The sequence below is a fragment of the Castanea sativa genome, chromosome 10 (assembly GCF_040712315.1).
Source record: "Castanea sativa cultivar Marrone di Chiusa Pesio chromosome 10, ASM4071231v1".
Lineage (NCBI taxonomy): Eukaryota > Viridiplantae > Streptophyta > Magnoliopsida > Fagales > Fagaceae > Castanea > Castanea sativa.
The window spans coordinates 12,818,061-12,962,239 of record NC_134022.1 but is presented as its reverse complement, the minus strand read 5'-3'; the positions used below and the strand labels follow the sequence as shown (position 1 = coordinate 12,962,239).

The 144,179-nt window shown below is 35.4% G+C and overlaps 8 protein-coding genes and 3 non-coding genes across 13 annotated transcripts; 7 read left to right on the top strand and 4 right to left on the bottom strand.

Moving 5' to 3' along the window:
• Positions 1 to 8,268: 8,268 nt before the first annotated feature.
• LOC142612055 (uncharacterized) lies at positions 8,269 to 8,976 on the bottom strand. The gene has a single exon (XM_075784186.1). It carries the CDS (start codon positions 8,974 to 8,976, stop codon positions 8,269 to 8,271), a length of 708 nt encoding a protein of 235 aa, XP_075640301.1.
• A 1,311-nt stretch (positions 8,977 to 10,287) lies between these two features.
• On the bottom strand, positions 10,288 to 11,142 carry LOC142612054 (uncharacterized). Its single transcript, XM_075784185.1, has 2 exons — positions 10,553 to 11,142; positions 10,288 to 10,504 (listed from the first exon to the last, which is right to left on the bottom strand). The coding sequence occupies exons 1-2, from the start codon at positions 11,140 to 11,142 to the stop codon at positions 10,288 to 10,290; spliced, it is 807 nt and encodes a 268-aa protein (XP_075640300.1).
• A 7,583-nt stretch (positions 11,143 to 18,725) lies between these two features.
• Positions 18,726 to 18,798, top strand: TRNAK-CUU (transfer RNA lysine (anticodon CUU)). The gene has a single exon. It is a non-coding gene; the product is annotated as a tRNA-Lys (tRNA).
• A 14,003-nt stretch (positions 18,799 to 32,801) lies between these two features.
• On the top strand, positions 32,802 to 38,075 carry LOC142614178 (uncharacterized). 3 transcript variants are annotated; one of them, XM_075786728.1, is made up of 2 exons: positions 32,802 to 35,858; positions 37,329 to 38,055. In XM_075786728.1, the coding sequence occupies exons 1-2, from the start codon at positions 33,344 to 33,346 to the stop codon at positions 37,367 to 37,369; spliced, it is 2,556 nt and encodes an 851-aa protein (XP_075642843.1). In that variant the 5' UTR covers positions 32,802 to 33,343; the 3' UTR covers positions 37,370 to 38,055. The 3 variants fall into 3 exon arrangements, with proteins under 3 accessions (XP_075642843.1, XP_075642842.1, XP_075642841.1); XM_075786727.1 differs by having other exon boundaries at positions 32,803 to 35,858; positions 37,326 to 38,075; XM_075786726.1 differs by lacking the exon at positions 37,329 to 38,055 and having other exon boundaries at positions 32,805 to 36,315.
• A 12,047-nt stretch (positions 38,076 to 50,122) lies between these two features.
• On the top strand, positions 50,123 to 50,211 carry LOC142614325 (small nucleolar RNA R12). Its single transcript, XR_012840403.1, has one exon. It is a non-coding gene; the product is annotated as a small nucleolar RNA R12 (small nucleolar RNA).
• Positions 50,212 to 50,338: 127 nt separating this feature from the next.
• On the top strand, positions 50,339 to 50,422 carry LOC142614321 (small nucleolar RNA SNORD24). The gene has a single exon (XR_012840399.1). It is a non-coding gene; the product is annotated as a small nucleolar RNA SNORD24 (small nucleolar RNA).
• A 19,487-nt stretch (positions 50,423 to 69,909) lies between these two features.
• On the top strand, positions 69,910 to 74,272 carry LOC142611795 (deoxyribodipyrimidine photo-lyase). The gene is made up of 9 exons (XM_075783939.1): positions 69,910 to 70,413; positions 71,185 to 71,525; positions 71,601 to 71,841; positions 72,050 to 72,207; positions 72,295 to 72,331; positions 72,538 to 72,596; positions 73,175 to 73,256; positions 73,351 to 73,422; positions 73,791 to 74,272. The coding sequence occupies exons 1-9, from the start codon at positions 70,084 to 70,086 to the stop codon at positions 73,965 to 73,967; spliced, it is 1,497 nt and encodes a 498-aa protein (XP_075640054.1). The 5' UTR covers positions 69,910 to 70,083; the 3' UTR covers positions 73,968 to 74,272.
• A 3,700-nt stretch (positions 74,273 to 77,972) lies between these two features.
• LOC142613417 (SNARE-interacting protein KEULE) lies at positions 77,973 to 93,098 on the bottom strand. The gene is made up of 21 exons (XM_075785779.1): positions 92,872 to 93,098; positions 91,759 to 91,817; positions 91,327 to 91,408; positions 89,879 to 89,957; positions 89,170 to 89,220; positions 88,970 to 89,066; positions 88,782 to 88,814; positions 87,487 to 87,612; positions 87,215 to 87,403; positions 87,035 to 87,118; positions 86,845 to 86,943; positions 86,623 to 86,699; positions 85,486 to 85,582; positions 80,136 to 80,261; positions 79,962 to 80,057; positions 79,709 to 79,828; positions 79,558 to 79,635; positions 78,980 to 79,170; positions 78,585 to 78,675; positions 78,411 to 78,500; positions 77,973 to 78,320 (listed from the first exon to the last, which is right to left on the bottom strand). The coding sequence occupies exons 1-21, from the start codon at positions 92,945 to 92,947 to the stop codon at positions 78,267 to 78,269; spliced, it is 1,995 nt and encodes a 664-aa protein (XP_075641894.1). The 5' UTR covers positions 92,948 to 93,098; the 3' UTR covers positions 77,973 to 78,266.
• Positions 93,099 to 105,859: 12,761 nt separating this feature from the next.
• Positions 105,860 to 106,922, top strand: LOC142612052 (uncharacterized). Its single transcript, XM_075784184.1, has 2 exons — positions 105,860 to 106,189; positions 106,395 to 106,922. Exons 1-2 carry the CDS (start codon positions 105,860 to 105,862, stop codon positions 106,920 to 106,922), a joined length of 858 nt encoding a protein of 285 aa, XP_075640299.1.
• Positions 106,923 to 107,586: 664 nt separating this feature from the next.
• LOC142612535 (uncharacterized) lies at positions 107,587 to 113,056 on the top strand. Its single transcript, XM_075784613.1, has 3 exons — positions 107,587 to 107,733; positions 110,308 to 111,860; positions 112,618 to 113,056. Exon 2 carries the CDS (start codon positions 110,483 to 110,485, stop codon positions 111,644 to 111,646), a length of 1,164 nt encoding a protein of 387 aa, XP_075640728.1. The 5' UTR covers positions 107,587 to 107,733; positions 110,308 to 110,482; the 3' UTR covers positions 111,647 to 111,860; positions 112,618 to 113,056.
• Positions 113,057 to 123,806: 10,750 nt separating this feature from the next.
• On the bottom strand, positions 123,807 to 125,684 carry LOC142612689 (IRK-interacting protein). Its single transcript, XM_075784820.1, has 2 exons — positions 125,476 to 125,684; positions 123,807 to 125,386 (listed from the first exon to the last, which is right to left on the bottom strand). The coding sequence occupies exons 1-2, from the start codon at positions 125,551 to 125,553 to the stop codon at positions 124,022 to 124,024; spliced, it is 1,443 nt and encodes a 480-aa protein (XP_075640935.1). The 5' UTR covers positions 125,554 to 125,684; the 3' UTR covers positions 123,807 to 124,021.
• Positions 125,685 to 144,179: the final 18,495 nt, after the last annotated feature.

Genomic DNA, 144,179 nt, shown 5'->3' with positions numbered 1-144,179 from the left:
TCGGTGGTGCTGGAAGAATAGGTGGGAGCACAGCACAAAATTCTGCCAACTTATCTTTTGCTTGCAACGTAAGCTGGTCTGAGGTGCAGCAGGGTCTACGATTTCGTACTTGATTTCGCTGGTGCAAAATTCCCCATGTAATCATCGCAAAAAGCTCCCTGTTTCTGTGATTTTTGAGTATCCATGACAGCAGCTCCTTAAAGTTTGTCACTCCCGAGGTTTGTTGAGAACTCCAATCCGTTTGTGACTATACCAAGTTGAGCTCGCTGCAAGACCACAGCGCATGTAAAGCTGTTTCCTCTTCGTTGCAGCACCGTTCACACCGAATTTTCCGTAATGTGTCTTCTCTTCAGGTTGGCTTTTGTGGGAATAGCATTACGACAAGCACGCCACAAGAAATTCTTGATTTTATTTGGAAATCGCAAATCCCAAATGCTTCGCCAAAATTCCTTATCTCCATTTTGTGCTACCTTAGGCCCTTCCTCTTCTTCCTCCATCTTCAAAAACCGGTACCCCAGTTTGCACGAATATTTTCCACTCTGTGTCCACGACCAGAATAGCTTGTCATCTATTGAATGTCTTGATAAAGGGATTTTCTTAATAAGTGCAGCTTCCTCAGGTACAAATAACCCATCTATTAGTTGCTCATTCCAAGTCCGACTGCCCTCATTAATCAATACCTCCACTTTTATCTCCTCCCAACCCTCTATCATTGGTGATTGGACACGGGTAGGGTGTTTGAGTGGCAACCAAGTGTGTTGCCAAATCTGGACTGTCTTCCCATTACCTATTCTCCAACAAGCTCCACGTTTGATCACATCACGACCATGTAAAATGCTTTTCCAAGCATATGAACCACAGCTAGATTCAGCTGCTTCCATTATTGTGCAATTTGGGAAAAACCGGGGTTTGAAGATCTTGTAGAATAAAGAGTCTTGATCCTGCAATAAGCGCCATGCTTGCTTGGCCAAGAGAGAATCATTGTGTAAGACTAAATCATGGAAGCCCATACCACCCTCACTTTTGGACTTTGTCATTTCACTCCATTTTAACCAATGAATTTTCCTTTTTTTCTCCCCTTTGTCCCCACCAAAACTTCCTTATCATCACCTCAATTTTGTTACACAAACCTATTGGCAATTTGAAGCAACCCATTGCATAAGTTGGGATGGCTTGGATAACCACCTTGATGAGAACCTCTCTACCAGCTTGGGAGAGAAGTTTTCCTTCCCATCCTTGCATTTTCCTCCACACTCTCGCTTTGATATAGTTGAAAACTTGCTCTTTTCCATTTTCCTGTCAAAAAGGGCAACCCCAAGTATTTTTCATAGTGTTGGATTTCACGAACTCCAAGAATCCCTTTAATGATCTATTTGTTAGCTTCAGTTACTGATTTGCTGAAGAACAAAGCTGTTTTGTCTCTATTTATTTTCTGGCCTGAAACATCTTCATACAATGATAGCAAGTCCATCACCTTGCTACATTCAACGGAGTTGGCCCTACAAAACAAAAGGCTATCATCTGCAAAAAAATAAATAGGTTAGTTTAGGTCCTTGTTTGCATAACTGGAACCCATTGATGTCTCCATTGCTAGCTGCCTTTTTGATAAGACCATGTAGGCCTTCAGTACACAGGAGGAAAAGGAAGGGTGATAGGGATCTCCTTGTCTAAGATCCCTTGAGGGATGAATCAAGCCATTCGGTTCACCATTCATTAGTATAGAGTAGGTGACTGTTTTTACACACACCATGATAAGGCCTATCCATTGTGCACAAAACCCCATTTTTCTCATCACATTTTCCAAAAACACCCATTCGACCCTATCATATGCTTTACTCATATCTAACTTCAAAGCCATAAACCCATTTGAGCCAAAATTGTAGTGTTTCATGCAATGCAAAGTTTCAAAAGCAATGAGGATATTATCAGTAATGAGGTGCCCTTTGGCAAAAGCTGATTGGTGTTCAGTAGTTACATGATTAAGGAGTTTTTAAAGCATATTAGCAAGGACTTTTGAGAAAAATTTTGTAAAGGACATTGCATAAACTTATAGGGCGATAATTTGACACACAACTTGGGTTTTTCTTTTTTGGAATAAGGGTGATAAATGTATGATTTACTGGGTGTGGGAGAGTACCTGAATTTAGCCATGTTAACACCGAGTGTGTAACATCCCCTTCAATCATGGGCCAAAAATGTTAGAAAAACAAGGGTGACATTCCGTCAGGACCAGGAGCCTTCATAGGAGCCATCTGCTTCAAAGCTTGTACTACTTCCCCTTCCTCAAACTTACTCATCAAATCATTATTCATATCATCCGAAATGATTTGTGGGATTTGATCCAAGACATCTTGATGTAGGGACAGATTTGAGGTTGTGAAAAGTTCCTGGTAGAAATTGATGAGAACCCTTCCTATATCATTCGGCTCTACCTTCCAAACCCCATGTGAATCATTAATTCCCAAGATTACATTTTTCCTAAACCAGTGTGAGGCTCGGGTATGGAAAAATTTTGTGTTGCCATCTCCATTCTTCAGCCAAAGGATACGGGAGCGTTGATTCTGCATCTTGGTTTCTCGGTCCATCAATACATTGATCTCCTCTTTCAATTATTTTATCCGTAAGTTGATGCCTGTTCTCACAGCCACGACTTCTTCTTCAATAAGCAATTCTTTCTTCTTTTTTTAATTCCCTTCGGACATTACCAAACACATTATAATTCCACCACGATAGATCTTTGCCACATTTGTCAATTTTTCCAAGAATTTCTCTATCTGAATCCCTTTTTGCACATGACCTCCAGGCTGCTTTAACAACCTCTCCGCATCTACTATTTGATAGCCACATTTCCTCGAACCGAAAGGGCTTCTTATATGATGGAATTTCAATTCCTATCGAGTTGATTAATAAAGGGTAGTGATCTGAGGAAAGGTAAGGTAAATGATGAACTCGAGTGCCAGGATACTTCATGAACCATTGATTGGTAGCTAGTCCACGATCAAGTCTCTCCCATATTGAATGTACATCTGTATAATGTTTACTCCATGTAAAGTTCGGTCCAATGTACCCCAAATCCATAAATCTGCATTCGTCAATGACATCCCTAAATGCTTGCATTTGACTATGTGCATGAATAGCTCCACCCACCTTTTCCTCATGTCTGGCGATTTCGTTGAAATCCCCCGCACACAGCCAAGGGATGTGTGGTTTATCATTGAGGGTTTGAAGTTTTGACCATGCCTCATGTCGTCTAGCTGTCGCCGGTTCACCATAGAAGCATGTGAATCGCCATTCCTGTCGAGTATTTTTTCCAACAAGTACATCAATACAATATTTCAATGAATCTTCCACTGTGATTTTTATCTCGTCTTTCCACAATAGAACCAAACCTCCGCCTCTATTTCCACTTGCAACGAACCACTTATTTCTGAAATCAAAATTACTCAACACTTGATCTAGCCTTGCATCATCTGTTCATGTCTCAGCTAAAAACACGACAGTAGGATCTTCTGCCCAAATGTAATCTCCAAGCTCCCTCACTATACGTAGGTTCCCAAGCCCACGACATTTCCAAACTAAGAGACTTGTTGTGATGGGCGGGGCTGATCATCAGCCTCCTGCAATGTAGAAAGGTTAGTCTCAACGAAAACCATGCATTTTTTACTTGGTAAACCATTGGGATGGGAGAGTTCCTCATGAGTTCTTTTTGTTTAGGATCTTCTGCCCAAATGTAATCTCCAAGCTCCCTCACTATACGTGGATTCCCAAGCCCATGACATTTCCAAACTAAGAGATTCGTTGTGATGGGCGGGGCTGATCATCAGCCTCCTGCAATGTAGAAGGGTTAGTCTCAACGAAAACCATGCATTTTTTACTTGGTAAACCATTGGGATGGGAGAGTTCCTCATGAGTTCTTTTTGTTTGTAACACCGAAACTGCCTTGCTTGTAGTGCCGTTTTGGCCTTGTAGTGTAGCCTGATTAGTCACACGTTTCCAAGTCCCTTGTTGCTGCATGACTTTTTTTTCCTGCTTCTCCACTGATTCTGATTGGATTGTTGCATGAATTTCGGACCCCTGAGCATGGCCAACCCTAGCCACCTTGACTTCCTCATTAATTACATGGCTTGAATGCTCTTTCCTTGTAACCTTAGAATTAGGAGCTGACCTGGCATTTAATTTTGATAAACCCTCATCAATCTCAGCAAGCTTAGATAGGAAAGAATCCTGGTGCACCGATTCAATAGGAGTGTTACACGGTTTGGTTTCCTTGTGAGTGGGCACTAAATTCGGGTTGAAATTGGAAGGAAATTCATTTCGTGCCTCATTAATTGAGTTATTATTCTTCAATTACTTAACTCAATTCCCCAACGGCTCTGCAGGAACACATTGATGCTCATAATCATGAGAGCAATGAATTTGTCCCTTTGTAACCGATCCCATTAAATGAGGCATTAAAGGCTCGGGTTGGACTTTCTCCACATCAGACGATCCTTGCTGTGGTGGCTGAACTATCATGGTGTGTGCCTAAGCTTTCCTTGGAATGGCCGGGCTTTTTGGAGTGGAAGAAACTCCTTTCGATCTCTTGAACAAACTTGGGACAGTGACTAAGTTTTTCCTTGTCTGACTAGCAAGAGCAGCTCATAGCTAAGGTCCAAATTGCTGGTCATCAACTTTGAGTGTCCCTTCACTCTCCAACCAAACTTCACAGTCCCTATCGTCATGGTTGAGGCAGCCACACCAATAACAGATATTCGGTAGGCGCTTATATTTGAACGATACCTAGGTTTCCTTCCCTTGCCCTAGTGACACCAATCTTCCTCGGCTCAATGGAATAGTAATATCCACCTTAACCCGAACCCTCATGAAACTGCCACCCTCTCCCTCCGTTTCAGATTTCTTAATGATCGTACCAACCTGGCTACAAATCCTCGTTGCCACCTTTTGATTCATAAATCTGACCAGAATGTCATGTACTTGTACCCAAAAGAAAGTTTGATTGAACTGTAACTCTTCAACTGGAGTGTCCTTGTCGTAGCGTTGTAGCACCATAAGGTGTTTGTCAAAGCTCCAAGGCTCATTCTCGAGAATAGTTTCAACTTCAAGCTTGTTGTCAAAAAAAGAGAGGACTATGTGATTGCCCATATTCTTGACTTTGAATCCATTTTTTTATCTCCACAAAGACTAAAACGTCGAGGCGATAGCGTCCTTATTCAACGCTCATCTTGTGAAGAATTTTGCTGCAATTATAAATTCTAGTGTGGCCATCTCCTCCTCCAGATCAAAGGTTGGCCCTTCTCTGTCCGAAAGTGATAAGGCTTTGCAATGATTTGTTAATTCATCCATAACTATTATGTTTCCCCAACCCCCGAAAGAAAATACCACAAAGGATAAACTTGTTGTCCTAAGGGACACAAGCACCTACAAGTAGGGACAGAGAATTCTACAGCCTAGGAGAAGCTCTGTAGGAAACTTTCACTAGTGACAGAGAAACTAATATTTTATCAGTTGAGCTAACTAGAATGACAAAATATTTCAATTGTAGGTGTACTCTGAGAAAGTAGCTTAATAAGTTTTTTTTTTTATTTTTTGAGAAGGAACTTAGATACTTTTATTAATGAAAACGAGTTACATCCAAATGTAAAATTGAAACAATATGAGAAGGTACATCTTCCATCCAAACTTGAAAATCTTGTATGCTTATAGCATGTTTCACCAAATTATGTGCTACACTATTGCCGTTTCTCTTTACATGAGAATACAACACTCTTTGAAAATGACTAGAATAAATTTTGACATCCTCCACCAGCAAACCCAAAGGGCATAGGTACTGCTCTTGTGATTTTAGAGCTTGAATCACGCCTAACGCATCGCCTTCGAGTATTACATTTTGGAACCCCAGCTCATGTGCGAACAACAAGGCTTTCCGAGCAGCCAGCACTTCTGTCTCCTCTGCCTTATATGCCTGAGTAATCTGTTCAGAACAAGAGGCTAAAACAGTACCATTACTATCCCTTATTACAACTCCAATACCTGACTTATTTGAGTCCTCAGCTACTGCTCCATCAAAATTCACTTTCACAAAACCTACTGGCGGTGCACTCCATCTGTTACCTCCAATTCCACGATTCCTCGACTGCATAACTGCTGCTTCAGTGCTGGCATTGAATTGCGCCAACAATACAGCAGTCTGTTGAGGAATTTGGTGCAATGGATCAGCACTCAAATTGAGCCTTGCTTTGTTCCTTTGGTTCTAAACCATCTAGCTCGTAAATGCTAACAGCTCCAAAGACTTTCTATCTTCTAACATCCATGACAGTAGCTCCCTTATACTTGTAAATTATATTTCACTCCTAAACCCCCATTTTTCCCGATCAGCCCATACTACATCCAGCTCTGGACAAGACCACACTGCATGCATTGAGTCTTCTTCTGCCATTTTACACTTCTCACAGATCGGGTACTCCAAAATCTTCCTACGCATCAATGCTTTTTTGGTTGGAAGTACATCACGGCATGCCCTCCAAAGAAAATTTTTAATCTTTGGTGGAGCTTGCATGTGCCATACTTCCTTCCAAACCTTCTTATGACAGATTGGAGGAGTTTGAAAATTTAATTGCAGCTCCTCTTCTTCTTTGAGGAACCTATATCCGGATTTGCAAGTGTAAGTTCCAGAGGTAGAGTAAGGCCAATACAAAGTGTCTTCTGCTAGATGTTGACTTAGGGGAATTTTCTTTATCAACTTAGCATCCTCTTCCACAAATAAACCATCCACCATCTCTTCATTCCATCTTCTTGTGCTTGGGTCAATAAGTGAATCTACCGTATGATTCTCAAAACTCTCCAAAGGGCAAGTAGGCAGGTACGTTGGATGTTTTCTTGGCAGCCAACGTTGCTGCCAAATATTTATTTTCTCTCCATCTCCTACCTTCCATATTGCCCCTCTTTGAATGATGTCCCTTCCCCTAAGGATACTCTTCCAAGCGTAAGATCCCATCCTTGAGTTGGCAGCCTCCAACAGAGATGAGTTTGGGAAGAAGTGAGCTTTAAAAACTTTATAAAATAGTGAGGTTTTATTATGCAAGAGCCGTCATGCTTGCTTTGCTAAGAGGGAATCATTAAACATAGCAAGATCATGAAATCTCATACCTCCAATAGTCTTAGACTTTGTCATCTCTTCCCATTTAATCCAATGGATTTTTCTACGTTCACCCCTTTGGCCCCACCAAAATCTTTTTATTAGAGACTCGATTTCATTGCACAAACTCACCAGCAATTTGAAACATCCCATAGTGTAAGTAAGGATGGCTTGTATGACTGCATTCACCAGCACTTCCCTTCCAGCTTGTGAAAGTAATTTTGCTTCCCACCCTTAAAGTTTCTGCCAAACCTTCTCCTTAATGTAATTAAAACTTTATTTTTTCCCTTTCCCAACTAAGGAGGGCAGCCCAAGGTATTTTTCATAGTGCAAGATTTCTGGAACACCAAGAGCCGCCTTAATACCATGCTTCACCTCTTCCAGAGTAGACTTGCTAAAGAACAAGGATGTTTTACTCCTATTCATTTTTGACCCAAAGCTTCCTCATACACTTTTAGTATCTCCAAGACATTGTCACACTCCTCCATTGTTGCCTTGCAAAAAATAAGACTATCATCTGCAAAAAGCAGATGTGTTAGTTTTGGACCCCTCCTACAAAGGGAATAGCCATGGATGTCACCTTGTACTTCTGCCTTTTTAATTAAACCATTCAGCCCCTTCGTACAAAGCAGGAATAGGAAGGGGGAAAGTGGGTCTCCCTGCCTAATCCCCCTTGTAGGAAAAATCGTCCCACAGGGCTCTTCGTTCACCAAAACAAAGTATGATACTGTTTTCACACACCCCATTACAAGATTTATCCATCTCTCCCTAAACCCCATCCTTCTCATTATCCCCTCTAAATAATACCACTCCACCCTATTATACGCTTTACTCATATCCAATTTTAGTGCCATGTAGCCAAAGATACCACCCTTATAATTTTGTAAGCTATGCAAAGTCTCAAAGGCCACCAAAATATTATCAGAAATTAATCTACCCTGGGTGAAGGTTGATTGGTGTTTAGTGATAATGGATGGGAGTAATTTTTTAAGGCGATTTGCAAGGACTTTGGAGTAAATTTTGTAAAGGACATTACAAAGGCTAATGAGGCAAAATTGGTGAGCATATTCTAGGGACTTTATTTTTGGGACAAGTGTGATAAAAGTATGGCTTAGAGGAGTAGGTATAGTACCTCAGTTCAACCATGATAAGATGGATAAGGTGACATCATGATTTACCGTGCTCCAAAAGTGCTGGTAAAAAAGTGGAGGCATGCCATTCGGTCCAGGTGCTTTAAGGGGCTCCATTTGTTGGAGGGCAGTAGCTACTTCACTTGCTTCAAACTCTCTACATAGACTTTCATTCATCGCCTCATCTATCACTGTTGGCACACAATCTAACATGTCTGTGGAGACCCTCCCATCTGCTGAAGTAAATAGAGTCTTATAGTAATTCACCATCACTTCCCCAATATCCTCTTGACGAGTTCTCCAAATCCCTCCCTCATCTTTAATACCTTTCACTGAGTTCTTCCTATATCTCTTTAAAGCAGAACTATGGAAGTATTTTGTATTTTTGTCCCCCTGATTTGCCCAAAGAACTCGTGACCGTTGAGCCCACATCAAAGCTTCCCTATCCTGCAACACCTCAATATCTTTTTTAATTTGTCTCACCTTAAAATTATTTCCACTAACCATGGCTGCCCTTTCTTCTTTGGCTAGGTCCTTTTTCAACCGGTTTAATTCCAATCTTACATTCCCAAAAACATCTTTCTCCCATTGCCCCAATTCCTTTCCACACTTCTCAATTTTTCTAAGTATATCACCCTCTACACCAACTTCACCCCCACTATTCCAAACCGAAACTACCACCTCCTCACAACTTGAATTTGAGAGCCACATTCGTTTGAACCGGAAAAAAAAATTTCGAGTAGGTGGGATCAAGCCCAATAACGATGTAAGAATTGGAATATGATCCGATGAATTACATGACAAATGATACACCTTTGAACCTCCTAACTTCAAGAACCAACTATTATTTACCAAACACCTATCAAGCCTTTCCCAAATTGAAGCCCCATTTTCAAAGTGCTTACTCCAAGTGAATTTAGATCCTTCAAATCCCAAATCCATGAACCCACATTCATCAATCACCTCTCTAAATGCTGCATCTGATTATAAGGCCTTCGTACACCCCTTAGCTTCTCATCCTGTTTGATAATTTCATTAAAATCTCCGTAACAAAGCCATGGTTTTTCAGGACATGAGTTTAACGCCCTAAGCTTTGCCCAAGCCTTATGATGTCTAGCTGTATCAGGTTCACCATAAAAACCAGTTAATCTCCACTCATTCTTCGTATTTTTATCAGTCACTGCATCAATATAGGACCTATCCAAATCTTCCACCTTTAGATTGATTGATGCTTTCCAATAAAGAACTAATCCTCCACCCCTACCCACTCTTGGTACAACCCATCTATGATTGAACCCAATACTTCTTTGAACAAACTCTAGCCTTGCATCATCTGTAAGCGTCTCGGTTAAAAAGACTACAGAGGGATCTTTTGCCCTTATGATTTTCACGAGCTCTCTCCCTGTACGCAGGTTCCCAAGCCCACGACAGTTCCATACTAAACAACTCATTGTTGCTGGCGGGGCTGAATATTAGCTCCCGCCACTACAAAATTTTTGTTTTCTCCACTAAAGGCTGCTTGGAATCGTTTTACTGAAACTTCTGTCTATTCAGCTTCTGTCTCAGCCAATCTCTTCCTTCCTTGAACCTGGAATTTTTCTGCCTTGTTATCGTTATTCTTTTTCCTTTCTTTGCGTTTCCAAGTGGGAGAAACACGTGGGATAGGTGCTGTGAAAACCCTATTTTCCTTAACATCACGTGAGTTTTTAATTGTTGCATCCCCACATAAGTTGTCACGTGCACTTAAGTTACCACATGGACTAGGGCTTCTCAATAAGCTCTTACCCGATCCTAGTAGATTAGCCGCCCCAAATTCCTGCACTAAACTTAATTCCTCTTTACTCACATCATCAACAATTTATGTTACCTTAGGAGTGTTCAAATCCTCAATAATTTCTCCTTATTACTGTTTTGATTGACCGAATCTTCTCCATTAAACCCATCCCCTTCATTACGCCTTAATGCTGCATTAATTTCACTGTCATCACTGCAGATATTATTGCTAGCCGTTACTCCTTGTGGCTACTCTGGTGACCTTCCTCTGCCAGAATCAGCAGTTCGGCCTGAGTCAATGTCTCTTGGGATACCTAAACTCTTCTTCTTTTTCTCGGCATAGAATCCAGGAACCAGTAACGCACTCCTTCTTGCAGCAACAAATAGTGGAGCTCTCAAATATGGACCAAATTCACGTTGCTCTGGTGTGAGAGTTCCTTCGCTATCAATCCACAAGTCACAGTTCCTGTCATCGTGAGTTAGTCATCCACACAAGTAGCACATATTCGGCAACCTCTCATATTTGAATGATATACACACCTGCTTTCCTCCTTCACCTATCGAAATCAGTCTACCACGGCACAATGGTAATGACAGATCAATGGAGGCTTGAATTCGGATAAAATGACCACCATCAAATATTTTTGGATCCGTCGGCGCAAAAACCTCTCCCAAGACACTACCAATTTTCTTCGCAACCTCTAACGTCATAAATTTCATCGGAATTCCATGCAATTGGACCCATAGCTTTGTCCTCTCAAACCTTATATCCTGAAGTGAGGATTCGTTCTCATATCGATTCATTACCACCAGGTGTTTATCGAAAGTCCATGGTTCCCCCTCTAAAATTCTATGCACATCCTCCTTATTATCAGAGGTGAACAGAATTTTGTGATCTCCAAAACTCTGGACCTTGAACCTGTTCTTGGCTCTCCATAGTGGATTAAATGTCTTCACTATGACCTCCATGTTAATGGCTCGCTTTGTCAAAAACTTTGCAGCAATTGAAAACTTCTCCTTACTATCATCATCAAGCAAACAACACCCAGGTCCCTCTCTATCTGACAACTTAAGCCGACTCCATGACTGAGCCAACTCATCCATACTCACTCAATCTGTTTCCCACACCCGCAAAAAAGAACCCAACAAGCCTAGAAGCAACGGTGTTACTCCTAGGATACTCAGCACCTTCGTTGAAGGGACACACAAGTTCTACTGTGAAAAAAGAGTTAGAGAGAAAACCCACCTTCTATCCACAGAGAAACTTTTCTATCTCTAGAGAAATTAAATCTTAGAGGTTATTGCGTAGCTTCTTCGCTTAATAAGTTGATATGTCATTAATCACCAAAAAAGTCATTCAATGTATATTTATCATATTGTTAAAGTATTATCGATTGCATTTATTGTTTATCATATTGTTAAAGTATCATCGATCATATTGTCATATTAGTTTATAAGATTTTAAAAATTTGTAGTAGTTTTATCATTATTTTTATTTATTATTATGATAGCATATGTAATTAGCTATATACATTAACGTGCTTCTTATTATGCATATAACTTCTACTTTAAATTATGTGTTTTATGAAATTTTGTATGTTGACATTTTGAAGGCTGGCTGTTGCAAACCACAAATCATATGTCAAATTCAATATATGAATGTCACTTTTTGGGAAAACAGAATGTAGCGGTAGATAGTTCTTATCCATATAACAACTATTTTGATACATGGACGAATGATCAATCTATGTTACAACTGCAACTCTTGCAAAGAAGAATTTTTGAGGACATTACAGGGCATGCAAATGGTGGACACTTGGGTTCTTCCAGGTTGCGATGGCTTTAGTACTCATTGTTTCTCATTTATTGCTATGTTGGAGCATTAAGCAAAATAGGAGTTCAAATTTTACATTTTCTTTTATTAGTCTATATTATTACAGAAGCCTAACCTTAGGCTTTGCTATGTATTGTGTTAAATATGCGTCCATATTTAAGATGATTTCGAAACATGATTTCATATGATATAAATTAATTAGTCCATATCAATTTGTCCAATTAATTGGTCATCACATGTCACCAATAACTGTACTTTATCATTAAATGCTTATCATAATTTTTTTTTTTTTTAAAATTTCTCTCTATCGAATTAAATTAGCCAAAGGTGCATGTCCATGAGCTCATAGTAAAATTTCAATCAATTCTTGCCAATATTCACCCAATAAATTAAGAACATAAATCCAATAGCCAAAACAAAATATCCAAATAAAAACATCCATGCCCAAATTGATAAACTATTCATACCGAAAGGGTTATATTCACTAACAAATTGTATTTGGTGGAAGATTCATTAAACTATAAAAAAAATAAATAAATAAAAAAAACTATCAGAAGTTACACTGCCATTAAAAAAAAAAAAAAACTAGAAAATTATCATCCAGTGCCAATATACCTTAGGTTATGAACGAAGGTTTATAGATGGGGATACATTAATTTTGTTCTTAATTACACCTAATTATTCTTTAAACCTTTGTTTATTTTGTTGTAATATATGCACAATATATATCGATTTCAAAATAAAAAATAACCCGCTGTATGTCACTGAGTACCGACTGATTAGCTTGAGAAACATGGTTTCACGGATTGTATCAAAGGTTCTAGCTAAACGTCTAAAAACTATTCTCCCTCAAGTCATTTCAGACCTCAAAGTGCATTTATGCTTGAAAGACTTATCATTGACAACACTATAGTGGCCTTTGAGAGGAGAGGGAAGGTTGGCCATATGGCGGTAAAACTGGACATTAGTAAAGCCTATGACCAAGTGGAATGAGAATTTTTGAGACAGATTATGTCGAAGTTGGGCTTCTTCGAGCAGTGGGTCAACCTAGCTATGGAAATTGTATGGTCTGCATCTTACTCTGTGCTCATCAATGGTGAGCCCAAGGGATTTATTAAGCCGTTGCGGGGCATCCGACAAGGGGAACCTCTTTTCCCATATCTCTTTCTTTTATGTGCTGAGGGCTTATCTTCGAAGTTGAGACAGGCGATAGAGACGAATCAAATGCAAGGCATACTTTCCTATAGAGGGGGAATCTGTATCTCTCACCTCATATTTGCGGATGACAGCCTCTTATTCTACCAAGCTACACGTCAGGAATGTCAACACCTCCTCCACATCCTTGCCCAATATGAAGAAGCCTTCAGGCAAGCCATTAATAGATGAAAAACAACTCTGTTCTTTAGTCCTAACACAAGCCAAGAAGTGAAGGAGGATATTCAAACAATGCTAGGTGCACAGATTATGACAAATTGTGAACGGTACTTAAGGCTCCCTATGGTGGCTAGTAAGTCGAAAGTGGGTATTTTTAAGGAAATTTTGGAATGACTCACCAAACGGGTGATAGGTTGGAAAGAGAAGTACATTTCAAAGGTAGGTAAGGAGGTTCTTATCAAAACTATAGCCTAGGCAATACCGACTTATTTCATGAGCATCTTCAAAATACCTAAAGCAGTATGTGATGGCCTTAACTCGGTCTTGGTAAAATATTGGTGGGGCCAAACGCAAAATGAGAAAAAAAATCCACTAGAACAATTGGGGAAAACTATGCTCGCCTAAGAATAAAGGAGGGATGGGTTTTTGGGATTTTAATGCTTTTTACTTAGCTATGCTCGCAAAGTAGGCCTAGCATCTCATTCAGGGAACACATTCACTATTCTATCGAGTGCATAAGGCTCGTTACTTCCCTACATGTTCATTTATGGAGGTTGAGTTGGGAAGTAACCCCTCGTACGTTTGGCAGAGTATATTGCAAGTGAGGGAGCTTATAATGGAAGGCTTTGCATGGCAAATAAGTGATGGTGAAACTATGGGGGTAGCTAGCCACAAATGGCTTCCTCAATTCCCCATCTTTCAACCTAAAGCGGATCAATCCCTGAAGGTGAGTAGTCTTTTAACTCAAGCACTCGCCAGTGGGATAGAGCTCTTCTCCATTCCATGTTCACTGCATCCTTATGGATGCAGTCCTTGGGATCAAATTTGGCAACTCAAGAGGTTGAGACAAGTTGTGCTGGATGGAGACTAAGCGCCAGGGCCGGCTCTATAGGTGATGCAATTGATGCAATCGCCTAAAGCCTCCAAATAAAAGAAGGCCTCCACCTGTAAAAAAAAAAATTATATATATAAATATTTATCTATATATTTTAATTAAAAAAAATTACGCACTTTTATTTGTTAATAAAATGCATTAAAAATGTCTCATTGTATCCTAAAATGCAAAAGATTAAAAAAGAAAAAAAAAAGTCAAACTTCAGCTAACAAAATTAAATTTTAGGAGACAAATTTGTTAACTCATTCTTGAAATATGCTAAAATCAAAATTAATACTAAACAAATTCATTAATAATACAACGTAATTATCTTGAAATATGCTAAAATAGATATTATAAAATTTGAAAACAAAAGAAAAACCTCTCATCTCTCTATCTCTCTGCCTCTCCGTCTCTCCATCTATTTTCTTACAGTCTTACCTTTCTTTTCTTCATCTTCATCTTCATCTTCATCTTCATCTTTTTCCATAAATTCAATCAGTGTTGAAATTTTTCTGGATTGATTCCAGCGTACCAATCACCAGATACCATTACCAGAGGTATTATTCTTTAGTTTTTCCCCTCTTTCTCTTTTTTTTTTTTTTTTTTTTTTCCGAAACTGAAAGACTCTGAGTCTTCTGTTGATTTAACTTAAATTTTATATATATAGTTTGTGTAACACTTTCACTACATGTCTACACAATTGTTTGATGCGATGGGACACTTTTTTTAAAAATAATTTTCTGCCCCCCTCTCTGGACCATTTTCTGCCATGATAGGAGTAGTGATAGGACACATTTTTTCTTTTAAACTTAGCCGTAGGATGAATCATGATGGATGATAGGAAGGGTTTCTCACTTTTTTTTGTTTAGAGGAGTACAGGTTGTTCAGCCCATCTTACACGGTTTCTCACCTCTTTCTTTTTTTTTTTTCTTTTTTTTTAATTTTATAAACTTTATATATTATTATAAATTATTATACCAATTAATAATTTAATGTGTATTATATCAATTCATTTGTATTATAGTGACACTAATTTAAATAAATTGTTATAATCAGGTTCTATTGTTTTATACTTTAAATTTTATTTTTAGTTAAATTATCATTTTTAATTATAAATTGTGTTTTATTTATCTATAAATATTTTCTCATTATAAATTTCTACTAGAAAATATTTATCCGGATATGAAAAACTTCTAAAAAAGAGAAAAAATTGAACAACAAATTGAATCTCAAAAAGGATCTATGGATAAATTTGTTACTAGTATTAGAAAAAACAAAACAGAAAGTTTGGGTGAAAATATTACAAATGAACAAGAAACTTATCAAAAAGAGTTGGATGATAATGAAATTATACAGCAAAAAGAGAATAATGAAAATAGTCCTAATAATGTTCAAACATCTAATGTAACAATAATTGATAATGAAAAACAAAATAATTTAGAAGAAAATGAAAAAATGAGTGACCTACTTACTAATAATATCTATGATCCAAGTCAATGGGAAAATATTGATACAAAATTAAGAGATTTATTAGTAGAAAATGGTCCAATTAGAGACAATGATCTAAATTTTCCTTTAGATAAAGATCGTAGACATTTTTCTACTACATTTTATTTTAAAAAGTTATCAAATGGAGAGAAATTTGATAGAAGATGGCTAGTGTATTCAAAAGATTTGGATAAAGCATTTTGTTTTTGTTGCAAGTTGTTTAATTCAACAACACATGGTAGTGGTACAAATCAACTTACTAATGAAGGAACTAAATTGGAGAAATATTAGCAATAAGATTAAAAATCATGAAACAAGCAAAGAGCATGTTACTAACACGAATGCTTGGATTGATTTAGAAATGAGATTATTGAAAAATAAAACAATTGATAAAAATTTCCAAGAACAAGTAAACAAAGAGAAAGAGCATTGGAAAAAAAGTGTTGTTAAGAATTATTGCTGTAGTAAAAAATCTTGGAAAAAATAATTTGGCCTTTCAAGGAAAAAATGAAAGGATCTATCAAGAAAATAATGGCAATTTTTTAAGTCTAATTGAAATGATTGCAAAATTTGATCTAGTAATGCAAGAACATGTTCAACGTATTCAACATGGTGCAATTCATAATCATTATCTTGGATATAATATACAAAATGAATTGATACAATTGTTAGCAAATGAAATTAAAGGTAAAATTATTAAAAAGGTAAAGAAAGCAAAATATTTTTCAATTATACTTGATTGTACTCTTGATGTAAGTCATCAAGAACAAATGACTCTAGTACTACGATGTGTGGATATTTCAACTAGTCCAATAAAAATAGATGAGCATTTGTAGAATTGTTAAAAGTAGATGATACTTCTGGAAAAGGTCTTTTTAATGAAATTATAAGTGTAATAAAAAGTCTTGAACTTGATATTAATGATGTACGTGGACAAAGATATGACAATGGGTCTAATATGAAAGGAAAAAAACAAGAGGTACAAAAAAGAATAATTGATATAAACCCTAGAGCATTTTACACACCATGTGGTTGTCATAATCTTAACCTTGTGCTATGCGATGTGGCCAATTCTTGTCCTAAAGCTATATATTTTTTTGGAGTAGTACAACGTATATATACATTGTTTTCTTCTTCCACAAAGCGATGGAAAATTTTACAAGATAATGTTTCAAGTTTAACTCTTAAACCGTTGTCACAAACACGTTGAGAAAGTCGAATTGAAAGTGTAAAAGCAATAAAATTTCAAATTTTAGAAATAAGAGATGCTTTGTTACAATTAGCAAAAACGAGTGAAGATCCTAAAACAAAAAGTGAAGTTGATTGTTTGGCAACATATGAGCTTGAAAGTTTTGAATTCTTGTTAGGCATGACTATTTGGTATGATATATTATTTGTCGTTAACTCTGTTAGTAAAAATTTACAATCAAAAGATATGCATATTGATGCTGCCATAGATCAACTAAAGAGTCTCATATTTTTTCTAAAAAAATATAGAGAAGATGGATTTACATTTGCTATGATTTCATCTAAAGAGATTGCTATCAAAATGGAAATAGAGCCTATATTTCATGAAAAACGCATAATTCGTAGAAAGAAATAATTTGATGAGAATGTCAATGATGAGATAACACAATCTGCTGAAGAATCTTTTAGAATTAATTATTTTTTATATATAGTAGATCAAGCTATTTCGTCCATTGAAAGTAGGTTTGAACAATTTCAAATATATGAGGATATTTTTGGTTTTTTATTTAATTTTGAAAAACTAAAAGCACTAAATGATAATAGTTTGAAAATATATTGTCTTAATCTTGAAAGGTTTCTCAGACATGATGTTTATTATGATATTGATGGCTTTGATTTATATTCAGAACTAATAGTTTTAAAAGAAGTTGTGCAAATAGATGAAAATACTCCAATTAATGTACTTAATTATTTAAAAAGACTAAATTCTTTTCCAAATGCATATATTGCTTATAGAATATTACTAACAATACCTGCTACGGTTACATCTGCAAAAAGAAGTTTTTCAAAATTAAAATTAATAAAATCTTATTTAAGGTCTACTATGTCACAAGAAAGATTAAGTAAATTAGCTATATTATCAATTGAAAAAGAAATGTTAGAAGAACTTAAATACAAAAACTTAATTAGTAATTTTACATCTCAAAAAGAAAAAAAAAATTTAAATAAAAGAAATTCAATATATATATATATATATATATATATATATATATATATATATATATATTATTTGATTAATATTTATTTATAAAAATGCCCCAATTAAAATTTTCGCTTAAGGTTTCAAAAATGGTTAAGCCGGCCCTGCTAAGCGCAGAAACTTCATTGTCAAATCTGCATATCATGTTGCAGTTAGAATGGCCAAGCCTCTCGGTGGTGAACATTCCTTAGCTGGCCATGATCGCAAGTTGTGGACAAAGCTTTGGACGCTAAATACTCCACGAAAGGTTCGAAATTTTGTAAGGCGAGCTAGTTCCGATACCCTTCCAACTAGAGCAATCTTCTCCGTCATAAAATCCAAGTTGATTCGATATGCACCATTTGTGGCCAGCATTATGAAACGATAGTCCATATTTTGTGGGAGTGCCCCCTAGCATGGAACGTTTGGGCTCTGGTTAGAGGTAAGTTGCAAACTTCTACCTCCTGGTTTGTCACCTAGTTGATCGACTTGATAGGAAGGAACTAGAAACTTGGGCGCGCGATGATTTCTTGGACCTTGTGGAATGCGAGGAACAGATATCACTTTGAGAGCTTACAATCCCACCCCACTGCAATCCTTCGGGGAGCCACATCCTTGTTGGATGATTACCGGCGCCTATCTATATATGCATCTCCCCAACTGATGAACATGTTCATGTGTAGTTTCGTTTGTTTTGCGTGTTTAGTAACTCTCTTCTTTAGGTCTGCCAGCCACTATGTTTGACGTTTTCTATGTATGGTAGATTCCTTTGGTTTCCATTGTACCCAATGTGTTATTAACTGTAGCATTATTTCTCTCGGATACCCTCTAGATTCTGGAATGCCCCGAATGGCCACGAGGCCAATTTTATAGGTTTAGTCAAAAATGATGATTACTAAAGAGCAACAGCCCGTCTAGCTCAGTTGGTAGAGCGCAAGGCTCTTAACCTTGTGGTCGTGGGTTCGAGCCCCACGGTGGGCGAATCTAACTCTTCTGTTGACACTTTTTGATGAACCATATGGGCCAAGTCTCTGCCAAGAGCCTAAGAGGTGACAATGGCCCGGGAGAGAGTCCCTGCAATTGAATCTGGGCTTTTAAGCCCAGCTTAGATTTCTGATAAAATTTGTTTCTGTCCAACTTTTTATTTCATTGCCGACACCTGAAAGATACCTTAAAGGCTTTAAACAATCACAAACCCAGCAAAAAGAAAAAGAAAAAGCACTTTTTTTTTTTTGGGGGGGTAGAATATTATTTTACTTGTAAGTTGGTAAATGGTAACTGGAATAGAAGATTACTTTGTCTAAAGTTACAGATAATAGGTGTACGTCCTGTCCTTCTAGTTCTAAGTTCAAACCATGTTGCTTGGAGCTTGTATGGAATTTGTCTTTTACTCTCATTTAAAGAAGGTTGTCTTCGGAGTTAGGACAAATGTATGGGAAGTTTGGAATTTCTTTTGTCTACTGTTCTCTCCAACTTTTTTTTTTTTTTTTTTCCTTTTTGAATAAAGTTATATTCAAATTTACACCTACATTGCCGTCACAACTTTAAATTGTATCAATATTTTGTTGTTAAAGAGACTTTTTTTTCCATATCTAAATTATGAACCAAATTTCCTATCAATGAGATGTCATTTAATGTTCGGCCCATAAATATATGCATTTTAAATATTGTTTTCTTTAAAAACAACTAAATTTTGAAGAATTTATATATATATATATATGAGATGTTTTATTAATTTCCAATCATCATTTTAATGTTTGACACTAGATAGGCATTGGAAAAACATGCAATTAGCTTTGGATTTAACGAACTTTAAAGAATAAAGATGTCGAGAACTTTATAGTTTAGTTGGTATACTTTATAGTATTTTAAAATGAGATATTTAGGGTTCAAATCATTCTTCCTAAACTATCAAAACATATATATATAAAAAGATATATAAAGATGTTCAGATTAATTAACACATTATATTAAGTACAACTTGAACTGATTTAGCAAAGAGTAATTTATACATTAAAAAAAAAAAAAGTATAACTTGAACTAACCCCTTTATGTTTATTGAAGAAGGGAATTCTATGGTAGCCTTTTTTGTTTTTTGTTTTTTAGGGAGGGTATGGTACTCAGAATCATGTAATTTTCAAGTGATTTCATGAATATAAAAAATAAAAAAGGGTTAGGATTATTGAATTTGAATTTAATGGGTTAGGATTAAAACACTTAAAATAAAGGATCATGAATATAGTGTGTAGATAGGGCAGAGAATTATATACCCTACATCAGAAACATTTATGAGGCCCTTAAAGTTATCTTTTAAGGCACACCCATTAAAAAAGGCCTAAGTTCTTTTTGGGCCTCCAGCACCCAAGGATACTCCCGAGTTTATCATTGGTTACAAGGCCCATCAATTGCGCATCTCTGGTTTTAAGCACACGAGTGAAATAATGCAATATATGAACAGAACCGCGATGATGAAAAGAAACAGTGAATCTTTCTATCCAAAACTCATACATGCATTTCCATCATGAGGCTCATATCTGATCACCATGAAAAAAAATATACAAATGAGACTCTACAACATAATACACTTCAATGGGTCATAAAGAAAAAGACCCATTTAGGCAAATTATCCCATAAGTTAAAAAAGCAAAAACTGTAGGTGAGAGACAATAATTTGATTCAGTGGCTATGAAATGATCAACCAATCTAAGTTAAATCTTAAGTGATCTACAAAGTGGGATGAAAGACATTATTATTATAAATTTCACCTAGAGTGGGTCCATCAATCATGTAGCCAGCTGTTTCGAATTGCAAAACAAGTTTCAGCTTTCAGTGTTTTTAGGCCTCCTCTTCCTCCTTGGCCCATTTACTTTTCCCCACTTTTATAAAGGAGAGAAATTGCAAATTAGCTTTACCAGTATGTCCTAGAGAGCTTTATGATTTGGTTTGGTTTGGTTTGGTTTGGTCTTCTTCTTCTTGGTGTGGCATCATTGGGGAATGTCAGCTTCTCAATCTTTGCCCTACACGTGGTGCGGACCCTGGTACTCATGGGGCCTGAGTACATGACAGTCCTTGCACCCTTGCCAAAGACCATTCTATTTCCTATTCAAAGGAATCTACTCAAAACTCATTGTGGTACGAAGCAAAATTCTTCCAAATTATTTCTTAACGGTTGAGATGCCCATTAACTTATATTTTTTTGGATTCTAATTAGTTTAATTAATAAAAAAATTTATTATCGCATAAGAGATTTAGGGTTCGATCTCTGCCTATACTAAAAATTAATTAGTGTTTTGATTTATTGATAAAAAACAATCGTCACGAACAAATTAAAAAAAAAAATCACATCACATTCTTAATGAATCTTGTGCTATGTTTAAATAATATACGTGAATGAATTTATAAATTGACACATAATGGGCTAAAGGAGATTCATTCAACCTAATTTAGGGTCCAATTGAGATCTACTTATTTTACTGAAACTGAAATTTTTCTGCTGAAAGTACTGTAAATAGATGTAAAAGTTAACCAAAATAGTATAATGGTACTCATAAATTGTACTAAAAAGTGCAGTGAATATTATTTAAACAAATTACATGACTTATTTAATAGATTATGCAACATAGACTACATGGGCATTTTTTTTTTTTTCCAATGGTAAATTAGAGGAATATTTCTCACAACCAAGTTAATTTAAACTTTTTCTCTACAATTATTTTGCCCTTGCGAGAAAATGGAAATTTTATAACTTTATAAAAAGTCATACAATACCTCAGTCCAAACCTAAGTCCTGTCTATCAAAGTTGGTTAAGTTGCAACTATCTTCTAGGACACACTGAAAAGACACGGTGAGAGATACAGACAAATTCCCAACATTTTGACGGTAAGTTACCATAGTTAAGTTACGGATTCGAACTACGAAGCTCTGCTTGTGCTAGATAAGGAAATTGGTGAATGACAAAACCAAAAGGCTCATTGGTATCCTAAGTGTGTGTGCAAACAGAACAATATCATCACTGTTAAGAACAATGCTATACAAATCAAAAGTAATAATATCCTCGTGACAGATAATTTAAACAAAACTGTAAGCGAATCAAGTTTTATAGAGTATAGAATTTATGAGCTTGGCTTAACAACAAAAGTAGAATATTCAAGTTTGGTTCAAGTTTGAACCATGCCAACAAATAATGTTTAAACTTAAGCTCTTCAAACAGTGGCGACTCCAAGAATTTTGTTTAGGGGATCATTAAAAAAATTTAATAAAAAAATAACTTGAATATATCAAGTTACCAACAAAAAATATTAATACATGAAATTTTATAATTTTCTTCTACAAGTTTTCAAATTTTGAATTATTATATGATAGTTCATCATGAATATTTATTACCAATGTTGGTAGCTATGAGCCTATGACTATTTTATTTTGTTAAATTTATCTAACATTTTTATTTTTATGCAGTTGTTATTATCTATTTGTTATTGTTTTTATAAAAATATTTTAAACTAAACTCATTAACTTTGTATTAATTATTGACGCACATAATCACACTCATTCATACATAAAATGCTTGGATAATCACTAATTTTACAATTTTTTTCTTGAATTTTACTAACTTTATAAAAAAAAGTTATTATAACATGATAACAATACACACATATGTAACAAACCATCTCTATTTTCTAATTATTAAATTATATAAATTTATATTGTACACACAAACATCAATACACATCATAATTTACACAAATAGCATTATAATAAAAAATGATGCACACAATCAATATTAGACATACTCACACATAATATAAATTTATAAAAAAAGAGTGACACTTACAATTCACATTTACTTACTCTTTACTCTTAGAGTTGGAAATACTTGTAATAAGGGTGTACAAAATTTAAGTCAAGGTGTGCAAAATTATTTTTAAAAATAAATTAAAGTATTAAACAAAAAATATGTATATATATATATATATTTTTTTTTTTTAAGTCAGGGGGTTCAAATAGAGTAGTGCCACCCCTGTCTTCAAAAAAAAAAAAAAAATTTGAGCTCAGCTTGATTCGTTAGTTAAGTCAAGCTTGAGCTTAATAAGAGTGTCCAGAATTTAAGTAAAGGTGTGCAAAAATATTTTTAAAAATAAATTAAAGTATTAAACAAAAAAAATTATATATATAATTTTTTTTGAAGTCAGGGGGTTCATTTGAACCCCTTGAATATAGAGTAGCGCCGCCCCTGTCTTCAAAAAATCAAAAAAAAAAAAAAAAATTTGAGCTCAGCTTGATTCGTTAGTTAAGTCAAGCTTGAGCTTAACATCAAGCTCTTTAACTCGAGATATAACACACCTACAAATATGTTAAAAAATTAAATACTTTCTAAAATACACTTTATACCCTTTGAGTTTGAGGTTACAATAATATGCCGAAATATTAGTTACAAGAATGTCATTAACAACCCCCTCAAAAAAAAAAAAAGAATGTCATTAACAAAAATGATATCATTTTGGATATGAAAATAGAAAAACAGCAAATATGTGATGGACCATAAAGTAAAAGGCACATTGGCATTATTGTAATAATTGTTGGTGTAAATTGTAAGTTTAAAAGTTGAGAGCCCTGTGGGGGGTAAAAAGATCCTGATGGGAACATGGGCCTTTTGGGCCGTGTTAAGGAGGGCCGACCTGACCCTGGGTTTGGAAATTGTTAATACTATGGGTCGGCCCATGCGCCGAGGGTCCGAGGACCCAGCCGAGGGTGAACTTACCCTCGGACTGACACCAGAGAACCCGGGACTTCATGGTACAGGTTAGGGAATGACACGGTCAAGACCAACGGTTAAAAGGGGTGAACCCTTGAATGCCCCAGAAGCACCAGTGTTGAAGAAATGTCAAAGACAAAGGCTGCTACCTCCACATTAAAGACCCTGCACCTACCACCCTGGCCGCATTAATGGGGAGGTGACACTTAAACAGTGGAAGGGAAACTTCTAGTTACTGTTCAAAGGCACTATAAGAAAAGAAATATCTATACTAAGGGAGGAGTTGGGGGCAACACGTGTATAAAGTATTAAGAAGAAGAGTATTTAAGGAAAGACCTAGAACAGAAATGACGACGGAACTTTTTGTAACCTAAAAAGAAAAAAAAGACAAAGAGAGAGAGATAATATAAGAACAGCTCTCGGCTTACGTCCGAGGAGACCTATTTACATTACTCTTTGCTGTTTCCTAATACTGGCAATCTTTAGTTTGTCATTTAATCTTCACTCACTTCTAACCTGGGTTTCAAGCCCACTCTCTACAAATTTTCATTGTTTAAGGCTCATTGGGCCTGAGCCCATAACTGTTCTTGGGTCCAGGTGCAATTGTGCACTTACAAGCCCAATTTAGAAGTAACCCATGATGTGAAATACATTTCAACCAAAATTATTAGGAAAATTGCACTTTACCCCCTCAAACTATGACCACTTTTACACTTTTTATCCTAAACTATGAGAATACATTATTTACCCCTTTAAACTATACTCCCTTCTACACTTACCACCATAAACTATGAGATTGTACACTTTATCGCCTCTAAACTATATGATATCTTTTATACTTACTTCCATAAACCTTGAGGATGCACACTTACTTCTCTAAACTATTATCCATGGGATGAGATAGGGTGTAAAGTATTACACGAGTAATAGTTTAATGGAGTAAGTGTGTATTCTCATAGTTTAGGGATATAAGTGTAAAAAGGTATATAGTTTAGGATGGTAAAATGTAATTTTTCCAAAATATTTCTGCGCACAATACCTATAAGCTCATTGGACATGTATGTAATTGTGTAGGAAAAAGGAATCAAATCCAAGACCATTTAAGTGCTCCAAAACCCATTCAATTCTAAATTCAGGCAATCAAATGCAGGCTATGCAGCCCTATTGATTGGATTTTATTGAGCCTAAGAGAAAAATGGTATTGTATGATACTGGCCATTAGTTGGCTTGTTCGTACCAAATAAGAACCAATTTTGGATTTTATTTTATTTTTTTATTATATGATATAGAGAAATCATATTTTAGCATAATCTAAGTGTAACTGTATAAGATTTCTTCCGAATACTTGAATTCTAACTTTTACTCCTTCACTTCACAAGCATTTGTACTCGTGGAATGACCATCATCTCAGGGATGGATAGTGGTAGACATTATTTATAATAAGAAAAGAATTTGGAATAATAAAATAAAATATATCTATATATATATATATATGAGGGTAATCAAGATATAAGAAATGAGAGTTTTTATTTTATTTTATTATTACTGCTGTAAACAGGAAAATAAAAATATGGGTTAAGCAAAGCATATGGAAAGCTAGCAAATAGGGGAAAGTATCCCAAACTAAATATTTGATTATCTCTGGGATTGATAGGCCGAAAGCAATATTGGTAAAACCTAAAAAAATATTCTATTATTTCCATCAAGAAAAACAGTCTTTCCCAGGTAAGGGAGCGAAATTGGAGGAACAAAGAGGCTCACTTTGTAGCTAACTATGTTGTTGGCATTATGAATTATGAAATTTAGTTGGACTTTAGAAAAATTACAACTTGAGTTTGGAAGACGGCAAATATTATTGGCTGATATGTTGAAAATTTGGAACCGGACTATAATAGCAATTATAATGTGCACCTTAACCGCAAACTTTTGAAGTCAATATCTCAATCCCAAATTAATTATAATGTCCACTTAATGTACACATTCTAATTGCCTCATATTTTATGATAGATAACTATCCTTAAATTTGTTAATTAGAACTCTAATCAGGCAGTGACGGTGACGGAATAATAATAATAATTATTATTATTATTATTATTATTATTATTTACAATACAGTTCAAACCTATGATGCATGCTCTATAAGAAATAAGATGATAAATTTCTTTACTAGTAGATATAGCTAAAAGCTACAAATTGCATATTAGTCGTGGTATAGTGTGTTCTTTATAAAATTTTATACTCTAAATCATACATTACAAATGCCCCAAAATATAGGATAAATATTTGTACTTAATCATATTGGTATATTGTTAACTACAGACGGTGGCAGAGTCACTAATAAAAGAACTTTAAAGTTGATCACTCCTAGCCCTAGGTAGTTCCTTATCAAGTAATTTAACTACTCCGAACCTGTTAACCATTCTTACGTAGGTTATGAGCCTATGTGGTGAAACTAAGGTGCATTTCAAGCCATATAAACGAACACTTTGTATTCTGAGATACAAAAATTAAAATGATTTCAACCGCAAATACATGATATAAAAATTATTTGTTCTTTCAAAATGTTAAAGTTATTCTATTTTTTCCTTCTTAACATCCTTTTTACAGATCATGTTTCATTTAAAAATATAAAGAAAATATTTTCCTTTATATCATTGGTTTTAAGTGTTAAGAATTTATAAAATTAAAAAAAAAAAAAAGAATAGGGGAAAAAAAGTGAAAGAAAAAAGAAAAATTTTAGTTCAAGAGAAAAAAAAATTACAAAAATATTGTTCCCTTTTAAAAGTGTAAGGACATTGAAAATTATGTAGTAACTTATTATTTTTCATTAAATAGTGTATAAATAATAAAATTTGGAAACAATTACATAATAAAATTCATAAATTGATATATATTTTTTAAAGTTACATTCTAAAATTTTAGATGCACAAAATGCATGGTTACCATATGGTTTTAAATTGTTTTAGTGTAAATATTATATGATTTTGACAAAAACTTATATGAGTTATATGAGAATTGAAAGTGAAAATTTGACAATGAAAAAATGACATCACAACTTATTTAGATTTTAAAATCTAATAAATCACCACTGCACACCCTTGGTGCGTTGGTCACCACACAAGTATAGGTGTTTGTGAGGTGTGGGGGGCAAGGGCCAAGGGCCGGGGTTCAAGTCTCCAGGAGGGAGCTTCATACACATATACACTTAGATTAGGCTATAGTAGAAATTCTATCTTGTATAAAAAAAAAAAAAAACCTAATAAATCAACACAATGTAATGGATATGTTGTCTAACATTATGGGTAATCTAACATTAAATTATCGCTTAATATTCACGTGAGTGGTATTTTATTGTACATGTTGGACTTAACTATGATATATATAATGCCTCTGTCTTATGCTCATCCATAAGGTGTATACAGCTATCTATGTAAGCAAGTGTACAGAGAAATATGTATGTAAAATATAGATTTCACCCTCCTTGAAGTTGAATCCCTGGCTTTGCTACTTCTTTTGACCGTTAAAGTTTAAGATTATTTTCATTTTGATCCTTTACGTTACAAAATGTTTATTTCGGCTCTTCATATTTGATTTTTTTCTTCATGTTAACCATGTTGTTGGTTTCATTTTCATATTGGCCCTATTGTAGGATTCTATGCTAACACAAGGCAAGTGATGTTAGCAAGAATAAATATAGCAAGTGAGTGTGTCGACAAAGACGTTGGACCTTCAAGCAATGTGTGGCAATGCATGTGAACTTCGATGATGTTGGTTCTCATCCATGTTAGCAATTCGAAGAGAGGCAATCTTTATGGTGATGAAGTCGACTTGATCGAAGCAAGATTCGTGACAAAGATGGTAGGGCAATGGTTTCAATGTACTAAAGGTGGCGGTGGCAATGACAAACAAAGGCAATGAAAGACATTAAAGAAAACAAAACTGCTTAAGAACATGTCGAAGGGTCAAAGTAATGACTTTAATACCATGTTAGAATTATTGAATAATTTTATTGTATTCGATAATAGTGAATTGTACAGGAGATGCCCTTATATCAAAGACATATGAATGCAAAGCAAATAATGTGTTGTTTAGATAACATACGCTAATAGTTGTTTACACTAAAAGTCTAGATTACTTATGGAAATCATCTTACTAAAGTGTGCTGAAGATAGTCTTCTTTGTGGTTGATTCCACCTATCTCACCTGAAATGACCAAAGATAGAAGAGAAAGTCCTATAGAAAATAATATCCCAAAAAGATATGTTGGAGAAACATAGGGCTTGTTTGGTTGGTTAATTTGAATAATGTTGTTTGGGTGTTTTTAATATATATGTGGATAAAAAAAATGTGTTGAAATGTGTGTAAAATTGTTTAAAATATGAAAATATTAATTAGAACTAACTAACCTAACAAACCCATATTAATTCAGTTAGAAAGACAGTGATTGAACAATAAAGGGTCAAAGACCTCGAAGGAAGTGATTTATTACAAGGAAAATGAAAGTCCTAAGCACTAAAGCTTTGAGAATGACAAGCGATGACAAGCTCGAGAAGAGAACATTTGCATTAGTTGAAATTAATAATCCCTAATGTTAGGTATTGTATATTTGTGCTATAAAATATAAAGATTTTAGACTCATTCAAATCGGTTATGTGTTTTTTCTTTTATGTTCTTTCTGCTTTGAAAAATAAGTTTCCAGGCAATAAATCACAAGCATCCATATAATACAACAACAGGGTTCAAAGTGGAAATTAGTGTCCCTCGCATGGTTTGAATTTGTTTGTCAATGACCTATTATGGCCAGAGATGTCAAATCTGTCTTTAGGGATTCAAAATTTGGTGGTGGATGACAGTTGGGGGCCTTGGGGCTTACATTTTTTGACTCATAGAATATTCTCGATTGACTAATAAGACATTTTTACTACTTTAGTTTCAATTATATACTACATATAGTCAATTTGGGTGCTACAGCTACAGCCTGCAATCCAAGAACCCATTAAATACTCCAACAAACTCATGCGCTTTTTTGGTTATTGAGACGAATGAAGAAAAAAGACAAATAAGGTGGAAAAAAAAAAAAATTTATAAAGAAACCAAACAGCTTTAAACGAAGATTCAACAATTTTTATTTTTATTTATTATTTTTGAATGGAAGATTCAACAAATTTTTGATTGCTATAATTTCCACGAATCAAGCTAATTTAACATGACTAACTCTTTATGTCACAACATTTGGACTCTTGTTGTCAAATGCAAAGGGTGTATGTTGTAAAACGCTATTTGCTTTTTTTTCTTTTCTTTTTTTCCCCTTATATAACAGTTCCTTGAAAATTATATGTACAACATCGCATTATATATATATATATATATATATATATATAAAAACAAGTATGTGCCAATCACTCAAAATTATTCTAAAATACCATAGAAATGCTCATATATTTTTTGTCCTTATTGAAGAAAGAATATTGATTTTTTAGATGGGTTGAGTTCAAGTTAAACATTGTTTAATTTTAAACAATGTTATAATACTCAAATTTTGTTTTATTCAAGTTTTGAGTACATTGTTGGATTATATATATATATATATATATATATATATATATATATATATATATATATATATATATATATATCATGCTTCTAAATTTTCAAAATGATTAAAGATCAATAATTATGTTATTTGTTAAATGTTTAAATTTCAAGTATATATTTTCTCAAATTATTTGTAAAAGATAAGTTTTCAGATTGAATAATATATAACATTTTATTGGTATAACATTTGATACTTTTTTTTTATATAGAAAGTTTCAACTTATAATGTCTGTTCCTAATGATAGCTCTTTATCATTAGACTAAGACACCAATTAATTTTTGGTGTGTAGGTAGAGATTGAATTCAAAATCCTTTAGTACAACATTTGATACATACGTGTATTAAGAATATATATAACAAAGTTAGATTTTCTTGATAAAAAATTATTAGGTGATAGTATAATATTATTTAAAGTTATATATATATATATATAGTAACTTTGATGATTGGATTGGGATTTGAGCAGTAAACGTATCCATTAAAAATGTATATAACTTAATGTTGAACCTTTTGAGTTGTGTATAAATATTTTTTCCCCGGCTGAATTTTGGGATTATGGAATAATTCGTCCCTTTCGGTTTTGTTCCAACTCATATTCATCCCACCTAATGTTTTTTTCCCATAGATTTCATGTTGCCTTACGTCCACCTCATAAACTGTTAAGTAAAACATATGTTAATGAATGATTTGTTCTTCACATTGGTCTAACAGATTTATTGTAGCAATCATAAACAACTAACCTGAAAGGACGGCAGTAGTTACAAGGGAAAAACAAATCCTAGTGGGAAGCTATTTTTAGAGCCTCAACAAAACAAAAGGTTAGGTAATTTGGATAGTAATAATTTGAAGGGACTGCCCATTTGTTGGGCGTGCCATTGAAATTTTTGAGTTTTTAGGCTGTGTTTGTTTTTTTTGGAAATTGATTTTTGAAAAATATTTTTTGTATTTGCTTATTTTGTAGTGATTAAAATTGTTGGTCAATCAAAAATTATTTTTCGGTTGACCGTAAAATTAAAACACTTTGACAGAAAATGTTTATACTTTCATTTTTAGTCCTTTCATTTTCTGCCTAATTCAAAACTAATCAACCAAACCTCCCATTGTTAGCTGCCTAACCACCTCCTAATGTCCTACATCTTTAGTGGCCAACCACCGTTGGCGGTAGCCAACTGCCAATCACATTTTTATTATATATGTGCTTGGAAGATGAAAAAATGTGGGAAAATAGTAGAAAATTTATTTTCCATAATATTTTCAAGAACTCATCCAAACACTTGAAAATATTTTATGGTAAAATTATTTTCCGTCGAACCAAACACAACCTTAATGATAGGATGTAATTTAAAAATTATAATAATTAGATTGTTATAAAAGGGTTGAAGGATTTGAATTGTGGATATTTCCATTAAAAATAACAAGAGATGTTAGTTGAATTACAAAAGTCTTGACAATGATAAGATGAAAATGTTATGGCATAAAGTAGGAAATAAGATAGTGAAATAAAAGTAATGATTAATATTGCCAGAGTTTTTTTTTTTTTTTTCTCAAAAAAAAATTGCAAGAGTTTTGTAGTTCACTAATTTGACACTTATTGATTTTTCAATAAAAACATTTGTAGTTTAAATCTCTCCTTCTCATAGTAACTATCAAATTATAAATAAAAAAAAAAAAAAATGGTACCCCTTCCATTCCAAATTGCGATGCTGTCCTATCATTAAAAAATGTGCCAAATAAAATTCTCTCTTCGAAAAGTCAAAATATAAATTTCTTTATACGCCAGCCATCAATACTATTATTTCACTCAAATATAAATTAAAGATGATAGTTTTGAAGACTTATTTATTTCATTTAAAAAAACATCGCATTAAATGATGTAAAAAAAAATTGATTTTGTATTGAGGCTTAATAAAATGGGATGCATGCAGTAATAAATATAGAGGAAAAGAAGAAGAAGAAGATGCAAGGAACTCTTTTGAGAAGGCATCTATAAGATTCTTGATTTTGCACTCCACATATAAGCGATAAACATGTAAAGGAAAAGTTAATGAATGTTTTATGAGTATTGTTTTAAAAAATATTTTTAGAAACTTTTTATGGGAAAAAATAATAATTTTTTGATAATTTTGTATATTTCTTATTAAAGTAGTTTTAAAAAAAAAAATTCTTCTAAAATAGTCCATTGGCAGGACAAATGCTCTAAGAGCACTTGTTAATATAACCCAACATATTATGATAGGATTGATATCTACAAATATGTTTTTTCATATATATATATATTTTTTTTCTTTTATTTTCTTTTGTGTGAACTTTGTATGGTTTTTAATGGAATAAATGTAAGTATGACTTTTATTGGATTTATTTATATGCACTTATTTGTTTGCACATAACTTTTTAGAACCTCATTATTTTTTAGTATAATTATATTTTTATCTGACTTAATTTTTCTTCAAAATCAATATAAAAATAAGCCATACCAAATCCGCACAAAGTCATGCATCACCAGGATTAAATAAAAGAGAAAAAGAAACAAAGGAAGCACCTGCTTTCAAAAGTTGAACGATTCAATTGAAATGAACTACAGAAATTGTGAATGATATTATTCCTGAAAAATCGGGTTAAAAAGACCAAAATGCCAAATTAGGCTATGCACGGTCCAGACTCCAGATTACATACATTCTGCTGATGCCAGCCACCTACTATTGAGGCCTTAAAAAATAAATAATAATAATAATAATAATAATAATAATAAAATACAAAAAATAAGAAAAATATCATCTTACAATATTTTTATAATAAATTTTAAAAAACGAGTTGTTATTAGTTCTAATTTAAACAAAAATGTCCACAATATTTTTACAACAAATCTTAAGTGGTCGGTTGTTACCGGTTGTTATTGTTGGGGGAAAAAAGTAAGAGAAATGATATGTCCACAACATTTTTACAACAAATCCTAAGTGGTAGGATGTTACTAGTTGTTATTGTTGGGGAAAAAAAGTAATCTTAGTGTTAGGTTTAAATTTGAACCAATAACAACTAACTACCTATGATTTGTTGTAAAAATATTGTGAACGTAGCACCTCTCAAAAAGTAATTTTAGTGTTAGGTTCAAATTTGAATTAATAACAACTAACTATCTATAATTTGTTGTAAAAATATTGTAAAAATATTATGAATGTAACACCTCTCTTATTATAATTATATTTTTACCTATAATTAATCAATAACAATCCACCACCTAAGAGTTATTGTGAAGGTGTTATAAAAATAAAATAAACTCATTATTTCTTTATAAAAAAATCTCGGGTCCAAATTGCATATGAGATATTTGAAGAACTTTTTCAAGGCAATTCTCTAACAAGTCTTGGTCAACACTGCCCAGAAGAACTGGTTGGAGTTCATTTCCTAGGTTGCCCTTTTATGTCCACATTCTGTATTATAAAAACACATGAACAAGAAATCACAAAAGGAAAGCCAAATTTAATTTGAGAGAGAGAGAGAGAGAGAGAAAGATAAAAAAGAAATAATAGAAATTTTTTGTATAATAATACTACTACACTATTTAAAAAAGAAAAAGAAAGAAACGGACAAGGAAGACTCTCCCCCACTAGACCCACACAACAAGACCCAACAACACAAAAAGAAAGAAAAAAAAAATATAAATAAAGCAAAGAAACATCAAAGGCAGAGAGAAAAGAAGTGAGTGGCCAAAGCCTTAGTACCACTCCTTAATTACTGCGTGTGTTTCACTCCCCAATAACCAGCAAGTAACGACCAATCCCCATGTTGTGTTTTCGCACGTCGGACTGTGTTTTTACCCTTCCTAGGTACCAGTTCCCATCAGCATGGCTCCATCATGTTCCCCACGCGCATGGTATCGGCGCGTGAAGGCGCGTCATCACCCTCATACTCACTTCTCTCACTCTCTGTTTGTGTTTGTGTTTGTGTTTGTGTTTGAGAGAGAGAGAGAGAGAGAGAGATACTTTGGTTTGGTCTCAACTCTCAAAAATAGCTGAAGTGACCCATCAGTGAAACTAAAACCACAACCCCCTCTCACTACCCCCAACCCCAAACAAACAAACAAACAAACAAAAATCTTCCTAAATCGCCGGTCTCCGGCATGGCCACTCGCCGGAAACTGAAACTCCGGCCACCACCCAATTCCTACTTTCCAGGGCTAAATGCAACCAAAACGCCACCGTTTCAGCACCTCCCTCCAACCCCACAAAAATGACAACTACAACTACAACAAGAAGAACGATGAAGATACTAAATTAAGAAAAGAACAAAGAATACCAATACCCTTCAGGATTGAGAAAATCCAAAGCAAGACCCCGACTTTTTTGTGTTTGTTTTTCATTTGGGTCCTGACAATGGCGGCTTCTACTAACACTACAGCACCACCTCCAGTGGACTCAGTCTCAGCTGGAACAGCTTCAGCTTCAGCCTCGGCCTCAACTGACGAGTTGACTGCAAAGGCAGTACACAAGAGGTACGAAGGGTTAGTCATGGTTCGTACAAAGGCTATAAAAGGCAAAGGTGCGTGGTACTGGGCGCACCTTGAGCCCATGTTGGTTCATAACACTGACACCGGTCTTCCCAAAGCAGTCAAACTCAGGTGTTCCTTATGCGACGCCGTTTTCTCAGCTTCAAACCCGTCACGCACTGCCTCTGAGCACCTCAAGCGTGGTACTTGTCCCAATTTCAACTCAGTGGCAAAACCCATTTCCTCTATCTCACCCTCTTCGGCTTCTATGGCTTCCCCTCCACCTCCTCCTTCAGCTCCTATGCAACACAACCATCGTAAGCGTAGCTCTTCCTCGGTTTCAACTGGCGGTGGAGGCTCTGGTTCTTCGTACCAAGTACCACCGTTGGCGATAGTGGATCCGACGAGGTTTGAGCTGCCCTACTCTCCGACGGTGTCGGCGACGACGGTTGTTACGGCGGTGAGTGCTGGGACCATGCTGACACAACAACCGCATTTGATGTTGTCTGGTGGGAAAGAGGATTTGGGGCCTCTTGCTATGTTGGAAGATAGTGTGAAGAAGCTCAAGAGTCCGAAAACTTCACCTGGCCCGACACTAAGTAAGACTCAGATTGATTGCGCGCTTGATTTTCTCACTGATTGGGTGTTTGAGTCATGTGGGTCTGTCTCTTTTTCGAGCTTGGAGCACCCGAAGTTCCGAGCTTTCTTGAATCAAGTTGGGTTGCCGGGGATTTCTCGGAGAGAGTTCACAGGTGCTAGGTTGGATACTAAGTTTGAGGAAGCTAAGGTTGAGTCTGAAGCGAGGATTAGAGACGCTATGTTCTTTCAGATTGCCACTGATGGGTGGAAATTCAAGAATTATGGGGTTTTGGGGGAAGAGAGTTTGGTGAATTTGACTGTGAATCTTCCAAATGGGACTAGTTTGTATAGGAGGGCAGTGTTTGTTAGTGGTTCCGTGCCTTCTACGTATGCCGAAGAGATTTTGTGGGAGACAATCACAGGCATTTGTGGGCATGCCGTGCAGCAATGTGTAGGAATAGTTGCAGACAAGTTCAAGGCAAAGGCATTGAGGAATTTGGAGACTAAGAATCATTGGATGATTAACCTTTCTTGTCAGTTTCAAGGGTTCAATAGTTTGATTAAGGACTTTAGCAAGGAGCTTTCATTGTTCAAGACAGTCACTGATAATTGTTTCAAGCTCGCCAATTTCGTTAATTACAAGTCTCAGATTCGAAATATTTTTCATAAGTATCAGTTGCAGGAGTACGGACAAGCTGGATTGCTTAGAGTACCGTTGCGCGAGTATGAGAGTGTAAACTTTGGGCCTGTATATACAATGGTGGAGGATATACTGAATTCAGTTCGAGCACTACAGTCGATTTTGCTGGATGATTCATATAAGATGGTAGCAATGGAGGACCCAATTGCAAGAGAAGTCGGGGAGATGATTCAGGATGTGGGGTTTTGGAATGAATTGGAGGCAGTGCACTCGCTGGTTAAATTGGTCAAGGACATGGCTCAAGAGATTGAGACAGAAAGGCCATTAGTTGGGCAATGCCTCCCACTTTGGGACAAGCTTAGAGAAAACGTGAAGGATTGGTGTTCCAAGTTCAGCATTGCAGAAGGACCCCTAGATAGGGTGATTGAAAGGCGGTTCAAGAAAAATTATCACCCAGCTTGGGCTGCTGCTTATATACTTGATCCTCTTTATTTGATTAGGGACACTAGTGGGAAGTACCTTCCACCGTTCAAATACTTGACACCCGAGCAGGAAAAGGATGTGGACAAGCTCATAACCCGGCTTGTGTCGAGGGAAGAAGCTCACATTGCGCTAATGGAACTTATGAAATGGAGAACAGAAGGGCTTGAAGCAGTCTATGCACGAGCTGTGCAGATGAAGGATAGGGACCCCATTACTGGAAAGATGAAAATTGCCAACCCCCAGAGCAGTAGGCTTGTGTGGGAAACGTACCTTACTGAATTTAAGTCACTAGGGAAAGTTGCAGTTAGGCTTATCTTTCTTCATGCAACTTCTTGTGGATTCAAATGCAATTGGTCTTTCTTGAGATGGGTGTGTGCCCATGGGCACTCAAGGGCAGGTATGGACCGGGCACAGAAGTTGATATTCATCGCAGCTCACTCGAAACTTGAGAGACGGGATTTTTCCAGCGATGAAGATAAGGATGCCGAGCTGTTCTCCTTTGCAAACGGTGAGGATGATGTGCTAAATGAGGTTCTTGTTGATACATCCTCAGTGTAACATTTTTCTTTTCACTTGTTTAGAAATTTAAATTTTTAGGATTTATTGAATTCTTTCCACAACTTCCGTTTTTCTTCTCTTCCATTTTTGGTATTTCTTTACTTACTCTTTAGAAGATTTTGGGGCAGTCAGGTAGGAAAGAGAGGGACATTGATAGGGAGATTGAATTTTGAACTCCTACTTGTGCTTGGCCTCATGATTTGAGCAACTGCCTATCTTCACCCTAGATAATATTAAAGTTTTTGGGTTTGCAGAAAAGGAAATCTTCTTGTTTGTAAAGATAGAGACTGCTGCATGAACAAAGTTACAGAACAGGAAGAATGTTGTAAAATTTTTGTTCCTTCAATTAATTCCAGATAAATAATATTTATGAAGAGGAAGGTTTTATAATTCCTCCTTTAGCTTTATGATTGAATCTCTACTATAAACCTTTTCATTAGATTTGGTGAACTAACACATGGATGATAATCTTAGTGAACATAGAGCAGCACTAATTGTTATCTTCAGCGTGGATGTGCATTATCATTTATCAGAGTTGATTTGGCTTGTAATTTAGAAATGATGCTCTTTCGTGATTTGGTTGTAACACTATGTCTTTAGGTCTGCAACTTGTATATATTTACAGGCACTAGTTGATTATCTCAAGAAGACATTGATGATTCAAAAACTAACCTTGGTTATCGCATTCTCAAAATCCTAGAATGCGCTGCTTTGTTCCATAATTTTGCACTTCTAATACTATTCTTCACTATTTTACCATGATTAATGAAGAATTCAATCTGCAAATGCATCCCAAAATCCAATTGCACATTTGAAGCCAATGTAACTGAAGTTGGGATGCATGATTAGTCTTCAGTTTAACACCATGCACCACAATGCTCTTTGTGACAATAGCTGAACAGTAAAGAGGGGTTTTGCGTTGGAAGCTCCAAATGTCCTTTCTGCAAGTGTCTTGTGGTTGGTCTCTTAGCTCACTAAAGTTGGGATGAGATTCCAAGTTTAAGTGGGGCTTCCTTTACAAAATAGGTTCTTGCTTGAACCTTTTACATATTTTTACTGGTTGAGACACTAAAACTAGTTAATTAAGGAATTATATTTGATTTATTATAGTATTTATAGCTGATCTACTCAAACTGGCTGCTAGTTTTTTTTTTTTTTTTTTTATAAAAAAAACCTTCTTCTCTGAGCTAAGTTCAAAATCCTTGTACCCATAAGTCCTCTACAGTTTTCCCTCAATGTTAGTATAGTCCAGGACTTTATGTGTTTGAAGTAAAAAATAAAACTCAGCATAGGAAAATAACAAAGTTGCTATATTTTAGAGAACTTTAATCTTTGCAGTTGAAAGAAATAATGATTACGAGTTGAACTGAAGAATCTGATGATATAATTAGTACTAAATTGATCTTTTTGGTGGCAGAAGCATTGGACAAAGATATGGTTGGACTGGAGAGGCCACCATAAGATGGTTGGTTGTTAGTAGAACTGGTTGGACCATGATTAAAGAGGAATTTTTCAAAAGGATCCAAGAGGGGATTTGACTTGAAAATCCGGCATTGAAGTGTCTTTTAGCAAAAGGCCAGAGCTTGCTCGAACCGGTTGGGTGGATCGATGGCAAGCAGGGTATTGCTACATGGGTCAACTACCTGGGAAGGACCTTAGAGCCAGCCTTTATAGCTGGAAGAGCACTTCTAACTGTTTCTATCTCATCCATATCTTCTGTTTTTTTGTGTCTTTGAGCGAGAGAGAGAGAGAGTGGAGCCCCACAAAATGAAAGAAGTGGAAGTCTTTATCTAAAGCTTTGATTGTCATGGAGAGAAATCAGGGGGGTTTTGGTTTTCCCTTTTCTTTTAACCCCAATCAAATCAGCTTTGGGTTACTTCTCTTTTAAACATTCCAAAGCCTCGTGACGTTCATGCAGAGTCATTGGGTGATGCTCCCCATGATTGTGAATATGTTCTTCAAAGGCCCCAAAACAAAGAAGATTTGTCGGCCTGAAGCAACACAGAAGGTGCTTGAGAGTGATTCTACAACGAACTTTGAACTGATTTTTCTGGTTTCAATTAGCTATGGGAGTTGAAAATTATGTTTAACAGGCAGTGTTGTTATCAGACTTTATCCACATTTCATCTGTGCATATAATCATTTTTAATGATGTGATTACAATCACTTAGTTATATTGTTAATTCATCATTTTTTTAATAAATACGATAAGATTTAAACTTATGGTGCAAGTTAATTATATAATGATTGTTCTTTATCATTAAACCAAAATATTAATAAATTTGTTTCTTGTAGGCAAGATTCAATTCCGAGTTAGTGATTACTGGAATATGTGTGCTCCAAGTCCAAAATATAAATAATTTTACATAGCACTGGTCTAGAGCGTCTGTGCTTCTCTCAATCAGAAACAGTCCGTGAATGACTTTGAAAATATTAGGAGTTTATTAAGTGAATAATTCTCTTGACCAAGACCTGTTGGCTCGTGGCATAACTTGAACTTGGGTGTCACACTTAAGAGTATGTAAAGAGTTTGGAATTGAAACTATAATGGGTATTGTAGTAAACTGATATTTTTGCATGGCTCAAGCAAGATATTTCTTTAAGCCAGAAAGGATAATAATTATGCAGGTGACTAGACACCAAATGGAAATGAAATAAAGTTGTTGTGTAATCTTTTCATTTAATTACCCCCAACAACATTTCCAATTTCCAACTTTGTGCATTAATCTATATTTAATTTTCTGAGAAAAAAAAGAAAAAGAAAATAACGGCTTGAATATTCTTCATACACTCCCATAAGTCTGAGCCATGCATTTAATCCACTTATTATTCTATGGTTGTAGCATGATGGGTATACACATTGGTTTATGATTGCAAGTGTGCAACTGCAAACTCTTTTGAGTGAAAAAAAGACGTGAGAGAGGAAACAGAAACAGAAAGACATTGAATTGGATGTACATGTGTGTAGAGTACTGCTCACTTTTTTTTTTCTTTTTTTTTTTCTTTTCTTTTTTTGTGGGGTTGAAAGTACTGCTTGGTGCTTACTACTTACACACAAGGCAAGCAGAAAATAATGAATTATTGACAATGGCTTGCCATCAACCATTTTTCGATCCAAGCAACGCAATTATTCTATTATGGAAGGCCATCGAAACTTATTTTTGCACCTTTTCATAGTCACACGGAGTAGATTTTCAAAGATACCCTCCATCCAATATCATTTACTCTCATCATACAAAATCCTTTAAAGCAGTTTGAAATTTGCACATACACACTCGCTTACTCTCTCGATTTCAGAATCACCCACCCACCTCCTATAAACAGTAACAAAGGTGAAAAAACAGTGGGTCTTTTAAACCTTTTTAGTAGCGAGTAGAAAAGAAAAATTCTGATGCCACATCTTAATGCATAACTTTCTCCACAATTTACTCATGTGGCAAGTTGTGGTTGATGGAGGAGTGTTAGTGGGTCCATGTGGAGACACGTTTTCCACCAACCATAACTCGCCACATGGGCGAGTTATAAACAAAGTCGTGCATTAGTGTGTGGCACCAGAACTTCTCAGGTAGAAAATTACGAGAGTGTAGTATTATTTTAACACCATGGTCTAATTACTCATTTTTAGTGGAGAGGACAGAAATTCCTGTCGGTAATGCTGACTGCTCACCAACTAAGCTCCTCTCTCCATCTCTCTAGAGGTTGAGAGCTTTTCATCAGTATGGTATGCTTCACTCACTCCACTCATTTTTTATTTTTGTGCTGTTAAAAAAGGGAAAGGAAATATCATGATTAGTATAGGACGACCCTCTCTCTCTCTTTATACAAGAATCTTCTCTCTTCCAATGCTCCTCATCATACTACTTTTCTTTCTTTCCTACCCCCTTCTTCCTCTTTTCTTCCATCTTATTCTTGATATAGTATAACTCAGATTTCCTTAAATTTTTCAAGAAGAGAGAGAGAGACACACTAGGAGATTATTGGGTGTGTGTGTGTGTATATATATATATATATTTTATGATAGAGTTTCAACTATGACGTCCGTTTCTGAAGATTGTATTTTTATCATCAGATCAAAACATCAATCGATTTTTTGTATAAGTGATACTTGAACATCATATATTGGGTGCATCTTTGTCTATCTTTGCTGTAATTAATTTTGGTTAATTAGCATGGACTTGACTACCGTATTAGGAATGATCATTGCAATTGAAGTGATGGATATGCAAAGAAAAATTTGGAAGATATACTTGGCCCACAGGCAATAGCACAACCATGGGCAAAGTCAAAATTTAAACTTCCTTTCTTTTCTTATTTTTATCCCTAAACCACCATATTCCCATTGCAGCACACCACTAATAGCTTCTACTATCTGATGAAACATGGGGATTATTAATCCGATTAAACATCAATAAAAATATTTAGTAGTGTCTGTTGACTACTATATATGTTAAATTGTTAATTACAAAGCAGCATAACATACCCTTTTTCTTTTTTTCTTTTTTGGATGAAAGCATAACATAGAAATCCAACCCAAAAAGAAATGCGAATTCCAGATTATAGAGAGAGTGACGTGTAGGAGATATTACAAGAAAAGTAAACGGTCCAGAGCACTAGCTGCATGAAAAATGCAGGGTCAAGGCATATATTTTAGCATAAGAATTAAGAAAAAACTTAAAAACAATTGTATGATTGAACCTTTTTTTGTATTGCCAATAAGCTGGTCCATGGACCGCAATTTTTTTAATCTAAAAAGGTCAGCTCATTGGGGTTCGCCTTCACAAATTTGCAAATTACAAACCCCGGTTTAGCACGTGTATTTAAATAATTGTTTTCCATTTTTTTAGAAATATATGTGAGTAAAAAAATATATAAAAATGTGCAATATTATTTAAAAATTAAAAACATGTATTTAAATTAATGTATCAAATATGTCCTAAGTTGATATATCAAACATGTCCTATCAAAAATAATAACTTACTTTTGGAAAGAAGATACGGTCTACTTTACTTTTTACTGTTCTTTCACATGGTAACCTTATTTTTATGCCTCTTTATGCTTAATTTTTGGGTTAATTGGCGCCTTCTTAGAAATGTTGCCAAAAGTCTTCCTTCTTTTATGCCCATAACTTTGGTTTTTGCTTACATGTCCATATTTGTCATTACATAAATTCTGTACGTGGTCCTACCTCCTAACTTAATACTGTTGTACAAGAATCATCATAACGTATGCACGACGTAGAGAGAGAGAGAGAGAGAGAGAGAGAGTTATTGCGTTTCCATTAGTTATTATGGTGCACACAACCCTTAGTTATTTTGCTCATGTATTTTGAGTTTTGACAAACGCTCTTTGGCCTCACATCTTTGTATTTTTTCGCTTATATCTTAGGCAAAAAAGAAAATGAAAAAACAAAGGCACAAAATTACAAAAGCAGTCTCATCAACCAGCTAAGTTCTATATATATTTAGGACAAAGTTTAGTTACAAAATGGATTATAGCTTTAGGCTAGAAACTCACTTAATTTTTTATTGGAAGTGAATTTTGACAAATCCACCATTGGATAACATCTTATTCTTATATCTTCCATTTTTGCAAAATTTCTAAAAAATTAAAGATCAATAGACAATAGCTATGTCATCAATAAATTTTTAAATTGTAAGTTTTTGTAATTTAAAATTATACATAAAATATAACTTTATAGATTATATAGTAAATAATATCCTATTAACACAAAATTTGACATGTGTATTAAGAGTGTAAAGAACATGCAATTCAATGGTTAGATTTTCAAAATATGTAGTAATATTTATCTTATTGAGTGAGTTTGTAACCTAAAACTACAACCAATTTTGTAGCTAAACTTTTTCCATATATTTATCTTTATTTTTTATTTTTTATGAACCTATATATCTTTATCTGAGCAATATATATTAAAGGCAATATATATTTTGCAATCTTTTTACAACTTGTTAAAATGGTAAGTTATGATTGATCATATGCAAATTGTGAAATAAATTGTGTACACATTTTTTATCAGATTAATTGTCTCCTAATATCTTTGTTATGTTTGATCGAGGGAAAAAATTGATGGGTATTTCAATCCCAAATACTTGGCAAGCCACCAAATAAGTAGCTTTTTTATTTTTAATAATAGAGAGAATAAATTGAAAAGTAAGGCTATTTTTTTAATGAATGAGTCTGATGTGGTTTAAATGGTAATTAGCACCTAATTCACATCACATATACTGGTGCGAATGAGATTCTTTGATCTTCTTTCTTTGTGTTGCCATTATCTGCGACAACAACGAGAATAGGACATTGCTTTCTTATCATGGTTAAATTATTGATAAAATATTAGAGTCAAGTGAGGCATATGACCGACACATACAAAAAGCAAACTCAGACATTTCTCATTTGTAATTGTAAGTCTTCGTTGCACACTTCAAAGTTTCCAACAAGAAGGGCATAAAAGCAACAGAGATTAATATGGTTTCTTAGAAAACAAGAAGTCAAATGATACAAAGAGGTGAAAGTATGGTTTATTTTCAAGAGAAGCAGCCGTCATCGCTGCAAAAAGTATTAAAAATAAGCATGTCCATGATGTGCTATCACACTTTGACCTAATGCATATGGCAGAATATATGAGGTTGAAGGAGTAGAGTAGTTTCGGAATAAAGATAGCAAAAACCAAAAAGAGGCTAAAGGTTGTAACCAATAAAAGTTTAAGAGGAGTCCAAATTTTCTGTTTCACTCTAAGAGCGAGCTTAAATCAGGATTACTAAAGAACAACAATAGCCAATCAAAAGGTAATTTGAAGTCCAACGAATGTTTTTTTTTTTTTACATTGGTCTTGTGTGTATCTGTATTAAAAATTAATTTATAATATATATATATATATATATATATATATATATATATAACCGAATCTTCTAAAGTTCTCATAATTTTCTATGTCAATACAATATTTAAATAAAATTATCATTTTTTAGAGAGTTTCAACCTATGGCGTCCGCTCCTGATGACCTTAGATCTCTTATTCAATCATCAGAAACTTTACCAATTAAGCTAACTAGAACCCACATTATCATTTTATTTAAATAAAATTATTTTTGTTTAGTCCAAACTTAACAAGGAGTGAAAGTGTTCACCAAACCGCATAAACCACATAAACCGCACAAACCACAAAAACGGCACCAAAACCACCCGCAAAATGACATAACCGCACCGCAAGTAATTTTGCACCACACCGCACCGCACCACACTGCATGGTGCAATGCGGTTTGCGATTTTATAATAAGAAAACCGCACCACACCTTCTCTATATATTAATATTTTTAATAGTAAATATATTATTAATAGTTTAATAACCCTAGTTTAAAATTTAAAAAAAAAAAAAGTTTCATAATTCTAGCAAGTGTTAATTAGGAAAGCCAGCCCAAAATAAAGAAAAACTAGCTCAATAGTTTAAAACTTGGACTAAAACAAAAGAGAAAAATTAGTTTTGGGCTGGGTAGAAAAAACCCAAAATTTAAAAAATATATCAACTTCAAATCATTCAAACCGCATCTTATTTACTGCACCGTATATGTGACCGCAAAAATGAGGTGCGGTGCGGTTATGGTTTTGGCTAAACTTTAAACCGCACCGCACCGCACATGTGACCGCAAAAATAAGGTACGGTGCAGTTATGGTTTTAGTTAAACTGCACCGCAAAGTGCGGTGCTAAAAATGACCAAAAATCGCACCGCACCGCGAACACCCCTAAGTGAAACTCTATCTCTCTAACAAGCCCATCTTAAACTAAAACTGAAACTGAAACTCATCATTTTTTTTAAACAAAATTATTTTTGTTTAGTCCAAACTTAACAAGGAGTGAAACTCTATTTATCTGATAAATCCAACTTAAACTCAAACTCATCATTTTTTTAAAACAAAATTATTGAACCCAAAATCTCTTATACAACCATCAGAGACTTTACCAATTGAGCTAATTAGAACCCATATTTTTCTTTTGTTTATACTTTATAATTATATCCTTGTTTTCCTATATTTAAGTTGTACAAATATGTAGATATTTTTAAATTAAGGTTAATAATTTTTACAAATTTATTCTTATTATTTGTATTTTACTCGATATTACGTTATATATGACATCATTGCATTCCAACTTTTTGTCCAATCTTGATTTAACCTTAAAACTTTGAAGTTCTCAATAGAAAGGGGACTTTTCAACAATTCACAAATTACTACATCATACCAAGTCTACGTCAAAATAGCCAATAAAAAAGTGGCACCTGTTACTTAGTGATTCCTATGTTGTGACACATTGACTAATAAAAAATTTTCAAGTGTCTGTAAATGAAAATTATAAAGAATATCCAAAATCCAAGCACATGCCAATATGTGTTGATATTTTGATTTAAAGTGACACAACTAGTCCAATTAAAAATTACAATTTGATACTTAAAATTAAGGTACTTTGGTGAATCAAATAATAACATTTGTCTCTTAGAGAACAAAACCTAAAGTCCCTCTTGTTAAATTATGACATGTATTGCCAATCAAAATTAATCTCGTATCATTAAACTTCCTCAAAACTCCTATAAATATTGGTACTTGCTAGTCTCATGGTAGTCATATTCTCTAAGAAATTATGAAACTTTGCTATAATTAAGCTCAAAAGCCTCCAAGAACTTCAAAAACTACAAATATTGAAATTTTATTGAACTGAAGCTATAAATAACTTCTAGATATAAATCTTGTTAATACAAAAACATTTGAATTATATTTATTCAAGTCATTCTGCCAAACTTTGAAGCTTTACTTAAATTAAACTCCAAAGCCTTGTAAAACTTCAAAAACCCAAATCCATTGAAACTTTATAGATTCAACCCCTAAAGCCCTCTAGAATTTCCCATCCACAAGTATTCGAATGCAGAGGAGATTCAAAAAACATGAAGAACAAAAGGTCTTTAACAAGCGCATAGATAGAGCTCCATGAAAGTCACATTGTAAAGACCTTTCAATCTATTCACTAATCAAAGTGAAAGAGGAAATGAGTTTGAATCAAGTCTACGTTAGCATAATTTTGAATCCAATAATTTTTTAAGGAGAGAAGATTATTCTTTTGTAATAAAGTATAAATATAGAAAATTGTACTCACTTATTCATCAAACTTTCAAACATAAAATTTTGTGTTTGCACCCTCCATTTTCGGATTTTTTTAAAGCAGTTTAGTTTTTAAATCATTTGATTATATGTAGTGCAATCTAAATTTTTTTCATATTTCAAAAAAGATAAAAGGGAATAAAAAACAATCAAAGAAATTTATAATTTTACTATTAAAAAATCTCATATTTTTATTTAGTAGATTATTTTTTTAACAAGTGTTTAAAAAAAAACAAAAGTGTTTAGTTACTAGTATTATCATTTATATATATATATGAAAGATAAATTTTTTTTTTTTGAAACCATAAAAGATAGAAATTAGAAAGTATTAGCATCTTTTTTTTTTTTGGACACAAGTATTAGTAGGGGTGGCAATTCGTGTTCGCGTGTCGGGTTCGTGTCGTGTCAAGTCATGAGTATTCGACTACATAGGTCAACACTAACTTAACATGTTTATTAAACGGGTCAAGATTCCTCAACCCTAACACGACCCATTTATTAAACGGGTCAGTCGTGTCGACGTGTTTATCAGATTTTATCAAAATGAAAAATAAAAATTAATGAAAAAACAAACAAATAAATATTTTTAATATAAAATTCAGAACTAACGAGTAACTGCATCACAAATTTTCATTCAAAATTAAAGTATATCCTAATATCACAAATAATCAATCACAATATGTCAAAGAAAATAAATCACAACAACTAATAAGTTTATATACCTAGAGTTTGAAGGGTATATTGGCAAAATATCATTTAATTAAACGGGTCAGACGAGTCAAACGAGTTCCATGTGTTCAACACTAACCCAACCCATTTATTAAACGGGTTAGCCGTGTCAACCCGAGTATGACACAAACCCGTTAAGTTTCAACTCATAACCTGCTAATTTCGTGTCGTGTCGTGTCGAGTTCGCAGGTCGTGTCAAATTTTACCACCCCTAAATATTAGCATCTATTTAAATACGGGCAAAATGTGAAATTTATATGGAGTCAAAGGACTAGGCCTACATATGGGAAAATTTAACATATGAAGACATTACCTACGGGGGGACCTATGGTGAGACAAAGGCGTTTATTGCGGAAGTCTAAATTTGACCGACTCGTCAATTTTAATCTTTGACATTTTCTTCATATTAGGGTCCCACCTTGAACGGCTCAGTAAGATTCACACACTCAGGGAATTTATGAACTATGAATTTCGATGCCGTCAGATCTCCAGGTAAAGAAATAAATTATGATGATGATGCTGAAATGTTATCAAACAGTGGTCCTGGTTGGAAAAAAATTAATGGGGGCAAAGTGTACGGTCCAGATGGACTGTCTGTCGGCACATCCCCATAAAAATAGAATAAAATAAAAATCATAAATTCTAAAAACAATTTATATAACCCTTCCCAGTCCCACAACTAATATAAATGTCGATTGGATTAATTATATTGTATTAATGGTGATATATTTATGCCTAATAAGTGATTTAAATTATAATCCAACCATATATTAACAAAAGTGTAGCGTGTGAAATTTGGGAGGATGAAAATGAGAGAGATAAAAATGAGGAGAAAATAGTGTGGAAGGACGTTTGGTTGAAAGGAGAAAAATTGGTGAAGATGGTTTGTTTTCTGATGTCCCGTGAGAGGAGAGGAGCTTTGATGAGAAACATCCGTCTTCATCTCCACTTCTTCCTTACGTAAAAATTGTTTTCCATTATTTCACATTTTTATTTTCCGGATTAAAACATATAAAAAATAAAATAAAATAAATTTTTTCTACCCCAATTTTACATCTACTAACCAAACAAAGTCTAAAATATTATTATCCAAGGCCAATTCTGCATTTTTAACAAGGATTTATACTTAACGGCATCGTTTCACTCCAACTTGTAAAAAAACATGAAGAAGAAGATAAAACTTCCATTCCATGTGAAGACTGAAGAGAACAAACGTACGGAACGTCCCGCCAACGGATAAACATTTGAAAAAACAACCAAATTGCAAACTGCCAACATCCTTTGACCAAAAAAATGAAAACAGCTGTTGAGGTGAAGACTCACGTGGCCCATCTACTTCTTGTTTGAATAGCTTCTGGGAATAGAATAGAACATGTCAATGTCCGTACACCGTGACGTAAAACTTTATAAGATAATGATGTCACTACTCATTTTCATTTTTTATATCCTGTTGGTACCTTGTAAGTTGTAACTATATATATAAAAAATAATATTTGGAAGATAGTTGGGTAGATACTAGATAATATTGTTCCTACATTTTGTTGGCAAAATTTTTAGGCAATTTATTATTTTTGTTAACTTTAATTTCAAGAGTAATATTATTACCACAAATTATTTTATATTATTTTTTAAAATTATTGATGTGTCCAATTTTTTACTGGTTTTTATTTAGACACATTATTAATGTCATTTTTTTCATTTACTAATAACTACTCATCATATTATTAGTTTGTAATTTTTTTTAAAAAAATGTGCATCTCTAGCATTACTCTAATTGAAAATCAAATATGTGAATAGAAAAAATGACAAGAGTTTTGATCGAAGTGTGTGCATAAAACAATTCATGGCTTAATGCTAGTAGAGAGTAGAAAGTTTTTATGACCTATTACACCTATAAGCTTAAGAGTTGTGAGTTTAAGCAATAATAGTGTACAGTCTCACACATGATAGTATTTAAGTGGGTCAAAGATAGTGTTTACTTTTGTGAGTCTTCTTTTATTTTATTTAGAAAAATGGCTAATGGAAAATTATACAATAGTCCATGAGTACATTAATGTTTATTCCTTTATCTCACCTAAATAATGAATCTTAGCATTAATTTAAATGGTGCGACTCACTCTTATGCAAGAGAAAAAAGTACGTTATTAATTTACTCTTGGAATATTGTATTGAACAAAGTGAAAATTAATTAACCCATTTACAAAAGTCCTCGTCAAAATTTAGTGACCAATCCTAATCTTATTTTTCACTAAATTAATTAAATAAATAAATCAAGTGGTACTATATGTCAACCAAGTTCTTTTTGGAAATTATTTTTCAGTCGAATTAATATCATATTAGCAATTTTTTTTTTTTTTTTTGTGGAAATCATTTGTCATTCAAAGTAATATCATATTGGCAAATAGAAAATTGCAACATATCACTTGGATCCACAACATAGAGATCAGTCTTCCAATTAAATTGGGATGTTGATAGTTGATAATTATCCTTATTAAAGGAAAAAAAATGGTAAAATATCATTTTTGTCCTTAAACTTTCATAAAAGTTCATTTTTTATCCTATACTTTGAAAAGCTTAGGAGGCATATGGTAGATTAATTTGAGATGAGATTTTTGTAATTTTTTGAAATATGTGTAGGTAAAAAAATATGTAAAAAAGTGTGTAATATTATTTAAAATATAAAAATATGAGTTTGAAATGATATAACAAATAAACCCTTATTTTTCATCATTAAAATTTTCAAAATATTCTACTTTTCATCCTTTCTTTAATGTCAGTTAGTTTATATCCTAGCCCAATGGAGTACTGATGTGATAACTGACTTAGACTAAAACGTTTTATTTAAAAAAATGTGGACACGTGGCTCACAATGATTTGTACATATGGATTAAATACTTTAGTGAGACAAATTTACCCCTTTTAATGATTCTTTCTTCCATGTTCTCACGACCAATTGCACCTAGCTTCTCTCAGAAGAGATCTTGGCGCCAGCAACAAAAATAAGATACAATGGCACTAACCAGTACCCCCCGAGCCCCATGAAATCTCGAGCCCTTGGTTGACAAAAATCCTTTCATTCTGTATTTGCTCATAGATTTGAAAAGAAAAGATAACTTGGAGCCCACTACCTTTATTAGTTGATAAGTTTGGATACGCATAAACAACAATTTCTTGAACAGAGCAAAAAATTAAAGTATTTTATAGTTTGGGACTCAAAACTTTTGCCTGATTTGGAGATATATGTGTGTAGCAATACCTCTTGTGAAATGGATTAAAATTAAATGAAGCTATAAGCGCTCTCTTTATAAGCTTTGGAATTTTCAATCGTTTCTTCTCTTCTATAAGGTGAGCTTCGGGAAGGGGTTGGGCGTTGGGTATTCAGTTTTCACATTTAGGTGATGGGGTTTCCAATTTGGGGATTTTTTTTTTTATTAGGATTAACGCACGACTATGACTAGTGTAGTGTGAAGGATAAATTTGTCTCACTAAAATAATTAAAAGAAAATTACACTTTACCCACCTGTGGTTTGCCTGAAAAACACTTTACCTACCTGTGGTTTAAAAATTGGCACTTTACCTACTTGAGGTTAGCTCCGTTTGTCTCCCGTTACCCATCTCTGTTAAAAACATGGGCAAATTTGTATTTTTGTTACCATTTTATGTCTCTCTCCTCTCAAAACATAAAAAAACTAAAAAAATCAAGGGAAAGGAAGATCTAAAAGCTATTTTTTGTAAAATTAAAACCTAACTTTTACATCTTCTTTTCATGTATCAACTTTTAGATCTTTTATTTTAACACATTAAAAATTGAAATTGAAAATACAATCTCACAACTCTTTTATTCTTCACTTCTGCGACAACCTCTTACATTTTCATAAATCAAATCATAAAACTCCCCAAACTCTCAAAAGCCTCTGAAGGTTTCATATTCTTGTTTTTGTGTGCCTCTTTCCTTTGTTCTTCTGCATCTATTGATCTTATGTGTTTTGTTTATATGGGTCTAGGGTTTGGTTATATGACGGTTGATTAAGCCTAATATTAATCAGCCTAATATTGCAATTCTGTGGTTTGAAAACTTTAGCATTGGGGCCATGGAATCTATTATTAGGCTATATTGAAGTTTTATGCTACTTGTATCTATTACATACTTGTAATTCTGCCTTTAGCTCTGGCTTTCCTCTGATAATTTTCTCGATGACAAGGCTGATACATTTATAAAAAAAAAAAATAAATAAAAAATCTCTTATTTTTAAACGTTACCCATTAAGCTATTTAATTGAATTTGTGATTGATATATATATATTTTCTTTGAATTAGAGATGTTGGATGATGAAAAGAATCATTCGGATTCCCAATGATATTTTCTTTGCCGAAATATGTGATATCCTAACCAGCTACTTCTGACAACATCTTAATGTTATTATTTTCTTCATTTGGTGTTTTATTCTTCTTTTTATTAAAAAAAAAAAAACTGGGTTTTCATTGAATTTGTTTGTTTATTTTATTTGAAACTTAGATGATTTATAGGGTTATAGAGGCCGGTTATATAAGGATTAATATTTGCTACCCTTGATGGGAATTCCCATTTGATGAATTTTATCCACCAAGATCTCTGAGGCCTCTTTTTTCACTCACTTTTTCAATTTCTTTGTTTCTAGGTTTGTTGTCTTATCAGGCCTCTGAATATTGTTTTTCAGGTTGTATTTTCTATTTTTAATGTGTTAAAATAGAAGATTTAAAAGTTGATACAAAACCTAACTTTTAGATGTAAAAACTAGGCTTTAATTTTTACAAAACTTAGCTTTTAAATCTTCTTTTCCTTTAATTTTTTAGTTTTTTATGTTTTGAGAGGAGAGAGATCTAAAAGGGTAACAAAAATACAAATTTACCTCTGTTTTTAACAGAGGTGGGTAACTGAAGACAAACGAAGCTAACCTCAAGTGGGTAAAATGTCAATTTTTAAACCACAGGTAGGCAAAGTGTAGGACATAAACTAATAGACATTAATGGAATGATAAAAAATAGACCGTTTTGTAAAACTTAGGGATGAAAAACAAAATATTAAAAGTTTAAGCAAAAAATCAAACTTTTGTGAAAATTTAGGAACGAAAATAGTATTTTACCAAAAAAAAAAATAGACATAATTATGAATAGACATAATTCCTAGTGAGACTGTGAAATTCACTACTTATATTCAAAGAGATTAATTTAGAGTAGGACTCATACAGGGGGACAACTATAAATAGAGAAACCCCATAACTCCTTAAGAGTGAATTTTGAAGTATCGGAACTCTGAAAATCTTGCATTTAAAGAGAATTCATTGCATTCTTCCAAGACTTAGATATCTACTAGAATTAAGTAAAGTTTCTGGAAACTTTAAATGGCTCTAAATCAATGATGCTTTACAGATTCAAGCCTCTAAATTTTTGGGAAAAAAAAAGGGGCATAGCTTCTGTCTAGTGTCTCCAGTACATTGGACAGAAGCCATACTTAAAAAAATCCACTTAAAAGCCTTTGAATTTAAATAACATAAAGAACAAGAAGTCTCTAACAATTTCATAAACAACGTTCCAATATATTCTCGTTGTAAATAGTTTCGTCTAATCAAAGTGGAGAAAATGTATACGAATCATGACTCTATTTGCAAGACTCTTGGATTGAAGAACTTTTCAAAAGATTAAATTAAATGATCATTCTTTTATTTTATTTTTTTTAAAGAATCGGATAAAGAGAATTATACTTATTCAATCATAAATACAAATTCATATTTTTTTTAATCAATTTCAATTTTCTGAATTTCCGAACATAAGGTTTTGTATTTTCAATAATTACCCCTGGCTAACGTCTGAACTTATAGATTTTCCTCATAGCTTAACTTTAACGAATTGAAAGATCTCAAATACATATTAAATTTTGAACTTTCTTCATTAATTAGTTATTGTATCATGCATACATCTTGATGTATAGGCCAAGACATACATACCATTATGACATCTTTTTAAGAATTTTTTTTATTGATAAGATACACACATTCAGAGATTGAGGATTTACATTTGGGAGAGGAAGAGCTGTCAATTGAGTTGAAGCTCATTGACGCTTTAGCTACATTATTACACTTCTTCTTTTTCTTTTTCATCAATTTATGAAAAAAATTATACAATGAAATATAAAAAAAATTTAATAATTCAATGGAATATCCGTTATGCAACAAAAAGAAACAACAATTAAGAAGTAAAAGACACCTTAACCAACAAAAAATAAAATAAAAAATTTTAAGTGCAAAGACACCCTCTAGGACTTGGATTAGTTACACATTGAGTTTCAATTCTTTCTTAAAACTCCTTGAGGTTTTTATATCTTCCAAATTGAGCCCTAAGACTAATTTCCATTATAATTCTAATATATTAAAAATTATGTGACCGCATTAAGAACATTCATCAATTGTTTCGCGCCACTAGTTAAGTGATAATTGTATAATTTTTTTTGTCCTTAAAAACTAGTGAAAATTAGTTCCAATATATGATTAATTTTGTAAATATGAAAATTTCAAGGAGTTTTAAGGATGAATTGAAACCCCTAAGAGTGTTTTTGCATTTAGGGAAAAAAAGAAGAAGATAATCACCTTAATTTATTTATCAATGTGTGCGCACCTGAGCACACAATCACCTATATATAAACTGTCATTACAAATATTAAAAAAAAAAAAAAAAAAAACACACACACACGTTATATTTAAGAAAATTTTGATTATCTCCAATTTTCACTCCTGTCATTTAAAAAAAGAAAAGAACTCAATTGTTCATGCATGATTAATTTCTTTAATAAAACAAATTGATATTTTACAAGTCCTGAAAATTCGTTTATGTTTTTCATATAATAAACAATTATAGTTGAAATGAAAATATGAATATTGAACCTACTAAATGAATGCTCTATATATCTGGTTTCTAAAAGCATAATCAATTCAATTTTATACTCTTTTTTTTTAACTGTGGTAATATTTGGAATATATAATGTTCATGCTATAATAATGATTTTTTACCATTGGATCAATACATCAATAAATTCATTTTTTTATGTAAAAGAGATTTAAATTCAGGTCCCTTAATAAGAAAACAAAAAACCCTTTACAAATTGAGCCATTTCGAATCCACAATTTTTTTTTTTTTTTTACTGATTCTAGGGTTATGTTTCATTCCAAAATTCCTCCATATGAATAGATATTGTTTGTACATATGTTGTGTCCTATAATAATTACAGGGACTAAATATAATTTAATATATTTATGATGGTTGTCTCAACGCAATGAATGTAGACTGTGTTAAACTAAAGAGACTTATCATCATGGTGTCTAAGGTGACAAATACTCCACTAAACTATCCTAATACAAAAACCCTAATATATGCAATTATAACAAATCTCTACTGCTATAATGAGAATGTTGTACGTGTAAGTAATGAGGAGATTAATTTGAAGTAGTCTTTGCACCGTGCAGAAGACTTGGAGAGATTGCCCACGTGCGTCTGCAACATTGGCACGTGTGGGCATCATACTCGGGAACTGCTGGGATCTCACGCGGCAATACTCATAGCACAATGTGGTTGTGGGACTCTGTGAGCTAGAGTGGTTGTAATTACCCTTTTAATTTCTCTCTCTCTCTCATTTTTCATGTGCATGAAACCAAAGCTCTCGCTCTCTCTCTCTCTCTGTTTTTCTTTTAATTAATTAAGGTTCGGTTGAAACATAGCTTTCACAAACAACGAACGAAATCATTGTTACCATTTTTTTCCACTTATTTCATCTATTGAGTTATTATTATAGTAATTAACTTTATTTAATCACGTTCTTGTTGGCTATAATTACATATTTTTGTACAACGCAATATTTAGATTAAACAAATAAAGGGATAATATACTATTGTATTTCTTAAGAGTAGCTAGTTTATTGGTTCACAAATACGGTCCATGGTGGTTCAGAAGTTTGAAAAAAGATTTTTAAAAAATGCAATAATAAATAAACAGTCACTGTGAGTACAGTGCAAGACTATAGGATTCATTGTACGTCTAATATGGTTTATTTAAAAAATGTGTGTTTGCTTTTAATTGGTCTGTGGGGGCAAATTAAATAACCAATTTAAAATTCTTAATTTGACCTAACACCCTTATTTTACTTTTAACTTTTTAAGCAGTCAAATGTGCTTTGATTTGATTGTGTATTCTTTTGAGTATTGTATTTTTTAAAAAAATATCTACCATCATTATTTGTACAGGTGCTTAATTAATATTTAAGTTCTTAATTGATTGAGTTCATCAAAGTGTCAAATGACAAAGGAGGCCCTTCTCTCTCAAGAATGCAATTCTTTTTTGCAAGGTGAATATAGTCCTTTTAGTAAGTGGGGGTGCCTAGTTATTGTAAAGTAGTAAATACTTTTTGTATGTTAGTATAGATAGAATCTCAAAATGAGATTTGGTGGGTGTATGTATTAGTCCTAGTTTATTTGATTGCTTAGCACGAAAGAAGTTGGTGGGATTATTAGTTAACCATTTTGAAGGCATTCACATGATATAATTAATTAGATGCTATTTAATTTTCCATATTGCTCCATTTAGAAGGAACATGCATGTGGTAGTGTATTACACGTGACAAGATACGGAGAAATAATATAAATTATCATATAATTATCAGAAAGTAGTATATAATTATTGTTTGGCCAAAATGTAAGATTCCTCGTAGATACACATAGTTTTATCACAATATATAGACTTATTTTCATACTCACTAGTGGCATTTGCATTTATTAATTATATGAAAATGGCAATTGGCAAGTTAAGAGTTATGAGCACTTGCGAAATAAAGAAATAAAAGCTGAATCCAGAGGGAATTATATATATTGAAGAAGATTAAGGTACAAGCAATACGCATACCTTAAAAAAATCCAAAAGACTATGATATTCTATGTAAACCTAGGACTACTACTACCATTATTACTATTTACCTAAACCAGAAAGTTGAGAAAGGTGTGTGTAATTATTATCATTACGGATCATGATGAAGAAGATGACTTCTGTTGCTTATTATATTAGACATGAATTTAGCAAAATAATGGGTAATGTGGTGTTCCTACGGAATCTTTGTTTCTTCTTTTAAATAAAAATGAGTGAAATCCTTTGCATGTCATTTAGTAGCTAGCCACTTGGCACTGCAACAATTTTTTCTCGAAGCAAAAAAGATAGTAGGACTAATGAACTGTAGCTAACAAATCATATAAAGAATCTCCAATATTGATCGATCAATGAGTACGATATATTGTAGTGAATTGTAAAATATAACCGTGGATTGGGGCACTGAATATGGGCTTATCATCCTGTTCTATTTCTAAGTACAGATACATGCACATTCTTACAAAAACAAAGATACAGAGAGTCATGAACATTATAATGGTTGTTCACTTGTTTGGCCACAAAAAGGAAAGGCAGAAGATTCGTGTTGCATTATATGTTTTTCTGATGAATTCATTGACTTCAAATTTAAGGAGAAGATGTGCATATCAAAAAGGGCAAACTCTCTCTACCCCTTAAAAAAGAAAACAATGAAAATAGTTTATGGTCTCACGTGTATCAAATTTCAAGCAGAACATTCATAAGAAGTAGGTTATATGAAGGAGTAAAATATATTTCACAACCTTAGAACCTCAAAATCCAAACTTGATCTGAGGCCATGACTTGGTTGGTAAGGGTCGATCATATAGATGAGATGGTTGGTCGTGAAATGACTGAAGTTGAACCTCAACCTCAATCGACCTCAAGTATATAGGCATAATTAAACTCCTCGTGAAGGGCAAAAGTAGTATTGAGTATCGAGGCAAGGCATTCCAGGTGAATCATAATCATTGTTAGATTTTTCAAGCCCGGGCCAACCTATTCATTAGCTGAACTTGAGTTTCACATGTTCCATGTTAATTCGACCGTAAGTGTGCACAACGAGGCAAAAAATAACTGACATGGATTATTATAGTCGACACAGAGGAGTTTAGTTCTCTCTATCTCACATAAAAGACACGGAAGAAGCAGTAATAATGTAGGACTTTTTTAATGCGTGTCTTGCTTTTGTATTAAGCATCAGTACTCCAGTTTACCAAAAAAAAAAAAAGCATCAGTACTGCAAGTGAATATCAAGTGCCTCGTACTTAGGACATGTATTTCTTACAGGCACATCAGCAACAAGAGAAAGTACAATATGCCGTCGAAATCCACCCATGAATATGGATAGGGAAATGAGACGATGACACATGGTATTTCTTCAAAAATTAAGACACGAGTAATTAATTATTAAAATAAATATTTATTTATATATTTTTCAAAAAATTATCTTTATTTTAGGTTTTTGAAACAAGTAATGGCCATCAAAATATTTGAAAAAGTACTAATGGAACTGACGAGACCACTTTCCTTGAATGACCTCATGAAACACCTTCGTCCATCTGCAACATGGCATGGACGAGGGCAGGCAAGCCATTAATAAAAGAATTTAATGCCTCGGACAGTTACTAGCTAGCTGTCAGATTGTTGGAGCCTCATCAAGACCTGCATTAATAAGACCTAAGGCGTTACAAGAAGGTCATTAAAACCACAATCAAGGCCCCAACAGCTAGAAACCACAAAGCTATATATACACACTCATTAGAAGCACAGAAGGTACAGAATTCTCACCCAAAAAAAAAAAAAATTTACATAGATAACTTTGGTATTTAGAACTTCCTTATTTCTCTCAAGATTTCTATATACTGACTTTGGCATCGGAGGCGTTGTGGCAGGCACCACATCGGTGACCACCTTAGAAGAACCTTCGTTCCATGTTTGCAGGAGTAGCGACGAGGGCTCAGCACCATCTGGACGAACCAACTTGACTGAGGATTTATACATCATTAGTTTGACGCCATCTGTGGGAAACGACATTTTTGCACTAAGGTTTGAAAGTGTAGTTCCAATCATCTTCTAAGTCCAGATGGAGTCCAACCAAGATCCTGTAGCACTGGCTCTACAAATCTAAGCACTTACAACTAGTGTAGAAGAACTCACCAGACAAAACAAGGAGATAAGGTAGCGACTCCAACAGGAAGCCAACCGGTCTAGAGACAATTAGGAAGATGAGGGGGATAGCCAGGGATGAAGCTATAGTCGAAGGCCAGCCACTCCAGATGAACCGAGCTCAGAGCTTCTTCGGGAAATGAAGAAGGAAATGGATAAACTGAGGAACACCATTAAAGAAAAAACGGATCGAAGCTTGGACAGGATGGTCAGGACGACAGATTCCCCCTTCACGGCAATAGTTCTTGAATGCCCAGTACCGTCAAAGTTTCGTCTGCCTCAGCTTGGGTAGTTTGATGAGCTTAAGGATCTATTGGACCATCTCAATACTTTCAAGACGACACTAGGTCTCCAACAGCCCCGCAACGAAATATTGTGCCGCTCTTTCCCTACCACTCTCAAAGGAGCTACGAGGGAATGGTTCACCAAGCTACCCACCTCGTCCATCGATAGCTTCGAACAGTTGAGCAGTTCCTTCCTATGCAACTTCGTCGGGGGACAATGCCAGAAGAGGCCAGCAGACCACCTACTCACCATCAAACAAGGAGAGAAAGAAACCCTGAGGTCGTACGTAAAGCGCTTCACTCGCGAAGCTTTGGAGGTAGACGAAGCTGATGACAATGTGCAATTGACAACCTTTAAAGCTTGATTGAAATCTAGGGAGTTCGTGGTCTCTCTCGCAAAGAATCCTCCAAAAACGATGGCCGAGATGCTCTTGAAGGCATAGAAGTACATGAATGCCGAAGATGCTTTAGCCGAGATAAAAGATACAAGGAAAACCAATAAAAAGGGAAGGAAAGAAGATGACCAGAGAGGAAGAAGTACTGCCGTTTCCACAAGGATCATGGCCATTACACAAAGGATTACAGAGACCTGAAGGAGCAGATAGAGGAGCTCATACGAAAAGGGAAATTGCAGAATTTTGTAAAAAAAGGAGCGCCCAGTAGGACTAGGGACGATGACAAGGACAATCGCGAAGCCTCACCAAAGGACGAGGATCGTGCTCCCCAGTGTCCACCAAGTTTGATTGGGGAGATAAAGACGATCACAGGCGGGCCATCCACAGAAGGGTCATTCAAATCCCTCAAGAAGTCATATTAAAGAAAGGTGAACAACGTCCATAGGATACCCCCCTCGAAACAAAGACAAATAGACAGGGATATGATCTTCTCTGAAGAAGACGCTAGAGGAGTAAAGCAACCTCATGACAACCCCTTGGTCATAATGCTCACGATAGAAGGGTTCAACACCAGGAGAATCCTCGTAGACAATAGCAGCTCCGCGGACATCATCTATCTCTTCGCTTTTCAACAGTTGAGGCTAGATCCAAAAATACTGCACCCTTTTGAGTCCCCCCTCATCAGCTTCAGTGGAGACAGAGTGTATCTCAAAGGCATAATGACGCTAATAGTCCCAATAGGGTCTTATCCACGACAGTTGACCCGTCAGCTGGATTTCCTGGTAGTAGACTGCCCTTCTTCTTACAATGTGATCATTGGGAGGCCTACACTCAACCGCTGGAAAGCAGCCACTTCCACGTATTGCCTGAAGGTGAAGTTCCTGATGGAAAACAGTGTAGGCAAAGTAAAGGGAGATCAAGTACTGGCCAGGGAATGCTACCAAGCCGTGTTAGCTGCAAAATAAAACCATACATGGATGATCGAGAAGAGGAGAGAAGATAAGGTGGAAGCCCTAGAGATAGTGGAGTTGGTCGAAGGGGAAACAGCAAAGACGACCAGAATAGGGACAACTTTGAGTCCCGAGATGAAGACGAGACTCGTCTGGTTCCTTAAAGAAAACATGGACGTCTTCCCATGGAGTCACGAGTGAAGGAAAAATTCTGGTTTTGCATCTCATGCAAAACACACAGCGGAAGCGACGAACAAGGATCTATTTCATTCATGATTGATAACGTGCACAATGTAAATTTCAGAATTTAAGAACAAGATAGCGTACCTTGGTGTGGAGAAATTCAAAACAAAGATTAGAAGCACTTGGGAACACTTTTAATCTTCACTCCAATTCCACTTTACGCCCAAGATGTGTGGTCTCTCAATCAGTTTTTCAAAGGGAGAATGAAAGTGTGTCTCACACTCTCTCACACACCGTTTCTTTTTCTTTTCTAAACTCCTCTAATAAAAATTCTGTATGTTTCTCCCTTTATAACTAACTGATTATCTAATTGGGTTGGCCTATTGGGCCTTTCCAATTGGGCTTTAGTGTGTGGCTTGGAGTGGGACCAAAAGGGACCAATAAAACACTAGCTCCAATGGGCCTTGGGCTTTTCCGTCAACTCTTGACAAGTCCAAAGTTACTATTAATTATATTTAATACCACTATATAAATATAATTGCACTCTAGGCCTTATTAATAAATTATATCCCAAGACTTTATTATACACGTAACCCCTTCATAAAATATTCGTAGTAACACAAAGTCATAAATATAAACTGCCACTTTGTAAATTACTACATCTTATCCTTGAGTACCCGGTTTAATTCTTTAAAGTTATTCATTATATATTTATGAAATTCAATTTCATAAATATATACTTTAGTAATTTCTTACTAAAGTGGTTAGGCCTAACTCTCTGAATAACTGAAACCATTAAACTTATCTCAAGGGAATATTTTATATCTCCATCAAGAGACTATGAATTCCATCTTGAGAATATATGTTCCATCAACACTAAATGTGGCTGCCCAACATACTGAGGTTTTGACCGTTATTTCGATCTCACTCCCGATATATCAAAGCAACCTACACTTCATGATCGTGTCCATTATTCTCTCAGATTAAGAGTTCATGCAAATAGAAGTCGTGAGATTTATTATTCATTTGACAATGTTAGGAAAATAATAAATCTCACAAGAATCTGTTCAATATGTTTTAACTCTTAAAACATATCAACATATCAACTAGAAGCTTCCACTTCCATGATCAAGACAAATCATCTTAGTTGACACGTTATAGTCTTCGCAGATGAAATGCCCAATTTCATCACCGACTACGAACTATTAATTCTGAGTTTACAAAGAACTTGTGATTTACATCTTCTGTGACTTTTCACATAAATCACATACAATGCATCTCATGGACTATATGATAATGTCCCATATTCACGTAACCACTATTTTAGATAATAATAAAATAACTTTATCAAATACAATATTAAGTCATACATCATGTCATACATAATGTCATACATAATATCATACATAGCATCATACAATAGGATTTAAGGGCACTAATCCTAACAACGAGGACATGCCAAGCATATCCCCAAAGGTCATCCAGCATAGGCTAAATGTGGACCCCGAGAAGAAGCCCGTCCAACAAAGACGACGGGTCTTCGCTCCAAAACGGAACCAAGCAATTACAGACGAAGTTAACAAGTTGTTGTCAGCAGGCTTTATTCGAGAAGTCTACTACCCAGAATGGCTCGCCAATGTTGTCCTAGTGAAGAAGGCAAATGGAAAATGGAGAATGTGCGTGGACTTCATGGACCTAAACAAAGCCTGCTTAAAAGACAGTTTCTCTCTGCCAAGGATAGACCAACTAGTGGATTCTAAAGCAAGGCATAAATTACTGACGTTTATAGATGCATTCTCAAGATACAATCAAATAAAGATGGCTGAAGAAGACCAAGAGAAAACTGTTTTCATCATGAGTCAAGGGCTCTATTGCTATAAGGTAATGCCTTTTTGACTGAAAAATGTAGGAGCAACGTACTAGAGGTTAGTAAATAAAATGTTCAGCAAGCAGATCAAGAGAAACATGGAAGTATACATGGATGACATGCTCGTCAAGAGCAAAGAGGAACTTGCTCATCTGGACAATCTTAGAGAAACGTTCGACACACTCAAGCAGTACCAGATGAAGTTAAACCCCAACAAGTGTGCCTTTGGAGTAGCCTCGGGGAAGTTCTTGGGATTCATGGTGTCCCAAAGGGGGATAGAAGCAAACCTAGAAAAGGTACGAGCCATACTTAAAATGACGTTGCCAAAGTCAGTCAAAGAAGTCCAGAAGCTTACAAGGAGGATAGCAACACTCAACAGGTTCATCTCTAAAGCAACAGACAAGTGCTTACCCTTCTTCAAGACATAAAACCAAGCTTTTGCTTGGACTGACGAATGTGAGGTAGCTTTCCAAGAACTCAAGCACTACTTAAGCAATCCACCTCTCTTGAGTCCGCCCAAGGAGGGGAAAAACCTGTATTTGCACCTGGCAATATTAGCCATAGTCGTCAGCGCAGCTTCGATTCTAGAAGAGGGTAGGAAACAGCTCCCAATCTACTACATCAGCCAAGCTTTCCAAGGGGCAGAATCCAGGTATACAAGGATTGAGAAGATTGCATTCGCGTTAATAGTAGCTTCGCGAAAATTGCGACCTTATTTTCAAGCGAACCCCATCTTAGTAATGACGGACCAACCCATTAAGAAGTCCATGAACAAGTCTGAGGCAGCAGGTAGAATGATCCAATGGGCAATTGAGCTTAGCCAGTTTGGCATTGAATACCACCCCAGGACAGTTATTAAGGCGCAGGCACTAGTAGATTTCATCACTGAATTTACATTCCCCGACGAGGAGGAGAGTACGAACGAAGTGGTAAGATGGACAATTCAGACTAATGGTTCATCAATTCAAAAAAGAGACAAAATAGGGGTCATCATCATTACCCCCGAAGGAGAGACGATCAAGTATGGAATTTAGTTAGCGTTCCCGACCACTAATAACGAAGCAGAATATGAGGGAATACTGATGGGTTTAAGGGTCGTGAAGGCTCTAAGAATCAAAAACACACTCCTCCAGAGTGATTCCAAGCTCGTCATAGATCAAATAAAGGGGAAGTTCGAAGCAAAAGAGGAAATGATGCAAAAGTACCTGAAGTTGACAAAGCTTCTAGCACAGGAGTTCGACCAAGTGGAATTCACATATATCCCGAGAAGCCAGAATACGGGGGCAGATGAGCTGGCGAGGCAGTCATCATCAGAAGTAGGGCCAACAGATACAAATTTGAAGATTAAAGTCCAGAAGCACACCAGCATTGAAGAAGTCCTTACTTTCGCAATACAAAGCACAAGCAACTAGATGACCCCAATCATATCCTTTCTTCAAGATGGACACCTTCCGCAGGACGTCGATAAGGGCAGAAAGGTCAGGAAGAGAGCAACCAATTTCATGATCCTGAACGACACCCTGTACAAGAGAGGCTTTTCCATGCCGTACTTGAAGTGCGTTAATGAAGAAGAGGCCAAATACATCCTGAAGGAGATCCATGAAGGGATTTGCGGAGACCATGCAGGCCCTAGATCCTTGGTAAGCAAACTTATCAGAACAGGTTACTTCTGGCCTACTTTGCAGTTGGACGCGAGGGAGCTTGTCAAGAAATGCGATAAATGCCAGAGGTTTGAGAATGTCCAACGCCTTCCAGCAAAAAAGTTGACAACGATAGCCTCCCTATGGCCATTTGTACAATGGAGAATTGACATCATCAGCCCATTGCCCCGAGGTAAGAGGCAGGTAAAGTTTCTACTAGTCGCTATTGACTACTTCACAAAATGGGTTGAAGCAGAGGCATTATCAACCATCACTGAAGCAAAAATTCAGAGTTTCGTATGGAAGAACATGATTTGCAGATTCGGTATTCCATAGACGATCGTATCAAACAACGGGCGACAATTCGACAGTCAAGGCTTCAGGGATATGTGCTCAAGCCTAAGGATTAAGAACCAGTACTCATCCCCAAGACACCCACAAGCGAATGGATAGACGGAGGTGACTAATCGAACACTACTCAAGATCATCAAAGCCAGGCTGGATGATGCTAAGGGAGCCTGGCCGGAGGAATTACCCAATGTCTTGTGGGCTTACAGGACTACAGCTAGAACCCCGACAGAAGAAACCCCCTTCAAACTAACTTATGTCACTGAGGCAATGATCCCGGTTGAGGTGGGAATAACCAGCATCAAACAAGGGACGTTCCACGAAGAAGGCAACAACGATAAACTAAAGGTTAACCTGGATTGCTTGGACGAGATCAGAGATGAAGCCTCCAACAGAATGACGAAGTATCAGCAGAAGATGGCCGAGTACTACAACAAGAGAGTGAAGCTCAGATGACTCGACATAGGAGACCTTGTCCTACACAAAGTCACCCCAGCAACCAAGGACCCAGCCCAAGGGAAACTTAACCCAACCTGGGAAGGACCCTACCGAGTCGTCCATTACTCCAGACAAGGCAGTTATCACCTAGAGACCTTAGACGGGTAGAGATTGTCACGACCATGGAACATTGAACACTTGAAGAAGTACCATCAATAGATGTAACAAATAATTGTATTCATTTTTGAAAGTAATAAAAGACTATTCAGCCAATGATCTAATGCGAACAGACCTAGCAGTTTAAAAGCCAAAAATTGGCTAAGTAACAAGATTTCGCTCTGACGGATGTAAGTTACTGACGAAGTCAAAGAATGGCAAGATCCCTTAAATGGGTGTAAGTCACAAAAATCGGTTAAGTAACAAGATTCCGCTCTGATGGATATAAGTTACTGACTAAGCCAAAGAATGGCAAAATACCTTAAATGGGTGTAAGTCACAAAAATCGGCCAAGTAACAAGATTCCGCATAAACGGATGTAAGTTTCTAACAAAGCCAAAGAATGGCAAAATCCCTTAAATGGGTGTAAGTCATAAAAATCGGCTAAGTAACAAGATTCCGCATAGACGGATGTAAGTTACTAACGGAATTAGTCAACAAAAATTTTAAATAACAGCAATGTAGGTTACTAATGCTTAAGGATGACGCAGACAGAATCCACATGCACTCATTAAGAACTATGCAATGAAGGAGCAAAAATAAGTAAGTACTAAATTATGATTGAAGGCCCAAAAACAACAGGCAACCAACGTTGTTTCAATATGATAATTAAAAGCCCATAAACACTGGGCAAAAACATCGTTCTTAAATTAGAATGAAAATATTTTTCTAAAAGTAGACTCAAAAAGCCCAAAAATACACTGGGCACCCAAAAAAAAAAAAAAGAAGCAGGTTCAAGCATCAGTAGCAGAAGGAGGAGGTAGAGCACTCTCAAGAGCATCATCCCTAGGAGCTGTGGATTGGAAGGCTTTGTTAGCTGCCATTTCCTTATCAACCTCTTCCAGATCCAGATTCTCTAGATCTACTCCGGTAGGGTGCTTGACGAGGTATCGCCTCAGGAGTTCGAACCCTTTATAATACCAACTGAAGAGCACTGTGTTGTACTCCTCAGTCTACTGAAAAGCCTCAACGACCTTAGCAGCAATGGTATTGAGCTTCTCCTTTGCGGCCATAATTTGCTCGTCTTTTTCTATAATCAGCTACCACTCAATTCTAAAGCTGTCCTCCAAAGTTTTAGCATTTTCCTTAAGAGTGTTGGCCTTGTCCATTGCAATGATCAGGTCCTTCTTCAGTTTAGAGTTCTCCGCATCCAAAGCCTCCATCCTGGACACCACAGACACGACCTTAGCCTCTTGAGTAAGATACTCTGAGGTGATATGAAGACTCTCCCCTAGCACCTAAAAAGAAGATTGAAGTCTTTAGGATGATGCAAAAAAAAAAAAAAAAAAAAAAAAAGGAAGGAAAAAAGAAAAGGCTGAAATTGCACGAGCACATTACCAGGACAAGTTTGTGGATATGACGACCCACAATCTCGTTGGAAGGCATACCAGAGAAGACCTTCAACATCTTGGAAGTGACGACCTTATGTGCCCTCTCCACCGCAAGCCCTGCATCGTCCCAAATGCTGGACGAGCAGGAATCAGTCTTCTCCTTCCCTTTGTCGGCCACGCGTGGCTTCTTTGGGATGGGAGTGACCTCTTCGACGGAGGTGGCTGGAGAGGCTATCCTCGGCGTCTCAGTGCCGAGGGCAGCTGGAATTACGGAGACTCCTTTCTCCACCACGCGCACTGTCCTCTTCCCGAGATTGGACAGTGGCTCGTTCTTCTTCAATCTCATCTTTGCATACATATCCTTGTTAAATTTAGTCGTCATTCCTACAAAGAGGAAACACTTGTTAAAATAAATAAATAAATAAATAAGGGGCAAGAGACAGAATTAATGACGAGCTAAATAATGTGCTTATTTTTCTTCTTCTCTCTCAATAGTGCGCAAGACGAAAGCAGAAGGCTTCGAACCATGGCAGTACAAAGCCAAAGTGCGAGGGTCAACCAAGTCGTTGAAATCCTCAATTGACTTTGCGTACTCAATGACAGCCTCAACACATTGCTTATACCTACTCTTAAGTTTGGGCCATCTCTTAACTGCACGAGACAATGAACAGAAGAATTAGTGACAACAGAATGTACACACAAAAAAATGATTGAAGGACAAAATACTGGTAGAAATAACGACGCACTTAGACTCGGGGTTCTCCACCGACGGAGCAACTTAGGGAAATCACCCCACACCTCTCCAGAGGGAGTCTCCTATTCATCCCCGGACACAAAAAAGAAGCGGGACTTCCAATATCTGAATGACTAGGGCAGGTCCCTAATGATCCTAGTCCTTCTCTCCCAAGGCACCAGTTTGTAGTACCCGTGCTCTTTGGACCCCTTTAGACGATACAAATACACAAGCTCTTCTACCTTAATCATATCCCTTCAATAACGGCCAGCCATATCTCCATCCAATTGACCACTATCCTCCATGAATTGGGCATAAGTTGCCTAGGAGCAATGCTGAAACAGCCCAGAAGCTCCATGATGAAAGGGTGGATGGGGAATCTGAGCCCGCTCCAGAAAGCAGCCTCGTAGAAGCATACTTCCCCCTAGCGAGAAATGGCAAGCTCGTTCCTCCTCGTGAGGACGATGAACCCTAACCCTCTCAGGGAATTGAAATCTCTCTCTAAACCTAGACAACGTCTCGTCGTCCAAACTGCACACCTCCCCAAGGGCGTGAAAAGCCCTAACTTCCCGAGGGACGGAGACCGCTATATCTTCCTCCACCATCATAGGATTATCGCTAGATGACAACCCAGTCTCAAGCTCGCTCGATTTTACCTCAAACATCGCCCCTCGCTCACTCACTAAACCCCCAAACCAATCAATTGATTGACAAAGCAAGGGGACCAAGTCAGCTAAAGCAACGCTTAAATCACTACCTTCAAAGACAAAAATTTCAACTAAAGGGAGAAAAGTGCGTGAAACGCCTAAGGCTGCCCCTAATCGCACAAAAAGGAATGAAATTGAAGGGCAAGCTATCCTAACTTCCGTGCTACTAACCATGGAAAACCAAAAAACAGAGGGGGAGAGAAGATAATCCTAAAAGCCGCAAAACTAAAAAGGTATATCAAATCAGAAACCCAGGACAATCTTTCTATGCCATAGAAAAATGAAGAAAGAGAGACAAGATAGGCATACCTCAAAGGGAGCAACAACAGAATGCCAAAGCTCAAACCACAAAACGCGAAAAGCTTGAAGATCACAAGAACAGGTTGGAGAAAAAGATACACTGAGCAATAATTGAGAGTTGAAAAAAGTGAAGGGGAAAGACGAAAGGGAGAAGATTTAAAAACTAGGCACAAAAAACTGAAATTCAACGGGAAAACCAAGAGTCGCACAATTGGGGCATTAACTGCACTGGTCAAAACACGCCACATGGCCACGATGCGTGTGGCGCTGCCACTACGCATTAAATGTGGAACAAAACCCCAAGAGCCACGTTTGGTCAGAAAACTTTCATCTTTTGATGGTCGTCCTAACACACCACGATGACCACAGAACCTGGGGGGCAACTAACGGGACTGACGATACCACTTTCCTTGGACGACCTCATGAAACACCTTCGTCCACCTGCAACACGGCATGGACAAGGGCAGGCAAGCTATTAATAAGAGGATTTAATGCCTCAGACTGTTACTAGCTAGCTGTCAGATCGTCAGAGCCTCATCAAGACCTACATTAATAAGACCTAAGGCGTTACAAGAAGGGCATTAAAACCACAATCAAGGCCCCAATGGCTAGAAACTACAAAACTATATATACACACTCATTAGAAGCACAGAAGGTATAGAATTCTCACCCGAAAAAATACTTTTACAAAGATAACTTTGGTATTTAGAACTTTCTTATTTCTCTCAAGATTTCTATATATTGACTTTGGCATCGGAGTCGTTGTAGCAGGCACGACAACGATGACCACCTTAGGAGAACTTTCGTTTCACATTTGCAGGAGTACTAACGAGGGCTTAGCACCATCTGCACAAACCAACTTGATTGATGATTTATACATCATCAAGTACTATCTAAAATTAATTAAAAAGAACAAACAAATACATTAATAATCGTCAAGTAATGTTTAGGCTAGAATTCAAGATTTATACTCTTTACCTACGATATAACATCAAATAGTGTTTAACTACGTACTCTTTTTCTATAATAACTAAGTGATAATAATAATAATAATAATAAAATGTAACTAATTACATAATAAACTATTACCAACACATTTTAAGTGTTTAACACTATATATTCACAATATATAATTCAGCAAACAAAACAATAAACAGTTGTTGAGGAGCAATTTTTTGCACACACCACATATCCTAACTTCACTGCTAGATTACAATTGTCCAGTCAGCAAATATATATATGAGCTCCTAAAATTATTTTTCTTACACGACACGGACACTGGTTGAGTGAGCCTTACCCAAGATTTCTCTTTCTTAAAGGAATTTGGGCCCTACATCGCATGAACTTCACTTTACTAGCTAGAAAATGGGCTGAAAGACCCACCATGACATCACCAAGTCAAAAGCCTGAAATCTATGATTCGAGTCTAGCTAGGCCCACAAACCCATTCTCTCTCTCTCTCTCTCTCCTCTAGACTACACGACATGGGTAAAATAAAATACCAGCAATTCTGTTCACTATACTTAGCAAATAATGAAGACATGTAAAGCCCATAGAAAGACTATGGTTTCTCAGTTGTTTAAAGTGAACCAGACAATAGTTAGACCGATCAGGTATTAAAACAAAAAACTTAACCAAGATGGGGGACTTGAGTCTTGACACATAACAAGGTGAGTTTAAAACTTTAAATCCCTTCTCCTATCATCTAGTGCTACTAACAAAGACAAGACCTTTGATGTTTGTTGGCTTTGTCAAGCATGGGAAGAAGGAACTCCCCATCTTCCTTAAAATTTCGGTCAATTAATGCGTAAGGGAGTCATAACCAAGACTCTAATACTGAAACCCTTCGCAATATTAGTCATTTATTGATTCATGAACCTTCACAATAGTAGTCATGCATTGATTCATGAACAAAGCACATAAATGACAAGAGGGGAAACATAGGGAGTCGTGGCGTGGCTTGGGGAGCATGAAGAGTTGTCCAATTGAGATCTAGCAACTCTAGGTCAAATGGGAAGTATGGAGCCTGGGATGTCTTCTCCTACCTCCTGGACCTCTAGCATTAATCCATGTGCAACAAGCAAACGTCAAATATCCATTCCACATAACTTAAGATGATGAGACTTCCAATTCTCTAAACTCAAAGACCTGACCAAGACTTAAATGCTAAACACAATGCATTTTGTCCAATAGTTTGCACACCTTAACAAATAGAAAAAAAAAAAAAAAAAGACCAAATAGCTTGAGGGAAATGAAGTTACTATCTTTAGCTAAGACCAATATTTATGCATTAATATTTTCCTATAGATGGATATGATGTATTTTTTATTATTGAGTTTGTCTCTAGTATGGATTTACTATTAGAATATGAAATTACATGACATGACTGTGTATTAAACCAAAAAAAAAGAAGGAATACATGATCAGAACTAGTCTAATTCGTATGTTGCTGGACCTTTTTTGTGTTTAACCACTGGACTACCGTTGAGCATGTAGTTGAATTTTTTTGAGGTAATTCATCATTGCAGGAGACGTTTTCTAGTCTTAAAAAAGAAAAAAAGAAAAGAAAAAGGACTGACGGCTTTGCCAAGAGTCATTCAAGCATGATTGGGCCTTAGGCTGATATGAAGTATGCATACACGTCAATAGCCATTACGCTTTTTCTTTGGCCCAACGCTGAGTTCTAAGTTCACTCCCAAAATCACCCTCACATAAACCCCCCCCCCCCCCAAACAACATTTAAAAGGCAAAATAAGTATACACTTCACGCTTAATCACAATGTAACATTTAGTAAATAAATCTATAAGTAAACAAGAAAAAAAAAATTAAGACTAGAAGACACTTAGCAACTTAAAAAAAAAGGAAAAAAATTAAAAGATCAAGACCAAAACGAAATAAAAGGAAAAGAAAAACTAAGAATGAGAAATGGGCAAGAGATGGGACTGTCGCGCTTGCCAATGATCAGTCCCGCGATGGTCCAAAATTGGGGTCAATAAGCCAAGAACAAGTTGAGAGTGTCACTGTATAGAATTGAGATTGAGTGCAAGAACAACTAATCTACGAGAGAGAGAGAGAGAGAGAGAGAGAGAGAGAGAGAGAGAGAGTTATCTTTTCTTATAACAGATAGTACAGTGTCACTTCAATTAAAATTTTAAATGATGTAGTACTGAATACATCTTTAAATTTATAATATTTAATTTGAACAATAAAATAAAATCATTTCAAATGAAAATCTCCCTAGCAATTGAAATTCAATATTGTCAAAATTAGTCTCTCCATCTAAAAAAAAAAAGAATTCTGATATAAGTACACATAATAAAAGCTTGAATGAATTGTGCATATGAATCTCCAACTGTCTCAAATGGCAAATCCCTACAAAAATGGAATGACAACAATTGTGCGGTTCTAGCCCCATAACCCATTGCACCTACGTAGGCTCTTAAAGAAAGTTGAGGCCCATTAATTAGAAATTGGGCCAGTTTCCCAACAAATCACAGCCCACCAAGAAAAACTAACCTAACGACCAAAGGCAACGTGTCTCCGTTAAGAATCCGCCACGTGTACTCTTTCAAAACCACAACTTTTAACTGTTAAAACTGTGCCTTCCCTCGCTTCTTCCAACTCCCAATTGCCACTTTCACTCTCTCTCTCAGACTGACTGACTCTCTCTCTTTGGTCTTAAACTCTTAACCTACGCACCCCTGGCTCACATTATCCACCGCCACGTACACCTGCACTTCCCTACGCTCCCGGCGCACGTTAGCAAACACGTCCTCTTCGCCGCTATTCCTTCGTCGTCAATGGCTTCCGTTTCTTCTCCGACGAACAAGTTATCGTCGTCCGTACAGCCACCGGGACGAATGAGGGTTTTGAAGGAGCGATCTGGACCGTCGGAGGATGGTCCCGTTGTGTACTGGATGTTCAGGGATCAACGGATCAGAGACAACTGGGCTTTGATCCACGCCGTTGATGAGGCCAACAGGGCCGGTGTACCCGTGGCCGTGGCGTTCAATCTCTTCGACCAGTTTCTTGGCGCGAAAGCTCGGCAGCTAGGGTTTATGTTGCGGGGTTTGAAGCAGTTGCAGCTCGATCTCCAAGAGAGTCTTCAAATCCCTTTCTTTTTGTTTCAGGCGAGCTCACACGTGTTCATGTTCTCTTCTTTTTATTTTAAAATAATAATTTTACGCTTTGTTTGGATTCCAAGAAAGTTAGGAGAGAAAGGAAAGTTGTTTCAACACGTGCGCTAATGCGTTAGTGGCAATATTGAAATTAATCTGAATATTTTGGGCATGTGATGATAAACTACCACTTGTTTCAAAAGTTAAGTTTAATTTGTTAGAAAATGTTGAATTTAATTATTTAACCATTATTCTATCACTTCTCTTGTGTGTCCAAACTTTAGACTAATTGATTTGATACTATGATATGCTATCACTTGTCAGAAAAGATTAATTTGTTAGGAAATGAGGTAGCAAATTGAATTTAAATTTGTTATAAATTATTTAAAGGGAAAGCTATTTTAGCTACTATATATCTTTAGCATTGGTGGTTTAGAGTTTAATAGCACTGACATTTTTTTAGAAATATGTGTAACGTGCTTGCTATCACCAATAGTTGTGTTCAATTGAGTGAAAAATTTGTACTTGTGGGTCATTAAAATTGAACTTATGCCGTACCTATTTCCATGTACATGTATTTGTGCCATACCGGTGTTTACTGGCCGTTTTATGTTATAATTTTTCAAAAATTGCTCATGTTGCTGTGTTCTACCCGTGTCCGTGTCTGTGCTTCCCAGACTTATGATTTAGAAACTTTTTTTTTTTTTTCCCATGCATTATCTTAGAAACTAAATGAAGCAATATATTGGCAGCTCAAATTTTGTTGTGGGTTGATGTATTTAGGGAGAAGCTGAAGAGACTATACCAGACTTTTTGAGAGAATGCAGGGCTTCACTTTTAGTTACAGACTTCTCACCTTTACGCAAAGTTCAAAGATGTAAAGAGGAAATTTGCAAGAGAGTGAGTGATTTGGTGACCATACACGAGGTTGATACCCACAATGTAGTACCTACATGGGTGGCATCAGAGAAGTTGGAGTATAGCGCTAGGACCTTAAGGGGAAAGATAAACAAAATGCTTCCTGAGTACCTCATTGATTTTCCTACATTGCAAACTCCAAGTAGAAAATGGGCTGCCACAAGTCGGTTGATTGATTGGGATGACCTCATTGCTGATGTTTTGAGGTTAGATGCTCTATTTTGGTTGAGTTGAGAGATTTTTTGGATTGTAGTGTTGATAAAATAATCTTGTAAAATTAGGAAAGGAGCAGAAGTTCCTGAAATTGAGTGGTGTGAACCAGGGGAGAAGGCAGCAATGGAAGTGTTGATGGGGAGTAAAAATGGGTTCTTGACGAAAAGGTTGAAAGGTTATTCAGCAGATAGGAATAACCCATTAAAACCTAAAGGGCTTTCTGGTCTCTCTCCATACTTGCACTTTGGGCAAATATCTGCGCAGCGGTGTGCTTTGGAGGCTCGTAGGGTCAGGAAACTTTTTCCTCAGGTTAGTTTATCTCTTATATATTTTTATGGAATCAGGATTAGGAAAAATAAGTATGCTTTTTAAAAATTCTTATTTTTGAACTTCTTCTTGGCATCCACAATTGATTGTAGTTTGCTATCACATTTGAATTTTCTTATTTATTTCTCTTTGTTCAGTGGTTAATGGCATCAATGATTGCTTGATCTATCTTCTACCTGTTATTCTGAAGGCAGTTGATACATTCTTGGAGGAGTTGATTGTGCGTAGAGAACTTGCCGATAACTTCTGCTTCTACCAGCATCATTATGATTCACTGCAAGGAGCATGGGAATGGGCACGTAAGACCTTGATGGACCATGCTTCTGATGAGCGAGAACATATTTACACGTGAGTCAAATTTGCTCTACTTTGATTGGATTGTGTTGATTCCTTGTGTAAGGTTCTCTAACTTTTAATTGATTATGGAATTTGCAGCAGGGAGCAATTGGAAAAGGCAAAAACAGCCGATCCTGTAAGCTGAATTTTTCAAGATTATTTTGTAATAATGTTGATGAGATGTTGGAAGTATTTGATGTTTCATAGTTTATGTTTTGACCTTTATATTGATGAGGTCTTCTTTTGGTTTTACAAATGCCTCTAGCGATTAGTCTTAATTACATCTAGTTGGTGTTATATGCTGTCATTGTTTTGACCATCTTTATGGCTTGTGATTTCCAGCTCTGGAATGCTTCTCAGTTGGAGATGGTTTACTATGGCAAGATGCACGGTTTTATGCGGCAAGTGACTTCCTGAAGGACTTTTTCCCTTCTTTTGTCATTATGGAGATTTATGTTGCTTGCAACTTAAATGGCCTTTGTTAATGTGAAAGTATTTTCTCTTCTGGAAACCAAACCAGAAGTACCCTTCCATAATCAATTTTTATATTCTTCATACTTCTTGATACTTAGGGATAGCATGTGATATTAACTATAAATGGTCTTCATGAACCGATTTGGTTATTTCTTTAGATTATAACAGTGTTGTGATGTTTTGAAGTTTGGCGTCACAGTTTACTTTCTTTGTTTGCTCACATCATGATCTGTGTGTTAGTTGGGGTGGCTTACCATTTTGTTCCTTTCTTTATTTTGATTCCCTGGCCACTAGTGCCATATTGCCAGTAATATTTCTGTTTGAAAATGCTGTACATATAAATATGTGGGCAAAATTTGCTTCCTTTTGGAGATTGATGCATTATTTTTCTTGAATATACAGTATGCAATTTCGTTAGATGCACTGTTAATTCTAATACTACTGAATTTTTGTTAAGAATCACAATCTTTTTGACCTGTCATTGCGTTTGCAAAACCTTGTGCAGGATGTATTGGGCCAAAAAGATTCTTGAGTGGACAAGAGGACCGGAAGAAGCACTTGAAATATCAATATATCTGAATGACAAGGTTAATTCACTTCAGATTTATTGTGCTTTAATGGAGGTTGTTACTGATGTCTTATCAACTACCAAGTGTTATTTACCCAAAACTTTGCATGCAGTATGAAATAGATGGCAGGGACCCAAGTGGATACGTTGGTTGCATGTGGTCAATATGCGGCATTCATGACCAGGTATGGACTGATCATTTTCTTTTATCTTGGAAGGATTTAAGAATAATATCTATCGACAGCAATAACTCTTTGTTACGATATTTTAGTCGCATTCTTCTACAGCAAAGTGCAGAGGGGCCTGCTGTTATATTGAAAAATCAGAGGGTTGGTAGAGTCACCCAATTAGTCTTGTTATTTAGGAAAATGAAGGCATGCATCTTTACATAGAAATCTGAATGAAATGTAAATGGTAGGCATTGGAGACAGTCCTACCTTTCTATAAATGGACAAGAGACATGCCATTGAAATGAGATTGGATATTTTATTGGGCAAGGAATTCTCTCTTAGTCCATAACCTAGTATTTACACCCTTCTTGCTGGCATTTCAGGGCTGGCGGGAGCGACCAATTTTTGGGAAAATACGTTACATGAATTACGCAGGCTGCAAAAGGAAATTTGATGTTGATGGATACATTTCTTACGTTAAAAGGCTAGTGGGTGAGATTAAGAAAAGAAAATCAGAAAGCCTGCTCAGTCAGAAGGCAAAGGAACTTCGCAGTTCATAACTTGGGTCCTAAATTGAATATGAAGGGTAATTTTTGAAGAGTATGTTAAAGTTGTCTGTTGGTAGCCAGAAGAAGAGAGTGATGATCTAGAAGCACCATTTAGATTGTAGGCGGAGTTGCAGATCTATTCATTGAACCTCTATTTTTAGGGGGAGGCATTAGATCTCTTTTAGTGAAAAAATAAAAAATTGTTCCACAATTCCAAGTACTTCCCCCTCCCCCTCCAATTTATCCTTTTTGACATAATTAGAAACGTTACATATGAATTTGGAAATAGTGAAATGCAACTCGTTTGTTTGCTGCAATCTACGTTTTACACTTAACACTGTAGCTTGAGTTTTTTTGGTATTTGTGTGTGTTTTTATTTTTATTTTTGTTTTTATGTATGTTCATAAATCAAGAAGAAATAGTTACAAAAACCATCATCTGTCTTACATACTGAAACGACCTCAGTAGGAAGGCTCTGCACACAAACAGTGGCAGTGCCGCGTTCATCCTGGCCTGAAAAAAAAAATTTATATATAATAATTTTTTTTATCTATCCTTAAAAAAAAAATTAGGAACACCCTCAAAATTTTATGCTAATAAATTAAATTTTGGTGGATTATTTGTTCTACTTTCAAGCAAAAAAAAAATAATTTTGAACTAAAATCTATAAAAAATAAATAAATAAATAAATTGTAACAGAGCAAACCCATCCAAGGGAAAAAAGTCCAACATCAATTTTAAACAAAACCAACCCCAACCAGTTTTTTAAATCAAAATAATTATTAACTAAATACACGTCCGCCAATTCATCGAATGGTAAAACAAAAACTAAAATCAGAAACCTAACCTAAAGAACAAAACCTCGTCAACGACAACGACCAACGGACCAAGCACATCGGTGCGAAGGTGCCTTCGCCTGAAACTCAAGCAACAAAGCACATCATCATCACATCAAGCCTCAAACTCGAGCAACAGAGCACATCAGGCGTCAGAGATCGGAGATCGGTCCAATCGGATCAAAACTTGTGACACTTGGCCTTGAGTCCTTCCTCGCCTCAACGTGTTGCCATGGCCCGCAGCACCACCCCTCAGGCCTCCCTCAAGGTATTTAAGTTCTGCTGTGGACTATGGTCTGAGAGAAAGAGCTCTTTTTCTTTGAACTAAAATGAGACTCTCTCTCTTTCTCTTTGAACTGTAATTGGCTTAGGTTTACAACTTTACTCTATAACTTTATAATTATTTGCCCATGTTTTGACTTTATATGTTGGTGAGTTTGTCTTTTAGTGTATTGTGAATTTGTCTGATTGGCTCCTCTTGTGACTCTTGTCTGTTGAGTGGGGGTGGATGGGGCCATGGGGTGGAATATTTGAATTGGGGAAGTAAGGGCACACAAAGGCAGACACCAATACATTATAAAAGACAAACAAATTAAATTATGTTAGGCTAAACAACAATTAATAATTTTATAATTAATGAAATAACAATATAACAAATTATAGTTTATAAAAGACAAACAAATTAATGAAACAACTAGACCACAATAATTAATAAATTTATTAATATTTCAAATGAATAGTTTATGGTTTATTCTTTTATTAGAATTATGGACAAATATTTGATAAGAAAACCACTTACTCAAGATTCATTTCCTGTGCAAGATTCTTCTTCATCTTCTAACCAATTATAAACTTGATAAATTTTCGTGTTTTTATTGTTGTTATCAATATATGAATTTCTCTTTTTATTAGATTGTGTAATTTATGTTTCTTAAATAACACTCTGAAAAATATTTCTGAAGTCAACACTGCACACAAAAACAACTTAAAGAATCGGTTCTTATGGCTTGTGTCCCTAAGCAATGAGCAGCTGAATTGGCCTTTTCTTCTAGCTTTACAACGTCAAGAATGGGAAATATTTCCCATGGGGAATCATGAGATCTTCCTGTCAGGAAATCAAAGCAAAAATCTTGGAATCTACTTCAATAATTATCTTGGTTATTCCTGCAAAACTTGCTGAGTTCAGAGTTACAGTGTTGCGCACTGGCACCTGATTTGTCCATCCCTTCACAAATGCACCTTCTGAGTTTCGACAATAGCAGCAAACACATACCTTTTTGCCTTGGATTGCGGCATCAACATAATCTTCATGTATCCACCTGGAGGCTTTTCCCAAACCACATCTTTTGTATCACTAGGATCTTTTCTTAGGAGGTGAAACCAGTATTCTCAGCCCAAGTTCATGGAATCATGGGATCTTTTTGTTACTTTGGAAGGCACCTCATTAAAATTTAAGTTGCTGCCATTATGCTGGACTTGATTTCGCAGTTCCCATATCACATCCATACTCTTAGTTGCATAAAGAGTAAAATGTTCAACTCTACCTTGTAAATAGGTGGCCATATTGCAAATTATCAGATCAATATTGTTTTGGATTCCCATCTCATCAATACATATGATCCGTTGTCATGCAAATTATACTGGCCTTGCAATCAAGCACTTGGTAAATAAATGAATATGACTTTCTTCTGCAGCATTGCACAAGGGCATTTATTCTCCCCCGAATTCCATTTTTGTTTTTAATTCTTCACTTCGTTGGGAGCAAGTCATCTCAATTCTCCATAATGTTTCTTTCAATCTCTCGTGTATTTTTAGCATGCATAGTTTGTTCCACAAAGCAATAATCTACTGATTACATCTATACCACTGACTTTGGCCATATGCAAACTTTACGGGAAAACAAGCAATTTCCTTTGACCCAAATCCATTTGTCTTGCCTTGCGTTTCTTGTAAGCAGAGTTCATTTGATCATTTTTCTTATTTGAGGATGAAAAATAAACTTTTTAAAGTTTAGAAACAAAAAATAAACTTATTAATGCAAAACTTTAAAAAATGAAATAATATTTTATAAAAGAAACTTACGAAAAGGGTGGGGTCAGGGAGGCAATTGCCCACCCTCATATCCTCGGCTCTCCCCCTGCATATAGCCCAAAAATAGTGATCAAGGGACCGAGAGTGTTGTTTTACAGCATGAGTAATGGAAAAATCTTGATTATATCAAATCCATAACCAAAGTCTCTGATTCTTTGTCCAAAGCATCTGATTGGTCAAGTTATTTGCTCTCTCACTTTCAATTCGATTCAATTAATGCACGGGCCTTTTAACTTTTTTTTTTTTTTCGGTGAGGAGGCCTTTAACTAATTTGTTTATGATAATTAAGTGGTTATCTCTGAAAATTAGATATGAAGAATATTATAGGGGATTTTGAAGCTCATATATTCTTCTCGCTCAAATCTTCCAGTCAGTTTCTCTCAGTTTTTTGAGGACTGTGAATGCAACTCTTTTTAACCATAGACCCACTCAAGAAAATATCTGGAGATATATTTATATTCCCACAGATTTTGTTATGTCGTTGGCAATGTAAGATTAAAGAAAGGGAGTGCTTGGAGAATAATATTACAATGTCTCAAGGGCAGGTGGTTTTGAAGTTAATCCATATTATGTTAGGGAAACGAAAGAAAAATGTCACAATCCCACCACCACCTGTTTTCTAGCAGAAAATTTGGGGAAAGGCATTTTTTTTTTCTAACCTGGTTTGATATGTTAGAAGACCCAAACTATTTGGATTGACCCGTTTGAGATGTGTACGATGTAATGTGTAATTTTTGACAATTTTTAACAATAAATAGGTTGTCACATCACTTAAAAAAAATGTTATGTCAGGCAATAAAACTAATAGGACCAATCGTGCTCATTTTTTTAAATTTCAAGGACTGCTTAGCAAGCAATTTTTAAAAACCAATAGTATATTTTTGCCAAAAAGTAACTTACCTCATCATCATCATCATAATAATAATAATAATGAAGTAAATGTCGATTCCCTTTTCACTTCACTTTCTTTGAGGATATGTTTTCTTCAAGTAACTTTCTTCAGCATGCAGTGAAATCATAAACCAAACAAAGCCCAAAAGAGCTGTGGCGGACTTGTACAAGAATAGTAAGAGATAGAGAGGATGCAGGCTTTATCTGTTACAAAATTCAATTGGTTATTTTCTATGATTTAGTATATTATACACACTTGTAATGGCCGCAACACCATGTCAATTACACTACAAAGCCAAAAAGCAAGAGGCTAGGCCAGGGAGATGCTCATCGGAAATATGCAAAGATACAGAACCACTGCCATTGCCAAATGAAAAGGTTCTATATTGAATGTTAAAAAATGGATACAATGAAATGATGTTATCTATGGTTACAAATTGGATTGGGGTCCGGAGCATAGAAAGCACTGGGCCTCCCAAAGCCACCCCCATGTTTAGATCTGGAGATCATCTATTGAAAGCTCGTGTGCTGTCAGCATCTTCAATTTCTGCAATCAAAAATAAATTTTTAAGGTTTAGTTGGTCGGAAAAATAAGAGGTGGAGCTGCTAAATCAAAGTTGGAATTGAAATTAATCACCGTAATAAATTGTGGAGGATCATCAATACTCGATGAGCCCAGAACAACTTCCCTCTTCAATTTAGTTGTAAGCTTGTGACAAACTCTAAGCTGAGGATCAATAAATTTTATGAGTACAAATAATCCAGAAAGGCAATTGTCAAAACTGTACAAAATGCATAAAAAATTTCATACCTCAGATCTAGTAGCTCCACCAATGATGAATACAAAAATCCGTTGACCCATCTTCTTAAAATCACTAGATGCGTGTCTTAGAATTGAATCACTATAGACCAGGAAAAAAAAACATTATGATGATGAGAATCTACAGAAAGATATTAGAAAAGGCTCCTATCAGTATATGTCAGTTCCACCAATGCCTACCAGTCCTCTAAGCAAGTATCTAGATAGATCAAGATAACATAAAAATATAAGGCATCACTTTGTTAAGACAAACAACATATAGAAGATAACCATCGACATATTGGGGAAAGAGATAGAAAGGAGGGGGTGGGGGCTTGTATAGTGCAGGCTATTATTGAATTTATTGGACTACTCAGACCCACGTGAGGGAAGCATGAAAATAGCACCTTGAATACCCATCATCAGAGTTCCGAGGCCGAGCCCATTTATGTGTCCGCTTTGATTGAGCTGGATTAGCAACTGGAGCATGATTTACAGCAGCAGTCTGAGACGTCCCATGAAAAGTTTGACTCGGGTCATTCAGACATGGATAATCATCTTTTGACAGTTCACCTTTGTGAAGTTTTTCAATAAGTTCCTGAAAGATGTCAAGAATTTGGGCCTAGTAAGCCATTAATTCCATATAGCTTTAATTCAAAGTTACAGGATAACTGAATTGATCACAATATGACAATGTAAAAAAGATATTGGTCACACATAAGTCCTCCATTGCCACGATACACTCAAGGTAGCAAGATATATTTAAGACACGCAAACGTAAACTAATATGGTTTTTCTCTCAGGTCTTAAATCACTAACAAAAACAGACAACCTAAAGCAGATAAAATAGTGGGAGCAAATTGTAAACATCACCATTAGCCAAAACAAGACCACAAAGGTACTCCCAAATACGGGATATCTAATGATGACAGGCATGTCCTATATACATAGAACCATCTGAAAGGAAATTAAGTGTTTATTTTACCTCAATCATGGGGTAAAAACGTGATAGCTGCCATGTTTCTTCTTCACCAGTACGGTCTTTTCTAGCACCACGCTTTTTCTGACATTTAAAAAGTTCAGTTAGGCATAAATCACCAACCAAGCTACATTCAAAACTAACATAAAGCCATTACCTTATGCATATCAAACTTCAAAGAGAAAGTTCCAGTTGAGCTTTTTTTGGTATCAGAGGATCCCCCAATCAACCTCAAATTATGAACAGCATTCATATCCTCAGGTGGCAATTTTGCTAACTGAACCAAATTACAAATATACCATTAAAACAGGTAGCATAAAAAAACACCCTCAAAACCGACAATAAAATGACTGACTTTCAAATGGAAGAAAAATGCAGTTCAATTGGTAAACTGTAACAAGTACACCAACCTTCATTAAGTTGAGACCCTTCTCACCCTCAAATTTGTCAGGATAAATGGCTGCAAGGATCATCAGCAAGCGCAACTTATTTTCACGAGTTGTATCCTGCCAAATAAAAAATTGTAGTTCTGTTGTTAAATATTTATTGACAAGGAATAAGATATGGCCCGCTATGATTCGCACCTCTTTTGTGGTCAAGAATTTGATTACATCTTTCATTCCAGCATCTCCAAAAACTAAATCCTGTTCCAGCTGCCCAAGTTCACGAAGCCCCAGTTCCCTAATAGTTCCGTTAATTTTTCCAGCAATCTGGTGAATAAAACCAAATTTAGATGAAGTTATGGCTCCTGTACTCATAAGTCAAAGAAAAATATTCCAATCACTGAATATTTAATAATTGTCAATGAAATCTCCTTATTTTATTTTTATATAAGCTTCACTACCTAAAGTAATTTAAGCTAGTACTGTTTCTGCCTCTTTGGTCAAGGAAACAATTGAAGCTTGAAGCATAAACAAATTTCTTTAAGGAAAAATGATTTTTTTTTTTTAATATTTTAATATTAGGGGGAAAAAAAGTGTACTGGGGAAGCTACAAACATTGTCTAGAGTTACATATATCTAGAAATTCCTTCAAACTAGAGAAAGAGTGACCATTCAAAGCAACCATCGAATCATAGAAAGAACTTAATATCAGCAGTTTTATCCCCAAGGACAAGAGTTCAATCCCATCGAACTAGTTAAGTTCTCTCCAGAAGTCCACATGATGCATAACGGATCGCCCCCCACAAGTCATAACTACAATGTCTACCAAAACCCCCTTTCGAACAAGCTAGTAAATCCATAGACCTATTAAGCATTACCAATTGAAGTCCACACAAGCAAAATGCCAAAGACCATATATTTTAAGCAAAGCACAATTAAAGAGCAAGTAATCTATGGACTACCCACTTCTCTTGCACATGCCACACCACTATACAGTGAAGAAATTTCTCTGCCAAAGATTATCCATCGTGAGAATCTTCCCTCTAGTAGCTGTCCACATGAAGAAAGCTACTTATGTGGGAGTCTTTACCCTCCAAATACTTTTCCATAAAAAGAAGTGGGGAGATCTGATAGAAAGAATCTTTTTTTTTTAATAAGTGATAAGAAAGTTATTGATAAAGAAACAAGAATTCTACATTCATGATGGTGAAGACAAAGTATCTAAAACAATTACAATCAAATCAAGAGAGGAACTAATTGAATGCTGGAAATCAAAAATGGAAGTACAGTGTGTAAAACCCCAAACCCAAAATGAATGCAAAGATCATTGCCAACTCAAAATGCAAAAACCACTCCCTGACCAAGCTTTCCCACCCATTATGAATATGCTTCCAAAGGCTCACACCATAGGGTTCATGTGTTACCCCCAAAGACCAACCACCCCACGCACACCCACATTTTTTGTCTACTATTGTTTGTCATAATGTCCTTTTTCATGGTACATTGCCAAAGCCATTTCCCAAATAAGGCATGATTAAAAATGTACAGAGCTTCTAATGCCCCAGGCCTTCATATTGGATCAGCTAACAAACTGTCTTCCAATTAACTACATGAAATTAAAAATCCTCCCCCAAGCTACCCCAAGGAAAATCCTTCTGTAATTTCTCAAAGCGATTAGCAACACTAACAGGGCGGGGAAACAACAAGAGAAAGCACGTTGGTAAACTGGAAAGAGTGCTATTAGAGTGATTCATCATCCTTTTGATAAATAAAGCTTCTTCCAACCTGCTAATTTCATTTTCCATCTTTTCCAAAATCAGATCTCATATTGCTTTGCACTTATATTTAGCCCTCAGTGGTAAGCCCAAGTATTCATAGGCAGAGTAGATCTTGCAACCAAGATGCCAATCAAAACTTTCACCTCTGGAACCTTTCCGATAAGAATCATCTCAGACTTGCCTAAATTGATCTTTAGAATAGATACAGCTTCAAAACAAATTTAAAACTGACAGCTTTTAGATATAGAGAGTAAGTGACTAACGTAGATCTATATTATTATCAGACCAAGTAGCCAATCAACAACACACTCTGGAAAGCTTAAATCCAGAAATGAATATTATGATATGTTTTGTTACATCATACAGCTTCTTCTTCTTTTTGATAGGTAACGTAAAAATATTATTAATAATAAAAAAATGCCAAATCGAGTACATTGGGGATGTACTATTGGAGCACAAAACAGGAACCAAAATTACAATGATCAAGAAAAACAGGAAGGAAAGAACAAGAAAAATGAGAAAAGACCACACTCCAATCGTAGAGTGTGCAAGAAAAAAGAATTAATCTCTAGCAAAGAACGTTCACACCCCTCAAAGCTTCTAGCATTCCTTTCACGCCAAATGCACCATATCAAACAATGAGGCACTATTCTCCAAACATCTATGTTACGATGTGACCCAAACTTTCCCTACCAAGACTCAAACAACTCAATAACTATATGAGGCATAACCCAGTGAATACCAAACAAACAGAAAACCAAAGACCACAACTCCCAAGCTATGGAGCAATGAAGCAAAAGGTGATCCACTGACGCCCCACATCTCTTACACATAGCACCAATCAAGCACAAGCACAAGCACAAGCACAAGCACACGCCTTTTACGAAGGTTTTCTGTCATTAAGATCTTACCTAAGGAAGCAAACCAAGTAAAGAAAACTATCCTTGGAGGAACCTTCGATTGCCATATCAATCTCCAAGGGAAGGATACAAGAGTAAGAGGGTAGAAGGAACGATAAAATCCTCTGCCCTCAAAACCTCTGCTCCTTGCTGGCTTCCAACAAACCTTATCAGGACCAAACCCCTACACAGTCGAAGAATAAACCAACCCCATAAACCGATCAAAAGCTTCTTGTTCCCAATCTTGTGGTGGACGACGAAATTGCAAATTCCAATAAATCCTCCCAGCAGACCAACCATAACTTCAGCCACCAAGGAATCCTTTGACCTACTAAGAAAATAAAGCTCTAGAAAAGCCTCTTGGAAAGTACAATCCCCCACACCATACATGCTTCCAAAACTTCACTCTAGTACCATCCCCCACATCATACACAAGGAATTTAGAAAAGTTCAACCAACCACTTCTAATGAATCTCTACAAGCTGACCCGATAAGGACTCGTCACCTTTTTCATACACCAACCACCCCAAATATTCCCATATTTTGCCTCTATAACCCTCATCCATCAAGCATCAGTCTCCATGCCATAACTCCACAACCATTTTCCTAGCAAGGCAGAATTAAAGCTCCATGTCTTCACATATATTCTGTATTTATTGCAGCTTAGAATGCTTTTACAATCCTATGGGGTAGTACAATCAGCTGGGGACCACACCTCGTGAAGTGAAGGTCACCGGTTTGAATCTCCACTTTTCCCCCTCCTCTTGGGACCAATCTTACTATAAAAGAACGGTTTAGAATGATTTTACTTTACAGAGGGGAAAAAATGCTTTCGTTGAATCAACTGATGGGAATTTTACAAATTCAAAATTGACTTTCTAATAGTTCCAAAGTCTGCCCATTTTTAGCTGTTCCAGTCACATGCCAGTTCTAGCCATACCGTGCACCTTTTTCATCACCATAAAAGGGGATACTTCTGAACGTATGTGTAACTGATCACAGCTTCCATTGCGCTGCTCTTTCATTGGTCAAACCATATTTTTCCTTTTTGAAATAGCTAAACAAACACAGGAGCACCAAGACTAACATTTTTTTTCTTAGATTGGCTAACTAGCTTAAAAATGGTTGTAACCAGCGCAGAAAACTCCCAATTTGCGGGGTCTAGGAGAGGTTATGGTAGGTAGCCTTATGATTTTTTTTTTTTTTTTTTTTTGGAGAGGTCATTGGCTAGCTGGCTTAGCTACAAACCCACTCAATATATTTTCATTGGATGTGAATTTTGACAAATCGACCATTAAATTACATTTTTTTCTTATATCCATGCTTGCAAAATTTTAGAAAATCAAAGATCAATAGTTATGTCATTAATCAAATGTTTGAATTTCAAATTTTTGTAGTCTAAAGTTATGCATAAAAAAAAATTTATGGATCGAATAGTAAATAACATCTGGTTGACACAAAATTTAACATACATGTCAACATAAAGAATATGCAATTCAATGGTTAGATTTTCAAAATATGGAGCTATGTTAATTTTATTTTTTAGAGGGAATTGTAGCAATTGGCTACAAACTAGTTTGTAGCCAAACGTTGAAAAAATATTGTCGTTGTACTCCCCCTAATGGAGTCTGAGGATCTAGAACTACAGTTAACATTAACAACCCTATGATATATGAGAATGACCAAGCAAAGTCCCAAGACAAAAAAAAAATGGTATCTAAAAATCAATTTGATAATAGGGACATTAAACATAAAAACAATGTTCTAAGGCCAATGGGGAAACTGTTGAACACTAGAAGGGCACCAAGTAAATATCAACATTGAAAAGGTGCATGATAGAATCCTAAATAGAAGGCACCAAGTATTTAATCACATATTGATGGGATTAAGGACATCTAGGTAGGTTAAAAAAAAGTGTGAGAACAATGATATCAAATAAAATATTAATTTCTAGACACAAGAAGCACAGCTCAGAGATTAGCACAAAGCCATTATATATTGGAAATGGACAAGCTGGCTAAGCAACATCCAGAAAAGAAGTTTCCACAATGTACATTGTCACCTGCAGATATACCTTTAACAAACAAGCAAGCCTGCCGCAAAACACATACTTGGTACCATTCAAGAATTTTTTTTTTTTTTTTTTTTTGGGTGGGGGCAGGGGAATCGATCAACAAATCTTTATGAATGATCATTTTCATTAATTTGCATCTGTCTATTGCCAATCAAGAAGATAGATTTCTCATGTAGATAGAGAAGCATGAACAATTTATAAATTGCCTCACAAATATAGCAGGTGATAAATAACCTCTTACAAAAAATATACAACCATACATTCTACTGCAGCAATAGAAGAAATTACACAAAGAAAAGATTGCAAATCAATAGATAATTTCTTTTTGATTCATTCAAATCAATAGAGAATTTCATGATAAATGAATGTTGACTCAAAGGAGTAGGTACCACTCAAAGGAGTAGGTTAACTAAAGCCCAGTCACTATTCAGGAAGGCCAAAAAATGAACAGGGTTAAGGTAGATAATACATGCTTGCAAATTATATTACAGAAGATAATGGCCCTGCATCAAGCTAACTTATAAAAACACTAATAAACCAATTTAAAAACAAAGGATTTGTAGTCAACCCATAAGTAGTTGGACCATAAAATTTGTTGAGTTATCCAAGTGCATCATAACTTGGAAGAGTACACAGAGGCATGATACTTGTGCAGAAGACACTCCCAGATAACCTTTTCCCAATACTTACACAAAAGTGCAAGGGATGCCACACTTCAAAAAGCTTTAAATTATTCACAATCCCTTGCCCCCCAACACCCAAAAAGATAATAAAAAATTCACATAAACAAAGATACCAACCTCTACATGGAGGGAGAGCTTGTCAATTTGTTCACTATACTGTGGTAATGCTTGAACCATCTTTTGCAAATCCCGTGTAGATAGTTCCCCTCCATCCCTATATAAAAGGTGACTAAAGGTCAAAAGCAGATCATAACAGTCATCGTAACAGACTGCAATTGACTCAAAGGTTCATGGAAATTATAAAATGCATACTTTATAATAGCACAAAGGGTCAGAAACCAGAAATCAGAAATTTTGATTAACATCTAGATGCAATGTTCTGCTTACACTAGACACTGAATTAGAGGGGGGGGAGGGTGATACAGAGCACTAAAAATGATTAATTTTGGACATCGTTCCTCTAAACTGTTAACAAATTTAGGAATATTGCAGGAACTTTAATCTAAATAAATGCTGAGTCATAATAAGGGTTTTTTCCTCCTTTTGACCCATAGTAAATAATCAATCTTTACCTAATCTTGTTATGGTCTCTCTATCAAGGATAAATACAAGGACCACAATGGTTCGCAATCTTCAATTTGTTTGTTTTCTATGGGTAACAAATTTTTAAAATTAGAGAGGAAAAACTCAGGCACAGGGAGAATACACAGAGGACTAGTAAAAGCCCTCTATCCCAAAACGAGTATTCTAGTTATGACATGACTTGTAATTAAGAACAAAAAAGTACAATAATCTTCCCAAAATACCTTCATGGTTATAAAGGTGGGCATGACTTTCAATGATAAACTATTTTAATAGATAAGGAAAAGAAAGAAATTTTTGGGGGAAGACTCCTTCACTTTTTGAAAGTGCACGCTCTTTTGGGTACATCTCATAAAAGAAAAAGAGACTCAATATGAGACGGAGGGAGTACATCCAAAAAGTTAACCATTTTTGAGGACACAGGTCCACCTTACATGGTAAATATGAATAACAATGCTTATTTAGTACTTCAATGAGATGTTAGGCAATCAAAATCAACCTTCTCATGTTAAATGCTCTACTTAAATAAGGGTTACACGAACTTGGAAACATTGTTTTGCTATAATAGTTTTTTTTTTTATGGCTACAATTGTTTTGCTATGATAGTCTTGTAATCAGTTACAAAATGCACTATCATTCACTGATGAAAAAAATTAATGAGTTTACATCAACCTTGAACCATGTTGGATTTGTGCTGCTTTATTCTTTGAAATGAAGTTGGTCATCTTCTCGTGCAACCGCTCGCTAGCCTGAGAAGATATTCATTCAAAATGCATAAGTATTGTGCGCGTGTGTGCGCACACACACAGTATAAACATGAGAAATACATCTGCTATATGTGCATTTGTACACACACACACACACACATATATATAGTATAAACATGAGAAATACATCTGCTATATGTGCATGTCGAAGCTCAAGCCAGACAGGATCATGATCCTCCAAAAGAACCTCTTTCTTCTCAGGTGGACCACCAGTTTTGCCAGGAACCTGAACAGTACAGTCCATTAATGTACAATATCCCAAAGAGACTGCATATGAATCCAAAGCATTTATAAAATTTTGAAATGGCAGAACTTACCTCTTGCACATATTTATTTCCCTCCAAATTCAGTAAATCATGGCAAATGGCGTCATATGTCCATTCATGTATGATAGGAGCAATCTAAAATTTTAAAACAAGTATATTCATCATAATCAACATAGACAATATACCAGTAACCAAATTATAAATTCATAACAAACACATGCACCTAAAAACCTGATCTACAGATCTGTCAAGGATTAGCAACTCGCATGTTTCTGTCTTAGGAAAGCCAGGAAGTGATTTATATTTCATAATACAGTCCCAGACTCCAGCAGCAAGCTTTGTAGGAATTAGATCACGGAAGGTTGTCATTGTAGTTGCATCTAAGGACTTAGCAGCACGGAAGCGTACCATAGGAAATTCCTGATCAAATTTAAACATAAATATGGTTCAGAAAATTTTTAATACATAATAAATCAAATTTAGAAATAACTAAATCTATATACCCTTAGTGAAGCAAAAACTGTAGCAATTCGGGTAGCCATCACATTCAAACACATAACACCTTTGCGAGTATTCTCCTCATCCCCCAAAAGTTCCTCTAAAGCCCTCTCATTATTGGTGATAAAACCCTGTTTGAAGAAAATCAAAGACAAGAAAGACCATGACATTAATAACATAGTTCCATCAATAGGTACAAACTGTAAGCTTTGACCATTATATAATTAAACCACAACAAACTACTCTTTTTCCAGCTTGAACTTAAATGATTATAAGGTCAGGCTATTGGTAAAAGTATATTTTTCCAACTGCTTGGGAACTAGCATAGAATTTTAAGAACTAAACAAGGGCTTTATTTGAAATCATATAGTAATCTTCAAAACCCATTAGGGTGCAGCCAAGTGGTTAGAGGCTTGGGATGAACTGTAAACCTAGACATCCTAGGTTCAATCCCCACTAGGAGTACTCCTAGATTACCTAATACACGGTTTTGGTGGGTGAGATTGTGTATCCCTAGTTTACTCCCCAGGGGTGGGTCCAAAGGGCCTTGCCTTGGTGAGGTTCCACATCATCTAGAAAAAGAAGACATCTTCAAACATCAAAGTTTCCTCATTATAGTCACCCTATAAGTCACTAATCACTACTTTTTTTTTTAAGTCACTAATCACTATGATATAAAATATCAGTACCGCCTTGCCCATGGTTCAAGTGTTATTAGGGTGCACATTCAAATGTGTCTATGTTGAAAATTCCTTCTGAAGGGGAATAAATGAACTAATTCTTCTCTTTTTAGCCCACAATTCCATGTTATTGGCTTCATATCAAATTTAGCAAAACAGTGGGGAGAAGGCTAGAGCTAGGATATTTTTTCAAAAGTAACACCCAATATTTTACATTTTAGAGTACAAACAACTGAACCATGTTAAACAAAAATGATATAAGTATTTAGAATCTCTAAAAAAAATGTGGACAATTGCCAAAAACATCTGCATGATTGGTATCTCAAAGGTTAAAATTTGAGTGCAGCAGCCAACAAATACTTTTTTTTTGACAGGTAACAAATACTATTTGATTAAGCATTTTAAAATATGCAGTCAATGTTCCACAGGTACATTCATGGAACACACGTCATCAGCAACAATGGTTTGTTAAATTCACTAAAGATACAAAGAAAAAAGAGTTTTCTATACAAAATTCATGATAATTTTTAAGAAGATAAATCCATCATCTATGTTAAATACACAATTATCTATATCATGCAAATGGTATTAACAAGTTGACTGAAAGTAGAATCAGATACCTGGCTGTCTATAGCAAAGTACTCCAAATTCATCTGCATTTCAAATCCAAATGGAAATATATCAACGTCCACTAATAAGTTTACAATCAACAATGGAAAACAAGAAAACAATACAACTAGCTGAAATATGAAGTGTTTCAGCCCCAACACCAATCCAAAAAGTATTTTCCAAAACAAGAGAACTATACCTCTTTCAGTGCAACAATTCGAGGTAAAATAGTTGTATCCTTCTTGATGTGGTTAACCAGTTCTCTTGAAATAGGTGAACTGAAGAAAACAAATGCCCTTCACAAATACAAAGGACATTGATTAAAAAAACCACAAGAAAACCAAAACAGCTTTGGGGAACTGCAAGGCAAAAATAAGAAAATAAAGATCCTTCACATACTTCCTGTATAATGGTGCTTTCCCCGCCATGTCTGACAAGAGCATTATAACACTGCAAAATAAATGTGTGTGAGAGAAAGAGAGTTAAAAAGGTCCCACCCATGCATCTGTGCTATAAAAATAGGAAAACATAATTTTGCTCACTTAACAGAGAGTAACAGAAAAACTTAAAATCAAAATGTGCTACTTAACAATGAAATATCACACACACACACACAGAAATTATTGATGATGTAGGCATAATGAGGCATATGTTCAAAAAGTTTCAGCATTACTAGTATCAACTGCAGCAGAAGTTTTGATTCCTGTGCCATAGAGTCGAAACTTCAGGACTCCATTTATTGTAAGACAACTGATCTCTATACAGCAACTACTGAATATAGCAGTAGCAAAACATAAGCTAGTGTATTCAGGCTTTCACCACTCTGAAAACTAAATCAACCGAAAAACGAAAGCAACCATAAGGCACTGCAGTCATCCGTATGAGATTAAAAGGACAAAACCTTGCAATCAAAACTACGAGGAGTGGGAGACAAAGTCTCTAAATTCATTATTCCATTTCCATAACAGAACTGACCGAAATATTGTAAAATAAAAATGGATATTAAGACAGCTACAGTTCCTCAACCAACCAGAAAACAGAATATATGCAACTACCCTTAATGAGCAATAAGATTATATGTTAACAGTAATAAAAGGAGAAAAATTACTTCTCTCTGGATGGCTGGATGAAGTATATAGCATCCATGGATGGTAATGGCTGCCTTCTCCTGTATATGTCTTCTACCACTGCAGGAAAAATTGAAGATCTGAGGACTTCAGAGCAACGAAACCAACTAATTTTTTCTTAATAAGTTTTGCTCCCAATGGGAGGGGAAAGGGCAACAAACCAACTAATTATAGTAAAATGAAAATGCGATCCAATATAGCTTTTCACTTGTCTCATCACCTAAACCATTATCCCAATTGGTATAAATCAAAAATAAAAATGCAGTGTAACAGCCTTCCAGCTTAATAACATAACAAACTCTTCAAAAACAAAGGCTCTATAAGGAAAAATGGGTACAAACAGTATAGTAGTCCATGGAGTTACCTAGTTTATCAGCTTGTCTGATTGATCAATAATAGCCAGATCAGGCCATAGGACTGCAAGGGTGGTCAAATAAACACTATGCAGCAGAAAAATAGCTCCTAGTACTAATGATGAGCAATTTTCCTATTTCAAGGACTAAGAGACAACCATTTCTTTCATCTTCTTTTTTTTGGGGGGGGGGGGGGGGTTTGATAAAGAATACTTTTAGAAAAGAAAAAAAAAAGTTACCTTCAGACTACCATTCACAAATCACTTCATTTGCTTATGATCTAAAATAAATTAAACTACATTACTATTAAAATAAGTTCTACAAATCTAAATTGTAACCTTTTGAAATATAAAAAAATTTCAACCTTCCCTACTAATTGGAACAAGAATTAAAATTCTAACAATAAACATACATTAATCTCTATCTCAAAAACATATAGACTTTTATTTTTATATTTTTATATATATATATATATATATATATATATATATATATATATAAATTAAAAAAATATGTACTCCTCAGCTGCACTGCACATACAACAATCAAATTTCCTCAGTTCCTCCCCTCATAGACTAAAATGTACATGTAAATGTCAGTAATCTGTGACATTCAAGAATCAAATGTGATGGGCATGACCAACAAAAGCAGGGTGTGCCAGGACCATGAGATAGATCATATAACTCTACTAATTACCATCAGCCTTGGGGAGACAACCAAAAGTCAAAGGACCATTTTTATCTTAAGGGAAACTCCCCGGTAGGAATTGACATTGTTGCATCAGAGGCAACAAAGCATCACTAGGAAATAGAAGACAATGGTGGTATCAATATGAAGTACCATGCAATACGTCAACACCATATTAACTAGTCAGCTAAATGTGTGTTGACGGATAACTGTGAGCACAATATGTATTAAATATTACTTATAAAACAAACAATACATATTAAATATCACACGCATAAAAATTTTCCTTATAGCAGATAGTAACATTGCATAGACTAAGAAGAAAATAAAATGAACATAATTGAGGGGGGAAAGAATAGCATTTTAGAAAATGTCCCTATGATTCTTACATGAAACACCTTCGTCTGTGATATCTGCCATCTTGCACGAGTAAGACATCACCTTAACAGTAAGTTTGTCCATGATAAGTACCTACAGGAAAGAGGTTAAGGACAGAAAATTTGACAAATAAGTTACTAGTAAATATATATATATATATATATATATATATATATATATATATTTAAGGATCTGCGAATAAAAGGGCACCAAGCATTTACAAGAGAGATGACAAACAAAAATATTCAGCAGTGCAGGAAGAAAATGCATAAATTATATAACTAGCGCATGGGTTATAAAAAAGCATGGTTAGTGAAGACTCATAGTACCCTTGTACATGTGCATTTTTTTTCTCTAAGGAGAAAAAAACACCAAATGATCTCAAAAGTACAGCTTACCAAAAACATTTTGAATTACAGAAAACTACTACAAGCTGCATATACCTTCCAAGTTGATTTTGAATCCCCTGTTTTGGATGACCGAAGCATTTCATGCAATAATCCTGCGCATACATAGGATTTAAATTTTAAAAAAAAAGTCAATTTCTAAGCTATCAGTCAATAATTTGGCACTGCCTAATCTTTCTCCCTGATCTCTCTCTTCATATCAAACAATAATGCACGCCCACACACACATATCACTTCATAATAACCAAATAACTTATGACATCCATAACCGAATCAACATACAAACAAGCTTTGAACAAACATCTTTTACACTAATCGACATTTAGTTGCCAAAAAATAATTATATATAAGTTTCTACTAAAGAAAAGAACTATCTAAAATTCACCAAACCAAACAGCACCGGTATTCAAGGACAACTTAACTAGATACGCAGTTTATTGAGCTAGGAATGACCATTGATCCAGACCGTAATATTTTTAAGGCAAATTCATTGTTTTTCATGTCCCTATTCACCACCCAAGATTCGCTCCAATATTCCAATATCATGAAACCGCCAATAGATTAACCTATACTCATTTTTCCTTTACTCAACACAACTATTCAAGGCAGTCGCGCAGAAACGTCATAGTCGTTTGGTTAAAAATGTATGCAACCTGAACCTCAATTTACTGGCTTACTAAACTTCAATTCATGGCCACCCTAACTATTTTCAAATACTAGTAATAATAAAAATTATTGTTCTTCAAAAATAGTATGACCGTCGAAGCAAGGCACAGAATCTGGAAGCTTTGACACTAAGAGTTTGTTAATAAATGCATTAACCATTGAAATACATTGTTATGATAGTTGATCAATTGCATTCCAAATTGCAAGTAATATAAACGACCGATTAAAATTAATTATTCACAAAGCCTTATATCTTAACCAAAAAAATTGTAAGAAATGAACTAATAACTTCACTAATTTGGTTCTATTTCTTACTAATTCCACCAAATTTGAAAGAAAAAAGTAAAATAAAATGAACCACTAATAGATAAAGTAAAATACTGTCAGAGAAATGACTTAACTATCGAATCGTGTAAATTACACGGAATAAAAATTGATTAATCGAGAATGAAAGAAACAAAGTGAGAGAGAGATTGAACTCACGCTCGCGGCTGGATTGTCTGAAATTCTTGTAGTCGGAACCATAAGACGACGTCGAATCGGAATCGGACATCGACATGGTGCTCGAAGCCTCTGATTTTCTCTTCTTTCTTATGTAATTGATCGCTCAGAAAATGAAATCAGAGAGAGAGATCGTGAACTGGTTGAGGTTTGGGGTTAGAGAGAGAAACCAAAACAAGTAGAGAGCGTGTGAGAGAGAGAGAAAAGAGAATATAGTTTTTTTTTTTTTTTTTCTTCAATTAATTAGTGTTTTTCAAAAAAAAGATTGTCATTATTTTGGTTTTTTTTTTTTCCCCGGTTCGAAGGTGGCGTACTGACGTGTTGACAAACCGGTTAAAAAAATATAGAGTAATGATAGTGCTTGAAACAAAATCTACCATTTTTACCGCAACTTACTTGAAATCCACAACTTTTACGACAAAGGTATGAATTTTGCTGCGAGTCTCTTGTCATCTAATGAGAAATCTGAGATTTGATCTTGCTTGTATCAATAAATCAGTTAATATTAATTGACACTCTCTTAAAAAAATATTTTTGTTCTTTTCAAGTACTATATTTACAATATTTTTATAATAAATTTATGGTGAATTATGGTTTTAATTTGAATCCATCATTTAGCCACCAGTAACTTGCTAATTACTTTAACATTTATTGTAAAAGTGAGGTGCTCTTAATTTTTTTTAATAAATAGTGTGAGTCAGGGTAATGTTGGTTGGCCAACGTTGATTTTTTAATTTTAAATTTGAAAAAAAAAATTTATGTTGGCCAATGTTGAATTGAACCGGCAAATAGGAAGAGCTGAGAAAAGGACTAGACCGGACGTCCGGTCCTTCCATCCATCCCTCTATGGGAATTTTCTTTGCCTTGAAGTATTCTACTTTCCGTATATATTACAGAAACCAAATTTGAAAATTCTAATTGTGATTTTGATTTTGACACGGCTTTGTAACTTCTTCTATAACCATTTGACAAAGATAGAATGAACCCATTTGACAGCCATTTTTTCCCTTTCTCCGTTAAAATCGAGACATTGTTGTGGAGCTATGTGAAAGCTTGCACAGAGAGACAGCGACAGAGGGCAATACTATCTTAGAAAAAATTATTTAAATTTTAAATAATTAAACAGATAAACAATTTCCTAGTCATTCCTACTTTGAATTGTATTAATTAAAAATCATTTTTTTAATATAGAATTTAGATTTTAATACAAGCATGTTGGCTTTCTCCAAATTTGGGGTTTAAGCCTATAGGGATGAAGGGCCCAGATCTATATACTGGGTCGTGGGCCGCGCCCGAGGATGTCAAATGGCCCGAGAACAGAAAAATACTAGTGATGGCAAACAAATTATTGGGCCGTGGAAGAGTACAGGCCGTAGTGAGCTGAAAATGTTGTCCGAGGAATAATCCCTCCTCTGCTAATAGGGTGCAAGCCTAAAGTCCGACCACCCACCAAGAACCAGGCAACGCTTAGAAGGATAAGCATCAAAAAGGGATGAGACAAAAGAGAATTGAGAAATATTTGAGAAAAAAGCTACTACCACCGCATTGAATACTCTACGTCTAACCCCCTAGCCGCATTAATGTAGAAGTAATACCTAAATAGTAACTTCAACCTTACAGCTACCCTCAAAGACTTCAAGAATGTACTGATGGGCCAAGCATCAAAGAGATTAGCATTCTAACCTACACGTGACGGGCTAAGATGAGAGAGAGAGAGAGAGAGAGAGAGAGAGAGAGCGAGAGAGAGAGAGAGAGAGAGGAAATATAAAAGGAATGAACTCCCTTTCAAAGGATCAAAAGCAAAAACTAAGAAAAATCACTGTGTAACTAAGAACTAAAATTTTTGTATAAGTTCAAGAGCAATATATAAGATCGTCGGACTTGACCAAGGAGAACTTTTCTTGTTCAAATTGCTTGTCTTGTTCATTTTGATATTAGCTAGCCTATTGTGATAGACCTAATCTTAACTCATTGAACGTTCATTATCAAGTCCACTCTCTAACAAATTCTTTGTGCTCTTTGGGCCATTGTCCATTTCATTTGGGCTATGGAGCGCACTGTGTCCTTACAAAGCCCATAAGGATTTGGTTTAATTTTTTATTATTATTATAATTCAATTGTTATAATAAGCAAGAATGGAGATTTGAATATCAGTTTTTTTTATGTATAAAATCAAGTAATGTAACAAAATTACAAAGCTCTTGTTTTAGGAATTTGTATTGATGAATAGTTTTTTTTTTGTTTTTTTTTGTTTTTTTTTTGTGAGTTTTAGTTTGTGAAAAATAATTAATTATGAATTGCATTTAGTAACCAACTTTGTATTTATCTATTCATTTTTTTTTTTTTGAGAAAGCAGACAATGAGTCTGGAACTTTATTGAAAGCCAAAACTAATGAACATCAAAACTAACCAAAGGCACAATGTCTTTATAAGATAGGTTTAGAATGTTGGGTTTAAATTTTTTTAGAGCTCAAAGTTTTAGGGATTTTGTTTTAGGTAAAGTAACCACTAATTAAAGAAAATTATTGTGTTTATGCATATTAGAACTTTGAAATTTTGAAACAAAAGGTCTAATCAATACAACCCAAAGATTGATATAAAATAATATTATTATTTGTTTACTAAAATTTATATTTATTTAGTTCTATTTTTAATCTAAAGTATTTGTGTTAAAAGCTGGTACATCATGCGACAGGCGCATGAGACCAGTCTCTCATAAGTAGGTAGGCCCTACACGTGTATGACCCACTTGCCTGTAAGAGGCAGGTCTCATGCACCTGCCGTGTGAGACATTTTTCCTTGTGCTAAATGCTTTCTAAATCAATCGACAAGTTTTGACATGGCACCATAATTTTTATTTAATAAAAAAATAATTTTATTAATCATTGATTTATAGTATATCTTTGCACTAGGCTTTTCAATTTTCATGCTGTGGTTTCTTCCACCCACAAACCACACAGCTATTTCGAATTCAGCATCTCATCTGTGTTTTGCTAAAAAGCATGAATCACCAAGTTCCCTGTCACAAAGTAATAAAGTCCCACCCACCATTTGAATTTTTTCAACTTGTGACCTATTTGGTTGTGTTATTTAAACTGTAATTTTTGTTATTTAAACAATACAACACGTATTTTCACAACACTTTTTCGCCTACACATATTTTCACAACACTTAAACAACGTTACTAGAATAACATTACCAAACGGACCCAATCTTTGTAGATACTTTAAGAATAATGTTTGTGTCCTTTTTTCCTTTCTAAATGAAATACAAACACTTCTTTCAAGGCAAAATAAAAACTCAACTTTTGGATATTCAAGCTCGTGACATACCTTTTTTTGTCATGCGTCTAGGTTCGTTTGTGGTTGAGACCCTATCCGTTGAGTTGGGATTGAACATAAGTTCAATGATGCCAACACAATTGCTCGTTGTGCCCACTAGAGAAAATATTTTTGACACCTCGATTAGCGTCAAAAATGAAGTCAAAATTTTTGTGTAGGTAGATTTTTTTTTTTTTGAAGTTATTACTAAAGGAATCTCTTAGAGTGGCTCCAAGATGCTGACTAGAGGCTTCAAACTCAAATCTCATGGATATCATGATTCACGCAGCCATAGAAATCACTTTTTTTGTTAGAAGAGCCTGAACCACTTAATCAACCCAAAATAATAAAATATTATTTTAACATTATATCCTTATAAACTATTAATTAGTAATTACTAACGAGGATATAATAGTAATAGTAGAGTATAGAAGCAATTTCATGGATTTGGAAGGAAAGTAAAATCTTAAAAAATTTGATGGAATCCATGAAAACCATTTCACTTCACTTTGTTTGTTTCACTGGAAAACCTTCTGTAAAGATAGTTTTCCACATTTTCAGTTTTTGGTAGCACAAAAAAAGTATGATCAATGGAAACTATATTTGGTTAACAGAAAACCCTAATAAAAATAAGGCTTATTTTCTATAGGTTGTTTTCCTTTTTTTTTTTTTTTTGGAAAACAATCTCTCTCTTACACGTTGCATATCCTATAAATATTATTTTCGTTTGTAGCCATAAGAAACATAATTTTTTGGCGCATTCTCTCTCATGGTAAGCTCTTAATTTTTCTCTCTTCCTATTACTTTTTATCTCCTCACACCCTCGTTGTCACTAATTCTGAGCTCTCCTCTTCCCATTGATCTCTCTCTCTCTCTCTCTTCCCCTTTGTAACACAATTCTTTGATTAGATTTTCTTTCGCCTCACTGATTGGTCAATAGCTCCGACTTGCAAAGGAGAACAAATTTGTAGCGATAATTATTTTATTCCTTTCTACCAAAATGCCAATTCTTTACTTTGAATTTCAAGCTTGAATTTCTTATTTCTCTAAGAAATTTTCAATTTGATGGATTCTAGGCAGAAGTTACTTCTTTTTCGTATATGAAAGTGCAAAAAAAAAAAAAAATTTAAAAATAAGAAGAAGAATAAATGAATGAAGTAAAAAATAAAAATTTTAAACATAGTGTCTATATGGCTCTAAATTGCTTTTACATTGGACAATCTCCACTGTAAACTAATAATATTGTTATATAATGAATGATAATTATTTGAGGAAATTGCATTTGTTGGCAAATATTTTATGCATATACTATGTAGGAATGATATATTATGCACATATATTATGTAAATACATAATTTAGAGTAATATTGAAGACTTGTGGTTGACCATAGTAGACAATTAGTGTACTAGCAAAAATAGTAGACAATTAAAAGTTATTGTTATTTATACTTATTGAATATGTATTCTCTTATCAATTTTATATATTTAGACAAATGGTTGATATGTATATATGTGTGTCTGTGTGCGCGCGCGCATGTACCCACACGCGCGTGTGTATGTATATTCATATGTATGTTTCTATCCATATATATGAGCAAGATGAGTGGTAGAGATCATAAAAATTTGACAACTAATTAAGTTTGATTGTATCTATTGTCCAAAATTTTAGTACGAGAACCAAATTCATTCATGGTTTTTTATTTATATTGATTACATTAGTTGGTTTACATAATACACATGTTTTAAATTATGTAATAACTATTAAAAAAAAATTGAATACCAAATACTGGAAAATGAGATAGTTTTATAGAAAATGCTCTTTGAAAAATGAGTTATTTTCCAAAAAAAACGTTAATGCTGAAACAAACAGGGCTATTTGTTTCATATTTTTGTTCTTTCCTCTCTTTCCTTCAAAACCAAACAAAGATATCTTCTCTCCTCGTCCTTTTGACCAAACATATTGTTAATATTGGAAAATTATTAGGTATTCTCGGAGTACTATAAATGCGCACTCCCCCTCTCACATAAATGATGGGTCTCACCATGAATTTAATTAGTGGGGGGTGGACTCACCATTCATGTGAAAAGAAAGAATACGCATTTATGATATTTCAGGAGTACATAATAATTTTATAATCAAGTGAGGACAAATATTGTACAAAAGAAAATGATTAATTTGTGTCTCTAGACCTACTTCATCTTTTATTTACATTTAGTTGACACTTAATAACCAATTCAACAAAAAATATTCACGGAAAATTATTAGGTACTCCAAGAGTACCATAAATGCATACTCCCCCCTCTCACATAAATAGTGCGTCCCACCATGAATTTAATTAGTGGGACCCACCATTCATGTGAGAGGAGGGAGTACGCATTTATGTTACTCCGAGAGTATACAATAATTTCCCAAGATTTATAACCATATTAAACTCATAGTTTTATGTCCATTATTTCATATTTATTTGACTTCTTTATTTTTATTGTGACGCACTAATCCATTAAGCATATAAATAGGCCCTCTTCCTCCTTCTTTATAGATACACAATAAGGGTGTGTGTTGTTTGGAGGTGAAATAGGGTGGATGAAAAACTTTAGAGAGCAAATGAGAAAGAAAACTTTTATGGTTGGGTGGGAAGGAAAGAAAATAAATTGTGGGGCCCGGATGTTTTCTCCTCGGGCCAACCAAAAAATCTTCTCTCTAAAATGGAGAGAAAGCTGAAGGGAGAAATTGGACATCATTTTTGAACGAAAATGCCTATGTACAATTGCACCTTCACCCACGTTGCTTTTCTTCACACTTTTATTTTTTTCCTAACACTTTTTTTTTTCCTACTTTGCCTGCCTCTTTTTTTCTTTTTTCTTTTGATTTACTAGGCAGGCTTGTCCAATATATATATATAATTTTTTTTTCTTTCTCTTGTGTTTTTTTGTTTGTTTAGATGTGATTTTTTTATGAAAATAATTTTTATTTTTTTAAATAAATTTAGAAGATTGATTTTTTTGGTTGGTTGTCACTTGTTGGGTTTTAATTGGGCATCAATTTTCAACAAGGGTATATGCGTAAATTTATACGAACTCACTTTTTCTATCCCTCAATTTTTCCACTCCCAACCAAATAAAAAAGAGGAAAATTAAAATATTTTATTTCCTCCCACTTTTCCACCCCTCTAACCAAACGGACCCTAAATGTCCAATAATTAGAAAATTTCCTTGTCACCCTTTGTATTTTTAACTTTTATTCTATAATAACAAAATTTTAGTTATGCGTTATGAAAATTTTTTTTAGTTATGTGACTTATGTCTTTCAATAACTATGTCAATTGGGTATGAAAGAGGGTATTATTTTGAACAAAATGTGTATTTGGTTCCAAATTAAAAAATCAGCTTATTTTACTATTCAACTTATTTTTGCTACTATTCATGAGTCTCACTGCACTTTTTGGTACTATTTATATGTCCTACTGCCCTATTTCAGCTAACTTTTACCTTTATTTACAGTCCTTTTAGCAAATATTTTTCAGTTTTAGCAAAATAAGGGGATCTCAAACAGACCCAAAGTCTTCTCCAAACTCCTTATATATCTTTATATTGAGTATGAATTATGAAAATATAATCGTTGGATTGCATGTTCTTATTATATTCTTCATACTTGCAAAATTTCAAGAAGATCAAAGATCAATTGCTATATTATCAAATAAGTGTTTTCAAGTTTTTGTAATCTAAAATTGTGTATAAAAAATAAATTTATTGATCAAATAGTAAATAACATCCGATTTGAACGAAATTTAATATACATGTTGTGGGGGGTAAAAAGATCCTGATAGGAATGTGGGCCTTTTGGGCCGTGTTAAGGAAGACCGACCTGCTCCTGGGTTTAGAATTTGTTAGTACTATGGGTCGGCCCATACGCCGAGCATCCGAGGATCCAGCCGAGAATGAGCTTACCCTCGGATGAACACCGAAGAACTCGGGATTTCATAGTAAAGATTAGGGGATGACACGGTTAAGGCCAATGGTTAAGAGGGGTGAACCCTAGAACGCCCCAGAAGCACCGGTGTTGAAGAAATGTCAAAGATAAAGGCTGCCACCTCCACATTAAAGACCTTGCACCTACCATCCTGGCCGCATTTATGGGGAAGTGACACCTGAACAGTGGAAGAGAAACTTCTGGTTACTATTCAAAGGAACTGAGAAAAGAAATATCTAGGCTAAGGGGGAGGTGAGGCAACACGTGTACAAAGTATTCAAAAGAGTAGTATTTAAAGAGCAATCTAAGACAGAAAAAAGGGACGGACTTTTTGTAACCTAAAAAGAAAAAGAAACAAAGACAAAGATATAATATAAGAACAACTCTCGGTTTACATCCGAGGAAGCTGATTTACGATATTCTTTGTTGTTTCCAATTACTTGCAATCTTTAGTTTGTCATTTAATCCTCACACGCTTCTAACCTGGGTTTCAAGCCCACACTCTACAAATTCATATTGTTTAAGGCATATTGGGCCTGAGCCCATAACTGTTCTTGGGACCAGGTGCAATTGTGCACTTACACATGTTAAGAACATAAGAAATATGAAATTTAACGGTCTCAACGTTTGGGCAACGTCACTTGAGTAATACTACAATTCTTCTTTATTTTATATATATTCGCGATGAGAAATTTTGTTTGACGATGGACTCTAAATGTTTAGGGATTTGATTTTGAGGGGAAATTTAAGATTGAAATTTGAAATTGGGAGAGATTAGACCATTAAGACTCAAAATGTTGCAAATGTTTCAATTGGGGAAGAGGAGTAAATAGAAACTAATTAGAAAAAACATTTTTGCAAATTTTTGACGTGAGAAATTTTTATCGGTTCTCATATAGACCAACCATTAACATCATTTTATTTTGATGTGACAAATTCTTATCCGTTCTCATTTGGACTAACCATTTACATCATTTTTTTTACTTACTAATAACTACCACAAGTTTATAAAAAAATTTGTAAGACAGATTGTGACTTTATCATTTTTCAATAAAAAATGTTAAAAAAAGGTTAATGCTAATTTTCCACTTTAGAGGTATTTTTTAAAAAATTACTAAGTATTTTTAACACACACACGGAGAGAGAGGGAAAAACGTCTTTAAAAAATTACTATTTCTTTTTATGAGAATAGTAAGTAGGGGTCATTTAAAATACAAAACTAGACCTTTTTTTTTAGGCGAAAAACTCATTTTAGTCCCTACATTTTCACGCGATTCCCACTTTGGTCCCTAACTTTTTTTCTCTACCGATTTTAGTCCCTATTCTGGAAAACGCATCTCGTTTTTGTCCTTGACGTTACATCAGAAACGGAAATTACACAACTGGCAAATGGAATAAATCAAAAATATTAAAATAATACCCACAAATGCCACGTCATTTTTTAAAAGCAAAAAATTAATATATAAATTTTAACTAAATGAAAAAAAAGAAAAAACTAAAATAAAAATAAAAACCCAGAAAAATAAGAAAATTCAAAAACCTAGAAAATTCAAAACCCAGAAGAAGAAGAAGAAGAAGAACAAACCCAGAAAACACAAAGAATACAAACCCATAAAATTAACACAAACCCATAAATTTCTCTCTCTCTCTCTCTCTCTCTCTCTCTCTCTCTCTCTCTCTCTCTCATTGTTACCTAAATTGATGTTCCAGAGCTTAGCCATGTCATCTACAACAATGAGATCGGAATCGAAGTAGATGATTCGGCGAATGGCGGAAGGAACCAGATCCGCTAGGTAGATTCAAGCGTAGTTGAGAGGTTGATTGAGAGCGCGTAGAATGGAGTAGGAGATCTTGCCTTTGACTAAGTTGTTCAAGAGATCTTGCCTTTGACTAAGTTGGAGTCGAGAAGGTAGAGGTGGAAACTCAGGTATGGAAACATTGAAGTGATGACATGGTGGAGGTTGTTGTTGTGGCTGTATAGGCGAGAGGCGATGAAGTGGAAGACGATGTTTTCCGGACAGGAGGCGTGTTTGAGGACGGAGAATACTCCAGCGACGAAGCCACGTAGGTAGGTCTCGTCTAGTGTGGATCATCGATGGGTTGACTAGCGAGGGAGGTCTTCGGCGGTGGCGGTGAGAAAGAGTAGTAGATGAAAGAGCAGTAGCATGGTTGAATTTGATGATGAAGAAGTGTGTTAGATTTGGGTTTGATGATGAAGAAGTGTGTTAGATCTGTGTGTTTTGAATCTGTGTGTTTAGAATTTAGCTGCCGTTTTTTTTCTTCTTCTTTTATTACTTTTGTGTTCTTCAATCAGATTATCAAATAATTAAATAAGATCAAACGATTCTAAAATCCACCAAATGTTTTTGGGTTTTGAATTTTTTGAGTTTTTGTTCTTGTTCTTCTTTTGGGTTTTGAATTTTTTGGGTTTTTGAATTTTCTTACTTTTTTGGGTTTTTATTTTTATTTCAGTTTTTTTCTTTTTTTCTTTCATTTAGTTAAAATTTATAAATTTTTTTTTTTTTTTAAAATGACGTGGCATTTGTGGGTATTATTTTAATATTTCTAATTTATTCTGTTTGCCAGCTGTGCAATATTCATCTCTAATATAATGTCAGGGAAAAAAATGAGATGCTTTTTTCAAAATAAGGACTAAAATCAGTGGAAAAAAAATTAGGGACCAAAATGAGAATCGCATAAAAATATAAGATTAAAATGAGTTTTTTCGCCTTTTTTTTTTTAAATTTTTTATTCAAGAGAAAAAAACCTTAGACTAAAGGCTGCGTTTGTTTTGACGGTAAACGGTTTCAGGAAATGATTTTACACGTTTTCGGATGTTTGGCAGGTGCTGAAAATTTGGTCAAATGGAAAATAGCAATCAGTTGACCGTAAAAAACAAATACGACCCGAAATCCTTTTCCACTTGTATTTTACCTTCAATTGAATTCAGCCCTCATTTTCCCCTCGCCTTCTCGCTGCCTCAAGTCAAGCTCCAGAAACACAGCTCCAGTCAAGCTCCACTCCCTGCCTCAAGCCGGTCCGATCTTCACCCCCGTCCGACGAGCACCGCCACTCCCACGGTGAGTTTCCTCCACCGTTTCTCGCAGTCCCCTTCACACACCAAACGACCCACACCTCCGGCCCACACCCACACAACCTCACCCACACTCCTCCGATCCCCACACAGTTCCGGCCCACTGGACAAACCCACAGCCCCACACCGCCGACGCACTTGACACATCCCGATCCACCCAGCTCCGACCCACAACTTCCGACCCACACCTCCGGCCCACACCCACACAACCCCACCCACACAGCTCCGATCCCCACACAGCTCCGGCCCACTGGACAAACCCACAGCCCCACACCGCCGACCCACTTTACACATCCTGATCCACCCAGCTCCGACCCACACCTCCGGCCCACACCCACACAACCTCACCCACACACCTCTGATCCCCACAAAGCTCCGGCCCACTGGACAAACCCACACCCCCAATCCACCTACCTCCGACCCACAAACCTCCGACCCACCCCTCTACAAAACCCGACCAAACCTCCGACCCACCCTCTGCAAATGGTGCTCTGGGTTGATATCATTCTGGCTTATATATATATATATATAATTATTTAATTAAATACCTATTTAATTATTGATTTACTTTTATGTTTTTTTTTTAATTATCTAGTTATTTATTAAATTATTGATATCAGAAATTCAATTTTGCTACTCTTACAATTATACAGAAATATCAATTTTGCTGCTCTTACAATTATTTAATTAAATGCAATGTGATTTGTTGGGAATTTTCTGCTCTTGGTGTTTTTGTTGATGGGTACCCTACTGTTTACGTAGAAAATGTTTAGATTATTATTTAGAGGGGAATTAAACATTTTATGGCTGCTCATAATGGTTTTGATCTCACTTGTTCAAAAAAAAAAAAAAAACTATAGATTGCTTGAATTTGGATTGTTTTACTGTTGTGGTTGTTTCTATATACTGTGTACTCAATATCATGCTTGTTTGCATACCTCTTAGACCATACTGTTTGTGATGTTTTAGATGAAGAAAAAAACCAAAGCAGCAGTTCTTGCCTCAGTTGCATCTGTCCTCCTTGTGGGGGTTGCGTTGGTAAGGAAATTGCGACGTAGACAACTGCCTAGGGCGCCTTATGTTAATCATGCAGCCGAAAGAGAGCATTACATAAATAGTATTCTGCATGGAAGTGAGAGACTTTGTGTTAGTCAAATTAGGATGAAACCTATAGCTTTTCACCACTTATGTCACATCCTCACTGAGGGGGAGCACATACGCCCTACTACGCACATGTCCGTTACGGAGCAAGTGCTAATTTTTTTACACATTATTGGTCATAATGTGAGGTTTCGTGTAATTGGTAGTCGGTTCCATAGATCAACTGAAACTGTCCATAGATACTTCAACGTCGTCCTTAGGGGGGTCCTGAAATTATATAGAGCTCTAATAAGACTGCCTAGCGAAGATACACCCCCAGAGATAAGGGATAGCAGAAGGTTCTACCCCTATTTCAAGGTAAATATTAAGACTTGTGTATATGTGTAAATTGTGAAAGTTTGTGTAATTCTAAATCATTATGTTTGTCGAAAATTAGGATTGTGTTGGAGCGATAGATGGTACACATGTTCGTGCATCTGTGCCACCTGAGATACAAGGAAGGTTTCGTGGTCGCAAAGGTGGAACCACACAAAATGTGTTAGCTGCCATTAGTTTTGACTTGAAGTTCACTTATGTATTGGCTGGATGGGAAGGCAGTGCACATGATTCACGTGTGTTAAATGATGCATTTGCTAGGCCACGGGGATTTTCAATTCCCTCAGGTATTATAGGATGACTTCACCTTTTGAGTTTATTAGTTTAATAAATTTTGTGCATTTTTCGAAGCATAGTAGTGATTTGGTTTTATTTTTTAACATATGTAGGTAAATATTATCTTGGTGATGCTGGGTATGGTAATAAAAATGGAATTCTGTCACCCTATCGGAGTGTGCGATATCACTTGAAAGAGTTTAGTGATCGTCCTCCTGAGAATGAACAAGAATTGTTCAACCTCCGACACTCTTCCTTGAGAACTACCATTGAGCGAGGATTTGGAGTGTTGAAGAAACGTTTTCGAGTGTTGGATGCAGAACCATTTTGGTCTTTTGAAACACAAGTGAAAGTAGTGTTAGCATGTTGTGTGATTCATAATCACATTATGGGGGTTGATCCTGCTGACTATATTATGGAAGCTGCAATGAACCAAGTAGAGGGTAGTGGCTCCCAACAAGAAACACAGTCACGTCGGGAGTCCCTTGAAGACAGTAGAGTGTGGAATGCTAAGAGAGATGAGATATGCAAAGCTATGTGGTCTGATTATACCAGGAGTGGAGAGTAGAACTTTATTTAGATTTATGTGCTTGTCATATGTACTATATTCTTGTTTTATATATGTTTAATCTATTTACTGTAGACTTCTGGTGGTGTAAGGATCATTATTTTCAACAATACATTGTTATTTCCAGTAGTTGTTTCGTTCTGTTGTTCACATCTATAATCATGGTTGTATGTGTGTTTGATTTGTTGTTCATATGCACAGTAATTTGTGAATGTTACTTGGATTGTTTAAATGCTAGTCTCACTATGCAATTATCATATGTAGTAATGTCGAAAGGGAAAGAAAAGGTGGGTAGTAAGCAATTTCGATGGTTGCCACCAATGCACACAACGATGCTAACTGTACTTGCCGAAGAGGCCACGAAGGGCAACAAGCCCTCGAACACTTTTAAGCCCGGTTCCTTCGCTACTGTCGCCAAGGCGATAACTGAACAGTTTGGGGTCGAGTGCCACCCCTCGTATGTTGAGAATCGAATGCGTACTTTGAGGACAATGTGGACTACCATTCAAACTCTTCAAAAGAAGAGTGGGTTCGGTTGGGATGATAGCTTAAAAATGATCACGTGCGATGCGAAGACGTACCAAGAGAAAGTTATGGTATGGCTTTCAACTATATTTGTGCATTATATTTTCTATTGTTCTTATCCCATAAATCATGGATTATGTCTCTTGTGGTAATAATAGCTTATACTTGTTTATCATTCACATAAATCATCTAATGACATAAATATTGAATTGAATATTGAATTTATGAGTGAAGTGATAATTGCATTGTTATTGTATGTTCCTGTCTCCCTTACAGGCGCATCGGAAGCATGCTGATTTTTTGAACATGAAGATAGAGTTGTATGATGAGTTGGCCATTGTAGTGGGTAAGGATTTGGCCACAGGAAGCTTTGCTAAGTCATATGCTGATATTGACACAGAGCATGACAATGCAGAGAGCACTGAGATGGTGGCTGATAATGGGGAGGAGGGTGTTGTGGATAAGGGGAAGAATGTGGTAGAATCGTCCACCACTGGGTCCACACTTTCAAAGTCCCGCAAAAGAGGCCGTGCACCTCCCTCTGATGATAGCGCTCTGACTGATTTGTCTGATCAGCTTAAAAAAATTGCTGTGGCCTTGAAAGAAATCAGTCGGGGGCCTGTTGATTTTAATAGTCTTTACTCTGAGGTGATGGCTATGGCGGCGGATAGGTATAGTGAAGATATGCTCGCAACTGCCTTTGACCATCTGTGTGAAAATAAGAAGGTAGCTAGGGGATTTCTGGCCAAGACTGCTAAGTTGAGGAAGCTTTGGATGGATAGTTATTTGTTCACTCGACTCTGACTTGTCTGTGTAGTGCTGATTGTGATGGTAGGGATTGTGTGTGATGTAGTACTAGTATGATCCTAACATTGTATGATATATGTGACAATTCTATTATCGGTAAGCAGCCTATGTATGTATTTGTAACCTGTAGGATGTGAACTCTTTTGTAATATTGGGACGATACAATTGCCCAAGTTATGTGTGGTGACTTTAAGCATGTAGGGCACATGTGCACTGTTCAGATACCACGTGTAGGTATCAATTTTGCATACCATGGACTTGTAATGGTGAAAGTACATTATGTGCGTTTTGATATAAATATTACCACGTGATATTCAGATGCTCTTTGTTGATGTTGAAGTCGATGATTATTTTTGTGATGTTTTTTGTAACTGTTGAAGTGGATGATTATTTTTGTGCTATTACAGGTTCATCTAGGCAATGCAGGTTTTTATTTGTAAATGCATTTCATATTTTCCGTAAAATGTGTGAACAAACCAAACATGGGAAAATGAATACAGTAAAACGAATTTCAGAATATGCCAAACAGTGGAATTTGTTTGCTGCCCTTATTTTCCATGGTGCAACCAAACAGCATTAGTACATTTTCTTTACGGGAAAATATTTTTTCCGGAAATGATTTTTCGTCCGGAATTGATTTACCGTCGAACCAAACGCAGCGTTAACGCTATGGTAGATTAGGAGCAACCGGATATTTCGGACCCCACGCACACAGACACAGTCCATCCTTACTCTTTTCTCTTGCCTTCCCTCGCTTCTCTTCCGCCGTTTCTCACACACGCCGCCGCCTCCAACCATCTCCAATCCTGTAAGTTCTCTTTTAACCTTCTTGAATCAGCACTATCCCCTGTTATGTGAGTTTATGGCTTCCTACATGTCAATATGTCCCTTCTTCCTTCAAAACTGTTATTTTCTTGAAATTCAAAAATGGAATGTGTATGTGTAGCAATGGAGTCTTCTTTCTCTTCCGTTGTTATATAAGCATTGTACTTTCCCAGAAAAATTTGTGGGCTTTTGTTTAGGTTACATATAAACTTTTGTAGATAAAGTAGACTACAAAAAGAAAAAAGAAAAAAGAAATTCTGTTCAGGAATCTAAATAGGATAAAGGAACCTAATTTTTATTTAAAGTACAAATTAAGCTTCTTCCCAAGTCCCAAATTTGAATGGGACTTTGGTTTTTTTTTGGATTCAGATACTGGTTTTGATCCCAGGAACTTTGTTTAACAAATGTAGCATGGTGAACATGAATAATTAATATTAACTTTCAATGAAGTAGTTAAAATAAAATCCAAACCACCAAGAATTTACTAAGAATTGAGAATAGCAAAAAAATGTACATATAAAGAATAAATGAAAGACAAAACATGATCAATAATATCTATTGTTTTACTAGTTTTTCGAGGAAACTATTGAACTACAACTGAGTGCTTCTTCATTCCTGCCTCCTTGGGTTTCTAAACCACGGTCTGTTGAAGGTGAAAGTTTCATGTTAATATATAATCTGAACTTGATTTATGTTGAGGAAGCCTCGTGTATTCCTAGTAGTTTACGTTGAAGCTTAGTCTTCTTCTCTTCAGAGTCCTTATTGATTTGCTCCTAAACCAAAGACAAATAAATTTCAAACTATAGTCGTTTTGTTTTTGTTATCTTTTTAGATGCATGGATGAGTGTATCAGAAAGTTAATTAGATATCAGGTAACCGGCCTTTATGGTGTTGCTTTTTAAGTAAATTCTCTGATGCTGTACAGATGATGTACTTTTTCCTAGGGTCGGCGTGATATGGATCTCTTATATTGGGGCATAGTCTAGTTGATCTTGGGCTCTTAGTTGCTCCTATTGTATTTCAAGAATTGATTCAATATTTTAAATATAGTTTTCAATACTTTTAGCTTGCCAGGACTAATGATAAAATTAATGTCAATGCTCGTTAATTTATATGTTGTTGTTCTAATGGTTAATAAAGAATAGGACATTATCTTTAGTTTGATGGGAGGAATATATCTTAAGGATTACTTATTAAAATAAGTAGAACTTAAAAGACTAAATGGATTTTCATATATGAAAATTTGGATTTTGATTTCAATGTTAAAAGTGATTTACAGAGTGGTAGGGGATTCATGTTCTTACTGTTTTTGTGCAGTGAAAATGTTGTCCCTAACTTATTGTTACAGACACATATTAATACACTGAGAATAATTGGATTTATGCATCTAATAATGCCAACCAAAAAAGATGTAATCTACTGCTGTTGAGGGTTTATGATAGTCATATTGTTATAAAATGATTCATTTCCATTACTTCTCATGGTATTCCCCCATTCTTTATAATATACTCATTCTATTATTTTATGAACCACAAACAGAGTGTTAGATCTACTCTCTCTCTCTCTCTCTCTCTCTACCTCACACTCCTCAAACTACGGCAGCCTAGCCACCTTCTGCTACCCCTTACACTCTGGCAGCCCCCCACCTACGATTCCAACTCCGGCTATATATACTATATTGCACAACTTGTTAAACTATAGTGCAACTGGTTTTTTAGTATTTGGAGTGCTAAAATAGCTTATGGGTTTGGAAATCTAATGCATATGGGTTGTTTTTTGGCTTTTGTTTTTCTTAAAGGGCTAGCCATCTAGTGTAGAAATGTGAGTTAAATGGTCTCTATCATTTAAGCCTATATTGGCTATATTTAAGAGGAATTGACAAAAGATGTTAATGGAAATGTTGATGAACTTAGGCCTTGACCTAGAAGCAAATGTTTTAGACTAAATAAATACATGTATTGGAAAGGCTAATTGAAAAAAAGAACAAAAGAAAAGAGAAGGATGTTCAAGACAGGAATTCTCTAAGTGATTGAAATGAAGTTAACATTTGCTTGTACTTTTTTTTTTCTTAGTCACAAACCAAACTTTAAAAGCAGTAACTTAAAGGTATTATTGATTTGCTTTAAGGACAATTATTTGTTTATCATCTTTGCTACCATTCATTTGTTTTTAAACATATAATTGGTTTGCTTGTGATATTTAGTTGTATAGGAAAGACACTTGGGTTGGTATTTTAAAGAGTTATATATTGAGATTTAATTGTCTTTGCTTTTGATTTATATTAAAGGGTTGTAAAGGATGATCCAAAGTTGGTAAAGTTTATTTTTTAAACCACATATCGACAAATTAATACTCAACTCAAACCATAGGTAATTAAAGAACTTACATGTGTGGTAGATGGAATGTTGATGTGATACATAATACATTAGGAAGCTAGCATGGCTTAAAATATATTATAATTGGTACTGCACTAATCAGTTTTGAATCTTTTGATGGGCTTTTATTTTTTCATTATTTAAAAAGATTACTAAAATAATAAATTAATTTATGCTTGCAGATCCTATAATTCAGCAATGGTGTGAATCAGCTTGTGTGTTGGAGTTTGAGGCTATAAACTACTCTTGTAAAAGTCAGTTCATATTTCCTTTTCATTGGTTCACTTGTGTTTTCTTGACTATATTTTCTATTTTAACTTTTTAGATTATGATTGCATTGAGGAGAACGCTCTACCTATGGTTGTGTTACTTAAATTCTGTGAACTTTTCTGCACAACTCAACTCAAAACGTTACAAATCCTTAACCCTTTTACGTCGTTGAGTAGATTTTGTCACTTTGAATCAAAACCAGGCTTCAATTCTTGGGACCCATCCTTGCCCTTGAGACCAAAAATTACCAAAAACAATGTTGCAATTTTCTGGGATTTGGACAATAAACCACCGAACTCGTTCCCACCATACAACACTGCTGTCAAGCTAAAGGCTGCCATGGCATCTTTTGGGGTTGTTAGATACATGGTGGCATATGCGAATCATCACGCGTTTACCCATGTTCCACAAGTTGTTAGGGAGCAAAGAAAGGGGAGGAAGATATTGACTCAGTTGGAGAATAGGGGTGTGATTAAGACAGTTGAGCCATATCTTTGTCGGGTTTGTGGGAGGAATTTTTATTCAAATGAGAAGTTTGTAAATCATTTTAAGCAAATTCATGAGCGTGAGCAGATAAAACGATTGAATCAGATAGAGTCAGCTAGGGGGAAGATGAGGGTGAAGTTAGTAGCTAAGTATTCCATGAAGATGGAGAAGTACAAGAATGCTGTGAGGGATGTTTTGACTCCGAAGGTGGGGTATGGTTTGGCAGATGAGTTAAAGCGGGCGGGGTTTTGGGTACACATTGTGTCAAATAAGCCACAAGCTGCAGATGTTGCTTTGAAGAATCATATGGTGGATATGATGGATAGGAGGAGAGTTGAGTGTATGGTGCTTGTGTCAGATGATTCAGATTTTGTGGATGTTTTGAAGGAGGCGAAGTTGCGATGTTTGAAGACGGTTGTTGTGGGGGATATTAATGATGGGGCTTTGAAGAGGGTTGCGGATACTGGGTTTTCTTGGAGTGAAATTTTGATGGGGAAGGCTAAGAAGGAGGCAGAATCAGTTGTTGGGAAATGGAAGGACCGTGACATTTTGAAGAGATTGGAGTGGACATATAACCCTGAGGTGGAGAAAAAGGTAAATGATCTTGAGGATGAGGTTGTTGAGGAGACCCAAAATGTGGATTTCGAAGGAAATGTTATTGGGGTAGTTGATGATAATATAAAAGAGGATGGCAAGGCTTGGTGGGAGCTGGATTCTGATGGTGATGTTTCTTCACAATCATTGAAAAGATTGGATTGGACATAAAACCTGGAGTTGAAGAATAATGTATGTAGTTTTGAGGATGAGGTTGCTGAGGAAACTGGGAAAGGGGATTTTGAAGGTATTGTTAGTTGGGCAGATGACATGATTACATGCAAAAGGAAGACAGCATTGCTTGGTCAGATTTGGATTCTAATGTTGATGTCGTTTCTTCACAATCTTGTGGATGACTGCTTGTAGTTTTGTATCTTCGAGTTTGGTATGTGGTAAAATTAACTTATCTTCGCTTGCCAAGCATTTATCAGATAATATACAAATGGAATTGAAGAATTGGATTGCCTATCAAAAAAAGAAAAAGAATTGAAGAATTATGTCATTGATTATTTTTATTATTATTATTTTTTTTTGTAAATAATTTATGGTTTTGATTTATTTCTGTTTCTTGCAATGAATCACGATATTATATATATATGATGATGATGATGATGGACATGCTATGTCTATCCTATCTTTTGAATTAACATCTAGGAGGGGGTTGGATTTCATTTTGAAGTTCATGGAATTCATCAGCCAGTATCTTTTGGTGGTGCTTTCATGATAACTGTAGGAGCTCTCTAGCATTATTTGTTTGATCAACCTTTACACAGTACTGGATGCAGCATAAATGTGTTGTATGTGTAAAGACAAAGGGTAAAGAGCAGAAGAAAGAGCAGCACAAAGAGCAGAAAACGACATGTAGTTCAGTATAAGATTTGTAAAACTACGTGTAGTATATTATATAGCATTAGTGGCTGAGTTAGTTGTGATTAGTGGCTGCGTGTACAGCTGTGATTAGTTCATTAGAGAGTTAGTTAGTTAAGCTTAAATTCCATTGGTTAGTTAGAGGTGGTTAGCTATACTGTATATAAATATCTAAATCATGTAATCTATTAGTGTATGTGATAATACAAAATATCCAATTCTTGGATTTGCTCAAATTCTCTCTCTAAAATTTGTTTCTCTTTTCATGGTATCAGAGCCAACAATGGTGTCCTTTGCAAGTACAAATTCCTCTGCTACAAGCTCAAGCACGAGTACACACACTACGATTTCTACTTATGGAGTTAATCCTTCATTGGTACTTTTGTCTAACATGGTGAGCAATGATGATAGTGAAGCTAGATTACAACAACTATTTGGTTTGGAGACATAAAATTGAGGTGGTTTTGGAAGCTTACTTAATGATCAACTTCATTGAAGATAATCTTGAATTCCAGATCCTTTTCTTAAGGGCAGCTTAGGGAATTATGGGCCCGTTTGGTAATGTTGTTCTAGCAACGTTGTTTAATTTTTTGGAAAATACGTGTGAGTAAAAAAGTGTTGTGGAAATATGTGTTGTGTTGTTTAAACAATGAAAACTTTTGTTTAAATACCCCTACTAAACACCCCTTATACCATTGAAGCTAATCCTGAGTATATTCAATGGAGGCATTGTGAATAGGCACTGTTCACATTTATCGATTCTACTCTCTCCATCAATCTTGGCCCTCACAATTGGTTAGAAATTTGGTAAAGGAGTTTGAAAGATTCTAGAGAAACGTTTTGCTTTAGTTTCTCGATCTCACATTCTCATCTTGAGAAATGAGATGATGAGTCTCAAGAGAGGTTAAGAGAGTATGAACACTTTCTTTCAACGAATCAAAGAAATTCGTGATAAACTTGGTGTTATGGCAGTTTGTGTTGGTGAGGAGGAGCTTATTCATTTAGCTCTTGAAGCTTTGCCTCTAGAATATGATGCCTTTTGCTCAGCCATACGAACCAGAAATGATGTAGGTACTCTTGTAGAGTTGAATATTCTGCTAAATGCTGAAGAAAGATCAATCAAAAAAAATTCTGATCTTCGAGGTTCTTCTTCATTTGCTATGGCTGTTAATCAATTCAATCAATCCTTCAACAGAGGAAGAGGAAGGAATGGCAACAATCGTGGTCGTGGTAATGGAAGAGGTAACAACAATGGTCAATTCTCTGGTGGTTAATCTACTCAATTTCCTAATGGCCAGTCTTAGTTCTTTGGCCAATCCTACAACGGTCAAGGTCAGTTTTCCCCTTCACAGTTTCAATCCAAGTCTAATTTTCAACAAGGCCAAAGACCTATTTGTCAGATTTGTGGTAAGAATGGCCACACTGCTTTGGATTGTTACCATAGGATGAATTTTGTGTATCAAGGGAGACACCCTCCAGCTAAGCTTGCATCAATGGCTGCAAGTTCAATGGTTGCAAACTCTTGCTCTAATCCAAATCAAAATTGACTCACTGACATTGGTGCTTTTGATCACATTACATCGGACTTGTCTCAACTCTCTATTCAACAACAACCTATAGCTAGTGAGACAATTATAGTGGGCAATGCAAGAATTACTTGTCACTCATATTGGTAATGGTAAGCTTCTCGCTCCATTTCACAATTTCAATCTTAATAACATTCTTAGGGTACCCCAGATTGCTTCAAACTTACTTTCAGTACATAAATTTAGTCTACAAAATAATGCATTTTGTTATTTTGATGCCTATCAGTTCTCAATTTAGAATTTACCTACGGGGAAGGTCCTATACAAAGGGTTGAGTAAAGATAGTGTCTATCCCATTCCACCTATTTGCTTCTTTTCAATCTTCGCCTACATCCTCTATAAATTCAAGTTGCTTTGTTGCTATTTCTGCACAGGCTTTACTTTGGCATCAAAGGCTTGGGCATTTTTGTTCCAAGATATTGCATTCTACCTTATCTGATGCACCCTATGTTAATTTTTTTGCTTCTAGTGATATTTGTTCATAATTTGTTTCTTGTGTAAGTGCTAAAATGCACAAACTTTCTTTTCCAAAACATGTATCCAATACTACTTTTTCTATGGAATTAGTTCATTATAATGTTTGGGGTCCTGCTTCTATTGTTTATGAACTTGAACATAGGTATTATGTGATATTTGTTGATAATTTTACTCATTTTACATGGCTATTCTTGCTTAAACATAAGTTTGATGTGTTTAGTGTGTTTTTACATTTTAAGTCTTTTGTTGAGAATCGGTTCAATACCAAAATCAAGGCTGAATTACTCTAAGAGTCTAGTCGGTGGAATCGGTGAACCACACGAGTTGGTTAGATGCGTGGGGCAGAGGGCTTTGAGGTCTAATGGTGGTGGTGAATTTGTTAATAAAAAAAATTCAAGGCTCTCTCTCTCTCTCTGAAAGAAAACATAGACAAATTGTTGAGACTAATTTGACTATGCTTCTTAAGGCTAATCTTCCTTTGTCCTATTGGTCTTATGCTTTAAGTACTGCTGTCTATCTTCTTAGTAGGATTCCATCTTCTGTTCTTAATTTTGTCTCTTTGGCAGAAGCTTTATCTTAAGAAGCCTTCTCTTCAGGCTTTAAAAGTCTTTGGTTGTGCTTGTTTTCCATTTTTGAAGCCTCACCCCTCTCATAAATTTGATCCTAAGTCTGAATTGTGTATTTTTTTTGGGTTATCGACCTCTTTCCAAAGGCTATATCTGTTTGGAGGTCTCCACTGGGAAAGTTTATATTTCCCCTCATTGCATTTTTCATGAATCTATGTTTCCTTCCTTGTCAAGCATGGATTCTGTGTCTTCTTCCCTTTCTTCATCTCTTCCTTTTTTGATCCTTGGTTGGCTACTTTGCTTCCTTTGTTTGTTTCATTTGTCTCTGATTCTTCTATTCCTGTGTCTTGTTCTCAATCTTCTTCTATTAACCTTGCTTCTTCTCCTATTCTTGACACTACTCTTGCTGTTGTCCCCAATGTGTCTCCACCTATTTCTGCTCCTGCTGTTTCCACCAATACTCATCTCATGCTTACTAGGTCTAAGAATGGTATTTTTAAGCCCAAAGCCTATGCTATTCAGGCTGACTATGTTGTTACTGAACCCTCTTCTTATGTTGTGGCTTCCAAATTTTCTCATTGGGTTAAGGCAATGGACTCAAAATTTGCTTGCCTTTAACAACAACATACTTGGTCTCTTGTTCCCCTACCTTATGGCAAAAATCTGGTTGGCTGTAAATGGGTTTTTAAGATCAAGAGGGATAACAATGGCAACATTGCTAGGTATAAAGCAAGGTTGGTGACCAAGGGTTACCTACAGCAGTATGGTTTGGATTATGCTGAAACTTTTAGTCCTGTTGTCAAACCAGCTATTGTCAGGATTCTTCTTGCTTTGGCAGTGCAGTTTGGTTGGTCTCTTAGGCAATTGGATGTATTTAATGCTTTTCTTCATGGGGTGTTACAAGAAGAGGTCTATATGTGTTAACCCCCTGGCTACAAGGATAGTTCAAGACCTGACCATTTATGTCTCTTACATAAAGCTATCTATGGTTTTAAGCAAGCTCCTAGGGCCTGGTTTGATAGCTTTACCACTTAGCTATTTCATCTTGGATTTCATGCTTCTTGTGCTGACACCAACCTCTTCATTCTCATTCATTCCTTTCATATTGTGTATCTATTGCTTTATGTTGATGATATTATCATTATTGGCAATAATTTTTCCTTTATTACTGAGATTGTGAGTCAGCTTGGTTCTTCTTTTGCTCTTAAGGATCTTGGATGCTTGAATTACTTTCTTGGGCTTCAAATTGAGTATACAGATTTTGGTCTTTTTGTTCACCAGTCTAAGTATGCTCAGGATTTGCTTACCAGGCTTAACGTGCTTGACTGCAAGCCTTGCTTTAATCCTTGTGCCTCAAATCATCATTTTGTTCATACTCATAGTCCTTTACTCACTGATCCTATTGCTTATAGAAGTTTGGTTGGAGCACTTCAGTAGATGACCTTTACTAGTCTTGATTTGTCCTATGCTGTGCAATAAGCTAGTCAATTTATGAGCTAGCCTGCTCAACATAATCTCATTGCAGCTAAGAGGATCCTCAGGTATTTGAAAGGGTCTTTACATATGGGGATTCATTTTCAGGTTGGTCATTTGTCTCTTTTTGCCTATTGTGATGCAGATGGGACTGGTGATGCTATAGATAGGAGGTCCATCATTGGTATGGTTGTGTTTTTGGGTGGTTCTCCTATTACCTGGTCTGCTAAGAAGCAGCCTACGGTTTCAAGATCATCTACAGAGGCTGAATACAGATCTTTAGCTATCACTACTGCTGAACTTTATTGGTCGAGGATGTTGCTTAAAGATCTTGTTGTTCACTTATATCATCCTCCAATTTTGTGGTGTGATAATGTTTCTGCTCGTCTTAGCTTCTAATCCTATTTTTCATGCCCGTTCTAAACATATAGAGGTTGATTATCATTTTGTGAGGGAGAAGATCGTAAACAAGGATCTTGTGCTTATGTATATTTCTACATCAGACCAGTTGGCTGATGTTTTCACCAAGTCTCTTCCTTCTCCTTGGTTCCATTTTCTTGTTCACAAACTCATGAGTGTCCCTCCCCTTCGTTTGAGGGGGGATGTAAAGACAGAAGGTAAAGAGTAGAAGAAAGAGTAGAAAAATGACATGTAGTTCAGTATAAGATTTGTGAAACTATGTGTAGTTTAGTATATAGCATTAGTGGCTACGTGTACTGCTGTGATTAGTTCATTAGAGAGTTAGTTAGTTTAGCTTAAATTCCGCTGGTTAGTTAGAGGTGGTTAGCTACACTGTGTATAAATATCTAAATCAAGTAAGCTATTAGTGTGTGTGATAATACAAAATATCCAATTCTTGGATTCTCTCAAATTCTCTCTCTAGAATCTGTCCCTCTTTTCAGTATGATTTATCAAATGTCAATCAAAATTAACTGCTTTTCTAGTTGTTACTGGTCTTTGCTCAGCATTGTTGTAGAACATGCTAATGAAGTTTTAAGGGTAAATTGCAAATTACACATCTGACGTTTGGGGTTGCTTAGATTTCACACCCTAAAGTTTTAGAACTTGGATTTTACACCTTGAAGTTTGGTTCCATAAACAATTCACCCCCTACAGTTAGTTTCTACTGTTAATTGACACATCACCATGCTGACATGTTTTGTTTTTGCCAAATCAACCTCAATACTACGTAGTTTCATTGAAAAATAAAAAACTGATTTGGCATACACGAAACTAAAAGCCTAAAACTACACCGTTTCAGCCTAACTTCTAAAATGCCAAACCAAAACCCACGAAGGCAGCTCTCTCTAGGGGTGGCAATTCGTGTTCATGTGTCGAGTTCGTGTCAGGTTGAGTTGTGAGTATTATGTTATATGAGTCAACACGAACCCGACCTGTTTAGTAAACGGGTCAGGATTTCTCAACCCTAACACGACCTGTTTATTAAACGGGTAATCCGACACGACACGTTTAACTTGTTTAATTAGCAGGTCATGTTAGGGTCGACATAAATGACCTATTTATTAACCTGTTTAATTAATGGGTCATAACTCATAACTATCCTTAATAACCTGTTTGATTAATAGGTCATATCTAATCCAAATAACCAATTATCAATTTCCATATATCTCTTCTCTTCTCCAAAAAAAAAAAAAATCTCATATATCTAAAATTATTTATTACCATATATCAACTTACTTGGCATATCAAAATACACATGATGGCAAAATTTAAGTCCAACCATCCAAGTGCCATATCAAAAACTAAAAGACATCTAAATTAAGAGATTGTATTAGAAGAGATTGAGGGTTCCATTCAAGAGGTGTCTCCCTTGTGCTCATTCTTATTGATATTCATCATTATATCTTTAACATACATTCAAATGATGCTTCAAATTTCCAATACCATATACGCCAACAGCAACATATTCCTTTCCACACTTTTTGCATTTGCAAATAGGCTTTTCTCCATCTTTTGTAGGAAGCATATGAAAGAAATGCCAAAAACTTGAAATCCTCCTCCTTTTGTTGTCTTTATTATTTGTCTTAGTCTTAGACTTAGACTTCTTTGGTGGAGGAAGTTCAGCCAGTTCATCAAGTTTATCTTTTAAGTCAATGTCTTCACCTTCATTTTTAGTGTCAATAAGTTGCATCTCATCATTTTCCATTTAGAAAAAATTAAAGAGAAATTATTAAGCAGAAAATTAGTAATTCTAAGATGACAGAAACAAATAAACTTGAAAGAAATTATAAAGCACGACAAATAATTAAAAAAAAAAAATCTATTATTAGTACTAAATAGTTAACAGTATAGCGATTCGTAAAACTATTTGTACTAAATGGTTGCTCAGTCTAGAAAGTCCCCATATGTTCAAACTGCTCATAGGGCTAATGTGATTTGTAAAACCACTGTACTTGATGTCATGAGAAGACTTCTGTAGGCAAAGAATATTATGGTTTCCTTATATGCTCGAACAAAAGAACAAAAAAACAATATAGTGATTAGTGATTAACACAAAAAAAAAACCAAACGCATCTTCAATTATTTATTTTAAGGGGACAAAAAAAAAAAAAAAAACTAGAAAGTCATGTGATGAGAAACAGGTGTGGCTGTGGATTTTTTTTGTTTAAAAAATATAAAATATCTCATGCTCTAGTCTCTCTTACAAAAAATAGAACCGAGCAAATCTCCCCTCCCATTTCAGTTCTCTTCCTAAGCAAGCTGATCTAGCAATGACAAATCTAATATCTAAGGCTTGAGCTATTGGCATTATAGAACCGTTCACTTTGTTTTTTTTTTGAACTACAATAATTCATGATTTTTAACTTGGAAAAGTAACAATTTTTTTTTTTGTGCAAAAGTGGTGTGTAAAATTGTAAATGAGTGTGAGAAATAGATGTTCATATACCTTGCTAGTGGATTCGTCAGTTGAAAGCTGAAGAAAGAGGTGAATTGGTGAAGCTATGAACCCCCTGAAGGAGAAGAGAGAGCAGAGAGGCAGCTACGGTTTTGAGGAGAAGAGATAGTAGTGGAGGCGGCAAGGGATTTGAAGGGAAGATAGAGTAGAGGGTTGAGAGACATGGGGATGGCTAAGTTTTGATTTTAAATAATGTAGAATCTGTAGAGAAGAAAGAGGAGTGGTTGGAGTTTGGAGAAGAAGAAGAAGAGTCAGAGAGTTAAGGCTGATGATAAAAATGAAGAGACAAAGTGAGAGAGACGTGACTGAGATCTAGTAGTGAGGGAGGAGAATAAGGGAATAGGAAAGCTTATATACCTAGGTTTATAAGGGCAAATTGGTAAAATTACCTTTATAAGCTAATCGGGTCAAACGGGTTTAATAGGTACACATGTTGAACACGAACACGACCCGTTTAGTAAACGGGTCAGCCGTGTCAACCCGAATATGACCTGAATTTGTTTAGCCTCAACCCATGACCTATTTATAAACAGGTTAGTCATGTCGATTTTGCGGGTCGTGTCGGATTTTGCCACCCCTAGCTCCCTCCCACCTTGCACGACAGAGACCCATCGTGAACACATAGTAGAATAGCTCCACAGCAGCAGCCACAGCGGCGGTCAAAGCGGCAGCCACAATGGCGGCCTCAATGAGAATTCTTTCTCTCCTCTACAACTCGATTTCTCTTTCTTTGCTTTCTCTTTCTTTGACAGATTTTTGAACCCACAACAATTATTTATTTTCTTTAAATGGAAGAGTTGTTGTATTGGCTAAGGTTGAATCTGTGAAAAAGTTGTAAAAGCTAAAAATAGTGGTAACAGATTAAAGAGGGAGAAAGTGATTTACCTATACAGATTTTGCATTTTCAAATTTGTTAGCGTCAAAGCACTAGCCAATTGCCAAAGCTTACTTATTTCTTAGTGATTTAAGACCCATTTGGTTTAGAGGTGTCTCAATTTTCATAACTCAGTTTTCAAAACTTATAACTCAAACTCAAAACTCATAACTCTCTACCCAAACCTCACATTCACTCAAAAATTGCAAAATAGGTGTTTGGACTCATAACTTAGTTATATATCTCTACATCTCTACAACTTTTTGCTAAAACCGTGGACCCACCCACTGACACTGCTCAGTGTTATTACTGTTGCTACCCGCGCTTCATTAACAAAAAAATCTTCCTCCTTTCCTTCTCCCAGGCATCCTCTCACCTTTCATTTCTCTGACTCTCTCTTTTCTATAATTTTTTTTTTTGTCTATCTCTCTTTCTCTGTCTCTCCCCTTTTCAATTTGTATTTAATATTTTTCCTTTCTTCTCTGTTTCTTTCTTAGTTGTTTTTGGTTGGTTTGAATTGGTGGAGATCGGGTTACGGGTCACGGTGGAGATTGGGTTATGGTTCACGGTGGAGATTGGGTTTTGTTGCAGTGGGTTGCTATGGCGGTGCTGGGTGGGGCTGGGTTTGTGTTTCTGCGGAGATCAGTTGTGGTGGTGCTGGGTTTATGTTTTGGCGGAGATCGGTTGTGGTGGTGTTGGGTTTGTGTTTCGGTGGAGATCGGTTGTGGTGGTGCTGGGTTTGTGTTTTGGTGGTGTTTTGTTGTGGTAGGTTGCTGTGGCGGCGCTAGGTAGGGCTGGGTTTGTGTTTCAGCGAAGATCGGTTGTGGTGGTGCTGGGTTTGTGTTTCGATGGTGTTTTGTTGTGGTGGTGTTGTGGCGGAGCTGGATTTGTAGTGGTGGTGATGTGGTTGTTTGCAACGGTAATACCAAACAACACAAAATAGACAAGACAACACAGAAGCCTATAGGGCCCACAGAGTCCGAATATTTACCTTAGTGCCACTGAGATATGTATCTTAGTTTTTGAAAACACCATATTTGTGTTTTGTGTTTCCATCACTCTAACTCAAAATTTGTGAGTTTTGAGTGATGGAAACCCAAGGTGAAAATCAAGCCAAACAACCAAACTGGTGTGGGTCCCACGTTTTTTCATAACTCAGTGATGAGTTTCCAGTGATATCACTCAAAACAAGCCTAAACCAAACAGACCCTTACTTTGTGATAAACCGTAAACTCTTGCTTCTTTTAGAAGCATGGTAATTTTGTATTATTATCATTCACTTTTCTTTTTGTCAGACCTTCATACCCTTTAGTTCCCTTGACATGATTGTTCAAATCTAATGGGTTTCACTGAAAAAGTTTAACCTGAACTATTTTCTTTGTAAATTTGTTGTAATGATACTCACTGTGGCTACCATTGCGGCTGCTGTTGTGACCACCACTGTGGAGCTGTTCACGATGGGTCTCTACTGTGTGAGGTGGGAGGGAGTTTGGCTGAAACAGTGTAGTTTTAGGCTTTTATTTTGTGTATGTCATGTCAGCTTTTACTTTTCATTGAAACTGGTAGTTTTGAGGATGATTTGACAAAAATGAAACATGTCAGCATGATGATGTGTCAGTTAATAGTAAAAACTAACCGTAGGGGGTGAATTGCTAACGGACCAAACTTCAGGGTGTAAAATCCAAATTTTGAAATATTGGGGTGTAAAATCTAAGCAACCCCAAACGTTAGGGGTGTAATTTGCAATTTACCCAAGTTTTAACTCAATTAACACTCCTCGTGAAGTCGAGAGTGAAGCCATGGATTCAAGATTTAGTAAGCTGTGAGCGTGTATTGTACCAATAAAAAAAAGGTTGTAGTAACATGGAAATCTAGGAAACGTTGGAGAATAAGATGTGGTCATTTGCACTTGTTTGAAGTTGACACACAAAAGCATATGTGGTGACACATTATGGATACCATGGGTTACATTCTTTTCTCATATTATATTATTTTGTTCCAAAGTTCTATGAATTTTAGTTTTGTCAAACAGTAACATATACATTGATGTTTTATGTAGTAGAGGAGTGAATTTTCAGTTGTCTGCATCTGTTATCTCTTGGATATAACTACAGTTCAAGGGACAAGGGTGTTCAATCGGAAATTTTGATGAGCTGTGACCTTTTAGTTTTTAGCTTGTGCTACTGCTACAAACAGTGCCCCTTTTTCTGCTCTTCATATTGTATATTTCTGGTTGGAATCATAAAACATTTTTGGACTTGTTAGCTTCTTGCATTGTTTGTTTCTGACCTTATCGCTTGTGGTTCAAAACTTCCCTATCTTCACAATCCAGACATGCGATGCAGTTGTCTCTTAAGTACACTAATGTGTCCTATCATTAAAAAAGAAGGGAAAAAGAAAAGAAAAAGAATCTTCTAGAATCCTTAGGGGGTTTCACCATGAGATTGCTCAATATCATATTAATCCATTTTGAAATGTGTGAATTGGATTTTATCACTTCATCAACATGTGAACAAAAGTTTGCTATTACCAATTTTTTTTTTGAGAAACGTTTACTATTACCAAGTTGATATGACAAAGTAAATACAATCTACTCATTTTAAAATATATGGATAGGATTTTAAGAATTTCACATCAGAGTTGACTCAGAGTCTATAAAGAATCTTAATCCTCAAATGTACACTTTTATTGTTCTTGTAGTTTATTTTCTATATTTGTCAAAAACAAAAACGCTGATAAATTTTGACTTTAGCTACTAGTTGCCCAGGAACTTTGGAGCAGAATTTCAATCAGAATACGTGAAAGATGATGCAGTCTCAAGAATGAAAAGGAATAACTAACGGTGGCCTTTCATTTAGAAAGGTACTCTCAGTTCCATTCAAAACATAGGAATTAGCCCATAGGTTCGTTTAAACAACAGTTTTCAAGTTTAAAAGGTATTTTTTGAAAATATGAGTGGGTGAAAAAGTGTAAAAATACATGTAATATTATTTAAAAACTGAAAATTATTGTTTAAAATCATGTAACACCCCCTCCGGAAAGGAAAAATACTGTTACAAACACGTTATTCCACAAATTTGTGTACACGCATCTATAAAAATAAATGAAATTGATTTAGCAAAAAAAAAAAAAAACTGAAATTGTGACACAATGTATGGTAAGCAAAGATTCTGGCAGCACCACTACTAAAATAGTAAGCAAAGACTATTGAAGCCGATTGTGCTATCTGTGTAAATGAGTCTTCTATTTTTTATTAATTTTTTAAATGCATATATTTGAAAGGAGATATACTTATAGCCCTTTGGTGTATGAGTTGCACTTACCAGCTGAGGCTTGGACTCTCAGAGAGAATAGCTGAGGCTGTTCCATTACCAGAACAATAATCGTATAAAAAAAAAATTTTGAATTCAGAAAATCCAAACAACATTCACAGGAAAATCACTCTTTGATTCCATTCACATGGTTGTTTTCTATTTCCTTTGTTTCTGCTTCCCCAGTTGATAATAATATCCACATAGTTAGGACCCATCAAAAGTTATCTATTTTTAGATCAGAATTCAATTTTCCATGTACCAACGAGCGGAAATGATAAAGATCTGAGTAGACTAGACAAATAATAAAACAAAGAGATCCAAGAAATGCCAATCCTTTACTTTGACCCCAAAAACCCCACAACCCAACGTCTCAAAACATAGGTACCCATCAGAAACATATGCCCCATATAACAATATGCAGTAGAAAGTGCAAAAGTATTACAGAAGGATCACAAAGTTTTAAGTTTTAAGTTCATATAAGTATACCCTTGCCTTCACCATTACTTTGATCGTTGTTGATGGCGTTATAGTACCTGCATAGCACCTTGCATTTGACCACACTGCCATAGACATAGAACCCAGGTGCAACCATGATACGAACCGCAGATGGAGCCAACCTTTTCACCTTATCTCCACCCATATCCTCCATGTAAACCCCATCAAACCCCACACCTATATCCACTTTCAATATGGGCAAGCTTGGGTGCACCGAGTTGGCTAAAAGGTGCACCAACCACACACTCTTTGAAGCAGCAAAGAAAGCCTGCAACAATGGCTCTGGCCACGCTCTGTTCCATCCCAACATTGAAACAATTTCACTCATTTTCCTGTCACAAAACCTGCTAAACTCTTCGCTGAAATGCCTTGTTCCCTTGTTCAACACTTCCTCCCATGTCAACCCACGAAGAAAGTTGAAGGACTCGAAGTTTGCCTCGCACCTATCAATCGGATTCAAGATTTGAATCGAGGCATTCCTTTGAAACCCAATTGATTCAAAGTCTTCATAGAAAGCCTTGTTCAGTAAAGCCTCCAGGTAAAAAACCAAGCTTCTTGGGTTCTTTGAGAGTGAAATTTTTATATCATAAGGTTGGAGAAGAACTGAAATTCTTTCGTATACTTTACTTCCCATGTGCCTAAGTTGCATAGTGAGTGAACGGCTTAATAGCTTGACCGAAGACCGAGACTCCGAAACAGAAACCAAAAAATGTTCAATCACTTTGTCATTAAGCCCCAATGAGCTGTGTCGATTACTGTGGCTAGTCTTTTGATAAGCTGAGTTGGTGCTACATTCATCGAGCCCAGATTTCAAGTTATGGCAATAGACTTCGAGCTTGTTGAGCTTCTTCTCTAACTCAGCCATGGAATACTTAAGCCTTGAAGCTTCATGAAGAGCCTCATCTCTCTTTCTTGTAGCGTGAATAAGCTTTTGTGAGAGCTCAGCCACTGCAATCTTCCACTGCTCCTCTCTCGTCGCCTCTGATGGACTAGACCTCGGGCTCTTCCTAGTTAAAGATAAAAATATCGACTTGAATACGCCATTGGGACTTGCAATCGATGAAGAACAAGAAGAGTGCTTGTTGAGGCCATTGTTGTCGAGTGGAACCACAGAGATTTTCTCACGCGCGTGTGGACGACACTTGTTGCACCGCACTGTAGTACCATCTTCCATTCCATTGGCATCAGAATCTGACTGCTTAATAATCTTCTTGGGTTTGCCATTTTTGTGAGGCTGATGATGAAGTGGCGTAGAGTGGTGCTTTGGAGCACTTGGTGTAGTCTCTCTAGTACTCTGCCTTTGTTCCTCGCTATACCCATCTTCATTTTCACATTCTTGAATCTACAACAAACAAAACATAAAAAAACAGCATCAAATAAAACTATTTCCAATTGTTTTATGTTAATGTTTATTTATGTTTGTGTACTTACTGGAGTAAAGTGAGGGGATAGGTGGGAAGCAGAAGGAGGAGGAGGAGATTTAGTGGAAGAAGAAGAAGAAGGAGCCATGTTTGTGTTTCTTATTGGCTTATTGCATTTTTTGGTTGCCTTTTGCCCTGTGATGATACATATCTATCTGAAAAACAAAAATCCACTGCTACTTGGTAGTAGTATTAAAATTTTATTTTTTATGCTGTGATTTTAATTTGGAAGTGTGCCTTTGTGTTTCAGGCTCCTTTCGTTTTCTTTCACTTTCTTATTAGGTTGTATTTTCGTCGTCTTCTAATCATCATCAACCATGGTTAAGATAGAAACGCACGTAGAGGGGTAAGTCACGCTAGTGTTAATTAGCACGCGTTCTGGACCAGACAGTGTGTACACGCTCATCTATAAGGAACTTAATATTGAGTTATTGTTATTGACTACGTCAAGGATGATTTTGATTCAAAAGAATCATATATGATGGATTGATGGGTAACTTGCTAAGGTGATAGCATATAAGTACGAGTGTTCATGTGTGTAGCAAAACATAATGTTCATATGCTAGTACTTTTGATTTATTTTTTTTGGGACCAAATTGCTAGTTTTGATTTTAAAAATGCTTGAAACATGTTATTTTGTAGTTTAACATGGTAAAGTTGATATGAAGTTCCTGAAATATTTGTGAACATGTTGAAAATTATGTGAATATTAATGCATTACTTAGAGACCGAGACGGATGAATGGTTAGAAAAGAAAATATTCTTGGGTTAGACATTAGATTTCCTTGACATCCCCGTGGTTTTATGTTATGGCCGTTTTATTAATGTGAAAACAAAGAGGGAGCACGGATGGTGTGTAATGTGTATACAAGAAAATTCGCCACCCTTTGTCTAGGAACACACATAATTAATACACAATAAATACATTTTGAAGAAAAATATTCAGTGCAAGTGTGAATGTTTTTTTCTCCATTGCGGTTGATGTGTGTATAGGGTCCCGTTTACAGGTATTTTTAGAGCAATTATAAATAAATTATTTTAGAAAATTTTTGACATCACTTTGATGAAAAATATAAAAAGCCGTCAAAACAATTAATTATTTTTATTCTTCTCCATAAAAAGCTTTTTAAATTGTTTTTGTTCTTTTCGGAAAATTCTTAAATACTTTTGGAGTATGAAGAAATGATACTTCTTCTTCTCATATTTATGTTGGACCTCACCATAAATTTAATGAGTGGTTTCTACTATGAATGTGAGAGGAGTGAATACAATTCTTCATGCTCCACGAATACTTAAGAATTGCTTAACATTTTCCATAAAAAAATAAGCTAGGATAATATCAAATTAATCAAGACATGAAGTAATTGTTCATCTTCTTTTTGTTTTTTGTTTTTGTTTTTTTGTTGAGAATCTAGTAGTAGTATCTTTGGGTGCAAAGACTTAAAATGCATTTATCATCAATTACTCCACATATTCGATAGTTGAAAGCCATATAGTTAAGAAACTTGCTGGGTCATTCCACATTAATTAAGGATTTTATAAAAAAAGAAAAAATAAAAAGAAATCCTTCATCAAATTCCCCAAGTGCTTGATGTCATTTTGCATCATTTTTAACATCATCCCAACTTATACTTTTGTCATTGCAGTATCCAGTTCAATGGAAACAGATTTGGATTTTTTATTCTTATGTGCATTATAAAAGCTTCCAAAAATACGCTTCAATAATTCTGCAATATCATCATACATAAAAGTAACTCCAAAAATAATTATTTCTTGAAGTTGATTAACACTTAATACTAAGGAACACATCTAAGGGAAAAAATCTTTAATGATGTCATACAAGAGAGAACTTCACACACATATAAGTGCTTGTGGGGTGTGGGGGGCAAAAGTTAGGGTTCAAGTCTTTAAGAGGAAACTTTACATACATATACATTTAGCTTCTATCATGCATCAAAATGAAAAAAAAAAGTAACCATGTCACTAAAAGGTCATTCAAGCTTCAACACAAAACATATTTGTTACTTGTTCTTCACAATCCAATTGTACAACGTGATGGAAATATAGATTATCGATAAGTTGTTAACACCTAATAGGTGGCTAAGTCCCAAATATTTTTATGCCTTGGAAAATAGGGCATTTGTTATAGGTCTATTCTAATTGGTTGCTTTGTTGTTCCTTGTCAATGTTAGAGAAAATGTCTATGACATGACAAACAAATATGTTGCTTTTCAGCCCTTACAAAAGCCAAACAAAACCATATTGAATGATTATCCAGACAACATGCTTAAGACTTGAGGAAAATTTAACTCCTTGGAAAGGAGGGCACTAGCTCCAGGTTCAACTTAACACACATTTTGATGTCTAAGGCGAAAATTTTGATAATAGACTTTTAGTTGGAGTAGAATTTAAATTTCTAAAACCTAGATGATAAAACTTTATTTAAATTAAATTATTGTCAAATCTTATTTAGTCAAGAGCTTTTTACCTTTTTTTTGACTAAAGCTTTGTACCTTAATATACTAATAAAATATTGATTTAATAAGATGCAACTTGAGGAAAAAAAAAAGTGTGGGTTGTGTGGGATTTAAGTTTAGAAATTTCTTTTATAATAAACCTTTACTTTGGATAGAATTTAAAATTGTTTTAAATTATTATAAAATCATGCAGCTTGAGGATGGGTTATGTCGGATTTAAGTTTAGAAATTTTTGATAATAGACATTTAGTTTGAATAGAGTTAAATTTGTTTTAAATTATTGTTAAATCCTATCCCTTAGTCAAAACATGAACCATTTTTATTTATTTTTAATAAAATTAATTTACTAATTAGTGTGAGTAGTCACTTGACCTATCCATGACTTCTAAGTCTAACTTTTTTTATACTTGCAGAAAAAAATAAAAACAAAAACAAAAACAAAAACGTGGATTGTGTGGGATTTAAGTTTAGAATTTTTTTGATAATAGACTTTTAGTTTGAATAGAATTTGAATTTATTTTAAATTATTATTAAAGTTAAGAATTTTTTGATAATAGACTTTTAGCTTGAATAGAATTTAAATTTGTTTTAAAATTATCGTATAATTTTAGTCAAAATGTGAGCTATCTTTATTTTTTTAATAAAATTAATTTACTAATTAGTGAGAGTAGTCACTTGACCCAATCACATCTTCCTAGCCCAACTTTTATTATACTTGAGGAAAAAAAAGTTGCTGGTTTTTTTAAAAATGTTGCTAGTTTTATAAACTTGGGAGCAAATTGCTAGTTTTGATTTTAAAAATACTTGAAACATGTTATTTTGTAGTTTAACATGGTAAAGTGGATATGAAGTTCCTAAATATTTGCGAACATGTTGAAACTTATGTGAATATTATTGCATTACTTAGATAAAACCTCCCTAGAGAAGATTAGGCACCGAGACGGATGAATGACTAGAAAAGAAAATATTCTTGAGTTAGACATTAGATTTCCTTGACATCCCCATGGTTTTATGTTATGGCCGTTTTATTAATGTGAAAACAAAGAGGGAGCACGAATGGTGTGTAATGTGTATGCAAAAAAATTCACCATTTGTCTAGCAACACTCATAATACACAATAAATACATTTTGAAGAAAAATATTCAGTGTAAGTGTGAATATTTTTTTTCCATTGTGTTTGATGCATGTATAGGGTCCTGTTAACGGGTACTCTTAAGACAATTGTAAATAAATCATTTTTAAAAAGTTTTAATACTACTTTTATAAAAAATATAAAAAGCCATCAAAGCAATTAATTGTTTTTATTCATTTCCCATAAAAAGCTTCTTAAATTGCTTTTATTCTTTTCGGAAAATTTTTAAGTACTTTCAAAGTATGAAGAAATTGTGTTCTTTCTTCTCATATTCATAGTGGACCTTATCATGAATTTAATGAGTGAGCTCTAGCATAACTGTGAAAGGAGTGAGTGTCATTTTTTGTGTTCTGAGAGTACCTAATAATTACTTAATATTTTCTATCAAAAAAATAAGTGAGGATAATATCAAATTAATTAAGGGATGAAGTAATTGTTCATTAATTTTAAGGTATACCTAGTAGGCTTAGTACCATATTGGAGTAGTAGTAGTAGTATCTTCTTTTTGTTTTTGGTTGAGAATCTAGTAGTAGTATTTTTGGGTGCAAAATTTATAGTAATTTGGGAGTACAGAATAATTTTTTAAAATTAAATGCATTTATCATCAATTACTCCAGATATTTGATAGTTAGCCATATAGTTAAGAAACTTGCTGGGTCATTCCACATTAATTTAGGATTTAAGTCTTCCTTTTAATGTGAATCCATTTTGAACCCTACCTACCCTCACGGCGTGGTAAAAGGATTGGAAATAATAATGGAAAAAGGTCACACAAGTTCGTAACAACTAACAAGGCGGCGTAGTAGTAGAAACTAGAGAGGCTTTGAGACTCGTCACAATTGGGAACTCGTAAATTCAAGTAATGATAAATTGAATCAGTGCTCAAGTAGTCACACATCATAACACATGGAAGGTTTAAGTTGGGTAAGGGGCTAAGGGCACTGGCCATAATTGTAAGCTCTTTTTGGGTAAATTATCTCTTTGTTATAGGTTGTATGTTAATTAATTTGGTCCCTCATAAATGGAATGACTCATCCTTATAAATCCTTATTATTATGGCCAAAATAACACTTGAAAAGTGAAAGGAAAATACCAATTAGATACCAAATAAGAGTAAATTACTCTTTTTGTTGTTGTTGAAGTTACTAAAACGAATGATTGATAGTAAAAAGTGGGGAAAGTGTTGTTCTCGAAGTGATTGAAGCAGCTAAAATGGTGGATTGTGTCAGACTCATTCATTTATGAGTTATGGCTACATGTCTACATGAAAAGAAAAGTTGTGACATTTATAGCCATCTATAATTCCCCAACTCCAACATTTAATGCCTCAACTGCTCACATTTATTCCCACAGATAAATGTCCCTGCGGTGGATCACAAACCCCATCCCACGCCAACCATTAACCAAGGTCTCACGCAAGAGAGAGAAAGATGTTGGCTTACATGTGAAGTTAATAAATGTGATGTGAGTCTCACAATGTGGTCCTATGCGAACTCCGATGATCGATCGAGGCTGCACTAGTTAACCGCTGACTTGTGTCATCTATTTATCGTTGTGTAGGATCACGTGCACGTGTCCCCGCTCTGGATCTCTCTCTCTCTCTTGGTGTTCTACTCCCTCGTGTGCTCTGAATCTTAAGCAAGACAAGAAAAAAAGAAAAAACAAAAGCAAAAGACAAAAAGTCCCACTTACCGTTACCAAAAACTGAGATGATTACAATCGATATTGGTCAACTTTGATATTTCACGGAATCTATGGAGTGAGTTTGAATTTACAACATAAGCAAACAAATCTTTTTATTTGAAAATTTGGGATAGGTTCTAAATCTCTCGAGATACTTGTAGCTGTAAGGGTCTAAATAAAACCAAGGTTTGACAGTGTTGATTGTTCTTAATTTTGGCTCAATCAAGGATATATTCAAGATGTTGGCGGACACTATACTATACATCGACGGTAGTTTCTTACCATTGTGTACATTAAATGTATCAAATCATTTTATGAGTATAAGTATTTGTGAAGCGTGAGAAGCAGTGGCCCAGAGTTTAAATCCATGAGAAAAATTTCACATGCATACGCTTAAGATAGACTCTAAAGTAAAACTCTATCTCAAAAAAAAAAAAAAAAAAAAAAGTGCCTATATAATTCGTGTGTGTGATTTTCTCTAAAAGCAATGTAAACAACTTGATCAAAGGGTTATTTTACAAATTATGTTACATGAATAGTTCTTTTTATAATCTCTTAATTTCAAGACTTAGGGTTCGCATGTTTTATGCGTTTGTTTATAAAAGTGCCTTAATTAACAGGCTAGGCTTTATGCTTTTGATTTTGTGGCGGTGATTATAAGGTGGGCATGTTTCATTTTTCTAATATGCGTCATAGTTTTTGTTTAATGTTCGTTTATCAAAAACAAAATTATGAAAAATTTATGCACAAAACATATTCTTTTGCTATGCCATGGTTTCCATGTATTTGAGAGATTTTCTAAGAGGAGGGATTGCTCTATTCTCTAGATAGACCCTATTAATATAGTGAGAGTTCCTGTTTATATTAGTAGTAGAAGTTATTTCTGATTACAGGCGATAATTTTCCATCCATTTTAGTGTAGATTCTTTGCTTGAGTTTACCTACTTCTTTATCTCCACTTAAATGTGTAGATGAATTATTTTCAACCCATTAAGTGTAGATTCTGTGCTTGATTTACCTAGTTGTTGCATAAGGTGGTACGTAGACTGTAACATTGATCATCATGGTGTTAAAGTCCTCTCGAGACGATGTATAAGTTGTTAGGACAAAAAAAAAAAAAATATGTTCACATGTGTGAGCATGTGAGTCAGTTATTCACTAAGTCAGAATACAATAGAAGTTACCAAACTATGAGGAGGGAGCAATAACTGTTTTTGTCTACTATAAATAAAGATTAAAGATGTTATTAGGAACACAACAAAAAATCTGACAAACTAGATTCACATACCCGGTCAACGGAAGGATAACTTCATGTTTGTAAGTGCATTTGCCTCACATGAATTATCTAAGGATAGTTTTTGTTATTTAACTTAGGAGTTTGTGTGATTTGAATCTTTCTTATTTGTATGAACTTGAATTGTGAAATAAAATATCTACATATTGTGATTACATTGCTTGTTCCCTTATTTTTCTTAGTTGAATATTTTGTACTTTTGAAGTCCTATTAATTTAGGCAGTGGTAGAGCCCATCATTTTGGTGTGAAGTTTTGTCTTCCAAGTACTTATTTTTCAAGATAGTTTGTATTCTCACAAACAAATTGGCGACCACAGTGGGAGTACATGCCAGTCCTTACAAGAAAAATGAGGAATAATAGCAATGAGAATAATTCTGGTTCTTCTAATTCTGTAGAACCAAGTCTGGTTTCACGGCCTATTACAGAGCATGGTGAATCTGGACATAATGGATTACATTCAGATTTAAGTCCAAATTTTTTAGAGGTAATCCTGAGACAATTTAATCAAATGAAAGATGATGTAGTTGCACGTTTTGATTGCATGAATGATGAGATGAAACAACCTAAAGAAAACCAACATTTGGTTCATCAAATCATTGCTACAATTGGCAAAGATAGACCCTTAAATCAGCCAAACGTAGGAGCAAATAATGACTTTGTTGGTGGAATGGGTCTAGGAGTGAATAGTAATCCTTTATTTGAGAATTTCCAAAATATGGAAGTTCCTCTAGGATTAGGAAACACCCATTTGACTGAGAATTCCCCAAGAATGGAAAGTATCCTTCATTTGATTAACCCACCAAGAACAGCAAATGTTCTTCATATTGAAAATTCTCACAGAAATGAGAATAATGATCATGTGACTATGAATGTTCCAATAAGAACAGAAAATGCTCTTCGAGGAAATAACCATCGCATGAGAAACAATCATCACAATGGAGTTCCTCAAAGGAATAATAATAACCCAGGAGGAGAAATCCCATTAGATGACATTGATTTCCCTAGGAATGATGGAAACCCAGAATTATTTATGGATAATGGGTTTGACAATGGTCAAGAGAATCAACTTAGGCATGAAATGGCTCAATTTCAGCAATATCCAAGAAGGGATAATGCTAATAGGAACAGAGCAAATACTAGATTTGCACAGCGAAGGCAGAGGGCTGAAAACAATAGAATGGCCTTGGAAAGAAATAATCATCATAATGATCAATTTGAAATCGAACAAAATAATTTAGAACGAAATCAAGTAGAGGCACATAATCATAATGGCCATAATGATGAAGTCCACAATAGAATGGACCAAATCTTAGAAATCTTGGAACACACACATGGTCCAGCATTTCGAAGACATAGGCCAATTTATAGGAAGCCATATCCAGAATGGATTGATAGAGAACCATATCCAAGAGGGTTTAGGTTCCCAGAATTTTCTACATTTTCTGGAGAAGATGATAAGACTGTACTGGAACATATGTCCAGATTCACAATACAGTGCGGAGAGGTCTCAAACAATGAAAATTGTAAGATGAAGTTATTCCCAAGCTCTTTGACTGGACAAGCATTTGCTTGGTATTCATCTTTACCTCCTAATTCTCTAAATTCATGGGCTGAATTAGAGGAAAAATTCCAAACACATTTCTCTCGCACAGATTTGAGAGTGTCAATTGCTGATTTGGCAAGATTAAGACAAAGGCCAGATGAAATTGTAGGGCAGTTTATTATGCGGTTTAAAAGAGCCTGTATGCGCTGTCAAATTGTTCTCCCAGAGAGAGAATATGTAAAGTTCGCTTTAGATGGTTTAGATTTCGAATTTAGAAAGAAATTCGAAGGGGTGACATTCTTTGATTTGTATGAATTGTCTGATAGGGCTTCTAGGTATGAGAGTCTCATTAAAGAAGAAAGAAATAGGAATAATTCAACATATGGGACTTACTTTCATGACCCTAATTATGAAGTAGACATTGCAGAATTTATAGGTCATAATCCCCAAGTATGTGATGTACTAGATAAGAAAAACATTAAAGCTAAGTCAGCATATAAACTTTCAGCACCTATAAGAGATTATTCATTTGACATAGAGAAGTCTGATGAAATTTTTGATTGGCTGTTAGAAGCCAAGTTGATAAAGTTAATAGGCAGACACAAAATACCAACAAAGGCAGAAACACGTGATAGGGATTATTGTAAATGGCATAATGCATTTACACATCAAACAAAAGATTGTGTAACCTTTAGGAATGTTATTCAAGATAAAATTGAAAGAGGAATCTTGAAATTCCCTGAAAAGCCTAAGGAGCAAATGAAAGCAGATATTGATCCCTTTCCACCTTTGCATGATTTAAATATGATTTCAGCAGATTTTGAATCTTTGATTAGCAGCTTCAAAAATGATGAGAACTCAAAATGTAATGTATATCAATGTGTTAATGTGCAGGGTAAACAATCATTGCACCTCACCCAAGGGATGAAGAAACTAAAAATCAATGAAGGATCTTCTATGCGAGTAAATAAATATGGCTCGCATGGTAAAGAAAACTTTTTTCAGGGCAAGAATGTCCAAACAAATAAGGGAAAGGCTAAAATGGTAGAACAACCAAGGCCCACAACTTATAAAGATGCATTACAAAAGAATAATTCTTTTTCAGATGATCAAGTTTTTGATTCTGATGAAGATGATTGCTTGTGTGAGCGGTGTAGTCGCATAATGGCGCGAGTTTTTGGAAAAGTGGCTGTTGGGATAGAATCTCCTCTAAGTGATGCTGATTTTGGGCCAATTGCTGATCCTAAAAAAGTTGAATCAGTGTTTTCAAGGGTAAAAAAGCCAAAACAGCTTCGCACCTTCAAACCTCCAATAGGGGAGCCAAATAAATGGTACTCCATGGAATCTGGTAGTGTTAAACCACCACAAAAGCGCCATTTTAAATATGGATATAACCCATATTTCCCACAAATGACAAGAACACAAAGGAGACGCTGGCTTAGACATCAAATGTATAAGTCTCAAGAGCCAAGACAAATTCCTGAAAGTTCTAATGGCGCACTACTTAACAAAGAGAAGGAATTTAAAGCTGAAATACAACAAAAAGGAGGCATATTAACTTCTAAATATGTGAAGACATCACCAAGTGCTATTCGGTTGATAGGAAATGAAACAAGTATGCAAAGAGCCAAAAGTGGCAGTAATATGCAGCAAAGAATGTTTGAATCAAAGCAATTTGCACAAGCTGAAATGGTTCAGGATTTATCTAAAAAAGAGAACCAAGAACTAGTGCGACAAGATCACAAGAAATTAGAGAGATGTACAAATGATTTGGGGTCTAATCGAATGGATGATAATGCAGTCACTGTGTACATTGCAAGAAAGCCAAAAACGAAATAAAAGAAAAAGAAATATCGAAAGAAAAAGAGATGCAAGAGGAGAAATTGGCTGAAATAGAAATTGAAGAAAAAAACAAAGGTATAATCAATTCAATCATTCCAGTTGAGGAGATTAAAGGAAACGAGTTTTTGCAGGAACTTGGGGATGTAGATATGATGGAAGGCCTTGAAGATATTGAAGGCTGGGATGATTTGGAAGCATTCAATGAGTTTGGGGAGGAACTCGGATTGGAACAAAAAAATTCCAGTAATGTGGAATGTAATGTGATCACATTGCCAATAGAGTTTATGGCAAAACAGAACATTCCCGAAGATGAAGAGCGTAATTCTAAAGGTTCAAATGCTCAGGGGGCATGTCATATCCTATTAACAGATGAAGAGATGGAGAATTTAGAACCTAATGCAGAGGCTGAACTGGAATTCCCACCAGGTTAAATTATCTTTGAGAAACCATCTAAAAGAATGTCACAACATTTAAAGCCTTTATTAATTAAAGTTCACATAGATGGAATACCTATTAATAGAGTTTTAATAGATAATGGTGCTGCAGTTAATATTTTGCCTTGGGGAATGTTGAAAAAAATCAATAAAATAGAGGCTGATTTAATTCGGTCAGATGTTTTAGTTAGTGGTTTTGCTGGCGAATCTACTAAAACTAGAGGTATTATACCTGTAGAATTAAAGGTAGGGAATAAGATTTCAAATGTTGCCTTCTTTGTTGTTCATACTAAGGCAGCTTATAATGCTTTGCTAGGAAGGGAATGGATTCATTCAAATTGGGTGATACCTTCCTCCCTACATCAATCTCTAATGTTTTGGAATGATGATAATTTTGTTGAGATGGTGAAGGCTGATAATAGGCCATTCGAAGCATGTAATAATACAATTGATGCTCAATTATATAACAAAAATGTTGGAATTTTGAAACTGACAGGATTTGATTACAATGGCAAGCCAACAAAGGTGGAAATGGCTGGAGAACAATCATATTCTGTTGGAGAAGATGTTACTGACCAAGAAATTGGCGAGGAATGGTTTGACAACAACATCGTAGAGCCAAAAATGCCAAATATAGTTGAGGAACCTGTTAGTGATGAGTAGTTCACTTACTCCAAGGAAATTAAGGGCCATTAAACTGGCTGAAGACAAAGTAATAAGTTACATTCTTGAGAATAAAATGGAACAAAGTATGTTCTTGGCAAAATGTGTATTGGAAGAAGAAAGAAATATTGGAAACCAGTTTAAAATTGGTTTGAATTCTCTAAGTAAAGCTCCTATCCAAATGGATGACTTGAAAGCAGAAGCTCAAGATCCTTTAATAGAAGTGAATCTTGGAACTGAAGAAGAAAAGAAAGTGACATATATTAGTAGTCACCTTACACAGGAACAATTCAATGAAGTGCTGGCTGTGGTGAAGAGGTTTAAGGACTGCTTTGCATGGGATTACATTGAATTACCAGGTTTGGACAGAGCACTAGTAGAGCATAGACTTCCAATCAAGAAAGAGCACATTCCACACCAACAACCTCCTCGCAAGATGGCGAATGAGGTCATTTTGAAAGTAAAAGAAGAGATCGAAAGACTATTACAAGCAGGATTCATAAGGCTAGCCAGGTAAAACAAAGGTGTTTTCCCCTTTATTAAGGTTGAAAGACCATGAAGATTTTACTTGGAATGAAGAGCATCAGCTGGCCTTTGATACAATTAAGAGATATTTGTCTGCACCACCAGTGTTGGTCCCTCCAAGAAGTGGGAAACCTTTAAAGTTATATATATCTGCAAGCCAAGATTCTATTGGAAGTTTGCTGGCTCAGGACAACGATAAGGGCCTTGAACAGGCTGTTTTTTATTTAAGTAGATTATTAAATAAAGCAGAATTAAATTATTCAATGATAGAAAAACTATGTTTGGTTTTGTATTTTACTGCTACTAAGCTAAGACATTATATGCTTTCTCATGTAACTTATATTATCGCACAGACTGATGTAGTGAAATATATGCTATCTAGACCTATTTTACGTGGTAGGATGGGTAAATGGAGTTTAGCTTTAGTGGAATTTCATTTAGTTTATGTACCACAGAAAGCAATAAAAGGTCAAGCCTTAGCTGATTTTTTGGCAGATCATCCATGCGACGAAGTTACAGATATAAACGAAACCATGTTTGTAGCTTTAGCCCCTTGGAAATTAAATTTTGATGGTTCACGTACCACATATGGGGCAGGTGTTGGTGTGATTTTAGAATCTCCAATGGGGATTAAAACCCAAATGGCCTTTAAGTTAGAAGGAAATTATTCTAATAATCAAATTGAGTATGAGGCTCTGATCATTGGGTTAGAGATATTATTGGAAATGGGAATAAAAAGTGTAGAGGTTTATGGTGATTCGCAATTAGTAATTAGGCAACTCACTGGTGATTATAAATGTTGCAGCTCATCCATTGCACCATACTTTGTGGCTGCAAGGCAGCTGCTAGAACAGTTTAGCAATGCTAAGTTAAACCATGTCCCTTGAAGTAAGAATGAGGAAGCCAATCGCATGGCACAAAGTGCTTCTGGACATAAAGAGACCAATCAGGTTGCACAAAGTCTCCAATGTTTAAGTAAAAGGATACTCCCATCAGTTATTGATAGGGAATTAGGGACCCAGGTTTTTCATCTTGATACCCAAGTTAATGATTGGAGAAACCCAATCATTGATTACTTAAAAAACCCAAGTGGTTGTACAAATAATGTTTTAAAACTTAAAGCTAGAAAATTTGTTTTAATGGGAGACCAAGATGAAACTTTATTCAAAAGAGGAGTTGATGACATCCTATTGAAATGCATTAGTGATGATGAATAAAAGCAAATCTTAGCAGAAGTCCATGAAGGCATATGCGGTTCACACCAATCAGGCATAAAAATGAAATGGCTGATACATAGATATGGTTACTATTGGCCAAGTGTATTGAAAGATTGCATTAAATATGCACAAGGTTGTGTAGAATGCCAAAAACATGGTCCAATTCCTAGGATTCCTGCTTCAGATTTTCATGCGATAATAAAACCATGGCCCTTTAGAGGATGGGCAATGGATTTAATTGGAAAAATCAGACCAATCTCAAGAAAGAAAAACTGCTTCATAATCGTTGCAACAGACTACTTTACAAAATGGGCTGAAGCAAAACCTTATAAGGAAGTGAGTGAGTTTGATGTTATTCAATTTATAAAAGAAATGATAGTCCATAGGTTTGGGATTCCTCAATCTATAACAGTGGACAATGGAACCATCTTTAATGGAACCAGGGTAAAAGCCTTCGCACAAGAATATGGTATTCGAATTTTGAATTCCACACCATATTACGCACAGGCAAATGGTCAGGCAGAGGCCACTAATAAAATTATCAAGAATAATTTGAGGAAAATAGTGGCTAGAAATCCTACAAGTTGGGAGGATTTGTTGTCTGAGGTATTATGGGCATATAGAACTTCAAAAAGAATGAGCATAAACACTACCCCATATTCTTTAGTTTTTGGCCATGATGCAGTTTTACCCATGGAGATTACCGTGAGATCAATGAGGATTACAAGGCAAAATGAATTGACTCATTTGGATTATCAAGATGCGATGTTTGCAGAACTTGATGAAATAGATGAGGCTTGTATGGCAGCTTTAGATTCTATTGTTGTACAAAAACAAAAAATATCTGAGATGTATAACAAGAGAATTAAGGCAAAGTCATTTGCCATTGGGGATTTAGTTTGGAAAGTTATCTTGCCTATAGGAGTTAAAGATCCGTATCTGGGTAAGTGGTCTCCTAATTGGGATGGACCTTTCCTAATTAGCGAGGTCTTTGATGGAAACACTTATAAGTTAATGGATATTAGAGGCAATGAGCATGCGAGATCCATTAACGGCAAGTTTCTAAAATTATATAAGCCAAGTATGAACGAATTGGCTTACTCACATTAATTTTTTTGAGATAAGCATATATGCATGTTTCCAAGGGCCAAATGAATGGTTAAAATGGGCATTAGTGATTAAAACAATAGATCACAATGCAATATATGTATATAGAAGAAAATTCAAAATAAAGAAGGGTTGTATACAAATATAATTTCAGAATTGAAATTGATCTAATTCCCAACGGTGATTGTTGTAGCAAACCCAAAGAACAACCATGATTTACTTTTGAATGTTTTGAGTAATACTAGCAGTAAAGGTGTTGTTTGGACTAGTGTACCTGGTTGGAGTTGTTCCCAAACTAAGTAGTTGCTTTGGAGCATGGCAGTAATCTTGGTGTGCATGATTTAAAAGATTTGGCTACTGCTTCTCAAAAATTAATACTAGCTGAACAAAGAACAAGGATGCTGCTGCTTCTCAAACGTTAATACCAGCTGAACAAGAACAAGGATGGAGTTTCCTAGCTTTATTTCTCAACTCTTGCAGTCAATCGGTCTTCTTAGGATCAACGATGAACTTGAAGATGCCTCCATTTTGTACGCACCAGCTCCGGGCAACATGCGAAATCACAGCCGCAACGCTGTTCAAGCCTCAATCGAGATGGATAATTTCAGAATCATGGATAACCTTTGTCGGCGCCCACCTGAGTTTTGAAGTAATTTTTGGACCAAGGGTTTGCAAGTTGATTTGACCTAAAGCCCCCAATTTTATTTTCCTTTAAGTCTTCTCTTTTGTTTTTCTTGTAATTAACTTATGCGTAAGTGGCCTAAATTTAGCCCATCATGCACAGGGGGCATGTGTTAGGACAAAAATAAATAAATAAATATGTTCACATGTGTGAGCATGTGAGTCAGTTATCCACTAAGTCAGAATACAATAGAAGTTACCAAACTATGAGGAGGGAGCAATAACTGTTTTTGTCTACTATAAATAAAGATTAAAGATGTTATTAGGAACACAACAAAAAATCTGACAAACTAGATTCACATACCCGGTCAACGGAAGGATAACTTCATGTTTGTAAGTGCATTTGCCTCACATGAATTATCTAAGGATAGTTTTTGTTATTTAACTTAGGAGTTTGTGTGATTTGAATCTTTCTTATTTGTATGAACTTGAATTGTGAAATAAAATATCTACATATTGTGATTACATTGCTTGTTCCCTTATTTTTCTTAGTTGAATATTTTGTACTTTTGAAGTCCTATTAATTTAGGCAGTGGCAGAGCCCATCATTTTGGTGTGAAGTTTTGTCTTCCAAGTACTTATTTTTCAAGATAGTTTGTATTCTCATAAACATAAGTGGAACTTAATTAGGAATTTTATTTCGTTTGGACTTTCTTCTATGATTCGTTCTCTTGGTTTGCATGTGTTGTGGGGGTGCATCCTTGGGATCATGGTGGTTGAGAGAGAGATGTTAAACTAGATGTAAGTTTGGTGAGTGAAGATCGTTGTCTGCTGTAATTCCCAAAGTTATACTTACATTGTGCTCATCATTTATAAATTTAGAAATTAAACTAGTTCATGGAGAAGCTATGAGGGTCTACCAGACTGCATTTGTGGAACTTTTAGTTTATCACTAAATATTTTTTAGTGGCATGGCAGTATTTTGTTTTGCTGTTTGATTCTTTAGTTGCAGTCTCATGCAGTCATTAGATAATTAGTTTGGTGAGAATAGGAACAAATCATTTCCGTGCTAGTATTGTGTTGATGTTGTTTTATATAATGTTCGTTTAATTGGTTCTGAAGCAATGATGTTGAATCTCATGGTTGCACCACATATTTTGCTTGGCAGAGTAAGGCTTAAGTTTTTTTGTGGGACCACCGCACACTTTTAGTGCAATGATTACTTCATAAGTATAAATGCTTGTGGGGTGTGGGGGGCAAGGGCCGGGCTTTAAGTCTCCAGAAGGGAGCTTCACATATATACACTTCGATTAGGCTAAAGTAAAAATTTTATCTTGTATAAAAAAAAAGTTTTTTTTGTGGGGGGGGGGGGGGTTTAGCGCCTAGAAATTGCAGGAAGGCAGAGGTGGCTGGGATCCTTTCTTTAATTTTGGGGTTAAATTGCAAATTACACCCTTAAAGTTTGGAATTTGGATTTTACCTCCAATGTTCTAAAAGTGTTTGGATTTTACTCCATAAATTTGTAGGATGTTTGGATTTTACACTCTAAAGTTTCAGAATTTGGGGGTATAAAATTCAAACAATCCTAAACTTTAGGGAGTAAAATCCAAGTTCTGAAATGTCTAGGTGTTTAAATCCAAACACGCCAAATTTCAGGGAGTAAGATCTAATCACTCTCAAACTTTAGGGGTGTAATTTGTAATTTACCCTTAATTCTAGTAATCCTTTTGCTAGTTTTGGGGGCTTTGGGGATCATAGGAGTTTACTTTCTAACTTTTTTGGAGGGAGGAACCCATTTGATGACCCTTTCTTCACATGCCCATTTGGAGGCATGTTTGATTCAAATCCAAGCTTATTTGGTTCAAGTGGAAGTCCTTTTTCTTGAGCATCAAGGTTCAAGTGGGCATCCTTTTATGAACATGCGTCCATCTGAATTCTTGAGCATCTCAATTGACGGCAAAACTGTTCATAATGTTTTGAATCCTGACCTTGTTGGAAAATGCTTGAACAAGCTGCATATTATCATGCTAATTATTTGACTTTCAATTGGGCTAAGAAGTGGTTGTCAATTGTTTAGTTCATTTGTAACTAGAAATGGGGATGGCAACTAGGCATTTTAGGTCTTGTAGCAATTAGCATATATAATGAGTGTGGGTTCTTATTTTAGACAGTACTTAGGTCCAAGTGGAATCAAGGATCATGGGTCTCCAAAGAGTTTTATATTTGTTGTTTGGTGGACTGGGCTTGGTTCTCCGCAGTTATAGTGGGTTGATTACGAACCAAGTTGTGCACAAAAAATGGATCTTACAACACATACATATTCATACATACAAATATATATGTATTGTAAAGTAAATGACTAAGGAATAGTAAAGAAAGAGGTCAGGGATCCTCAGAAAATAAAGTGATATGTTATTATATTGAGTTTTAATACATTGGACCCTACTTTTCACTAGGATATGTCATGAGGTTCAAATAAGTTCAAAAGTTACAGACTTAGATAGCTCTTTGTAGGCTTTGTGAGGTTTGAATCCCTTTGAATCCAAGTGTATCCATTAGAACTTATCTTAGGATCCCTCACAATGTTTTCACATTTTTCTATTTTTTGAGGTTTAAAAGAGTCTTTTAAAGGTTCTTTTTGCTCTGATTAATTATTGCTGAATGAATTTTGTTGATGGCTTGATCCCCCTTTTATAGTACTTTCCTAGAGTTTTTTAGTGTGCCATTGATTCCCTCAATTTGCTTCCTTAGGTATCAAAACCAATGTTGTGTCAGCAATATTGGTGGCTGGTCCTTTCCTCATTTTCTCACTATATTCTTCTTTTGAGATTCCTCTCCCCCCCCCTCCCCAAAGTCCCCAGCTGACCTTCCTCTTTTAGGGGGTCTTGAGGGCTGACTTTTAGTCTTCTTTCCCAAGGCTTTTAGAGAGATCTTTTCAGAACCCCCTTTTGACTGCTTCAACCTTTGTCTTTTTTCTCTAAATAGGCAGATTCCTCCTGTCAAGTTGAAAGATCCCCAGCCACCTTTCTTCATGGTCCACCTTCCTGCTTTTCCCGAGGTACCAAGCTTCTTTTTTCCAAGTGCTAATTCCTAAGTCACCAGCTTTTTCTGAGTCATAGGCGGCTGATAAGACATATCTATCTTTGTTCCTCGTGTCCATGAGCATGCTTCCTTGGGCTGTCCAAATCCCAGCTGATTCCTTCCTGCATTTCCTGAGGATCCCCCTTGGTTCTAGCAGTTCCAAGGTATCTTGGTCCAATCTCTTTCTAGGCTTCTTGGGAGCTCTTCTCACAAAAGGTGGGCCAAGTTTCCTCAATATTTTCTTCTTTTTTCTAAGGCCTGGGGCTTGCCCATTTATGAGCTTGGGCTTCCTTTTACCCATTTTAAATGGGCTTTGGCTCGAGGATTGAGCCTTTCCTATCCTTGAGGGCCCATTAGTTTTGAATTTCAATACATGTAATATTTTGGACCTTAAAAATGAGTAACTAATATGCTGTCATTAGTATGTTTGTAGTGTGTAAGTGCACATACATATGCATATCAAATGTTATGTGGATTAGCAACGATGGGCTTACATTTGCTTTGTGGTATAAATGGCATTTTGGGAAATTCTTGTGGATAGGTTCTAACACATTAGTTGATTTTCATAAAGTATTTGTCAAGAATTTGAAGCATATGGAATTTAGGATGAGCTTACTTCACTTTTTTTTCTTTTTTGAAAATGTAGATATTGTTCTTTCTTGTAATGTAATGTTTGAATTGACATTGTATTGGCCCATAAGTTTTGCTGCATAACAACATAATCATGGTCTAGAATTTCGATCTATCGAGAATTATGATTTTCAGATTTCCAGATTTGAAATTCGGCCGAAACTTATGTATTTGTTTATGATTTCTTTTCTCACAACCCTAGACATATATAATGCTTAGTTTAAAAACTATCACATACAGATACAAAGCCCAAGAGCTTTATTTTCTCTGTGAGAAGGTGCTGCATTTGTATGACATAGGGTTTTGTAACCAAGTGCTTCTTGACCTTCATTATTGATGAATTGAAGAACTCTACAACCAATAACATCTGCAACCAACAACATCTGTGCAAGTTGCTGGAGTTTGTCACATACTGGGATCCATGTAAAAGAGTTAGTCACAGATTAGAGATTTGTGCATCAATG

Excerpts from the sequence above, each read along its gene's own strand:
- LOC142612052 (XM_075784184.1), top strand. The coding sequence starts at position 105,860 with ATGTCGAAAGGGAAAGAAAAGGTGGGTAGTAAGCAATTTCGATGGTTG. Across the intron at positions 106,190-106,394 it reads CGTACCAAGAGAAAGTTATG|GCGCATCGGAAGCATGCTGA; the intron begins GTATGGCTTTCA and ends TCTCCCTTACAG.
- LOC142613417 (XM_075785779.1), bottom strand. The coding sequence starts at position 92,947 with ATGTCGATGTCCGATTCCGATTCGACGTCGTCTTATGGTTCCGACTAC. Across the intron at positions 89,221-89,878 it reads ATCCAGCCATCCAGAGAGAA|TGTTATAATGCTCTTGTCAG; the intron begins GTAATTTTTCTC and ends TTTATTTTGCAG. Across the intron at positions 79,171-79,557 it reads GTTTTTACCCCATGATTGAG|GAACTTATTGAAAAACTTCA; the intron begins GTAAAATAAACA and ends GACATCTTTCAG.
- LOC142611795 (XM_075783939.1), top strand. The coding sequence starts at position 70,084 with ATGGCTTCCGTTTCTTCTCCGACGAACAAGTTATCGTCGTCCGTACAG. Across the intron at positions 71,842-72,049 it reads TCAGGAAACTTTTTCCTCAG|GCAGTTGATACATTCTTGGA; the intron begins GTTAGTTTATCT and ends GTTATTCTGAAG. Across the intron at positions 72,208-72,294 it reads GAGCGAGAACATATTTACAC|CAGGGAGCAATTGGAAAAGG; the intron begins GTGAGTCAAATT and ends TGGAATTTGCAG.
- LOC142614178 (XM_075786726.1), top strand. The coding sequence starts at position 33,344 with ATGCAACCAAAACGCCACCGTTTCAGCACCTCCCTCCAACCCCACAAA.
- LOC142612055 (XM_075784186.1), bottom strand. The coding sequence starts at position 8,976 with ATGTGGCTCTCAAATTCAAGTTGTGAGGAGGTGGTAGTTTCGGTTTGG.
- LOC142612535 (XM_075784613.1), top strand. The coding sequence starts at position 110,483 with ATGGTTGTGTTACTTAAATTCTGTGAACTTTTCTGCACAACTCAACTC.
- LOC142612689 (XM_075784820.1), bottom strand. The coding sequence starts at position 125,553 with ATGGCTCCTTCTTCTTCTTCTTCCACTAAATCTCCTCCTCCTCCTTCT. Across the intron at positions 125,387-125,475 it reads TATCCCCTCACTTTACTCCA|ATTCAAGAATGTGAAAATGA; the intron begins GTAAGTACACAA and ends TGTTTGTTGTAG.
- LOC142612054 (XM_075784185.1), bottom strand. The coding sequence starts at position 11,142 with ATGGATGAGTTGGCTCAGTCATGGAGTCGGCTTAAGTTGTCAGATAGA. Across the intron at positions 10,505-10,552 it reads ATATCATTCAAATATGAGAG|GAACTGTGACTTGTGGATTG; the intron begins GTTGCCGAATAT and ends TCACGATGACAG.